The sequence below is a fragment of the Hypanus sabinus genome, chromosome 4 (assembly GCF_030144855.1).
Source record: "Hypanus sabinus isolate sHypSab1 chromosome 4, sHypSab1.hap1, whole genome shotgun sequence".
Taxonomy (NCBI): domain Eukaryota; kingdom Metazoa; phylum Chordata; class Chondrichthyes; order Myliobatiformes; family Dasyatidae; genus Hypanus; species Hypanus sabinus.
The window spans coordinates 158,447,547-158,591,725 of NC_082709.1; the positions used below are offsets into that span (position 1 = coordinate 158,447,547).

Consider the following 144,179-nt stretch of genomic DNA (forward strand, 5'->3'; position numbering starts at 1 on the left):
CCCTTCCTGGGATTGAAAGTGGACTCAAGGGGCTGGTGATCTGTCACTAGTGTAAACTTTTGTCTGTAGAGGGAGTGGTGGAACTTCTTTATTCCCCATACTAGACTAAGGGCCTCTCAGACGATCTGTGTATAGTTGTGTTCTGCGTTCATTAGTGATCTTGAAGCAAATGTAATCACATGTTCAGATCCATCCATCATAGTGTGTGACAAAACAGCACCAGTGTCATAAGGAGACACATCACATGCCAGTCTAATGGGCAGTGATGGGTCATAATGGGCGAGTAGTTCATCTGATGTTATTCGTCTCTTTGTTTCCTTGAATGTTCTTTCACATCTTTCTGACCATTCCCACTTTGCTCCTGTCTGTACAGCGCATTCAATGGGTGCAGCACTGTAGCAATGTTTGGGAGAAACCAGTGGTAGTATTTTACAAGACCTAAGTATGACCTGAGTTGAGACTCATTTTCCGGTTTTGGTGTCTGTAGCACTGCTTCAATCTTCTCTTGTGACTCTTCTCATGCTTATCAATGACATGCCCACAATATTGAGATTTCATTCTTGAAAAACTCACATTTCTCTCTCTTTGCACACAGACCATACTCACTCAGCTTGGTAAGGACTTTAGTAAGGTTCTGAAGGTGCTCTTCATTATTCTTGCCAGTCACAATGATGTTCCTGGGATATCTTGAAGCACTTGATCCATTGCTCTTTGCCAAATTTCTGGAGTTGATGTGACACCAAAGACAAGACAATTATACTGGAACAGTTCCTCGTGAGTGTTGATTGTGAGGAACTTCCTGCTTGACTCCTCAATCTCCATTTTCAGATCGGCTTGTGACAAGTCAATGTTTGAAAACCTCTCCCCATCTGCTAAAGAGGCAAAAATATCTTCTGTTTGTGGCAGGGGTACTGCACAGTACACAGCACAGGGCTGATACTCACTTTGAATTCCCTGCATATGCAAACAGCTCTGGCCTTCCTGTAGTTGATCACTGGGACATGGGGTATGGCCAATCACTAAACTCAACCTTGGAGCCATTAGCAAAATAGATTGCAACAGTAGGTTGAGCCCAGGATAGATTCTCTGAGGTGTTGATACTCAGGAACTTGAAAACTGTGACCCCTCAAAGAAGAATGGTGCGTGTTCTCCTGATTTCCTTTCCCTGAAGTCTACAATCAGTTTTTCTTAGTTTTAAAATAGAACATAGAACAGTACAGTAAAGGAACAGGCCATTCAGCCCACAATATCTGCATCATCCATGAAGCAAAATTAAACTACGTCTCTTCTGCCTAAGCATATCCACTTTCCTCCATTATCTAAATGTTTATGTGTCTATCTCAAATCCTCTTGAATACCATTATTGTATCTACTTTCACCTCCACACCTGGAGTATTGTGTTCAGTTTTGGTCTCCAAATTTGAGGAAGGACATTCTTGCTATTGAGGGAGTGCAGCGTAGGTTCACGAGGCTAATTCCCAGGATGGCAGGACTGTCATATGTTGAAAGATTGGAGCGACTGGGCTTGTATACACTGGAATTTAGAAGGATGATAGGGGACCTGATTGAAATATATAAGATTATTAAGGGATTGGATATGCTAGAGGCAGGAAACATGTTCCGGATGTTGGGGGAGTCCAGAACCAGAGGCCACAGTTTAAGAATAAGGAGTAACTATTTAGAACAGAGTTGAGGAAAAACTTTTTCACCCAGAGAGTTGTGGATCTATGGAATGTTCTGCCTCAGAAGGCAGTGGAGGCCAATTCTCTGGATGCTTTCAAGAAAGAGTTAGATGGAGCTCTTAAAGATAGTGGAGTCAAAGGATATGGGGAGAAGGCAGGAATGGGGTACTGATTGTGGATGATCAACCATGATCACATTGAATGTCAGTGCTGGCTCGAAGGGCCAAACTGCCTACTCCTGCACCTATTGTCTATTGTCGCTCTTGGCAGCCTTTCCCAGATATTCACCATTCTTTGTAAAGCAAAGGGTTGACCTGCATTTCTCCTTCAAACCATTCCCCCCCACCACCTTAAGTGCATATTTTCTAATATTTCACATTTCTACTTCGGAAAAAAAAAGATTCTGACTGTTCATATCTTCTCCTAGTAGCTCATAGCCTCTAATCCAGACAACATTCTAGTAAAAGAAAGTTATCAGTGAGCCAAATACAAATTACTGTATAGTTTTTAAGTAACAGAGTCAATTTAATAGTTTATTTACTCAAAATGTATTCCAACCATGCACTACACCAAAGTACTTACAGGTTGTAGCAGAATTAGTTGTTCAAATAAAATGCAGAGAGCGGTAGGTAGTGACAAAATAGAAATGATCAATTCGAGTCAACAACCGAGATATGTGGTTCCAGTGTGATGAATGAAGTAATAGACAATAGACAATAGACGCAGAAGTAGACCATTCGGCCCTTCGAGCCTGCACCACCATTTTGAGATCATGGCTGATCAATTACTATCAATATCCGGTTCCTGCCTTGTCCCCATATCCCTTGATTCCCCTATCCATAAGATACCTATCTAGCTCCTTTTTGAAAGCATCCAGAGAATTGGCCTCCACTACCTTCCGAGACCCCCACAACTCTCTGGGAGAAGAAGTTTTTCCTTAACTCTGTCCTAAATGACCTACCCCTTATTCTCAAACCATGCCCTCTGGTACTGGACTCTCCCAGCATCTGGAACATATTTCCTGCCTCTATCTTGTCCAATCCCTTAATAATCTTATATGTTTCAATCAGATCCCCTCTCAATCTCCTTAATTCCAATGTGTACAAGCCCAGTCTCTCTAACCTCTCTGCATAAGACAGTCCAGACATCCCAGGAATTAACCTCATGAATCTATGCTGCACTTCCTCTACAGCCAGGATGTCCTTCCTTAAGCCTGGAGACCAAAACTGTATACAATACTCTAGGTGTGGTCTCACCAGGGCTCTGTACAAATGCAAGAGGATTTCCTTGCTTTTGTACTCAATTCCCTTTGTAATAAAGGCCAACATTCCATTAGCCTTCTTCACTGCCTGCTGCACTTGCTCATTCACCTTCAGTGACTGATGAACAAGGACTCTGAGATCTCTTTGTATTTCTCCCTTACCCAACTCTACACCGTTCAAATAATAATCTGCCTTCCTGTTCTTACTCCCAAAATGGATAACCTCACACTTATTCACATTAAACACCATCTGCCAAGTATCTGCCCACTCACCCAGCCTATCCAAGTCACCCTGAATTCTCCTAACATCCTCATCACATGTCACACTGCCACCCAGCTTCGTATCATCAGCAAATTTGCTGATGTTATTTTTTATGCCTTCATCCAAATCGTTAACGTAAATGGTATACAGCTGTGGTCCCAATACCGAACCCTGTGGCACCCCACTAGTCACCACCTGCCATTTTGAGAAACACCCATTCACCGCTACCCTTTGCTTTCTATCTGCCAACCAGCTTTCTATCCATGTCAATGCCTTCCCCACGATGCCCTGAGCTTTGATTTTACCCACCAATCTTCTATGTGGGACCTTATCAAGTGCCTTCTGAAAATCGAGGTACACTACATCCTCTGGATCTCCCCCGTCTAACTTCCTGGTTACATCCTTGAAAAATTCCAACAGATTAGTCAAGCCTGATTTACCCTTGGTAAATCCATGCTGGCTCGGCCCAATCCTATCACTGCTATCTAGATATGCCACTATTTCATCCCTAATAATGGACTCTAGCATCTTTCCCACCACTGATGTCAGGTTGACAGATCGATTGTTTTCTCCCTCCCTCCTTTTTTAAAAAGTGGGATAACATTAGCCATTCTCCAATCCTCAGGAACTGATCCTGAATCTAAGGAACATTGGAAAATGATTACCAATGCATCCGCAATTTCATCATCCTAATGCAAAATCATTATCCTATCTGGCTGACTTTAAGTAGAAGGTTGTTATTACTCCACTCAACCGGCCGATCTAGCTATACCATCCTCTGAGCCTTCTCTTTCCCATCTGATACTTCAGATATGGAGAGACAATCATGATCATGACAATCATGGAATATTGATTTCCTGATGACAGGTCTCAACCCAAACCGTTGACTGTACTCTTTTCCATAGACACTGCCTGGCCTGCTGAGCTCCTCCAGCATTTTGTGTGCGTGTTGCTTCAATTTCCAGCATCTGCAGATTTTCTTGTGTTCCTGATATTTGTTGAGAACCTACATTTCCAGCAATTCTGTGTCTCTTCATATTTCTCTATGTACTGGGCATTGCTTGAGTTTCTGTGTGCACATATCATGAACCTATAAATGATGCTCAAGGAGCTTTGGACATCTCTCCTTTTCATCCTGTACAATTGGACCTTTCAGTTGCCAAGTCACGGCCACATTGAATGGTTCAAGTTGTTTATTCATTGGTTTGTCTCTTCCTATGCTGCATTGCAATAGTAACCCAAAAGCATCTATATCCACCTTGTTCAGTTCCAATTCCAAACAAAACTTACCGTAGATTCCGGACTACAGGGCGCACCTGATTAAAAGCCGCACGCTCTAATTTTAGAAAGAAAATCAATTTTGTACTTGTACAAGCCGCACCGGATTTTAAGCCGCAGGTGTCCCACGTTGTAATATGAGATATTTACACAGAAAGATACTACACGTGAGGATTTTTTAACTTTTAATTAAATCGGTATGGTAACATAAACAAATACATATTGCAAATGCTTTTTTTCGAACAGTGCCTGTAACACAGTTACTTTTAAATATACCTACGTATCAGTAACACACAAATTACGTTGCGTATACTTTTTTACTGAACAATGCACAAACAACATTCCAATATCTCCTAACGACTGGTAAAAATATATATATATACTGCAGCCTACCAGGAAAAGTTATTGATCGCCTTTAACTTAAAAGCTGCATCATATGCTTTTCTTCGAGTGTTTTCCATGTTGATGAGAGTAAGTACAAATGACTGATTTACAATAATTTAATTGTGAAAGTGCGCTTGATTTATCGTACAATTTCATTGGACCTCTGTGAACTACTCATCAATTTTATTGGTCTTGCTATGATCCCAGCCCCCTCCTTTGTGAGAATCGCAAGAGCACCCGTCGAAGGGGGGGGGGGGGGGGGTCAGTAGACCCAGTCGGAGAGAGAGAGAGAGAGAGAGAAACGTGTCAAATTGCAGGTCCCACCAGGGATACAGAATAACAACAGCGACTATTGTCTCTGAATGTTTGTATTAACCCTACTTTTGTGTCCCTTTATAAATAAAACGTTTGAAAATAGTGACATCAGACTTCAACAGACTTCTCTATCTTTGCTTGTAAGTTCTCCAGTTACGGGATTCATAACAGTCTACTGTTACGAGGCAAAATGTTTTTGGCGGCATGAAAAAAACCATGCATTAGCTGCACCGTAGTATATGCCGCAGTGTTCAAAGCGTGGGAAAAAAAAGTAGCGGCTTATAGTCCAGAAATTACGGTACTCTCTTTCCGTTAGCACACACAAAATGCTGGTGGAACTCAGCAGGCCAGGCAGCATCTATGGAAAACAGTGAATTCCGAGACCCTGCATCAGGACTCCTTAGAAGATTTCTGAACATTATCTCATGATAACCACTGAGAGGACCGTTGAAAACTTTCCCTCTTGACCCATGTTATTCATCAGAATGAAACACAGCGTTGCTTACGTCTTCTTTGCACTGGAATTACACCAATCCTCTAAGCCCTTATCTGTTCCTGTCCATATTAAAAAAGTGCCACTATCCTTTCCTGTAGTCATGCAATTATTTCATTTCCATTCTCCTTTATTTTATACAAAATTATCAATGTTAATTCTTCAATAAAAAGCACATTTTTTGGATCTCTTTGCTGTTATATTGCTGATGATCAGAACAAAGCAGATTAATTCTGAGCTTCTGTGCTGCTTGCTTGAGCATGAATTAATTAACAGGGAAGCCCAAGCTGATTGCTAGGCCCAAGTAAGTAACATGGAAGCTACTTCTGCATTGACACCTACAGAAGAAAATCCATTCAACGTATTCTAGCCAAACTCTGCAAGAAAGAGAGTATCAAACCTTCAAAGAACAAAGATTAAAGTAAATCTATTATCAAAGTACATATGTGTCACCATATACTAACCCAAGATTAATTTTCTTGTGGGCATTCTCAGCAGAACAAAATACAATAGAAACAATAAAAACTACACAAGATCAAAGATTGACTAAATACTAATGTGCAAAAGAAGACAATAGTGCAAATATGAAAACGAATAAATAAATACATTAATAAGTAATACTGAGAATTTGAGTTGTAGAGACATTCAAAGCAAGTCCATAGTTTGTGGAACCAGTTTAGTACTGAGGAAAGTGAAGTTGTCCATGCTGGTTCAGGAGTCTGATGGTTGATGGTAATTACTGTTACTGAGCCTAGTTGTGTGTGACTTTAGGCCCCTGTTCCTCCTCCTTGATAGCAGCAGCAAGAAGAAAGCATGGTTGGGGTGCTGTGGATCCTTGATGATGGATGCTGCTTTCTTGTGCAGTGTTCCTCATAGAAATGTGGACAATGGGGAGGGGGCACAATCCTGTGATGGGCTGGGCTGTATCAATCACTTTTTGTAGGCTTTTCCATTCTTGGGCATTGATGATTCCATATCGGGTTATGATACAATCAGTAAGGATACTCTGCACTGTAGAGGTTTGTCAAGGTTTTAGATAACATGCTAAATCAATGCAAACTTCTAAGAAAGTAGAAGCGCTGCTGTGCCTTCTTTGTAATGGCATGTATATGCTGGTTCCAGGACAAATTCTCAGAAATGGTAACACCAAGGAATTTAAAGTTACTGACCCTCTCCACCTCTGATACCCTAAAAGGGACCAGCTCATGGACATCTAGATTCTTCCTCTTGCAGTCAATAATCTGCTGTTTGGTTTTTCTGACTTTGAGTGAGAACCCAAGTACCAGGAAGGTTGTCTTGGCATGGTGAGAAGTAAGAAGTAAGGAAATGAAGAGTAAGGTATAAAATGTGTTCTAGAAAGTCAAACATATCAGTAGGCAAAAGTTTGAGAGAAACAGTATCATACAGCTAAACTTGTGTAACCATTCATCTCCAATCACTACAGTTTAGCAATATTGTGAGCACTTCAATCACTTTGCAGTAAAGTGCATTTCACTTTTTTTTTTGCTCTAATGGTGCACTTTCTTGTAAAAATATGCATAAGTTATGTCTGATTTATATTTTTTCTTGTAAATGCTGCTATTTGATGCTATATGCCTGTGATGTTGCTGCAAATAAGTTTTTCATTGTATCCATGTAGTGTGCCTATGACAATTAACTCAACTTTGACTTTGAAATGAGTCTGTATAACATCTAACACCACAGGACATGAGACTTAGGAGCAAAATTAGGTCATAGAGCCCATCGAGTCTGCTTCACCATTCCATTGTGCCTGAAATAGTGGGTATTGGCAACTAGACCTTGCTGTAGAGACTAGGCAGGGAATTAAACTAGTTATTGAAGAGTAGGTTGATACAACATAACCTTCCTGCAGTGAGGGTACTTGTAGATACCTATATTGGCCAGGGCTTAAGTGATCCTTTTTCGTTCAGCATTTTATGGATAATGAATGCTTATCCCCCAATAACCCCCATCACAATATATGAGGAACATTTTCCAGCTCTCGGCTTGAATTCATTGGAATTTAGAAGACTGGGGGTGGTGGGGCATCTCACTGAAACCTAATGCATATTGAAAGGCCTAGAAAAGTCTATTTGTTTGTTTATTTATTTACTGAGATACAGCGCAGAATAGACCCTTCCGGCCTTCCCAGCCGTGTCACCCAGCAGTCCCTGATTTAATCCTAGCCTAATCATAGGACAATTTACAATGATCAATTAACCAATTAACTTGCTACCATCTTTGGACTGTGGGAGGAAACTGGAACACCTGGAGAAAAACCATGTATCCCGTGGGGGGGTGGGGGGTGCGGATTTATACAGACTCCTTACAGACGATGTTGATATTGAACTTTGAACTCCAATGCTCTGAGCGGTACTTGCATCACCCTAACTGCTATGCTACCGTGGCACTCCATTAATATGAGCGTCTGGAACCCGAGAGCACAGCCTCGCAATAGGAGGAATTCCCTTTAGAAGACAGGTAGGGGGAATTTCTTTAGCCAGAGTGTGGTGAATCTGTGGAATTCATTAACACAGATGGTTGTGGTGGTCAAGTCATTGGGTGTACTTAAAGCAGAGGTTAATAGGTTCTTGATTAGTAAGGTTATAAGAAGAAGGCAGGAGAATGATCTTGAAGGAATAATATATCAGCCATGATTGAATGGTGGAAGAGGCTTTATTCTAGAGTTTTATAGTTTTGCTTAACAAATCAAGATTATAGTGTGAAAGTCGTGCACAGTATGAGAAGGACTGATAGAACCTGTCCTTGGTATTAGGTGGGATTAATTTGTTAGCTTGCAAATTACTGTACTATCAGAAAACCACTTTAATTTAATTTCAGGAGGATTGAAATGGTTTTATCTTCCATCTGTTTGTTTTCATGACTAGATACACTAACAATGCTTTCCCCTGTCAAGGACTAACAGTCTGAAATATCACTGTTATATACTAAAATAAGAACGAATGGAGCCATCCAACAGAATGGTTCTACTGACACATTAGTGCCTAATATCAGGAAAGTTTCAGCTCTCAGCAGAGAAATAACAATTAATCTAGCTGGATTACTCTTTCTTTTTACTTGCTTTTCATTTGCATTGTGGTGAAGCATGGGAAGATGCACAATTGATCTCTCTATTCATGAGAAAGGGTATTTATGAGACAACGGAGATATTATGGTAGGCAAAGCTCACCAAGATCAGTTTTCCCCTCAATAATAAGTATACTGCTTTGGAAATAAAGGTACAATATTCTTCAAATTCCCTCTCTAGGGATCTAGCACCAATGTGATTTTCCCAATCTCCTATAAGTGGAAATCCCCCATGACTATCGTAACATTGCCCTTTTTTCATGCATTTTCTATCTCTCATTGTAACTTGTATCTCACACTTTGGCTACCCTTTAGAGGCCTGTATATACCTCCCATCAGGGTCTTTTTACTCCTGCAGTTTTCTAACTCTACCCACAAGGTTTCTACTGTCTGATCCTGTCCTCTTCACTTATAAGAGATTGGGAAAATCAGATTGGTGCTGGATCCGATGAGAGGGAATTTTTAGAATATCTGTATTATGGCTTTTTAGAGAAGCTTGTGGTTGAGCCCACTAGTACTGCGTATAGTTCTGGTCTCCTCACTTGAGGAAGGATATACTGGCTTTGGAGGTGGTACAGAGGAGGTTTGTCAGGTTGAATCCAAAGATGAGGGGGTTAGACTACCAGGAGAGATTGACAGTACATGCTGGAATTCAGAAGAATCAGAGGAGATCTTAGAGGAACATACAAAATTATGAAAGGGATAGATGAGATGGAGGCTGGAAAGTTGCTTCCACTGGTAGGTGAGGCTAGAACTAGGGGACATAACCTCATGGTTAGGGGGAGTAGATTTAGGACAGAGATGAGGAGGAACTGCTTTTCCCCGAGAGTGGTGAATCTGTGGAATTCTCTGCCCACTGAAGCAGTGGAGGCTACCTCAGTCACTATATTTAAGACAGGTTTGGATAGATTTTTGCATAGTAGGAGAATTAAGGGTTATGTAGAAAAGGAAAGTGGAGATGAGTCCATGGGCAGATCAGCCATGATCTTATTGAATGGCGGAGCAGGCTCGACAGGCTAGATGGCCTACTCCTGCTCCTATTTCTTATGTTCTTATGTTAAATGCAATTCTGGATTTGTTGTTGGGTAATGAAACAGATTTGATTATTGAGCTTAAGGTAAAAGAACCCCTAGAAGACAGTGATCATAATATGATAGGATTCTCTCTGTAATTTGAGAGGGAGAAGATAGTCAGATGTATCAGTTTTACAAAGGAGTGAAAGGAATTACAGAGGCATGAGAGAGCATCTAGCCAAAGTGTCAGTACCTCCAGCTGAAATCTGTCTTTTTGTGTGTTTTCCCCGGTTATAAGTCTGTGGTTTTGTATTGCCATGTGCTCCTGTCCCCGCTCCTGCTCTACTCTGGCCCCTGTATTACTGAGTACGCCATCTCTCGTCTGTTTCCCATTATTACCTGTATTGCTGCCACCTGTGTCTCATTATGCTCCACCTATCATCTGCCTCTCTGTTTATTGCTCAGTGTATTTCAGTCCTGTGTTTTCACCTGTTTGTCACCAGATTGTGCCAGTGAATTTTCCTGAGCCTTTGTATCTGTACTCTGCCTGTCTGAATATCAACTCTGTCTGTTTCCCAATTCTGGTTTTTGGATTTCTCTGGATGTTTTGATCTCTGCCTGAACTTTGACACTGACTTTGTTTATACCTCGGGATTTGTTACTTAATTAATATCACAGTGTGCACAGTACTGGGTCTGTGATCAGATCCCTGCTCCAACGCCCTGACAGTACAATCTGGCCAGAATGGATCCAGCAGACCCTGGTTGTCTGAGGGCCGCCCTGGAACAACAGGGAGTGATGCTGGGGAGACACCAGAACCAGCTGGACTCTGTGTTCAGGGCAGTGGAGTCACTTCCTGCCAATGAGGCCGATCTTGTGGCCCTGCCACAGTCACACCAGCCGTCCCAGAGCACTCACCAACTTTCTGCAACTGCATCTTCTGCCCCGCTCTCCGCATTCTCGCTTACTCCTCCCGTCCAAGAGCCCCTCCTCCAGAAAAGTACTCAGGTGAGCCTGGTGCCTGCCACTCTTTTCTTTCCCAGTGCACCCTCCTTTTGGAATTACAACCAACAACATTTCTGACTGATGAAGCCAAGGTAACCTACATCATCACCCAACCGTCCAATCGGGCAAGAGAATGGGGAACAGCTGTCTGGGAGGCAGGCTCCCCTTTCTGCAGTAGTTTTCAACTATTTTCTGAGGAGATGAGAAGTGTTTGTTCAGTCTAAACATGAGAGAGGCTGTCTGTGAAATGCTGCATGTGCACCAGGAGCGCAGATCTGTGTCAGATTACACCATAGAGTTCCGGACTCTAGCCACCTCCAGCGGCTGGAACTCTGGGATACAGTACGACACCTTCCTGAATGGCCTCTCCAAAGACATCAAAGATGAGCTGGTTACCCAGGGCCTTCCTGCCACCTTTGAAGCCCTGGTGGATTTGGCCATCCATATTGATGTTTGCTTTCAGCAGCACTGGAGAGGGAGGGGATTCAGAGGGTCCCTGAGGGCACTGGGTGAGTTCCAAGCTCCTCGTCAGTCTACATTGCACTGCTGTTTGCCTCCATCTACAATTCCTGTTCCAGAGCCTGAGGCTATGAAGGTTGACTGTACCCGCCTGACACCGACTGAAAGATGAAGGAGAATCAGCATCCGCTCCTGTCTGTACTGTGGTCAACCAGACCACTTCATCGCCACCTGCCCAGTAAAAGCCAAGTGCTCAGCAGTAGGATGAGGAGTACTGGTGAGCGTGACCCCTGTCCTGCCCCTTTGATACCAATCACTCTCATACCTGCTTCTCTGGAGTGGGGCGTGCAACAGCAAGCAGTCTCCGTCTTGGTCAATTCTGGTGCAGAGGGGTTTTTTTATTGATTCTGGCTTGGCTGCCCAGTGGCGATTACCCACGTCTGCTCTCCAGTTACCATTAATGGCCAATGCCTTGAACGGTCAGAGACTGGCTATCATCACCCATGTCATGGCCCTGGTGAGTCTCAGCTTATCTGGCAACCATCATGAACAGTTAACCCTTTAAGTTATTGACTCTCCTCAAGCTTCCATTGTCCTGGGCCATCCCTGGTTAGTCAGACACCACCCCATGTTGACTGGCTCAGTTGCAAGATTGTAAGCTGGAGCTCATTCTGTCACTCCCAGTGCTCTGCCATGCTCAGGTCCCCTTGGATCCAAGCCCAGATTCCCCCTGAGGAATTTCCGGACCTTGGTGCCATCCTTCTCGAATACATGAACCCCAAGGCTGTGTTCAGGAAGTCCCGGGCCACTTCCCTACTGCCTCATCGTCCATATGATTGTGCCATTGACCTCTTGCCTGGCACATCTCCCCCAAGGGGCCGCCTGTACTCCCTGTCCATACCTGAAACAGAAGCCATGAATAAGTATATTCAAGAGTCTTTGGCTGCAGGCATCATCTGGCCATCTTCCTTCTCTGGGGGTGCCACTTTTTTTTTGTTGAAAAGAAGGACGGTTCCTTGCATCCATGCATGAAGCTGGACAGTGGTGTTAGCTGTGAGGAGGATGCTAAGAGGATGCAGGGTGACTTGGATACGTCTGGTGAGTGGGCAAATTCATGGCAGATGCAATTTAATGTGGATAAATGTGAGGTTATCCACTTTGGTTGCAAAAACAGGAAAACAGATTATTATCTGAACGTTGGCCGATTAGGAAAAGGGGAGGTGCAACGAGACCTGGGTGTCATTGTACACCAGTCATTGGAGGTGGGCATGCAGGTACAGCAGGCAGTGAAAAAGGCAAATGGTATGTTGGCATTCATAGCAAAAGGATTTGAGTACAGGAGCAGGGAGGTTCTACTGCAGTTGTGCAAGGCCTTGGTGTGACCGCACCTAGAATATTGAGTGCAGTTTTGGTCCCCTAATCTGAGGAAAGACATTCTTGCCGTAGAGGGAGTACAGAGAAAGTTCACCAGATTGATTCCTGGGATGGCAGGACTTTCATATGAAGAAAGACTGGATCGACTAGGCTTATACTCACTGGCATTTAGAAGATTGAGGGGGGGATCTTATTGAAACGTATAAAATTGTAAAGGGATTGGACAGGCTAGATGCAGGAAGATTGTTTCCGATGTTGGGGAAGTCCAGAACGAGGGGTCACAGTTTAAGGATAAACTTTTAGGACCGAGATGAGGAAAAACTTCTTCACACAGAGAGTGGTGAATCTGTGGAATTCTCTGCCACAGGAAACAGTTGAGGCCAGTTCATTGGCTATATTTAAGAGGAAGTTAGATATGGCCCTTATGGCTAAAGGGATCAGGGGGTATGGAGAGAAAGCAGGTACAGGGTTCTGAGTTGGATGATCAGACATGATCATACTGAATGGTGGTGCAGGTTCAAAGGGCCGAATGGCCTATTCCTACACCTATTTTCTATGTTTCTATGCATTGATTACGGGGGACTGAATGAAGTCACTGTTAAGACTTGTTACCCTCTTCCATTCATGACCTCGGCATTTGAACTACCATACTACAAGGAGCCTCATTTTTCACCGAGCTTGATCTCCGTAATGCCTACCACCTTGACGACATCTGCAAAAGGGGCGAGTGGAAGATGGCCTTCAACACCATCTCAGGCCATTACGAGAATCTGGTCATGTCATGCCCCCGTTGTCTTCCAAGTCCTGGTAAATGACATTCTCAGGGACACGCTAAACCAATTTGTTTTCGTGTATCTTGACAACATTTTGATTTTTTTTTCTGTCCCTGGCTGAACATGCAGGTCATGTCTGCAGAGTTCTCCAGTGCCTTCTGGAGAACCAGCTCTGTGAAGGCAGAGAAATGTGAGTTTATCGCAATGCAGTCCCCTTCCAGGGGAATGTGATTTCAGGCTGTTCCATTCAGATGGGCCTATAGAAGGTCAAGGTGGTGGTCAAATGGCCACAATGCTCAACTCGTTGGGAGCTGCAATGCTTCTTGGGCTTCACTAACTTCTATCGCCGCTTCATCAGAAATTACAGTACACTGGCTGCACCACTCACTGCTCTTACCTCATCGGCTGTCAGATTCTCTTAGCCCCTGCTGCTGAAAAAGCATTCACTGACCTGAAGGAACGTTTCACATCTGCCTCCATCCTGGTTCAACCCGACACCGACCAACAGTTCATTGTGTAGGTGGATGTGTCTGACATTGGCGTAGGAGCTGTTCTCTCTCAGCGCTCAGCCAAGGATGAGAAAGTGCACCCCCTGCACCTTCTTCTCTCACTGCCTCACCTCCACGGAGCAGAATTACGATGTTGGAAAACTGGAGCTGCTGGCTGTGAAGCTACCTCTGGAGGAACGGAGGCATTGGTTGGAGGGAGCAAAACTGCCATTCTTAATCTGGACTGATAATAAGAATCTGGAATATATCTGTACGGCCAAGTGTCTCATCAAGCTCGTTGGTCCCTATTTTCCTCAAGATTCTATCTTAGCTTGGCCTTCCGCCCTGGTTCCAAGAATGGAAAACCTGGTGGCCTCTCCCGAAGATTTCCCTCCTCTGAGACCCCTGAGGTACCTGATGTCATCCTCCCTGCTCACTGTCTCGTGGGAGCAGTGCAATGGGACATTGAAGCCATGGTGCAAGCTGCTCAACAGAGCGAGGCGGCCCCTACTCAATACCCCACTAACCGTGTTTATGTTCCCAGCTGTCCGCTCACAGGTATTGAAGTGAGGTCATTTTTCCCGGTTATCCTGTCACCCTGGAACCAAGCATACTCAGGCCTTCATCAGTTGGCGGTTCTGGTGGCCCTCCTTAGGAGATGACATCTGCAACTTCATCTCAATCTGCTCGGTCTGTGCTCAAAACAAGAACTCTAACCAGTTACCTACTAATCTGTTCCAATCCCTGTCTATCCCAAGAGACTCTGATCCCACATTGGTCCCATCAATTCACATCCATCTTCTGGAGGGCATTCTGTAATCTTCTGAGTGCCTCTGTGTGTCTGTCTTCAGGATTCCACCCACAGACCAATGGCCAGACCGAACGCGCCAACCAATAGCTAGAGACTGTACTGCATTGTCCGGTCTCCCAGAACCAACCTGTGTAGAGTCAGCAGCTACCCTGGGCCGAATACACCATAAAATCTCATCCATCCTCATCCAGAAACTAGAAGCTTTTAAAAATCAATAGAAGGCAACTAAAAATCCGTAGGAAAATATAAGATATGGATGTAAGCCAACTAATAATTGTGTTGCCTTTATGGCATTTGTTTAGTTTATTATATTTTCGCTTTAGTAATTCGTTTGTTATCATTTTCTAGTTAAAGTTAAGATTATTTAAAGTAAATTCGTTGTCTGTGATATATCGCGGCATGCAATGATGTCACACCCGGTTTCGCCGTGTCTTGTGGGAAAATACCGGTTTGGAGAAATGGGAAGGAGGGGGCTCACATTTGCAGGAACAGCACAAGAAAAGTTTTCTTTCTACGCACTAGAAACATGGTGAAGCAACGCCATAAGTTCATGAGATAATCGATATGTTGAATTAAAATGTTAACGCTGATTCTGTTAAAAGTAATGATGGTTGATAAGGTTTATGTTTTTATTATTTAAAGAGTTGCGGATAGTTTATGTTGAAGTGTATTTAAAGCAGTCAATGGTATAGGTAGATTCTGACTGTATGTTGCACTTTAATGTAATGTAGTTGTTGTAGTTTTACTTTTGCAAGTATTTACGATGTAAATGTGATATCAAGAAGGAAACAAATACTGTATTTTTTTTGTGTTGTTTTATCAACAGTTTTCACCATACGTTAATGTGGAAGAGTGAACAGTAAATGGATAATCTTACTGCGATCCTGTCTTCATTGACTACGGTTTACTTCGGTGTTTAGTTCAGAGTTCTTTTACACCTGAGCGAGAACACTACAGTGAAAAGGCGGCATTATCAGGTGTTTCAAGTGCTGCAATGACAACTCGATCCAGCATCAAGTCATCGCCATCCAGCGACAGGGGCAGTAGGGCATCATCAAGTAAGGCTGCCCATGCAAGAGCTAAGGCAGAAGCCGCCAAGGTGCGAGCGTTCTACGCCGAACAAGAAGCAAAATTGAAAATGGAAGCGGCTGCCAGAGAAACTGAAAACCAGAAAGAAGCGGCTGCCAGAGAAGCCAAAAACCAGTTGGAAAGGGTAAGGATAGCATCAGAGTTAGAAGTGCTGACGCTACACCGAGAAGCAGAAGTTGCCAGGGTGGAAGCAGAGATAATAGAAAATGCTGAAGAAATGCATGATCTGGTTGATGTAAAATCTACTTCAGAAAAGATCAGATTGGAACGCACAAGCGACTATGTCCGATCTCAAATAGACTTGAAGATTCGTTCTTCCTCTCCATACTTATACGCTAACGCCCCATTTCATGAGGAGTCTCAGAGAGGTCCAATTGCATCACATCCATCCGAGGAAGACAATTTACCCTTGCAACTCTGCGATGAGTTCAAGAATGAAAGGGCTGATGACAAATACTTCTTGATACCAAACTTAACAGATTTGGCAAGAAGAGAGGCAAAGGCAGAATTCAGAACAGCAAATTCCATAACAGATGTATGCCCTCAGTCATATACCTGCCCAAATATTCATCCAGCCAGCATGCCACTTGCAGTTGAACCCATAGCACAGTATTTAGCACGATGAGAACTCGTCACTTCAGGACTATACCAGTTCGACGATAAACCTGAAAATTACCATGCGCGGTACTCGACATTCACCAACACTATCCACGGAATCCAACTCGGAGCAACCCAAGAGTTGGATCTTATGACGAAATGGCTGGGAAAAGAATCATGCGAACAGGTGAGAAGCATATGTTCAGTGTACTTTAACAACCCCAAGCTAGCCTTACGCAAAGCATGGGAGAGACTTCGGGAGTGCTATGCGACCCCTGAAATTATTGAAGCGGCACTATTCCGACGTCTGGAAAATTTTCCTAAGGTGTCAGCCAAGGAGCACACTAAGTTAAGAGATTTACTCATGGAGATTCAAGGCGCCAAAGAAGGTGGCTATTTAACTGGTCTATTATACCTAGATACTTCATAGGGGAGTAGACAAATCGTGGACAAACTTCCATTTGGGCTGCAGGAAAGGTGGGTGTCTGTTGGCTCAGGGTACAAGGAAGAGAACGATGGTCGATTTCCTTCCTTTGAGTATTTCACTAGGTTTGTGTGCAAGGAGGTGAAGTAGCGAAACGACCCTAGCTTCATGAGTCCAGGTAGCAGTACAATTTACACGAAGCCAGTTAAATCCACTTCGAATAATTTCAACATTAATAAACCTGTCTCAGTGCTTAAGACTGAAGCCTTTACAACTAACAATGACCCTAGCAAGAATTGTGCATTGTATAACAAACCCCATCCCCTCATAAAATGCAGAACGTTTAGGGGAAAACCCCTTGAAGAGAGGATGGCCCTTCTCAAGGAGAAAAAAATGTTTTAAATGCTGTTCCTCTACCTCTCACCTTGCTAGAGAGTGTATGATCTCTGTGAAGTGCCAGGAATGTAATAGCACTAATCATGTTGGGGCCATGCATCCCGGCCCATTACCGCAAATCGTCGAAGCTCCTTCACCCTCACAACAGGATGGCGAGGAGGGAGAGGCACACTCCAGGACAACCGTTGTCAGCTTGAGCTGCACAGAAGTTTGCGGTCAAGCTCAGTCATGCCGTTCTTGTTCAAAGATCTGCCTCACTAAGGTGTACCCTAAGGGAACCAAAGACAAGGCCATCAAAGTCTATGTAATTCTGGATGATCAGAGCAATCGCTCACTAGTCAGACCAGAGTTCTGTGACTTGTTCAACATTGAGAGTAATCAGTTCCCATACTACCTTAGAACTTGCTCAGGCAGCGTGGAAACTTATGGAAGGAAAGCAGAAGGCTTCCAGCTCGAGTCCCTGGATGGTAAAGTTGTCATCTGTCTCCCTCCACTCTTAGAGTGCAATGAAATTTTGTATAACTGCACTGAGATCCCGAGGCCAAGTGCAGTGCTACACCAACCACATCTCCACCACATTGCCAAGCACATCCCAGAACGGGATCCAAAAGCAGAAATACTCCTGCTAATAGGAAGAGATGTTCTCCAGGTGCACAAGGTTAGGCAGCAGGTCAATGGACCACATGACGCCCCCTTTGCCCAACGCCTGGATCTGGGCTGGGTGGTGATAGGAGAGGTGTGCCCTGGCAATGTACACAAACCGACGGTTAACACACTCAAGACCAATGTGCTAGAGAGCGGCTGCCATTCAATTTTTCAACCCTGCACAAGTTTCATGTGTATCAAGGAAGCACGACAAGGCTTTAACAAATGTAAAGTAACCGACAAGACGCTGGGTCAGTCAGTCTTCGCTCAAACTGAGCATGATAATAAACTCGCTCCATCAGCTCAAGACACCATTTTCTTAAAAATAATGGACACCAAGGTCTTTAGAGATGAAGCAAGTAATGGGGTCGCCCCACTGCCTTTCAGGGAACCACGCCAGTGCTTGCCAAACAACAAAGAGCAGGCAGTCACATCCTTGCAAAAAACCCTGAAAAGGAAACCTGAGATGCAGCTACAATATGTAGCATTTATGGAGAAAATCTTCGCTAATGGACATGCTGAAGTAGCACCACCACTGAGGGAAGGCGAGGAGTGCTGGTACCTCCTAACGTTTGGGGTTTACCACCCACAAAAGCCCAATCAGATCAGGGTGGTCTTTGACTCCAGCGCTCAGTGCGCTGGTGTCTCCCTTTACGATGTGTTCCTTACAGGCCCCGACCTTAACAATACCCTTCTCGGTGTCCTGCTGCGCTTCCGGAAGGAGAAGGTCGTAATCTTAGCGGACATCCAGCAGATGTTCCATTGCTTCTTAGTACAGGAGGACCATCACAATTTCCTCCATTTCTTATGGCACAAATGTAACTTCCTTCGCACTGCGGATGAATTGGCCCAGGCAAAGGATGTCATCTTTAAAGCAACTCAAAGAACGGCTTTTGCAGGGGAGTTTTCAGCTCTCCAAGTTATTAAACCAATACCAAAGGACAGCCCTTTGAGGAAATTCAGCCCGATCATGAAGAACGATATCATCTGCATTGGAGGCCAGTTAATACACTCCCAACTTCCAGCTGCAGAAAAGAGTCCAGTAATCCTGCCCAAAGACAGCCATGTGTCCTTACTGCTCACTCACCATCACCATGAACAGGTAAAGCATCAGGGCCGTAACCAGACGGATGGAGCAATAAGGGCAGCGGGACTGTGGATCTTGGGAGGTAAAACACTGATCAATTCAGTACTTCATAAATGTGTAACCTGCAGGAAACTGCGAGGCAAGTTGGAAGCTCAACGTATGGCGGACCTCCCACCAGAACGCCTTGAAGCCTGCCCTCCTTTTACATATGTGGGGCTCGACGTATTTGGTCCCTGAACTATCACTATGAGATGCACCAGAGGAGGACAAGCAGAGAGCAAGTGGTCGGCCATCATGTTCAGCTGCATGAGTTCAAGAGCGGTACACATTGAGGTCATCGAATCTTTGGATACATCCAGCAGCATTAACGCTCTCAGGCGCCTCTTTGCGCTCAGAGGCCCTGCAAAACAGTAAAGGTCTGATTGCAGCACAAACTTTGTTGGAGCATCAAAGGAGCTGGGGATGGACAAAACAGTGCAAAGGTACCTCAGTCAGCAGGGATGCAACTGGGAGTTTAACACACCACACACCTGTCACATGGGAGGCGCATGGGAGCGAATGATTGGTATCGCCAGAAGAATTATTGATTCAATGTTTCTGCAGCAACGCACCCAATTGACCCATGAGGTACTGTGCACACTAATGGCAGAGGTCACAGCCATTATAAATGCACGACCACTCCTACCTGTGTCTTCTGACCCGGAAAACCCCTTCATACTCTCGCCATCAATGCTCATTATGCAGAAGGCAGGAGCTCCCCCTCCACCAGGGGACTTCTCTGATAAGGATTTGTACACAAAGCAATGGAGACAGGTCCAGGCTCTGGCAAATCGGTTCTGGTCTCTTTGGAGACATGAATATCTACCTTTATTGCAACACAGACAAAAGTGGACAGAACCCTGCAGGAATCTTCAAGTTGGAGATTTAGTCCTGCTCAGGGACAAGCAAATCACCCACAACAGCTGGCCAATGGCCAGAATCTCTGCCACATTCCCTAGTAGGGATGGACATGTCAGGAAGGTTGAGTTGAAAACTTCTGACCAAGGCGATGTGAAAATTTACCAAAGGCCAGTTACAGAAGTCATTCTACTTCTACCTAAGGACTGTATTATGTTCATTGTGACCTTACGAAGGTCAAGTGGGGAGTGTGTTGCCTTTATGGCATTTGTTTAGTTTATTATATTTTCACTTTAGTGATTCATTTGTTATCATTTTGTAGTTAAAGTTAAGTTTGTTTAAAGTAAATTTGTTGTCTGTGATATATCGCGGCATGCGATGACATCACACCCGGTTTCGCCGCGTCTTGTGGGAAAATACTGATTTGGAGAAACGGGAAGGAGGGGGTTCACATGTGCAGGATCAGCGCAAGAAAAGTTTTCTTTCTATGCACTAGAAACATCAGTGAAGCAATGCCGTAAGTTCATGAGATAGTCGATATGTTGAATTAAAATGTTAACGCTGATTCTGTTAAAAGTAATAACAGTTGATAAGATTTATGTTTTTGTTATTTAAAGAATTGCGGATAGTTTATGTTGAAGTGTATTTAAAGCAGTCAATGGCGTAGGTAGATTCTGACTGTATGTTGCACTTTAATGTAATATAGTTGTTGTAGTTTTACTTTTGCCAGTATTTATGATGTAAATGTGATATCAAGAAGGAAACAAATACTGTATATATTTTGTATTGTTTTATCAACAGTTTTCACCATACATTAATGTGGAAGAGTGAACAGTAAACGGTTAATCTTACTGTGATCCTGTCTTCATTGACTACGGTTTACCTCGGTGTTTAGTTCAGAGTTCTTTTACACCTAAGCAAGAACACTACAATAATATAAAACAGGATATCAAAGTTTTATTTCAGAAACAGTAAATAAAGAATGAAAGAGAGATGAGAGTTGATTTTAGACTGCTGGAAAATGATGCTGGAGAGTTAGTAATGGGGACAAAGCTATGGTGGAAGAACTTATTATGTATTTTGTGTCAATCTTCACCATAGGAGACACCAGCAGTATGCCAGAAATCCAAGAGCGAAGGGGGTGCAGAAGTGAGTTTTACTATTACCAAGGAGAAGATGCTTGGGAAACTGAAAGATCTGAAGGTAGATACTGTAAATCCCCTGGACCAGATGGACTATACCCCAGGGCTCTGAAGAGGTGGCTGAAGAGATTGTGGAGGCAGTAGTAATGATCTTTGAAGAATCACTGGATTCTGGAATGGTTCTGGAAGGCTACAATATTACAAATGCCACTCCACTCTTTAAGAGGGGAATGAGGCAGGATTAAATAAATTATAGAATAGTTAGCCTGACGTCAGGGGTTGGGAAGATGTTGGAGTCCATTATCAAGGATAAGATTTCAGAGTACTTGGAGGTACATGATAAAATAGGCCAAAGTCAGCATGGTTTCCTTAAAGGGAAATTTTTCCTGCCGAATCTGTTGGGATTCTTTGAGGAAACAACAAGCAGGATAGACAAAGGTGAGTCAGTGATTGTTGTGTACTTGAATTTTCAGAAGGCCATTGACAACGTGCCAGAAATGAGGCTGCTAACAAGGTAAGAGCCCATAGGATCACAGGAAAGAGAACAGCAGGGAAAGAATATTGGCTGATTGGCTGGAGGCAATATGTGGGATTGAGTATTTTCTGGTTGGGTGCTGGTGACTGGTGGTGTTCTACAGGGACTAGTGTTGGGTTTGCTTCTCTTCATGTTATTTGTCAATGATTTGGATGGCAGAATTGATAGTTTTGTGGCCAAGTTTGCGTAGAATATGAAAATGCCTGGAAGTGCAGGTAGTGTTTGAGGAAGCAGGGAGTCTGCAGAGGGCTTGGACAGACAAGGGGAATGTGCAAAGAAGCAGCAGATGGAATATAGTGCAGGGAAATGTATGACCATGCACCCGGGTAGAAGGAATAAAGGTTTAAACTGTTTTCTAAACTGGGAGAAATTTCAGAAACCAGGGCTACAAAGGAACTTGGGTGTACTTGTGTAGGATTTCCTAAAGGTTTACTTGCAGGTTGAGTTGCTGGTAAGGAAGGTGAATGCAATGTTGGCATTCATTTCTACAGGATTAGATTATCAAAGTAAGTGTCAGGGATGTACAGGCAGGAAGCTCCCAGCCTCCACCCAGTTAACAGGAGTCACCTACCAATCATTACTTTCAATTTCTCTTGGTGGGCTATAGTTATATGAAAGTAATTGGGTTTTTATCTATGTTGATCTTGTATCCTGATAATTGACCATATTGTTCAAAGGATTGCATCAATTTAGGTAAAGAGTATGTTGACTGCCCTAGATAGATCAAAAATGTCATCTGCGTAACAGGCCAATTTATGCTCTGTCCCTCTAATAGTAATTCTCCTGATATCTTCATTTTGTCTGATGTATTGAGCTAATGGTTCCAGATATAATGTGAAGAGTAGAGGTGACCATGCACAACGCTGTCTTGTGCCCCTTTTTAGGGTAAAACTATTTGATAAATATCCATTGATTTTAATCCTAGCAGTAGGTTATCATATAGTGCCTGTATAACTTTAATAACTGTGTCATGGAAACCAAATCTATGTAAAACTCTGTAAAGAAAATTCCTGTTAACTGAATCGAATGCCTTTTCAGCATCCACACTGATCACTATTGCTTCGATTTTATTTTTTGATATATGACCCAGATATATTTGGCTAGGTAAATGGCCGAGAGTTTGTCTCAAAACTTTGCAATTAGCCAAGGAAAAGGGTAGATGAGGTCTACTTTCTCTTGGAGATTATTATTTTGCAGCAGAGTTGAGAGCTGTGATCATATGATGCTCAACGGAAAAAACATTGAGGAGGGGAGCAGAGCTTCAAGAAACTAGAATGGTGGAAGGTGATACAGTGTATACAGTCCACTGGTTGATGGATTCATGTCATCGTGGATGGGGTGTGCATTACCTGCTTGACTGGCCAGATGAAACATCTTGGATGCTGTCCTGTTTCATCTTGGATCCATCCTAATCGAGGAGTTCCAACAGACCTATTGGCTTTGTCCTGGGATGCTGAGCATCCTAGGAGGGGATGTGTCCTGTCTGTCCTGTCAGGCCTCCACAGGCAGGCAGCTCCCAGTCTCCACCAAGGTAACAGGAGTCACCTGCCACTTGTTTCCAACTCATCACCTACAGCCTATTTAAATCCGGCTCTCATCTATAGTCCGGAATCACCCATCAAATCAACCAGTCTTAACCAGTTGCTCCAGTTCTTTAGTTTCCTTGTTGCTTTGTTGTGTTTAGTACCCCTCTTGTTTCGTGGCCCCTTGTGATTTCTCATTTTGGAGTTTATTATTAAACTAGCCACTCACCACTAAATCATCTCCACTGTTTTGTATTTGGGTCACAGCTCCTCTACATTTTGTGTCAAGTAAGGATAGTTGAATGCTCCCCTTGCAGTACGTGGGAAGGCAGCGAGACCTCCAGCATCCCTGATGACTATATCTGCAAGAAGTGCATCCAGCTGCAGCTTCTAACAATCCATGTCAAGGAGTTGGAGCTGGATCTGGATGAACTCCGGACCATTCGGGAGGCTGAAGGGGTGATGGATAGGACATATAGAGAGATAGTTACACACAAGGTACAAGAAAGGGAAAAGGGTTTAAGGAGCCAGTGCAGAGTACCCCTGTTGCCAACCCCTTAAGAACAGGTAAACAATTTTTGATACTGTTGGGGGGTATCACTTAATAGAGGAAAGTCACAGTGGTCTGGTCTCTGGCATTAAGTATGCCTCTGTGACTCAGAAGGGAAGGATGGAGAAGAGGCATGCTGTGGTGATAGGGCATTCATCAGTTTGGGGAATGGACAGGAAGTTCTATGGGTGAGAACGAGATCCCCGGATAGTATTGCCTCGTGGGTGCCAGGGTCTGGGACGTCTCAGATCAAGTCCACAGCATTCTTAAGTAGGAAGGTGAACAGCTAGAGGTCATAGTCCATGAACATACCAAAATGACATGGGTAGGATGTGTGATGAAGTTCTGCATAGGGAGTTCTGGGATTTAAGGCTAAGTTAAAGAGTATGGCATCCAGGGTAGTGATCTCAGGATTGCTACCCATGTCACGTGCTTGTGAGACCAGAACTCGGAAGATTATTCATCTTAACATGCGGCTAAGGAGTTGGTGTAGGAGGGAGGGCATAAGACTCTTTGGGTCATTGGGCTCCCTTCTGGGGAAGGTGGGATCTGTACAAAAGCTGGAGGGGGACAAACATCCTTGTGGAAAGGTTTGTTAATGCTGCATGGTGGGGTTTCGACTAGAATTGCAGGGAGATGGGAACAGAGTGCCAGAACAGTTTGTGAAGAGGTTATGGAGGCAGACGTTGGTATGACCACAGACAAAGTCAGGAATCAAAAAGATGAGCATAGTGCGACGAGTGTCCTGAACTGCATATGTAACAATGCGAGAAGTGTCGAAGGAAAGGCCGATGAGTTCAGGGCATTGATCAACACCTGGAAGTAAAAACATTGTAGCCATTAGTGAGACTTGGATGCAGTGGGGGCAGGACTGGCTTCTCAGTATTCTGGGGTTCTGTTGTTTAGATGTGACAGAGCAGGAGGGATTAAAGGAGGAGTGGTGGTGTTACTAGTCAGGGAAAATGTCACAGCTTTGCTTCATCAGGTCAGACTGGAGAACTCTACTAGTGAGGCATTATGGGTGGAACTGAGAAATATTAAAGTTATGACCAAGTAAATGGGGCTGTTACAGTGCTGGGGATTTAGAGGAACAAATTTGTAGAGAGATTGCAGACTGTTGCAAGAAACATAGGGTTGTTATAGTAGATGAGTTTAGTTTTCCATATTCTGACTGGGAATCCCATACTGGAAAAGGACTAGATGGGATAGAGACTCCTTCATCAGTACACAGATGTCTCGTGAAGAGAGTGTGCAATACTGGATCTGTTATTAAGGAATAAGACAGAGCAGGTAACAGAAGTTTGTGCAGTTTAACACTTTGCATTCAATGACCATGATACCATTAATTTCAATGTAAATATGCAAAAGCATAGGTCTGGGAGTGGGTTGAGATTCTAAATTGAAGAAAGGTCAATTTTGGTGGTATCAGAAATGAACTGGCAAGTGTCAATTGGGGCAGACTGTTTTCTGGCAAAGCTGTACGAGGAGGGTGAGAAGCCTTCAAAAGTGAAATTTTGAGAGTACAAAGCTTTTATGTGCCTGTCAGAATAAAAGGTAAAGATAACACATGTAGGGAACCTTGGTTTGCAAGAGATTTTGAGGCCCTGGCTAAAAGAAAAAAGGAGGTGCACAGCATGATTAGCCAAGTAGGAACAAATGAGGTGCTTATGAAGTATAAGAAATGCAAGACAGCACTTAAGAAAGAGAGCAGGAAAGCATGAAGTTGCTCCAGCAGACAAGGTGAAGATATGTTAAGACTAAAAGGGACAAAATTAGTCCTCTGGGAGACCAGAATGGTAATCCACGTGTGGAGCCAAAACAGATGGGGGAGATATTAAACCATAGAAAGGATGCAGAGGAGATTTACAAGGATGTTGCTTGGATTGGGGAGCATCCCTTATGAGAAAAGGTTGAGCGAACTCAGCCTTTTCTCCTTGGAGCAACGGAGGATGTGAGGTGATCTGATGGAGGTGTACAAGATAATGAGAGGCATTGATCATGTGTATAGTCAGAGGCCTTTCTCCAGGGCTGAAATGGCTAGCATGAAAGGGCATTTTTTAAGGTGCTTGGAAGTAGATACAGAGGAGATGTCAGGTGTAAGTTTTCTACACAGCGAGTAGTAAGTGCGTGGAATGAGCTGCCGGTGGTAGTGGTGGAGGCAGAAATGTTAGGGTCTTTTAAGAGACTCCTGGATGGGTATATGGAGCTGAGAAAAATAGAGGGCTATAGGTAAGCCTAGGTAGTTCTAGGGTAAGGACATATTTGGCACAGCTTTGTGAGCTGAAGGGCCTGTATTGTGCTGTAGGTTTTCAATGTTTCTACATCCTAACAAACCTGGGATGATTATCCATCTTGATTTTCTTTACAAGACCCAAAACTACCTCCTTCATCTCAAAGTTCTAGAAAATAAACACATGCTACATTGATCTCCCTATCCTCCACATCCTGATGGAAAATAGGAACTCACACGTATGCTGTGCCTCAACCTTTATCCTTGAGTGGTCCTGTCTGCTTCTTAGATATCCTCTTGCTCTTGATTGTACAGAATGCATAAAATGCCCTGGAATTCTCTTTAAACCTACTTGCTAAGTGCTTTCCATGGCCCCTCCTGGCTCTCCTAACTCCCATCTTTAGTTCTCTTCTGGTTTCTTTATAATCCTCAAGGGTACCATTTGATTTTAGCTTCCTAAGCCTTAAACATTTCCTTTTTCTACTTAACAAAATTCAACACCTCTCTCAAGATCCAAGGTTCCCTTACCTTGCCATCCTTCTTACTGGAACTTATGCACTTGTCCTGTACTCTGTGCAGGTGGTCTTTAAACACTCTGCCAGATGGGACCTTGCCCAAAAACAGCTGTTCCCAATTAACTCCTTAGTTCCTGCCTAATCCCCTTGTAATTTTCCCCTGCTCCAATTAACTCCCTAGTCTCACAACATCTGTACTTATCTATGCTACCCTAAAGCTTAAGGAGTTTTGTAACTGGTAACTGCTCTCCCACTTAAGGTCCGTCACCTCGTCGGGCTTCTATGATCCAACACCAGATGTGCTTTGACCTCTTCTCTTGTTGGGCCTTCCTGGATGCACCTAATACATTCAGCCCTGTCTAAACCTCTTACACTAAAGATATCCCAGCCGATATGTGGTCGCACATTGCAACAACCCTGTTGTTTCACATCTTTCCCTAATCTGCCTGCATATTTGATCCTCAATGTCCTGATGACTATTCGAAGGTAGGTAATATAATCTAGTAGTGTGATTGCATCTTTCTTATTCTGTTCATTTAGACTCAGTGGATGAGCCCTCCATTACGAGTGCAGCTGTGATATTGTCCCTCATTAATTGCACAACTGTCACCTCACCCATCTGCTTTTATTTTCTTATATAAAACACCAAAACACTGGACCTTTACATATCCATTCTTATCCCTCACTCAACTAAGTTTCTTTAATGGCTAAAACAAAATAGTTCCATATACTGATCTAAAATCTAAGTTCATCACCTTCAGTCATAATACTCTTAGCATTAAAACAGACACATTTCAATCAGTCTGTCCTATTGAGTCTATAAACTTGTTCCTGTCTGATCTTGCATGTCTAGCCATCTCTCTTCCTTTCAATCCCTCTGTCCTGTTACTCTGGTTTCCACCACTCTGTCAATCTACTCTGAATCCTCCCTAGTAGCACTAGCAAACTAGATCACTAGAATGTGTGAAAACCAAATAATTGCTGAGTCAGAAATCTGAAATTAAAACAGAAAACGTTGGGAATGCACAGCAAAGCATTTTTATTTGATGATAAGTGGATAGCCAATGGGAACAATGCCTGCATAATGTATTGAGTTCCATACAGAATTCCCACTAATACTGGAACAAATAAGAACATAGGATTATTTACACATAACAAAACAGTTTGATTGTATCCAGTACATACTCCCTATCTGTGGAAAATTCAAAGATGATTTATCTTAAAGCAAACATTGATATATTATTCAAATGTCCATCAACCTTTTTCAGAAGGGCACACATATGAAAGAAATACATCCATTTCATTCTTTATAATAATTTGTGGAGGGTGTATGTTATGGGGCAGGTAGTGGGCTATGGTCATTTCCCACGCATCTACAAATGCTACATTCATGCCTGCAAATATCCTCCTCAATACTAAATCAAGCTGATAGGAAAACCAATCACTCTGGTGTAGACTGAGGGATGGTGTAAGGGCCCGTACATTAGCCGTCTTTATTACCACTAGTGTATCTGGACTCCTGCCCAAAAGCAATAGGATTGACCTGCGGATGTACTGCAGCCTCCGAATGTACACTTCTATTGGATAAGAGGCAAAATGGACACATAAGGTAATTGCTATGACTGTATCTTTCCCTCCTCTAACTTCATCTATTTTATTTGAAGTGTACCGCAATAGCTGGCTCCAAATATTGTAGAATTGGATTGGGGGTCCATGGACACGAAATTCCACCATGATGTTGTGCTCCTTGTCTACGGCAAGGAGAGGGCCAGCATTTCCAGAAGAGCCAAGGTCAAATACTTTCAGACCTAAAAGGAATAAAATAAATGTAACTTGCTGGCCATCATTTAGTAAAATGTATACACATGTAAATGGACAACACACTTGATTTCCAGGCTTACAGCACCAAATAGAATAAATGACTTAACACCTTGTCAATGTAATTAAGGAGCTGAGAGATACTAACCTGGCATAGGATCCTTGTCTTTGGTAGTAAGAGACATACAATAATGACAGCTCCCTCCCCTTCCTCAATCTCTTTGTCTCCATTTCTGGAGACAAACTATGAAGTGACATCTTTTATCAACCTACCAAATACAACAGCAGTCTTCACCATACCTCTTCCCACCCTATCTCTTGTAAAAAAAAATGCTATCCCTTTTCTTAATTCCTTTGCCTCCACCACATCTGTTCCCAGGACATCAGAGATGTTCGCCTTCTTCAAAGAACGAGGCTTCCCTGCCTCCACTATTGATGCTGACCTCACTTACATCTCCTCCATTTTCCAAACAACTGCACTGCCTCCATCTTCCCACTGCCTTAACAGTGATAGAGTTCCTCTTGCCTTTACCTATCACCCCATGAGGCTTCACATTCAACACATCATCCTCCACAACTTCTGGCATCTCTAAACGGATCCTACTACTAAATATATCTTTACCTCCCCCCCCACCCCGCACTTCTTTCCTCAGGGATCACTCCCTCCAAGGTCCCCTTGTCCATTCATCTCTCCCCACTAACCAGCCTCTTGTCACTTATCCCTATAAGCAGCCTAAGTGCTACACCTGCCCACTCACCTCCTCCCTCTCCTCCATTTGGCACCCAAACAGTCCTTCCTGGTGAGGCAACACTTCACTTTCAATTCTACTGTGGTTGTCTATTGTGTGCAATGCTCTCAGTTTGATCCCCTCTACATTGGTGAGATCAGTCGTAAACTGGGGACACATTGTCGAGCATCTCCACTCCATCTGCCAAAAGTGGAACTTACAATGGCCAAACATTTTAATTCGATTCCCATTCCCATTTGGACACGTTGCCAAGATGAGGCCATTCTCAGAATGGAGGAGCAACATCTTACATTCCATCTGGGTAGCCTCCAACCTGATGGCATGAATATTGATATCTCCTTCTGGTAAAAAAACAAATTCCTCCTCCCTGCTTCCTCTTTTCCCCACTCTGGCCTTTTCTCACCTACTTATCACAAAAAACAGAAATAACATATATTAAAAAAGCGAGGTAGTGTTCAAGGGTTCAATGCCCATTTAGGAATTGGGTGGCAGAAGGAAAGAAGCTGTTCCTAAATAGCTGAGTTTGTGCCTTCAGGCTTCTGTACCCGCTTCCTGTTGGTAGCAGTGAGGTAAAGGGCATGGCCTGGGTGCTGGAGGACCTTAAGGGCTGCCTCTCTGAGACTCTGCTCAGATCGTCACATGATATTTCAAAGGGAATTCAGAAGGAACTTCTTTGGCAACAGAGTTGTGAAAAATTAGAATGGGGAGTGATTCAAAAAGGTAGAAGATGCGTTGAATGAGGGACTGGACAAACAAATGTGGGTGAAGGGTGCAGAAGTTTCTGTTGATGGATTTTTGTGAGAGGACACAAGTATGAGTATTATCACCACAGTGAACCGATGAGCTGAATGGCCTGTATCTCTAGCATTTCCTATATAACCTGCCATATCAGAGACCAATCTCAAATATAACATATGCATTCAATGTATTATCCACCAAAATAAGATAGTCAGATTAACCTGGAAGAGATCGAATCAAGTATGTAAACCACTGGTGCATTGTGGAATCTCCAATCAGATACATCTTCTTCCCTCGGAGACAGTCCGTAGTGTTTACAGCAGTGTCAAAACGACGGAGTTTGCAGCTTGATGACATCCACTGGTTCTTGTAATAAAAGCCAGATGGTGATATCATTGGTTTTCCCCGGACACATTTACCAGGAACTGCAGCTAAGAATAAAGTGAACAGAAGTACAGACATTGCGGTGTAATGTACATTGGACTAGTAATGCAACCATAATTGGTTAGTCACAGTTTCAATGGCAGTGACATCTTCCAAGAAGGTAATTTAGCAATTACCATGAAGTTTGGTTTTATTCATTTACTGGTGGTGGGATTCTCTGTGCGGGTAGTATTTATTGCTCACCTATCTTTCACTTGAGATGTTGGTGTAGACCTGATGATGACACCAAGCTCTTCTTCCATCACTTGCATCTCTGGGCCTACTTCTTGGGCAAGGATTCCCCACCCCTTTCTCCTTCTTCAGCCCACTTCCTCCTCTTAGACGTTCCACTTTGGCCTCAGGCACACTTGATTTCCATCTCTAACTGTGTACGTGACATCATCCGCCTTGTCTTTACAACTCCATTCACCTACTCAAACCTCAGCCCCTCTGAATGTACTGCCCTTCACTCTCCCCTCACCACTGGAGATCTCCCATCTACTACCATCACAGCTCCCATATCCCACATTGCCCATGTCTACCTCCTATTCAAGATTCACAAACCTAACTGCCCTGATAAGCCCTTTGACTTTGTCTACTCCAACCCCATTGAACTTGTGTCCACATACATTGATTCCATTTTCTTTCCCTTGGTTCAGTCCTTTCCCACCTACATCTGTGACACTTCACATGTTCTTGATCAGTTCCATGTCCCTGACCATATTATTTTCACAAAAGTTGTCCAGTCCCCATTCACTTCCATTCCCCATTAGGAAGGCCCCTAATCTCACTGCTTCCTTCCGAAAAACAGACCTAATCAGTTTCCCTCCACCACCGCGCTCCTCCATTTGGAGGAAGTGGCACTTACCCTCAATAATCTCTCTTTTGGCTCCTCTCACTTTCTCTAAGCCAGCTATGCCTGCCTTTTTGTCAGCTACCTGGAACAGTCCATTGTCCAAGTCTACACCAGCAATGTTCCCTAACTCAATCTGCACCACATTGATGACTGCATTGGTGCTGATCTCATCAATTTCATCAAATTTGCCTCCAATGTCCACGCTGCCCTTAAATGTCCATCTCTAACTCCTCTTCCCTCTTTTTTGATCTCTCAGCTTCCAACTCCGGAGACAAATTATCTATTATACAAATCACTGACACTCACATTTATCTTGACTGAACCTCTTTCCACCCTATTACTTGTAAAAATACTGTTCTTTTCTCTCAGTTCCTCTGACTCCTCCACATCTGTTCGCAGATGAGGCTTTCCATTCTAGTACATCAAGATATGCCTGTTTTTCAGAAAATGGTCTTCCCTTCCACCACTATCAATGCTACATTCACACATTCTCCCATTTCCACACATCTGTTCTTACCTCGTCCGGCTAGTCATAACAGAGATAGGGATCCCCTTGTCCCTGCCTAACACCCTATGAGCCTCTGCATCCATAACAGCATTCTCTGTAACTTCTGACATCTCCAACAGGTCCTCCGTCATACACAACTCTCCCTCCCTCCCTGCCCACTTTCTGCAGTGATTGCTCTCTGTATGAGTTCATTGTTCACTCAACCCCTCCCCACACATCCCTCTTCTAGTGCTTACCCCTGCAAACATGACAAATGTCAAACTTGCTCCGTACCTTTTCCCTCACCACCAAGGCTCTCAAGAGTCCATCCAGGTAAGATGACATTTCACCTGCAAGAATGTCCCCCAAGGCATTCTACTATTATGTGAAGAGCAAGAAGATAAATGTGAGAGCATAGGACCTATCAAGTGTGACAGTGGGAAAGTGTGTATGGAACCAGAGGAAACAGCAGAGGTACATAAAGAATACTTTTCTTTAGGATTCACTATGGAAAAGGATCTTAGTGATTGTAGTGATGACTTGCAGCAGACTGAAAAGCTTGAGCATGTAGGTATTAAGAAATCGGATGTGCTGGAGCATTTGGAAAGCATCAAGTTGGATATGTCACTAGGAATGATGAGATGTACCCCAGGTTACTGTGGGGGGGGCGAGGGAGGAGATTCCTGAGCCTCTGACGATGATCTTTGCATCATCAATGGGGACGGGAGAGGTTCCAGAGGATTGGAGGGTTGTGGATGTTGTTCCTTTATTCAAGAAAGGGAATAGAGATAGCGCTGGAAATTATAGACCAGTGAGTCTTACCTCAGTAGTTGGTCAGTTGATGGAGAACAACCTGAGAGACAGGATTTATGACCATTTGGTGAGGTATAATATGATTAGGAGTAGTCATCATAGCTTTGTCAAGGGCAGGTTGTGCCTTACAGGCCTGATTGAATTTTTTGAAGATGTGACTAAGCATGTTGATGAAGGAAGAGCAGTAGATGTAGTGTATATGGATTTCAGCAAGGCATTTGATAAGGTACCCAATGCAAGGCTTATTAAGAAAGTAAGGAGGCATGGGATACAAGGGGATATTGCTATGTGGATCCAGAACTGGCTTGCACACAGAAGGCAAAGAGTGGTTGTAGACGGGTCATATTCGGCATGGAGGTCGGTCACCAGTGGAGTGCCTCAGGGATCTGTTCTGAGACCCTTATTCTTTGTGATTTTTATAAATGACCTGGATGAGGAAGTGGAGGGATGGGTTAGTAAGTTTGCTGATGACAAAAAAGTTGGTGGTGTTGTGGATAGTGTGGAGGGCTATCAGAGGTTACAGCTGGACAATGATGGGATGCAAAACTGGGCTGAGAAGTGGCAGATGGAGTTCAACCCAGATACGTGTGAAGTGGTTCATTTTGGTAGGTCAGATATGATGGCAGAATATAGAATTAATGGTAAGACTCTTGGCAGTGTGGAGGATCAGAGGGATCTTGGGGTCCAAGTCCATAGAATGCTCAAAGCAGCTGCGCAGGTTGACTCTGTGGTTAGGAAGGCGTATGGTGCATTGGCCTTCATCAATCATGGGACTGAGTTTAGGAGCCGAGAGGTAATGTTGCAGCTATATAGGACCCTAGTCAGACCCCACTTAGAGTACTGTGCTCAGTTCTGGTTGCCTCACTACAGGAAGGATGTGGATGCCATAGAAAGGGTGCAGAGGAGATTTACAAGGATGTTGCCTGGATTGTGGAGCATGCCTTATGAGAATAGGTTGAGTGAATTCAGCCTTTTCTCCTTGGAGTGATGGAGGATGAGAGGTGACCTGATAGAGGTGTACAAGATGATGAGAGGCATTGTTCATGTGGATTGTCAGAGGCTTTTTCCCAGGACTGAAATGGTTGCCACAAGAGGACGCAGGTTTAAGGTGCTGCAGATTAGGTACAGAGGAAATGTCAGGGGTAAGTTTTTTACTCAGAGAGTGGTGAGTGCATGGAATGGGCTGGTGGCAATGGTTGTGGAGGCATATATGATAAGGTCATTTAAGAGGCTTTTAGATAGGTACATGGAGCTTAGTAAAATAGAGGGCTATATGTAAGCCTAGTAATTTCTGAGGTAGCGACATGTTTGGCACAACTTTGTGGTCCGAAGGGCCTGTATCGTGCTGTAGGTTTTTTTATGTTTCTAATGTCAGGGATTATCTATGGTAACAGGTGCACCCAGTGCAGCCTCCTCTACGTTGGTGAGACCTGACATAAACTGGGGCACCATTACATCTCTTTGCTCTGTCCACCACAAAAGGCAGCCATCCACTTCAGTTTGGACTCCCATTCCCATTCTGACATGACTGTCATGAGGAACCCAACACAGGGTGCAGGAGCATTTCCTCATATTCTGTCTGGGTAGCCTCCAAGCTGATATTTCCTTCCTCTTGAATTCAATATTTGGATTTGCAAAATGCTTGATTTTGTCAAAGTGATCAGGTCAAGTCAATAGAAGTGACATTTAAGCTTGCTGTAGAGCACGGAGATGGTCTACATCCATCCATCTCTCACCCTCTTTGTAGCTGCAACAAAGGTTGGGGAAATCTGGCTCTAAATACACAGAGCATAATGTTACATCCTGGAGTCCAATGAGAAATCAAACCAATCTATCATAAATAATACTAATGAAAATTCATAAAATACACCCTCATAACCATGTCTTTAATATAATTCATGTCGCTGAATGGTTTGTATAGAACGGAAATTTTGCCTCAGTTTAAATCCTATGTGAATTCATAAATATATTTGGCTGGATAATTTTTAAATGCTTTAATCAAGCTGAACATAAAATACTAATAGAATTCAGGAAATAACTACATGGATATTTATATTTTGTTTGGAATGGCTGAGGACTTGTAGTTCTTACCAAACTATTAACTTAATAGTAATGAATAAAAATAATCTTACGTGCCTGAGGTGAAGGTTTTACAGTTACATAGTCTCTGGTACTGGGAAGTAAAGGCTTCTTGAGATTGACTTTACTGTAAATGGAAATATTTTAAAGAATAAGTCATTGCATCAATACATAAAGAGAATGCTTACGGGATGTAGCTCAAAAACATGTTTGACTATTCTCTTACTTTGAGCTGCAGTGACACTAACAAGGTAGTTGAGGGTTTCCCCCATAATGAACAACACAGGTCTCATGGTTCACATTGTGTTGCTTTTAACAGCAATTGTCTAATTTCATGAACTTATCAGGAGATCCAAGTAAATGTCAGTGTTGTAGATGCCACAAATTCAGCACACCAAAAGATGGTGAGTTCCAATCTTCAGGCAAGCCAGTTTTCACCATGAACCCAGTGCAGTTACAAAATGTCTTCACACTAGAATGCCACAGGTGTGTTCTTGTTATCATAGAAACATAGAAAATAGGTGCAGGAGTAGGCCGTTCGCCCCTTCGAGCCTGCACCGCCATTCAGTATGATCATGGCTGATCATCCAACTCAGAACCCTGTACCTGCTTTCTCTCCATACCCCTAATCCCTTTAGCCACAAGGGCCATATCTAACTCCCTCTTAAATATAGCCAATGAACTGGCCTCAACTGTTTCCTGTGGCAGAGAATTCCACAGATTCACCACTCTCTGTATGAAGAAGTTTTTTCTCATCTCGGTCCAAAATGGCTTCCCCTTTTTCCTTAAACTGTGACCCCTCGTTCTGGACTCCCCCAACATTGGAAACAATCTTCCTGCATCTAGCCTGTCCAATCCCTTTACAATTTTGTAAATCTCAATAAGATCCCCACTCAATCTTCTAAATTCCAGCTGGTATAAGCCTAGTTGATCCACTGTTTCTTCATGTGAAAGTCCTGCCATCTCAAGAATCAATCTAGTGAACCTTTTTTGTACTCCTTCTATGGCAAGAATGTCTTTCCTCAGATTAGGGGACCAAAACTGCAGACAATACTCCAGCTGTGGTCTCACCAAGGCCTTGTACAACTGCAGTAGAACCTCCCTGCTCCAGTACTTGAATGCTTTTCCTATGAATGCCAACATACCATTTGCTTTTTTCACCGCCTGCTGTACCTGTGTGCCAGCTTTCAATGACTGGTGTACAATGACACCCAGGTTTTGTTGCACCTCCCCTTTTCCTAATCGGCCCTGATTCAGATAACAATCTGTTTTCCTGTTCTTGCAACCAAAGTGGATAACCTCACATTTATCCACATTAAATTACATCTGCCATGAATTTGCCCACTCACCTAACCTATCCAAGTCACCCTGCATCCTCTTAGTATCCTCCTCACAGCTAACACTGCCGCCTAACTTCGTGTAATCCGCAAACTTGGAGATGCTGCATTTAATTCCCTTGTCTAAAATATTAATATATATTGTAAACAACTGAGGTCTCAGCACTGAGCCTTGCGGTACCCCACTAGTCACCGCCTGCCAATCTGAAAAGGTCCCATTTATTCCCACTCTTTGCTTCCTGTTTGCCAACCAATTCTCTATCCACATGAATACCATTCCCCCAATACCGTATGCTTTAAGTTTGCACACTAATCTCCTGTGTGGGACCTTGTCAAAAGCCTTTTGAAAATCCAAATATACTGCATCCACTGGTTCTCCCCTATCCACTCTACTAGTTACATCCTCAAAAAATTCTGTAAGATTCGTCAGACATGATTTTCCTTTCTCAAATTCATGCTGACATTGTCCGATGATTTCACCTCTTTTCAAATGTGCTGTTATCTCTTCTTTGATAACCAACTCTAGCATTTTCCTCACCACCGATGTCAGGCTAATCTGTCTATAATTCCCCGGTTTTTCTCTCCCTCCTTTTTTAAAAAGTGGGGTTACATTAGCCACCCTCCAATCCTCAGGAACTAATCCAGAATCTAATGAGTTTTGAACAATTATCACTAATGCATCCACTATTTCTTGGGCTACTTCCTTAAGCACTCTGGGATGCCGACCATCTGGCCCTGGAGATTTATCTGCCTTTAATCTCTTCAATTTACCTAACACCACTTCTCTACTAACATGTATTTCCCTCAGTTCCTCTATCTCACTAGACCCTCAGTTCCCTACTATTTCCGGAAGATTATTTATGTCCTCCTTAGTGTAGACAGAAACAAAGTAGTTATTCAATTGGTCTGCCAAGTCCTTGTTCCCCATGATCAATTCTCCTGTTTCTGACTGTAAAGGACCTACATTTGTCTTAACCAATCTTTTTCTTTTCACATATCTATAAAAGCTTTTACATTCAGTTTTTATGTTCCCTGCCAGCTTTCTCTCATAATCTTTTTTCCCTTTCCTAATTAAGCCCTTTGTCCTCCTCTGCTGGACTCTGTATTTCTGCCAGTCCTCAGGTGTGCAGCTTTTTCTGGCTAATTTGTATGTTTTTTCCTTGGCATTGATACTATCCCTAATTTCCCTTGTCGGCCACGGGTGCACTACCTTCCCTGGTTTATTCTTTTGCCAAACTGGGATGAACACTTGTTGTAGTTCATCCATGCGATCTTTAAATGCTTGCCATTGCATATCCACCGTCAACCCTTTAAGTATCATTTGCCAGTCTATCTTAGCTAATACACGTCTCATACCTTCAAAGTTACCCTTCTTTAAGTTCAGAAGCTTTGTTTCTGAATTAACTATGTCTCTCTCCATCTTAATGAAGAATTCCACCATATTATGGTCACTCTTACCCAAGGGGCCTCGCACGACAAGATTGCTAACTAACCCTTCCTCATTGCTCAATAGCCAGTCTAGAATGGCCTGCTGTCTAGTTGGTTCCTCGACATGTTGGTTCAGAAAACCATCTCGCATACATTCCAAGAAATCTTCTTCTTCAGCACCCTTACCAATTTGGTTCACCCAATCTATATGTAGATTGAGGTCACCCATTATAACTACTGTTCCTTTATTGCATGCATTTCTAATTTCCTGTTTAATGCCATCCCCAACCTCACTACTACTGTTATCAAAACAAGCTATATCTATACAGGCTCATTGAAAGACTTATTCAGTAAATTCCCTATCTATGCTTTAGCCACCAGCTCAGCAATATTCTCACTGTAATGATATTGTATATCCAAATTCCTTTTGACATTTTTGTACCATTACTCATTACTCATTTTTACGCATTAAAGCCATTCTGCAAGTAAATATTTTTCTCAAGGTATTTGTGGCCTTTTTGCCAGTTGTTTTGAACCTTCACATTCCATTGCCAATTCCTCAACAAAGGCAAACTTTTCTTCTCATTTAATCTGTAAAATGCTTATTTTTCTATCATCTCTACTAATTCCTAGCTGCACCCTCTCCTGTCACTATCTCTCTGGGTACCTAATGTGGCTCACATGGCTTTGGAGCAGCAAACCCTTGAGCCCAGAATTGGACTCGGTTCTTCAGTTCTTTTTCTTTTTACAATATTTTTATTCAGAAAAAAAAAACAAGATTTACAGAGTGCAACACATAGATACATCTCAATATAGCTTGTGTACGTTCATATATTGTAATAAAATTGATCAAAATGTTATAGCATAACACATAAAGATATATCACTCTGTAATCAAAAATTTAAAGATAGGTCATAAATCATAAAAGAAATTTTTTTATATATATAAAAAAGTCAACCCCCTACCAACTACCAAAGAAAAAAGCTGATGGATGACGATGGATAATTAGAAAAAAAAACCATATTCACTTAAGAATAGAAGATAAAAATATACATAAAAGTCTGTGCACTGTTAAACTTTATAAATTGGAAAAGTAATTTAGGAAAGGTCCCCAAATATCATAAGAAGATTGTTTCGAATTTAAGACTTAACAGTGGATCTTTTCTAAATTTAAATACGAAATAATATCACGTAGCCATTGAAGATGTGTAGGAGGAGTAGACTCCTTCCGTTTAAGCAAGATTGATCTTCTTGCTAAAAGAGAGGTAAAAACTAAAACCTGTAGGTTTGAAGTATTTAAAGTTATATCTTCATTTGGAATAGTATAAAACAAGGCAGTAAGGGGATTTGGGTCAAATTGGACCCCAAATGTTGAGAGAAGGTATGAAATACTTCCCGCCAAAACTTTTCAATTGTAGGGCAAAACCAAAACATATGAATTAAAGAGGCATCAGCAGTGTTGCATTTATTACAAAGTGGAGAAACATTCAGGTAAAAACTGGAGAGCTTCTGTTTAGAAATGTAAGCTCTATGAACCACTTTAAATTGTAGAAGAGAATGACAAGCAGAGAAAGATGATTTATTAACCCGTTTAAGAATTTTATTCCATCTATCATCAGGAATCTGACAATTTAGGTCATCCTCCCAAGCTTTTTTACTTTTATCTAAAAGTCTTGTCTAGAATCAATCAACAAGTTATAGATACCGGTAATAGAACCATTAACAAAAAGTCTTTAAATTTAAAAGTTCGTCCAGTAAATTTTTATCAGGACCTATAGGAAAAGTAACTAATTGGAAACATAGAAAATCTCTAATTTGAAGGTATCTGTAAAAATGTGATTTTGGGAGTGCAAATTTATTTGACAATTGGTCAAAAGGAGCAAGAGATCCTGAGATAAACAGGTCCCCAAAACACTTAATACCTATTTCATCCCAATCCTTAAAGACTTTATCTGTCATGGAAGGGATAAAAAAAAATTAAGGAGAATGGGAGATGATAATGAAAAATTTGCTAAACCAAAAGATTTTCTAACTTGAGACCAGATCCCTAAAGTTTGCCTAACAATTATGTTATCTGTTGTTTTATTTACTGAAAAAGAAGAGTATGATCCAAGAAGAGAGACAATAGAGGAATTTTTTACAGAATTAACTTCTAAGGAGACCCATGATGGGCAATCTTTACGATAAATATAATAGGACCAGAAAGTAATATTCCTTATATTGGCAGCCCAATAGTAAAACCTAAAATTGGGTAGGGCTAGTCCACCCATCTCTTCATTTCTTTGTAAGTAAACTTTACTTAAACAAGCTTGTTTATTATTCCAAATATAAGAGGTTAAAATTGAATCTAAAGAATCAAAGTACGCCTTAGGAATAAAAATAGGTAAGGCCTGAAAAAGATATAAAAATTTAGGAAGAATCTTCATTTTAATCGAATTAATTTGGCCAATTAGGGATAAAGAAAGAGGGGACCATTTAGAAAGCATCTTTTTCACATAATTCAATAAGGGGTTTAAGTTTTCTTTGAATAAATTCTTGAAGTTTTTAGTAATTGTTACACCTAAATATGTAAATTGACGTAACAACTTTGAACAGAAATTTGGCATTTGATGATATTAGGTCATTTAAAGGAAATAGCTCACTTTTATGTAGGTTCAGCTTATATCCTGAAAAAGAACTAAACTGGGAGATTAAAGAAAGAACCAAAGGTAAAGAAGTTTCAGTGTTAGAGATAAAAAGTAAAATATCATCAGCGTATAATGAAATTTTATGAGAAATACCTTCCCTTAGTATACCAGAAATGTCCTTAGCCTCTCGAAGTGCTATTGCTAAGGGTTCTATAGCTAAAGCAAAAAGTAAAGGACTAAGAGGACATCCTTGTCTAGTTCCCCGCTGTAATTTAAAGGGCTTAGAAATTTGGGAGTTAGTAATAACCTGAGCGGTAGGACACAAGTAGATTAATTTAACCCAACGAATAAAATTAGGTCCAAAATTAATCTTTTCTAAGCTCTTAAAAAGTTAATTCCACTCAATCCTATCAAAGGCTTTTTCTGCATCTAAGGATATTTTTTTGGATGGTGAATATATCACATTCAATAACTGACATATATTAAAATGTGAGTAATGATTTTTAATAAATCCTGTCTGGTCATGTGATATAATAGATGGTAGAATATTTTCAAGACTTCGAGCTAAGATTTTGACTAAAATTTTTGCATCAACATTTAATAAAGAAATGTATGAAGAACATTCAGCTGGATTTTTATTTTTTTTAAGAATAAGAGAAATAAAAGCTTCATAAAAAGATTGAGGGAGTTTACCTGATTTAAAGGACTCTGATAAAACAGAGGATAAATAAGGTGTAAGTAACATAGTGAAAGTTTCATAAAACTCCCCAGGAAAGCCATCAGGTCCTGGGGTCTTACCAGAATGTAAAGCACGTATTGCCTCAGCCACTTCTTCATTGGAAATAGGCTAATCTAACTGTGTTAGACTATCAGCAGACAATGATATTACTGAAAAAAGCGTTCATATAGGTATCATCTGAAGAAGAGTCAGACTGATACAACTTAAGGTAAAAGTCTTTAAATATGTTGTTAATTTCAGAATGGTCGGATGTCTTAGTTCCATTATCTTTAAAAATTTCTGTGATTTGACAATTAACTGTAAAAGATTTTAAGCGATTGGCTAATAAACTACCAGTTCTATCCCCGTGAATGTAAAATTGAGTTTTATCTCTCAACAGCTGTCGTTCAATTGGGTAAGTCAGCAGAACTTGGATTGGATTTCAATACGCTTATTATATATACTTGGATCTAGAGACAGGGCATAGTTTCGATCAAGATCTTTTAATATCGCTGCCAGGTCAGACCTTTCTTTGTCAGCTTTTTTCTTTATACAGGTAGAGTAAGAGATAATTTCTCCACAAATATATGCTTTAAAAGTATCCCAGACTATATTACCAGCAGTATCTCCTTTAAAATTTTCTTTAAAGAAAAAAGTAATATGGTTTTCCAAAAACTTTAGAAAATTTTTATCAGATAACAATGATCAGTTAAAACACTATTTGGTACAGAGTAAGCAGGTAATCATAAAGGCAGAAGCACAGGTGCATGGTCAGACAAAGCAATCTCCTTATAATCACAGAATTGTACCAGTGGAAGCAAGTTTCTATTTATAAAAAAATACTCAATCCGAGAGTACATATGATGAACCTGAGAGAAATATGAATATTCCTTTTCTTGGGGGTGCAAAAAACGCCATATGTCAAGAATACCACATTGAGATAAAAAAGATTTAAAAAGTAAGACTGATTTATTAGTGATGGGTTTTACTTGAAGAGCGGTCTAATATAGGGTCAATTTTAATCAAAGTTAAAATCTCCACCCATCACTAAGGAATACTGATTCAAATCGGGCAGAAAAGAGAAATGACGTTCAAAGAACAAGGAGTCATTTGTATTTGGAGCGTATACATTCACAAATATGATTAGCTTATTCCCAAGACTACCCAAAACAATAACAAAATGCCCATTTGTATCAGAAATTACATTATGTTGAATAAAGGATAAATTCTGATCAAACAGGATAGAGACGCCTCTCGATCTAGATTGAGAGGGTGAGTGAAAATGTATACCCTTCCATCCTTTGAAAGAACGTGAAATATCATCTTTATGAATATAGTTTTCTTGGAGAAAGATTATATGAGTTTTAAGTTTCCGGATATAAGAGAAAATCTTATTTCATTTAACAGGGTTATTTAGACCTTTCACATTAAAACTGAGTATATTAATAAAAGAATCCATCAAGTATCCTTTAGTAATGTATAAAAGGTAATCACAGACATGTAGATAGTGAATAAGTAAAACAGTAAAAACATCCAATCAGCTTTATGGAAGAACCCATTTCCCCCCTCCCTCCCCCCAAAGAGAGGCTGAAGACTAATTCTAACGTTCCCAACCCAAAACTCCGGTGGCTCCAGAAAATATATATGTATAGCTGCGCTGAATAAACGATTCTAAATGTATATATACAAACAAAAATCAAAGTAAATAAGTTTGCTAATTACGATAAAAAAAACCATGGGAAAATATAAGTATTAGTCTCGGTAAAAAAGCAAAGACAGATAAGGAAAATCAAATATGGAAAATCAATAAGTAAAACAACATATACTCGCGGGTGCAAAAAAAGAGTAAAGAAACAAATAGAAGATAATTTAAAAGGGAGGCAGTTTAGGTAGCTTCCTACGTAACACTGACAGAATATAACGTATTGTTTAAAAAGAGCTGCGAAAAGCAGTTAAAGAGAAAATGGATGCTGTCTGCCTACATATTTTGTATAGTTTGAAAGATAACAAGGCGCCAGTTACTTAGTCAAACAAATGATTAAGACTTCGTAAAACCAAGAAACCTTGTTATCAACAAGACGCCAATTACTTGATTGAATACCTGAAATTAAAACATTTAACATAAAACAACTCAAAGTTGAATTTAAGGATGGAGACTTTGTAAAAGTTTCTTAGCTTCTTCAGGCTTCGTAAACCAAGAGACCTTATTATCAGAAGTAGTAACCTTGAGTTTACACAGATCTCTGAGAGAAAGGCGACAGCCAAGCTTAAAAAGATCAGACATGACCTCTTTAAAAGCCTGTCTAGCTCCTAGAACTTCTGGTGGATAATCTTGAACGATCCGAAACTGTTGATCGCGAAATCGTAATATACGTTTCTTCCTTGATTCACGAAGGATCTGTTCTTTAATCTGATAGTCATAAAAGCGAATGATAATAGAGCGAGGTTTGGCAGGGTCTCAATTAGGGGAGGTAACTTGGTGAACGCGCTCAAATTTTGGTAGTTCCAATAATATATCAGAGAATAAATCTTTCAGCATTTGAGCACAAAAATCGATAGGTTGATTACCCTCCAGTTTTTCAGGTAATCCAAGAATTCTGATATTGCACCTTCGGTTCCTGGTCTCCAAGTCTGTAAGTTTCTTCAGTAACGCGTCGTATTTTTTAAGTTATTCCTTAGAAATTCTCTTGAAACCTTCGATATCCTTCTGCAACACCGGCAGAGATTCTTCGTGTAGCTTAATACGAATTTCATGGTCATTCCCAGTCTTCTGTAGACTTCCAAGTTTCCGATTAAGTGTTTTCAGTTCAGATTTCACCAGGTCGAAGGAATTCTGTAACAAATCAAACTTGGATTCCAAGTCATCCAGTTTATCCAATTTGTCGAGTTTCTCTGACATTTGTTGAATCATTTCAGTCAAAGTCTCTAAGGTAGTCTCTTTTTCTGACAGCTCTCATGGTGCTCTCCCCAAGATAGGTTTAAACAGCAAAGTAAGCAAATAACTTCAGAGCATGTAGCTAGTGCAGCCTACTCCATTACAGCCACCAGAAGTCTCCGGACTTGGTTCTTCAGTTGAGGCCAAAATCATAATTTATGAAAATATTAGTTGAACTTCTTTTATTTTTATGCCTAGGATTATCTTTGTCCATTGACCATTTTTCTCAATGTGACCTGCCACTTTTAGATTCTAAGTCCAGTTAATGGGCCGACAGTTAAATGGGGCAGCCCCTTATTTGGGACAACTCTTAAAGAACAAAAATTAACCAAAATTAGCCCCTTATTTGGGACAGCTCTTAAAGAACAAAAATTAACCAAGAAAATAGCTGGGATTCCCTTTGTTTATTTGGGACACTTTGCCACTTAACTGGGACAGGAAATTGTTGCTGAACAGGTTCCAACTAGTGTCAGTTGTGTGCACTTGTTCACCATTACACCATGCTTAGTGTGAACAGTTTTCAAATAGCATCAGTTGTGAATGCTTGTGTTATGTTATGCATTTATGCTGATGTATACCAATTCTAAAAGCAGTGATTTTTGATACTTCTGCTTTTTAAAAAAAATTAAGATCCTTGCCAAGGTGCAGAAAGGCAATCCACTATCCACATTAAGTACCTGTGCTGATTTTGTTCATTTACGGTCAATTAAAAGAACACAGCAGCATACACTGGAAGAATTCCTCTGTCAGTAACTGCTTGGAACTGATACAGTATAAAGTTTCATTGTGTAATAGTGTTGGTAGTGTTCTAATTTGTTCTATATATTTTTTAAATGTATAATTGCTACTCAGTTATAACTTTTCAAATACTTCCATGAAACATAGAAACATAGAAAACATAGAAAATAGGTGCAGTAGGCCATTCGGCCCTTTGAGCCTGCACCACCATTCAGTATGATCATGGCTGATCATCCAACTCAGAACCCTGTACCTGCTTTCTCTCCATATCCCCGATCCCTTTAGCCACAAGGGCCATATTTAACTTCCTCTTAAATATAGCCAATGAACCGACCTCAACTGTTTCCCATGTCAGAGAATTCCACAGACTCACCTCTCTCTGTGTGAAGAAGATTTTCCTCATCTCGGTCCTAAAAGGCTTCCCCTTTATCCTTAAACTGTGACCCCTCATACTGGACTTCCCCAACATCGGAAACAATCTTCCTGCATCTAGCCTGTCCAATCCCTTTAGAATTTTAGACGTTTCAATAAGATCCCCCCTCAATCTTCTAAATTCCAGTGAGTATAAGCCTGGTTGATCAAGTCTTTCTTCATATGAAAGTCCTGCCATCCCAGGAGTCAATCTGGTGAACCTTCTCTGTACTCCCTCTATGGCAAGAATGTCTTTCCTCAGATTAGGGGACCAAAACTGCACACAATATTCCAGGTGTGGTCTCACCAAGGTCTTGTACAACTGCAGTAGAAACTTCAGCGAATTAACTATATAACTAAATCCACTGTATAAGCAAGGGTCTGGCTTTTCCTGTGGATTTCTATAATTGTACCACATTCTGTAAATATAACCTCTTTCAATACTTATTTCTAATGTACAATTACCTGCAAGATGTTTTATCAACTTTGTTGCTGCAATTTAACTTAATAATTTTCTAAGGTTGTTCCCTTGTGTTCTCTTTAAGTACTGTTATTGTTTGCACTTACTGTTTACTGTATGCAATTCACAAATGCCGTCTAATCATGCTCACTCCCTCTATGAACAACATTACATACAATTGAAGATGACAATAATTAGCAACAGACGCTGCCCTTCAGAATTCCAGCTGGATGAATTGCTGAAAGTCAATCCAGTTAAAAAGTAAATTTATCGATTACCTCCTTCGTAGTCAAAGATAAAGAAAAGCTCAAAAGTCCAGAGTGAACATATTACAACAAATAGAAGTTTAGCTGGCTCACAGGAAACCAAGATTTAACATAAATGGATATTTTCCTAGTTGGCAAATACAGGTCATCAATTTTCTACATTTTGGATGCTGATGAAGGGTCTAAAATAATGATTGCTAAATTTGGCAGGAATGTAACCTGTGAAAAGACACACAAAGACTACAAAGAGATGTAGCAATGTGGTACAATTGAGAAAATATGAAGTTGTCCATTTTGGCAGAAAAATAAACAAAATGCTGAGAGATTACAGGACTCTGAGATACAGTGGGATCAGGGTGTCTTTGTACAAGTACAGGCAGTGAACAGGAATTTGGTGCTGAGATTACAATTATATAGAACATTGAATAGTCCAGCACATTACAGGCCCTTCAGCCCACAGTCTTGTGCTGACCCTCAAACCCTGCCTTGCATATAACCCCCCACCTTAAATTCCTCCATATACCTATCAAGTAGTCTCTTAAATTTCACTAGTGTATCTGCCTCCACCACTGATTCAGAAAGTGCATTCCACACACCAACCACTCTCTGAGTGAAAAACCTTCCTCTAATACCCCCCTTGAACTTCCCTCCCCTTACCTTAAAGCCATGTCCTCTTGTACTGAGCAGTGGTGCCCTGGGGAAGAGGCGCTGGCTGTCCACTCTGTCTATTCCTCTTAATATCTTGTACACCTCTATCATGTCTCATCTCACCCTCCTTCTCTCCAAAGAGTAAAGCCCTAGCTCCCTTAATCTCTGATCATAATCCATATTCTCTAAACCAGGCGGCATCCTGGCAAATCTCCTCTGTACCCTTTCCAATGCTTCCACATCCTTCCTATAGTGAGGCGACCAGAACTGGACACAGCACTCCAAGTGTGGCCTAACTAGAGTTTTATAGAGCTGCATCATTACATCGCGTCTCTTAAACGCTATCCCTCGACTTATGAAAGCTAACACCCCATAAGCTTTCTTAACTACCCTATCTACCTGTGAGGCAACTTTCAGGGATCTGTGGACATGTACCCCCAGATCACTCTGCTCCTCCACACTACCAAGTATCCTGCCATTTACTTTGTACTCTGCCTTGGAGTTTGTCCTTCCAAAGTGTACCACCTTACACTTCTCCATCTCACAAATAGAATATTGTATTATTATATAATACAATATAGAATATTGTACGATCTCACAAATAGAAGAGGAATTGACTAATTGTAAAATTTTCTCCCACTGCTCTGTGGGTATAAGACAATGAAGTTTTTTTTCCCCATTCCTTCTTAATTTTTTCTGATACTTCTGGCTGTATTTTTATGATCATATTATAAATGGTGGCTACTAAACCCTTCTGACAAGGATTCAGAGCTAAAATATTTTCCGTAATGTCCGTTGGACATAATTTCGGAAAAGACTGTAACATATTATTCAAGAAATTTCTAACTTGCAAATATCTAAAAAAATGAGTTTTAGGTAAATTATATTTATTAGATAGCAGTTCAAAGGACATAAAACTATTATCTAGAAATAGATCCCGAAAACATGATATACCTTTTATTTTCCACAATACAAAGGCTTGATTCATAAAAGAGGGCGGAAAAAAAAAGTTAAATATAATAGGGCTTGATAAGATAAACTTTTTCAAGCCAAAAATTTACGAAATTGAAACCATATTTGCAATGTATATTTAACTATGGGATTAATTATTTATTTATTCAATTTAGATAAAGAAAAAGGAAGTGAAGATCCTAAATTTGGAAACATTGAAAAGTCTTGTACAGATTTACATTCCAAATTTATCCATTGTGGGCAAGATGCTATAATCGATTCTTGTGTCCAAAATATTAAATATCGAATATTGACTGCCCAATAGTAAAATCTCAGGTTTGGCAAAGCCAAACCACCCTCCGTCTTAGGCTTCTGTAAACATTTTTTCCTTAGTCTAGGATTTTTATTCTGCCACAGATACGAAGATATTTTAGAGTCAATAATATCAAAAAAAGATTTAGGAATAAAAATTGTTAATGCTTGGAATAAAGATAAAATTTTGGGTAACACTATCATCTTAATAGCATTAATTCGACCAACCAATGACAAAGATAATGGGGACCACCTGGTAACAAGTTGCTTAATCTGGTCAATTAAAGGTAAAAAATTAACTTTAAATAAATCCTTATGTTTCTTGGTAATTTTAATACCCAAATAAGTCAAATGATCTGTGACAACTTTAAATGGCAAGTGTTTATAAATTGGAACTTGCATTTTTAATGGAAATAATTCACTCCTATTAAAATTCAGTTTGTAACCAGAAAAGCTACTAAACTGAGCAAGCAAGGACGAAATAGCAGGAATAGATCTCTCAGGGTCAGATATGTGTAGTAACAAATCATCAGCATATAACAATAACTTATAAGTCCCTTCCCCCCGGGTAATACCCAAAATATTAGGTGATTCATGAATGGCAATAGCTAAAGGATCCGAAACAATGTCCACTCTGTCTATTCCTCTTAATATTTTGTACACCTCTATCATGTCTCCTCTCATCCTTCTTCTCTCCGAAGAGTAAAGCCCTAGCTCCCTTAATCTCTGATCATAATCCATACTCTCTAAACCAGGCAGCATCCTGGTAAATCTCCTCCGTACCCTTTTCAATGCTTCCACATCCTTCCTATAGTGAGGCGACCAGAACTGGACACAGTACTCCAAGTGTGGCCTAACTAGAGTTTTATAGAGCTGCATCATTACATTGTGACTCTTAAACTCTATCCCTCAACTTATGAAAGCTAACACCCCATAAGCTTTCTTAACTACCCTTTCTACCTGTGAGGCAACTTTCAGGGATCTGTGGACATGTACCCCCAGATCCTTCTGCTCCTCCACACTACCAAGTATCCTGCCATTTACTTTGTACTCTGCCTTGGAGTTTGTCCTTCCAAAGTGTACCACCTCACATTTCTCCGGGTTGAACTCCATCTGCCACTTCTCAGCCCACTTCTGCATCCTATCAATGTCTCTCTGCAATCTATGATAATCCTCTACACTATCTACAACACCAACAACCTTTGTGTCATCTGCAAACTTGCCAACCCACCCTTCTACTCCTTCATCCAGGTCGTTAATAAAAATCACAAGAAGTAGAGGTCCCAGAACAGATCCTTGTGGGACACCACTAGTCACAACCTTCCAATCTGAATGCACTCCCTCCACCATGACCCTCTGCCTTCAGCAGGCAAGCCAATTCTGAATCCACCTGGCCAAACTTCCCTGGATCCCATGCCTTCTGACTTTCTGAATAAGCCTACCATGTGGAACCTTGTCAAATGCCTTACTAAACTCCATGTAGATCACATCCACTGCACTACCCTCATCTATATGCCTGGTCACCTCCTCAGAGAACTCTTTCAGGCTTGTTAGGCATGATCTGCCCTTCACAAAGCCATGCTAACTGTCCCTGATCAGACCATAATTCTCTAAATGCCCATAGATCCTATCTCTAAGAATCTTTTCCAACAGCTTTCCCACCACAGATGTGAGGCTCACTGGTCTATCATTACCTGGACTATCCCTACTACCTTTTTTGAACAAGGGGACAACATTTGCCTTCCTCCAATCCTCCGGTACCATTCCCATGGACAACGAGGGCATAAAGATCCTATTCCGAGGTTTAGCAATCTCTTCCCTTGCCTCGTGGAGCAGCCTGGGGAATATTCCATCAGGCCCCGGGAACTTATCTGTCCTAATGTATTTTAATGACTCCAACACCTCCTCTCCCTTAATATCAACATGCTCCAGAACATCAACCTCACTCATATTGTCCTCACCGTCATCAAGTTCCCTCTCAGTGGTGAACACAGAAGAGAAGTATTCATTGAGGACCTCACTCACTTCCACAGCCTCCAGGCACATCTTCCCACTTTTATCTCTAATCGGTCCTACCTTCACTCCTGTCATCCTTTTGTTCTTCACATAATTGAAGAATGCCTTGGGGTTTTCCTTTACCCTACTAGCCAAGGCCTTCTCATGCCCCCTTCTTGCTCTTCTCAGCCCCTTCTTAAGCTCCTTTCTTGCTACCCTATATTCCTCAATAGACCCATCTGATCCTTGCTTCCTAAACCTCATGTATGCTGCCTTCTTCTACCTGACTAGATTTTCCACTTCACTTGTCTCCCATGATTCGTTCACCCTACCAATTTTTATCTTCCTCACTGGGACAAATTTATCCCTAACATCCTGCAAGAGATCCGTAAAGATCGACCACATGTCCATAATACATTTCCTTGCAAAAACATCATCCCAGTTCACACCCGCAAGTTCTAGCCTTATAGCCTCATAATTTGCCCTTCCCAAATTAAAAAATTTCCAGTCCTCTCTGATTCTATCCTTTTCCATGATAATGCTAAAGGTCAGGGAGCAGTGATACACTGTCCCCTAGATTCTCACCCACAGACAGATCTGTGACCTGACCTGGTTCATTACCTAATACTAAATCTAGCATGGCATTCCCCCTAGTCAGCCTGTCAACATACTGTGACAGGAATCCATCCTGGACACACTTAACAAACTCTGCCCCATCTAAACCCTTGGAACTAGTCAAGTGCCAATCAATATTAAGGAAGTTAAAGTCACCCATGATAACAACCCTGTTATTTTTGCACCTTTCCAAACTCTGCCTCCCAATCTGGTCCTCGGTATCTCTGCTGCTACCAGGGGGCCTATAGAATACCCCCAGTAGAGTAACTGCTCACTTCCTGTTCCTGACTTCCACCCATGCTGACTCAAGAGAGGATCCTGCTACATTACCCACCCTTTCTGCAGCTGTAATAGTATCCCTGACCAGTAATGCCACACCTCCTCCCCTTTCCCCCCTCTCTATCCCTTTTAAAGCACTGAAATCCAGGAATATTAAGAATTCATTCCTGCCCTGGTGTCAGCCAAGTCTCTGTAATGGCCACTACATCATAATTCCATGTATGTATCCAAGCTCTCAGTTCATCACCTTTGTTCCTGATGCTTCTTGCATTGAAGTACACACACTTTAGCCCTTCAACCTTACTACCTTTATACCCTTTATTCTGCTTCTCTTTCTTCAAAGCCCCTCTATATGTTAGATCTGGCTTTACTCCATGCACTTCTTTCACTGCTCTATCGCTCTACGTCCCATTCCCCTTGCAAATTAGTTTAAACCCTCCCAAACCATGCTGGCAAACCTACCTGCAAGGATATTGCTCCCCCTCGAGTTCAGGTGCAACCCATCCAATCTGTAAAGGTCCCACCTTCCCCAGAAGAGATCCCAATGATCCAAAAACCTAAAACCCTGCCCCCTGCACCAACTCCTCAGCCTTGCATTCAACTGCCACCTCCTCCAATTCTTACCATCACTATCATGTAGCACTGGCAGCAATCCTGAAAACGCCACCCTTGAGGTCCTGTTCTTCAGCCTTCTGCCTAGTTCCTGAAACTCACACTTCAGGACCTCATCCCTCTTCCTGCCTATGTCATTGGTCCCAACATGTATCACAGCTTCTGGTTGCTTTCCCTCTCGTACCAGGATGTCATGCACCCACTCAGAGACACCCCGGACCCTGGCACCCGGGAGGCAACAAACCATGCGGGTTTCCTTCTCAAGACCACAAAATCTCCTGTCTGCTCCCCTGACTATAGAGTTTCCAATGACGACAGCTCTCCTCTTTTCCGTCCCATCCTTCTAGGGTCAGACTCAGTGCCAGAGGACCTGGCACCGTGGCTCACACCTGGTCGGTCATCCTCACCAACAGTATCCAGGACGGTAAACTTATTATTCAGGGGAATGGCTACAGGGGTGCTCTGCATTACCTGTCTACTCACCTTCGCTTTTCCTCCTCTGACTGTCACCCAATGACCTGTTTCCGGCAGCCTAGGTGTGACTACCTCCCTGTAGCTCTCATCTATGACTGCCTCATTCTCCCTTATGAGTCGAAGGTCATCCAGCTGCTGCTCCAGATTCCTCACACGGTCTTCCAGGTCGCCCAGCCGCATGCACTTCTGGCAGATGAGACTGCGGGAGAGGGGAGTTCCCCCAAGACTGCCACATGTCACAGGAGAGGCACATCACCGTCTCAGGAGGCATTGTAAAGACTAACAGGGAACAACCTTGTCCTCCGCCTCTTCTCGTCAAAGCCTCAAATCTCCACTCCTTCACTGGCCCACTCACTCACTGGCTGCTTTCCACAGGCCGCTCCACTTGAGGTAACCCTCTATTTATTTGTTTGAGCTTTTCAAACTGCTTGGTCACCTGACCTCGATTACACAATCAGCTGCTTTCTGTTGAGTCTGAGCTATTCAAATCTTGATTATCTAATCAACGACTTTCGGTGATCTTTTTCAAATATACAGCAGGCTCAAAGGGCGAGTAGCTAGCTTTTGCTCTGAATTGAACTTTAGTCTTAACATGAGAAAGTCTGAAAGATCTCTGCTCAAAACGTTGACTGCTTATTTACTTCTATAGATGCTGCCTGACCTGCTGAGTTCCTCTAGCATTTTGCAAGTTTTGATTTGTCTTTTTGCCTGATTGTAAATAAGTCTATACAGCTGACAAGAAACAATCTGAAATAATATTTCCTGCTCTGCCATCTTAAACCAGTAAAATCCATTAAGACAATGAATATTTGTATTCTGCTCTATCACATTTGGTGTGTGCATGTTCCCTGTGAGGTTCAAAAAATTTGAGTGGCTGTAGAAGTTAGGGAAGGAAGTAAGCTCAGGCATGATTGTTCTGAGCTGAGATATTAAACACTGGCCTTTACAGTCAGAGCATACAAAACTTATTGCCCTGCACCTTTTCAAGAATTTCAGAATTCTAGTACACCCTATTTAAAATCATAAAAGTTTAATTGCCTAGTAGTAACAGAAACTGTATCACCCATGATCTAAGGACTGTGTTTGTGGTACTCTTTAAGTGCAGAATGTTAATTTGACCTAGGTAGATTACACTAATAAACACTTCTGAGTGAGGCTACAAGCCACTTCCATGTGTAATCCATGTTTATGCTTTCCACCCTTTCCTGACTAGATATTTTCAAGACTTACTGGTCAAGCACTTTCTAAAGGTCTTTGGCTGTGTTACAGGGTGTATTTTGTCCTGCATTTACCAATGTATGCCTCAAAGGTGACATCATTGGAGGCTTTATCAAAATAATGATTGACCACTCAAGTAGGTCAGGCACTTTGTGGCAGAAGGCAAAGATGTGCCCATTGTAGGAGCCATGTATCAATCCCCTATCTGCATTGAATTCTGTGTTGCACATTTACTATGTTTATTATGGTAACTGGTCATGTGAGTGGGGTGAATAAATTTAGTATCTTTGCTTGTTTTACGGCAGTTTGTAGCTTGGGACTGGTGGATCTATATCTTTTGCTGATCACCCAATATCGTTGTGATAATGCTGAATAATGCTTAATTATGCTTAACTTACACTCGGGTATGCTTAAGTCTCATCTGTTTAAAATTATGTTTGCTAATTGCGAATTAAGGATTGAATGAAGGATTTCTCTATTGTAACCGGGAGCAGGTCATGCAAGTATAACAAGTCCATAGTGGTCAGAAGTAGTGGCAATTATTTTTGTGTTATTTTTGGTTTAGGTTTTCTGATACATTTCTAACAAAAATAGTTTTCAACAGTTATACCAAATAAGCATCAGCATTCAAATGTATCCAAGAAGTTAGGATCACTGCAGCCTGGAACAGCTCATGGCAAGTAATGACCTTTTGTTGATATATGCTGTGTGTTTGGATTTGAAACACTGTTTCGAATGGCCAGTGTTGCCTGTCCAGTTGGACTAAATAAAGTTGTAAGCTGTGTAGTGGTGTTTGTATGAAGAGTTTGATCACTTGGTTCATTTGAAAAGTTGAGGAATTGAATTGCTTCTATTGTTGAAAAGTTGAATTGAATTTGATGTTGTTTTGTCTGGTTTGCACACTTGGAAAACAGCATGAGTCCAGCTGGAAGCAGTGTCCTTGAAGCCAAGACTAAGAGAAATTAAACAAACTCGCGATGTTGAAGGTCAATTTGTTGGAGGAAATGAGAATATTTACAAAGCCTCAGGACAGGCTGTGACCATGTATAAGACTGAAATCAGCACACCTGAAGTGTGTGCAGCATATAACCATGCATCTGACACCACATTTGTACACATTCAAATGGAGGCTGATTTAGCTGAGTGATACACAAGACAGCAAATATTGAGAGATAAGCACTCTCTGGAAGAACAGGTGGAACAGCTTTAAAGAAATATGGAGCAGCTTAAGTTGCAAGAAGAAATAGCAGCCAAGATGGCCAAAGTGCTAAGGGCTTCAAGTGCTAAACATTCTCCAGCAGAACAGCTCTATGGTGAGAATCCCTATATTGACATGGAGCAGAAAAAGGCCAACTTACTTGATACTAATGCGGATACATCTGAAGAACAAATGTCTATGAGTCATGAGTTTGAGTCCCAAAGGGTAGTTCAGTGTGTTCACACTCAGCCTGCAGCAAGGAGATGCTCTGAACCTAAGCCATGTCCAATAACACAAGGTGCTTTGAGGGCATTGATTTACAGTGTGAAGACACTTGCGTTTGAGATGATAAAGGTCTAACTCCCACACTGGAGGTCATAAGAACCCGAAAGGAAATAACAAGTTTTATGATACAACATATTGCATTCATTTATCATCCATTTATGAGGGCTTTCAAGAATAGCATTGAAGGCAAGTCTGATAATTATGGTGACTATTTCTATTTTCACTGGAGGTCATCCTGGAAAACTTGTCTGAAGTTGCCAAGGATTTGTAGGGAAAGGTCAACTAAGGCGGCAGGCAGGTGGGTCTCCGGCTCAGCAGTAAACCCGATGACTAGATGAAGTGAGGGTCATGAGTGGAGAGCCAAGGTAACAAGATGAGAGGAGTGTTGGGTCAGCCAATCAGGAGGTATTGGGTGGACTCAGGATGCTCTCCAATGTCTGCAGGAGCTCATACTAATGTGCAGGAACAAAGGACTGGAGGGAGCTTAACGTTTAGAACGTCCCTTGTCCCTTCCTGGTGGTTCAATCTTCCTAGATGCAGGAGGCATTTGATGCATGGGTGATTGGGAGTACCGCAGTAAATGCTCAATTTGTTTCTCTGCCGATGCTCATACTGTTGGTGGTTGGGGGGGGGGGGCAGGTAAGGGTTAAGGGAGCTCTCCCTAACTACCTGGTTTCTGGAGGCTTTGGTAAAGAAGGTCCTGCAGCCTGAAATGGTTCTGGGAATGGAACTGAGATTCTAGCTGATTATCTGCAGAGTTGCTTCATAAGACACTTGTCAATTAGAAGAGGCAGAGTGATTAGGCTTTTGATGTTAGTGGGCATTTCTTGGGTCGTAAGATTTTCTTTCAAGTGCTCTGAGAGGCCGTAATGGTAGTCTGCCAGCATCGCTTCTGCATTCCAGCCGCACTCTGCCACGAGGTTCCTAAATTCCACAGAACTGAGCATGAGCATTGGTGCATGCGAAGCATCCAACCAGTACCTCATGGATGGTTGAGAATCCAGCGCATCTCAGGTTGTGAAATCTTCACATTCATTGCGAACGGGGGTTTTATTGTCCCAATTCACAGCAGTGCAGGTCAGAGCTCACCTAATCATGAGAGAAACACAAGGGCAGTCTTGGCTCAGTCTGTAACATACAGAGAAAGCTGGAGCTTGAAATGCAGGGTCAGCTGGGACAGGAAGTCGCAGCTTGGCATTGGGGATCAGCTGAAACGTTCAGGCACTGGAATCAGGGAGGAGGTTGAGTGTCGTGGGATTGTTATACTGAAATGGAGAAATATAGTGTTAATAGCTTCCTGCTGCTTCAGGATTGCGTGTGCCTGTCAACAGATTACTTTCTTTAGGATAGCAAGCTCTGCAGGTCAATCACTGGTTCACTCATCTGTCACGAAACATACAGGAGGATTGACCGAAATGCAGAGCAGCAGAGATGACCTAGCAGTGGGCGATAACTTTTCCTGCAAAATAACAAGCTATGAGGGGCCACAAAACAAGAGGGAACCCATACTTAACACAACAAAGCAACAAGGTTACAGTGACTAGGAGCAGCTGGTTGTGACTGGCTGATTCGATGGGTGAATAAGGACTGTGGATGAGAGCTGGGTTTAAATAGGCTGCAGGTGATGAGTTGGAAATGTGTAGCAGGTGACTCCTGTTAGCTGGGAGGTGACTTGGAGATGCAGGCTTTTGTCTAGGTTAAATCTTAGAGAATCAATCAGTCAGAGTCATAGAAAAGTACAGCACAGAAACAGGCCCTTTGGCCCATCTGGCCTATGCTGAGCCATTTAAACTGTCTACTTCCATTGACCTGCACTGGGACCACAGTCCTCCATACCTCTACCTTCCATGTATCTATCCAAGCTTCTCTTAAATGTTGAAATTGAGTTTGCATGCAATACTTGCACTGACAACTTGTTCCACATTCTCATGACCTTCTGAGAGAAGGTCCCCTTAAATTCTCACCTTTCACTCTTAAGCCATGATCTCTAGTTATTATCCCACCCAACTTCAGTGAAAAAAGCCTGCTAGCATTTATCCTAACTATTACCCTTATAATTTTGTATATCCCTATCAAATTTCCAAACGTTCCAAGAAATAAAGTGCTAAGCTATTCAATCTTTCCATATAACTCAGATCCGCTAGACTCAGCACCATCCTTGTAAATTTTCTCTGTACTCTTTCAATCTTATTTACATCTTTCCTATAGGTAGGTGACCAAAACTGCAAATGTACTCCAAATTAGGCCTCACCAACATCTTATACAACTTTAACATAGCATCAATACTATGTACTCAATACTACGATTTATGAAGACCAATGTATCAAAAGTTTACTTTACAGCCCCATCAACCTGTGACAGCACTTCCAAAGAACTATTGACGTGTATTCCCAGATCCCTTTGTTCTACTGTACACCTCAGTGCTCTACCCTTCTCTGTGCAAGACTTACCCTCGATGGTCCTACCAAAGTGCAACATCTTGTACTTGTCTGCATTACATTACATTTGCCATTTTCAGCACATTTATCCACTGATCCAGATTATACACGACCAAAAAGAAAAATTGTCAGCATAGCAATCTTGCTACAGTTTTGCTAAATCAAGAAACTAAGTTATAATTGAAAGGAAATAAATAACATACCTTTGGAAAAATTTAATATCTTCCCCTTTCAAATTCAGTTTTACATATCCTGCTCTGTCATAGTTGACACGAGAAGAGCAGAGAAGCTTTTCTGGTTTGTAACAGAACCAAGGATCTCCAGTCTTGACGTCAGTAAAGTTACAAAGTGGTTTAGTCTGAGGTAAAAATGCATTGCATATTGTAGTCTCTGAAATAGCCCCATATTTGAAGGTACTTTTCAAAAACACTCTAAATGGCTGTTCTTCACGAAGTCTCCAAAGTACCTGGATCCCTTCACTAGGATGAACCAGTGAAACAGACACTTGGACTTTTCCTGGCCAGAATAAAGTAAAATTGATGTGATAAGTTCCATTTTGGTGATCTATAACCGTTCCTGCTGAACCGGCTTTCAACTCTGGAGTGTGGATCCGGGCTTGGAGATAGTCACCCCCGTATTGCTTCGGATTTCCTTCCAAATCGTACATATGCACCATCACCTGCAGCTGATCTCCAACATAGAAATTCTTTCCAGAATTCAAAATAACAAAATGCGTAAGTGATGGGTTGCTGCTTTTCCGGAAAGGCACACTGGAGTTCGAAGGCTTTGGCCACTCAATCATTTTCAATATAGCTGCACCTTCTGATCTTTCCTCAGGGGTAAAGCTGTGACTCTGGTAGCCGTACTGCAACAGCTTGTGTGTCCAATCAGGCTTCAGCACTTCCATGTCTTGCTGTATTGTGGAATAATTCTTTAGAGGTGGATACCTGCTCCATTGGGAGTCTAATTGAGAAAGTGAATGTATATCTGACTGTGGAAAGAAAAATAATTCAGTATTGAATATTTTATGTTGGCATCTGAGATTAGGGAGTAAGTTTGTTCCTAGGAGATTTAACTGTCAACCACAAGGGAATTCAGAGAGACTATCCAGAGAAATGAATCCCACTGACTTCTTGATGAAGTCACATTGAGACCAGAGAAGAACAGGGTTACTGAAGTTGTGCCTTCCTTTGAGGATTGCAGCATCCATAAGAAACACCCATCTCAAGTAATGTGGCACTTCTGAAAACTTATCAGACTGAAGGTGCCCCAGAGTGAGTTCCTGTCTGGGTAAAGGTATTACAGAATTCCAGAGTTGGTGAGAGAAAAGAAAACAATCTACACAGTGCTTCTATACCTGATCACTGCTCAATAACTTCTGTTGTATGGCAAAAGTAAAAAACAACAGGGTGGGGCTTTATGATGACACCACGTTACTGGTCAAGTGACCTGAAAGTAAAGTCAAGGTTACAATTGTGTTATTTAAGAGATTTAAAACTGGATAATCTTAGGACAATAAAATTAGCTCACTTGCCCTTAGTTGCTAAACCAAAGGACATGGGGAGCATGAATCAAAATGCCTGCTTCCCACTAATGCTTTAACGCTCAGCAGGAAGACGTATCCTCACTACCCAGATCCCAATGCGACATTGAAATGCCTATATTTGAAATGTAATTAAAAAGGAATGCGGTAAAAGGGCATGACATTCTCATACATCTCTTGGTAGATGCTCCAAAAGAGCATCTGGGACCTCTCCCTGCTCTCATAAACCACCAAGGTGAACAGGGAGAAACATAGCTCCTGGTCATAATGGCTACAACAGAACTGTGAACAATCTGATCCTTTCCTCTTGGATCTGATGTTAAAAAGAAAAGCTTTTAAATATTGTTCCTTCATGCTCAGTTTACTCAATCGATTTTTCAGAATGCCATTTTACACACCTTGATGAGCTGAAAGTTTATAATTACCACAAGCAGTGTCAGCGATACCAGCAACATGTAAAGGAGCTGCTTGGAATTGAAGTAAAGAGGCACTTTGATTTTACATTGGTCATTCATATTGGAAGGTTGTTGTGCTCCCTTGCCCATCGGTCTGTTTAAAACTTCCTTTCAGCAAATCTGAAATTTAAATGATTCAAATAAATTTAAGGCAAACAATTTCAACCTGACGGCTTTGACGTCAAATTAAGTTTATTATCAAAGTACATGCATGCCCCCATATACTACCTTGTGATTCATTTTCTTGCAGGCATTTAAAGGAAAACAAAGAAATACATTCGAATTTATGGAAAACTATACATAAACAAAGACTGACAACAACCAATGGGCAAAAGAAGACAAATTGTGCAAATAAAAAACTATAAAACTATAATACTGAGAACGTGAGGAGTAGTGTCCTTGAAAGTGAGTCGGTAGGTTGTCGAATCAGTTCAGCATTGAGGTGAATGAAGATATCCACAGTGGTTCAGGAGCCTGATGGTTGTAGGCCAATAACTGTTTCTGAACTTGGTGGTGTGGGACCCGAGGGTCCTGTACCTCCTGCTCGATGGTAATAATAAGAAAAGTGCATAGCCTTGATGGTGGAGGAACCTGATGATGGATGCTACTTTCTTCCATTCCACTCCATTCAAAGAGAATACTTTGACCATATTTTCCACAGATCCAAATAAGGTTCTTCTGGAGGACTGGAATCTGGTTATCATCGAAAGGAATATCCATGGTAATTCTGCTAATTTTCCATCAATCAAGGTAGTATGGATAAAAGCAAATACAATATATGAGGAAAGAATATAGCTGAAAAAATTTGGCAGCTGAAAAATTTGGCCTGTCCCCTAAAACCCTGACTAATTTTTATAGATGCACTGTAGAAAGCATTCTTCTAGGGTGCATCACAACCTGGTATGGAAGTTGTCCTGTCCATGATCGGAAGAAGCTGCAGAAGATCGTGAACGTAGCCCAGCACATCACACAAACCAATCTTCCATCCTTGGACTCACTTTACAAAGCATGCCATTGGAGCAGTGCTGCCAGGATAATCAAGGACACGACCCATCCAGCCAACACACTTTTTGTCCCTCTTCCCTCCTGGAGAAGGTTCAGGAGCTTGAAGATTCATACAGCCAGATTTGGGAACAGCCTCTTGCCAACCATGATAAGACTGCTGAAAGGATCCTGACCCGGATCTGGGCCGTACTTTCCAAATATCTGGACCTGACTTGACTACCTTACTTTCCCTTTTCTATTTTCTAATTATGATTTATAATTTAAATTTTTATTATATTTACTTTGATTTGTTCTCCAGGGAGCGCAAAGCGCAGAATCAAATATCGCTGTGATGATTGTATGCTCTAGTTTCAATTGTTTGGTGACAGTAAAGTAAAGTAAAGTAAAGGAGAGTCTTCAAAAGGCAATGGTACAGCAGTGGGACATGATGGTGGGGATTTTTTTAAAACTATGAATATGTTTATATCTTCAAATATCTCACAATTCATAAGTGGGTAGAGGGATAGGCTTTCTTCCTTGCTGAAACTGTGGGAATGGGATGATAAACTGAGCTAATTATTTTTCAGTGGGGTGACTGTGGTGGTAGAGATGAGTATGCTACTGTGGAGCTGGATAGAAATTGGGAAAAGAAAGGGGTTAGGAGGAGGTGTGGCTTGGTAACTGAAAATCATGAAGTGACATTGGCACACATAAAATGCGGAAGCAACAGATTAAGTCAGGCACCAGAATAATGGAAATAAAAAAGGGGAATAAAACCAGCGAATCATGGTGAAGTTTGAGAAATCGATGTTGTGGTTTACCCAGGAGTTTGAGCTGTAGCTCCTGCAACTTCGTTTGGCCACGTCATGGCAGGAGTTCATAGGCCAACATGCTGGAATGGAAATAGCAGTGTCAAATTCAAATGGGTGTCACTGGGATTTGGGGAGGACAGAACAAATGTGCTTGTTGAAGCAGTCTCCCAATCTGCATTAGGTCTCATCAGTGTAGAGGAGGTTACAGCTGATACAATAAATGACCACAAGAAATTCACAGGTGAAGAGTTCCCTCACCTGGATGGGCTCTAAATGGTAGTGAGGGAAGAGGTGTAGGGGCAAGTGTAGCATTTGTCATGGTTGCAAGGATGAGTGCCGGGATGGAGGTCTATGGAGAGCAACAAGTAGACAAGGAATTCATACAGAGAGTGTTTTCTGTGGAAAGTGGGGAGGGAGTAATGGGGTAGGAGAGAGAGTTGTGCCTGGTAGTAGGATCCTATTAGATATTGTAGAATTTGCAGAGAATGATGTGCTGGATACGGAGGCATGTGGGGTGTTACTGTATGTGAGGACAAGGGAAACCCTATCCTTGTAATGACAAGTTGTGGAATGGATGGAGTCAGACACAGGTGAAATCAAAGAGATATGGGTGAGGGCAGCGTTGATAGTGGAGTGGTGGAAGGGAAGCCCCATTTTCTGATAACGACAAATCCTTGATATTCTAGAATAGATGTGGTGGAGGCAGAGTTACTGAGAAAAGGGATCAGCAATTTTTCAGGTGACAGGGAGGGAAGAGGTATAGTCAAGATAACTGTGAGAGTCCATGAATTTGTAAAGAATGTCCATAGATAGTCTGTCTCTGGAGAAGGAGAACAAAAGATCAGGAAAGAAGAGAGATGTGTCACAGATGAACCAAGTAAATTTGAGGGTGGGGTAGAAGTTGGATGCAAAATTGATTAAATTGGCGAACTCGACATGAGTGCATGAAGCAGCATCAATGTAGTTGAATAAGATTTGAGGAACATTGGGACATGGACAGTTCTACATAGTCAATGAAAAGGTAGACATACCTGTGCCCATGGTGATATTGGTGGCTTGGAGAATGTGGGAAGAGCTCAAAGAGAAATTGTTGAGTGTCAGAATCAGTTCTACTAAACAGAGGATAGTGATGGTAAAATGGAACTGTTTAGGTCTGTTGTTTGGAAAGCCTTGGGGTCTTCCTGATGGGGAACAGAAGTCTATAGGGATTGGATGTCCATATTGAAGAAAGGGGGTCAGGGCCAGCGAAATGAAATGATGAAGAGCATGTGAGGTATTACATTAGGCTGACAGGTCAGAAGTTCCCCTTCTCTCTGTCCCTATCACAACTATGTATTCTGCTGCAGGGTCTTTGCACACCTGCAGGCAGGCTAAGCCCTAGGGTTGGAGTTGGCAAATGCGCTTGTGAGTATGTACATTCCAGCTAATCACTGTTTCATTATAGTGGTATTTAACTTCTTTCTTTTGACTTGGCCTAGCGATGTTACACTCTCTGTTCACCCTCGTCCATGTCTGGGGAAGAGAACCACCGTTTTGACACACTGTGGATGTGTAGTATTCATTTAGCATTCAGGTATCACAGTGTTGGCACTCGGCTTTCAGTTTCTGAGTTTTACTTAACAGTTCCGTTGGCCTAGCATTTATTGTTTTCTTCCTCCTTTCTTTCAAATTCTGCAACAATTCTCGTTAAAGTCAGTGAACTGTTGATCTGCTTCAGTCAGTCTCTCTCCCCACATGGGCCATATCCGAACGTTCTTATACAAAAGAAAAGGTGCATTGCAGGTACAGGCAGGTAGGAACAAACAAGGTGCTTATGGAGAATAAGAAATCCAAGAAAACACTTAAGTAAAAAATCAGGATGTCTGAAAGAAGGCATGAAGTTGCCTTCACAGACAAGGTGAAGAAGAATCCTAAGGAATTCTACAGATGTGTTAAGAGCAAAAGGACTGCAAAGGACAAAATCTGGAAGATCAGAATGGTAATTCATGTGTGGAGTCAAAAGAGATGGGGGAAATCTTAAATGAATTTTTTTTCACCTGTTTTTACTCAGGAGATGGATACAGAGTCCAGAAGTGAGGCAAAGTGTCATCAGCTTCATGGACGTGTACAGATTACAGGAGGAAGGCTTCGCTGTTGTGAGGCATATTAGGGTGGTTAAATCTCCAGAGCCTGACAAAATGTTTCAGTCAGATCCTGCAGAAGGCAAGTGTAGAAATTGTTGGAGCCCTCGCTGAGATATATAAATCATCCTTAGTGCCAGGTGAGGTACCAGAGAATGGAGGATAGAGCAGTTCAAGAAAGGCTCTAAAAATAAACCAGTGAACCTGACATCAACAAGGGGAAAAGTGGAACGCAGTGTAAGGGATCAAATATATATGTATTTGGAAAGGCATAGACTGATTAAGGATAGTCAGCATGGCTTCATATATGGTAGGTTATGTCTTATAGGGTTTGAGGAAGTTACCAGGAAAGCTGATGAAAGCAAGGCAGTGGATGTTGTCTATGTGGTCTTTGACAAAGCATTTGACAAAGACCTGCATGGGAGTTTGCTCAAGAAGGTTCAGTCACTTGGCATCAAGATAAGGTAGAAAATTGGATATGACATTGGCTTTGTGGAAGAAGCCAGAGAGTGGTAGTAGATGGTTGCCTTTCTGACTGGAGGCCTTTGACTAGTGAAGTACTGTAATGATCGGAGCTGTATCTATTATTGTTTGTATTATTGTATAATTATCTATATCAATGGCCTGGAAGATAATGTGGGTTAACTAGATCAGCAAATTTGTGGATGACACCAAGATCATGGGTGTAGTGGACAGCAAAGAAGGCTATCATGGTTTTCAGCAGGATCTGGATCAGCTGGGAAAGTGGGCTGAGAAAATGGCAGATGGAATTTAATGCAGATATGTGCATAGTGTTGCATTTCAGTAGGACCAAGGAGGACAGGTCTTACACAGTGAACCGCAGGGCACCGGGGAGTGTGGTAGAAAAAAGAGATCTGGGAATACAGGTCCATAATTCATTGAAAGTGACGTCACGGGTAGATGGGGTCGTAAAGAAAGCCTTTAGCACATTGGCTTCATAGATCAATGCATTGAGTACAGGAGATGGGATGTCATATTGAAGTTGTATAAGACATTGGTGAGGCCTAATATGGAGTACTATGTGTGGTTTTGGTTTCCGACCTACAGGAGAGATGTAAATAAGGTTGAAAGCATGCATAGAAAATTTTCAAGGATGTTGCTGGGTTTGGAGGAATTCAGTTATATGGAAAGATTGAATAGGTTAGGACTTTATTCCTTGGAATGTACAAGATCAAGAGGAGATTTGATAGAGGTATACAAAAGAATGATTGGTATAGATAAGGTAAGTGCAAGCAGGCATTTTCCACTGAGGTTGGGTGGGACTACAACTAGAGGTCATGGGTTAAGGGTGAAAGGGGAAAATGAAGGGAAACTTCATCACTCAGAGGTTTGTGAGTTTGGAATGAGCTGCCAGTGCAAATGGTGCGTGTGAGCTTGATTTCAACATTTAAGAGAAGATTGGCTAGGTACATGGATGGTAGGGGAATGGAAGGCAATGGTCCCAGTACAGGTCAGTGGGAGTAGGCAGGTTAAAAGTTTTGGCATGGGCTAAATGAGCTGAAGGGCCTGGTTCTGTGCTGTAATCTTTATGACTCTATTATTTTGACCTGCTTCAGTGTCTGCCTGCCTTTCCACACTTGGACCATATCCAAATGTTCTGACGCTCCTTTCTGTTGGATCTAGAGATAATATTGTCTAGAGAATTCTTCAGCATTCAAGAATGAGATGCATATCATGTGGATAGTCATTGTATTAGCTGTTCATAACACTAACTCACTTTACACATAACACTAAGAAACAAAGAAAGGGTTCAAAAGAAAAATAGCAAATAACTTGTGGCAATCTCGTATTGAAAACTAGCTCAAACTTGACATATAAGAAAATGTCTTTGATAAGAATAGTCCATGCAACAGTTTTAGTAACAAAGTGATACAGTGATACAGCTGCTGGCAAAGAAACTACAAAAATAGAAATAGAAAACCATCTATACTGTAAATCCATTGAACAGTTCAAGTCAAAGATAGAAGCAAGCACAAAGTTAAACTTCCCTAAATATTCAAGAATCTACCTATCTTTGTTTTAAATGAAAATGGAATCTATGTCTTCATGTGGGATTGAGAAGTCCAATGATTCGGTCCTAATAGCCAATCCCAAATACGGAGGCTGTGGAAACAGAGACATGAAACAATAGTTGAAGAAAAATTAAGAAAAAAAGATGTTTTAGGAAGAGAAGTGCGTCAACATTTGGATAGGAAGAATTGAAAAGGATATATGTAAGAAATGGGAGAAAGGCACAAAATGACGAGATCTCACTGACAGAAGAATTATAATGGGCTAAGTGACTTTCCTGTACACTGCAAAATCCTTTGTGTCAAGGAGGCTGGAAAACCTCTCGTCGGCAATCACCGTCACAAAGACATGCTGTGAATAAATTAATCACATGTACAAGCCGTTTCATAATGCGAAGAAATGATATCTTCACAAGAAAAAAAGAATTGAGACAGGGTAGCTAAATTACAAAGCGATGAGTAAAACTTTGAAGTAAAAACTTTGAAGTAAAACTTTTTTCTAGAAAATTGAGAAGTGAACAGTCCATGGAATTGTTGAGTGCTATTTTTATTGGGACATTTTCTTGTTAACACAGTTTTGTTCTTTAGTTTAAATATAGTGGCATATTTAAACTTATTATACGTCACTGAGTACTTCTTATTTCGCCCTAAAGTCACGAAAGACCCTGACTAAAAGAGGATTACAGCGGGCGAGGCAGCAACTGTGGAGGAAAATGGACACCCGAATCATCGACTGCTATTTCTCTCCGCAGATCCGGCATGTTTTTGTTGCAAAATAGATGTGCTATTCCCTCGATACCCTGAGCTGCGAAGAATTGCGAAGCATTTTCGTTCGTTAATATATTCCGATGACTAACTGGCAGTGTCAAAAGACAGCAATTCAAATCAGACTTGACGCGAACAAAAAGGATAGTCCCCACTTTTTTCCTCTGTTTATCCCTGGATACATAAACACTAAAAGAAGCGCTGTATAAATTACAATTTGAATGACTTAAAAAAATGTCTTGTATGTAGTATTGTGCTGTAACTGTAAGTTTCCATAGAAACTATGGCCACAGAATATGTACTTCATGATTCCGCGGGAGCTGTTGCTTCTGTCGAGCTTTGCAGTTTATTCGTGTGTTACAAAATGTACAGTCCCCGAGCACAAGAGACCCAGAAAGATTCCCAACGGATCTTCAATTTTCATTCGACATTTGGCGTCATGCAAAAACAAAACAAACTACGATCTACCCGGAGATTCAAAAGTATCTGAAATATATTTTATTATCGTCTCCTACATCAGTTTGCTGTTGAGAGATTAAACCGGCAGCTTTCATTAGGACTTTTCTTTCGGATACATTACAAAAATGTTAGAATAAAGGGATAAGAATCGATGTTGAATTACCTGCGATTTGTAATTATTTCCCTCGGACTATAAAATAGGGTGTCGTCGCCGGATTACATTTCGCTCCTCTCGTAAAGTTAGCAACGATCGAACTTTCAGAAAAATAGTAACAATCTCCTCGGCACTTCAACGGTTAAAATTTGCATCATTATCGACCACTCCCTGTAACGAGCCTATTGTCACCAAACAGGTGAGTTCAGTGACAATCTCGAGAAAATCTACAGATGATGAAATTAACAGAGTTCACAAACAACAAATTGACTCCAGTAATTTAGTTTATAATTTAGTACATAATTTGTCATATCTAAACTACTGTGGCTGTTTATAATGGTCTCAGACTTCGTACCGTGTTGCAACAATAATTCAAAAATGCTGTCATATCATAATAGCCGGTTTAAAGCAACAATAACCCTTAATGGGATTGTAAAATTATTCAGTGAAACAGCTTTTGTTGTTTATTGTCAATGGGCAGCGTCTAGTGACATTGTGCCTTGAACGACTATGAGCAAATTTTGGACTCCACAAAAGGCAGTTGGAAAAACAGCGAATAAATTTAAAACACAATAGATACTGTAAATGCCACAAACACGCGCAAAATGCTGGAGGAACTGGGCAAGTCGGGCAGCATCTATGGAAGGAATAAACTCCTTTATCAACCACATCAACCATAGCCTACCGGTCAACCTCGACGCTTCGCAATTCGCCTATCGGAGCAACAGGTCAACGGCAGATGCCATCTCTCTGGCACAACATTCCTCCTTGGAACACCTGGAGAATAAAGACGCATATGTAAGGCTCCTTTTCATTGACTACAGCTCTGCCTTTAATACCATCATTCCAAATAAACTGATTCCTGAATTCCGGAACCTGGGCCTTAGCACCCAGATCTGCAGCTGGATCTTCAACTTCCTCACAGACAGGACCCAGGCTGTAAAAATAGGGGACAAGCTCTCCTCCACAATCACTCTGAGCACCAGTGCCCCACAAGGCTGTGTACTCAGCCCCCTGCTGTACTCATTGTACACCCATGATTGTGTAGCCAAACCTCCATCGAACTTAATATATGAGTTTGATGATGACACTACAATTGTAGGCTGTATCTTGGGTAATGATGAGTTTGAATACAGAGGAAATTAAGAACCTGGTGGCATAGTGCGAAGATAATAACCTATCCCTCAACGTCAGCAAGACGAAGGAATTGGTTGTTGACTTCAGAAGGAGTAGCGGACCGCACGACCCATCTACAATGGTTGTGCGCAGGTGGAACAGGTCAAAAGCTTTAAGTTCCTCGGGGTTAATATCACAAATGACCTGACTGGGTCTAACCAAGCAGAGTCCACTGCCAAGAAGGCCCACCAGTGCCTTTACTTCCTGAGAAAGCTGAAGAAACTTGTCCTGTCCCCTAAACCCTCACTAATTTTTATAGATGCACCGTGGAAAGCATTCTTCTAGGGTGCATCACAATCTGGTATGGAAGTTGTCCTGTCCAAGACCAGAAGAAGCTGTACAAGATCATGAACATAGCCCAGCCCATCACACAAACCAATCTTCCATCCTTGGACTCACTTTACACCACATGCTGTCGGAACGGTGCTGCCAGGATAAACAAAGACAAGACCCACCCAGCGAACACACCTTTTGTCCCTCTTCCCTCAGGGAGGAGCTTGAATACTTGTATAGCCAGATTTGGGAACAGCTTCCTTCCAACTGTGATAAGACTGCTGAACGGATCTGGGCCGTACCTTCCAAATATCCGGACATGTCTCTCGTTTTTTTTTGCACTACCTTACTTTCCCTTTTTTAAATTTATGATTTTATAATTTAAATTTTTATTATATTTACTATTGATTTGTACTCCAGGGATCACGAAGCGCAGAATCAGGCATCGCTGTGATGATTGTATGCTCTAGTATCAATTGTTTGGTGACAATAAAGTACCAAAATTAAATTAAAGTACCAAAATTATTCCTTCAAGATGGTGCCAGTGAAGAACGCGACCAACGGCAACGTTCTGCAGCCAGTTCATCAAACGACTTTTTTTACTGCTTTCAAATACGTGTATATCCCTGGTTTAAGACCATGCTTCATTTTATTAGTAGAAATATACTGTTGGGTACTTTATTTTCTGCAGATTTTATCAAAATGCAATGTGTTTCTTTAATTAAATCACATCAGCTTTGTGGGCTGAAGGGCCTGTATTGTGCTGTTTTTTTTTTCTAATTGAGTAATTCAGTTGATTGACAAATTAGGCTTGTTGTCTTGGCTGACAAGATTTGTCATGTTAGCATTTGGCTAAAAGGATGCCCGGAACATTCTAGAAGGATCTGGGCTAGTCATTTTCTGGAAGGAGCTCGAAGAAGAGGGAGAGGGATGACAAACATGAGTGAAGAACATACTGAAATGCTCACAGAACTTTCTGGAAGGGTAGATACTGCTGTTGGAAAATCATTGTGCAGAGAATGGTCTGGATATTAATTGACATTTCACTTTGACTGTGTTTTCAGCCAGAATTTTTTGGTACCGTGAGCAAATAAAGTGAAGCAAATTTGGTTGATTACACAATCATGAGATCCAAAAATTACCTGCACACTATATGTGTGTGATGGAACCCTTTCTTTATCTTGTTTGTTACAGTTAAAATATTCTGTCCATACAATTCTAATTTAAGTTTATATTGCTGTGAGTTATGTTACTGATACCTGGCAAACGGTGAATTTTCAGTGTTCATACAAATGATAGTCTCATTTTCCCTTAAAGGGACATTCAAACTTTTGTGTTGTGTTTACCCGAATCATATTTATCCTGGGCGTATTTATGTATTTGAAATTACCTTCTCCTTCTCATCACTATTCCCCACACATTGCAGAGTTATCTTTTGTTCTGAAAGGTTGGATTCACGGTAATAGCTAACTCATTACGAGCCTGTGGGTCGAGGGTTATGATTCTGCTACTCATCCTGGCGTGATCCCATGTTCAACTAATTCCATTGCTTTGCTCCAACTGAGACATCGAGCAAGGCTGAAGTCAACGAGGACGAGAGCGGAGGATGGACGGGTGGTCGGTACTGTCTGCTAGGGTTTCATGGCCTTCCTCTCCCGCTCACGAGCGGCTGTCAGAGGAAAGTGCACGAGCCTTGGGATCCACGTCACAAGGATTGAACAGCGAGGCTGTGGACTTGTTTTGGGAGACTTTGACATTAATGTTGCAAACGTTCCTGGATTCTAGATTCTTTTCGCTGTTTTTGAGTGGTTTGATCAGGGTGATCGATGTGATCTGGGGCACTTAGAAGAACAGCTCTGCCATCAACAGTGGACCGACGGCTCTGAATACTACTAGACTCCGGGTTTGATGTTTAATATTTTATGTGTTCTTCACTCACTTTTGCCGATTGCACAATGTGTTTGTTTTTTTGCGAGTTGGGTGTTTGATGTTTTCTTGAACGGGTTCCATGGTGTTTTTTTTGTTCCGTGGGAGGAGAAACCTTGGGGTTGTCTTCTTTATACATACTTTGATAGTAAATGTATTTTCAAACTTTTATACAGTCGATGTTTCTGGCCAAGACATCAGCTTACATTTAAAGATTGTACTGTGTGCATAAAACAACTACTGCACCTGCTGCCGTAAAGGGTACTGCTATTGTCATGGTCCGGTCCGTGAATTCCACATTCCGGTTCACGGTCCGGTCCGTGAATTCCACATTCTGGTTCACGGTCCGGTCTTTGCTTCTTATTCCAGGTTTTCCAGGTTTCCCCAGTTTTTGTAGAGGCACCTGATTCTTGTTTGGGCTGGCTTCATAAATAGCTTCAAGTTTCAGCCTTGGTCTGCGAAAGCTCTTGGTCTTGCTGTGGCTGGGAACTTGTTGAGGGGAGGGAGTGGGATAGGGATTTTGGATCAGAGATAGGCAGCTGAGGAGAAATGGATTATTGTGAAGGAAGAAATAAAGGGAATGAGGAGATAGTGAGGGGATGGATGAATGAAAACTGAGACAAAGGGAATAAAAGAATAACAGTGGAGAGAGTTCTGAAAGTGAGGAAGATAAACAAGTTCAGAGAGGAGGTGTTGTCATAATTAGGTTTAATGAGAAGGCGGAAGGACAAATGAAAAAAATTAACCCGTTTGTGCTAACAACAACTCTGGCAAATAAGATAAGGGAAATAGTATTTGCAAAAGTCCTTAAAGATGACAATCTATTGGTAAGATGTGCGAATGAGGAACAACTTGAGAAAGCACTCAATCTAAAAGAGATAGGAAAATGCAAGGTGGAATATACAGGGAGGGTGAGAGCATGAAATGGTGATTGTAAAGGAGTGATTACGAGTGTACCAATGAGTATAAACATGGAGGATTTAAAGAGGAATATCAAAGGGGGAAAAGTAGTTAATGTTCTAAGACTGAAAACAACAAAGGAGGGAATGAAAAAGGAAAGTGAAGCAGTATTGATTGAATTTGAAGGAGTGTCAGAGAAGATGTTCCTGGGTTTCATGAGTTACCAAAGCCATTGAGGTGCTATAATTGTCAAAGGTTTGGACACATAGCTAAAAACTGTAAAAGGCAGAGGAGATGTGCTAGATGTGGGGGAGATCATGTATATGTAAAGTGTGGAACAGGAGTGCAACCAAAATGCTGTAATTGTGGAGGAGCTCATAATGTGGCATATAGTGGGTGTGAGGTTATGAGACGAGAGAATAAAATTCAAGAAATAAGAGCAAAAAGAAAGATCACTTATGCAGAAGCTGTAAGAATGTCAAGCGACCAGAATAATGCTCCCAATGAACAGGGAGTTATAGGGATGTGAGAAATGCAGCAAAGAACAAATAACAGGATTTATGTAGACAAAAAGGCTCTAGTAACATTCATTGCAGGAATGATTAATAGTATGGCTGAGGCAAAGTCAAAAAGTGACAAAATTCAGCTGGTGGTCAAAGCAGCATTAAACCATTTAGGGTTAGTAGGACTGACATGGGAAGAAGTGAGGGAGAACCTCACTAATCAGTCAAGCCAGGAAGTGTCATAGGTTGGTTAGTACTCATTATGGTGATTCATTTGCAATGGAATGCAAGGAGTTTACTGGCTAATGGCTAGGAATTTAAGGACTTTATTAAGGAAATGGTTGTAAAACTGGATGTAGTGTGTATTCAGGAAACTGGGTTGAAACCAACTTTAGACTTTGTGGTATATGGGTATACAATAATAAGGAAAGATAGAAATCTAGGGGGAGGAGGGGGTTGTGCTATGTTAATCAAGCAAGGAATACCATATAGGGTACTGGAAAAAGGAGACGATCAGGAATACATAGTGGTGGAAATGTGGGAGAGAGGGGAGGGAGTGGTTATAATTAACTACTACAATCCATGTAAAAGGTTGGATTTGGACAGCCTATTAAGGATACAAGGACAAAACAGACATAAAGTAGTGTGGTGTGCAGATTTCAATGATCACAGCACAATATGGAAGGATCTTATTACAAATTCAAATGGAAAGGTAATTGAAGATTTGATGGAAGAAAGGGATTTTGTGTGTATGAATGATGGTAGAGGAACAAGGATAAACATAACAACAGGAACTGAGTCAGTATTAGATATTACGTTAGTGTCTAATATCTGGCTGGCATTAGTAACTAGGGAGTTTGCACTGCTTCAACTGTAGGCAGTGATCACTACCCAGTTTTATGTGCAGTGGGTGAAAGTGTGGAAGTAAGACCAGGTGGTAGAATCCTGAAGTGGGTGTTTGGAAAAACAGATTGGGGTAAGTTCCAGCAGTTAGCTGAAGAAGCATTGACAAAGATTGACATTTCTGGAAATATAGATGTATTAAACAGTCCGGTGACTTCACTTCCCTTCAGCCTATCACTTCCCAGCTTTCTAATTCATCACTCCCCCCAATTCTTATCCCCCCTTGACCATCCCATGTTACTTCACTCCTGATGAAGGGTTTTGGAGGTCACTACCTCCTCCCATAGATGCTGTCTGGCCTGCTGAGTTCTGCCAGAATTTTGTGTTTTTATTTCCAGCATCTGCAGATTCAGTCATGGTGACTTCAGCAATTATTATGGCAGCAGAAGGATCTATACCCAGGAGTGAAAACAGGATAAATAGAAAACTGGTTCCATGGTGGACAGAGGAATGTTGTCAGGCTGTAAAAAACAGAAATAGAGCATTCAGGCTAGTTAAAAGGATCCATAATATGCAAGCATTTGATTCAATATAAGAAGGCACACACAGGCCTTCTGAGAAGAATTATATGTCAAGCTAAAAGGGCAAGTTGGAGGAGTTTTTGCAACAAAATAGGAAGAACAATGCCTGTGGGAGAGGTACGGGGAATGATTAAGAGGATGGGGGGGGGGTGAGATAGAAGGGATTGGGAATATCCAGTAATGATATCTGAGGAGGAAACAGCAGTCTCCAGCAGGGATAAGGCTGAGATCATGGCCAAGTCATTTGTAAAGACACATAGTTCAGAAAATTTGTCTGCAGAAGGGAAAAGGAGACGGTAAAGGACAATGAGTCAATACCCAGCTGTGTTAAACAGGAGGAAAGAAACAGATGATATAATTGATGATCCATTTACTTTGGCAGAAATGGTGAGAACAATAAAGAGATCGAGACCAACCTCCCCAGGGAAAGATCTAATATGTTATATTATGCTAAAAAATCTAGGAGAAGGAGCACTCTTGAAGTTACTGCATTTTTAGAACAGAGTGTGGGAGGAGGGAAGGTTACCAAGTACATGGAAAGAAGCAGTAGTAATTCCAATAAGGAAACCTGGCAAGGATCCGTCAAAACCCATTAGCTACTGGCCAATAGCACTAACATCAAATATATGTAAGTTAATGGAAAGGATGATAACAGAAAGATTATCGTATGATCTTGAGAAGAGAGAAATGCTGGCAGGTTATCAGTGGTTTTAGGAAGGGAAGGAATTCCATGAACTCAGTGATAAGGTTAGAGAATGAAATAAGAAAGGCCCAGGCAAATAAAGAATCAGTAGTTGCAGTGTTTTTTGACATTGTAAGAGCCTATGATATGATGTGGAAGGAAGGATTATTAATTAAACTGCACAAGATCGGGGTTGGGGGTAGAGTTTTTAATTGGATTAAAGATTTTTTGTTCAGTAGAAAAATTCAAGTTCGGATTGGATCAGAATTATCAAAACAGTACATAGTGGGAAATGGCACACCTCAGTGTAGTGTGATTAGCCAGTTACTTTTCATCATTATGATCAATGGTGTCTTCACAAAGGTACCAGTGGATATAGGTAGGTCACTGTTTGTGGATGATGGGGCCTTGTGGAAAAGAGGCAGGAACATGGAGCATATAATCAGGAAACTATAAGGAGCAATTGATGAAGTGGTAGAGTGGGGTTATGATTGGGGATGTAGATTTTCAGTAGAATAAACTCAAACTGTATTTTTCACTAGGAAAAGAATTGAGGTAGGGAAGAAGTTAAGGATGTATGGGATTGAATTAGAAAGGGTTGGATCATTTAAATTTCTGGGAGTTATATTTGATTCACGATTAACATGGGCAGACCATATCAGGAAAGTTGAGGAGAAATGTAAAAAAGTAATAAACGTGATGAGATGTTTGACTGGTAGGGAATGGGGAGCAAGTTGTTCAGCATTGAAGAGAATGCATGTGGCTTTAGTAGGATCTGTGTTGGATTATGGAAGTGTTTTTATTTCATTTTTTATCAAGTGTTTATCAAGTGTTTTCATTTTTAGCATATGGATCAGCAGCTAGGTCTCTTATAAGGAAACTGGATGTGATTCAGGCTCAGACTTTGAGAGTGTGCAGTGGGGCTTTTAAAACATCACCAGTATCAGCCCTGCAGGTAGAAATGGGAGTAATGCCTTTGCAATTAAGAAGGATGCAATTGATGGCAAACTACTGGGCTAATTTGCAGGGACACAATGATTCTCACCCTGCTAAAGGAGTGTTGCAGGAGTACTGGGAAAATGGGAGGTTTCAGAGGGAAAACTTTAGTCGGGTAGGGAATGATATTGCTAGATCATGTGGAGTGTTTGATCTAAGGATATGTCCTTCAGTAGTTTATCCGGTTGTAGCTCCATGGAAGCTTGTATGGCCTGACGTAGACTGGCATTTGTTAGAGGTAAAAAGGAAAGGAAAATATAAAACTGATTTGGTAAGTGCATTTAAATGTCATGTGATGGAAGGTATAATGATTATACTCAGGTCTATACAGATGGTGCTAAGGAACCTGAAACAGGAGTGACAGGGTTTGGGGTGGCTATAACAGCAAAAGCAATTGCAATCAGCAGAAGAATATCTGATAAGTTAGCGGTGTATACAGGTGAGATGATGGCAGTGTTGGTTGCGTTGCGTTGGGTGGAGAAAGCTGGACTAGTCAAAGCGTTGATATGCTCAGATTCATCTTCAGTTCTAGCAAGTTTAAGGTCTTTTCACTCAAACAGCCGGCAAGATGTACTTCATGAAGTCCTTCAGTCAGTCACAAGAGTTGCAAATCAGGGAGGTCAGGTTAAATTTCTATGGGTTCCAGCTCATGTAGGGGTGAAGGGGAATGAAAGGGTGGATGAGTTGGCAAAGAGGGCATTAAAGAAAGAAAATATAGAAATGCACATTAGTATCAGTAAAGCAGAGGTTAATTGTGTAATCTGGGAAAAAAATCAACCAAATGTGGCAAGAAATATGGGACAGGGAGGGGAAAGGGAGGCACTTATATCAAATACGACAAAGTGTTGTAGGTAGTAGATACAGAAGAGAGGAAATTGTGTAGACTAGGTTAAGGCTGGGGCACTGTGCACTAAACCTAACATTGAAATTGATAGGGAAACACCAGACAGGACTGTGTGAGGAATGTCAGGAAGAGGAGTCAGTAGAACATGTAGTTCTGAGTTGCAGGAAGTATGGGATACAGAGAGAGATGATGAGAATTAATCTAAGGGAATTGGGGGTGCAGGAATTCACATTAAAGCGGTTGCTGGGCATGGGTGAGAGAGCACAGGTTAGGGTATTTTTAGCTTTCTTAAAGGGTACAGTGTTTTTTTAATAGGATATGATGGATAAACAGGAATAGGGAACTAGGATGGCCAAAGATGGGAGGATAAAGTGTAGGTTAGGGTATGTGTGTGTGAGCGATTGGGTGAAAGGATTTAGAATGTGAGTCTCTCACACATTCTGGAGCAGAAGGTGGCAGTAATGCACCATTAAGCTGGATGGGGGAGGGGAGGGGGAGAGAGAGAGAGAGAGCGCGCACGCCTCGGGCTGCTGGATTGTTCCTGTCCAAACCCCTTGTCTGTATCCCTTCTCTTCACCTTCCTGCCTGGAGCTTCGCCCTGTTTGGAACTGTCTGTCTGTGTCCACATCTTCGCTAGGAAGGTCTGACCATTTTGCCGCAACCGGGAATTGTCTTGTTGTGTTCAACGTTCTGAGTAATGAGTCCCGGCCCTACATCCTGTACCCAAGGAGGGGTCCTGGCTTGGTGTTCCATGTTCCTGTTTCTCCCTCGACCAAGGCTCTGGGTTCTTGTCATGTCCATGTGCCTCACCCAGCACAGGAGTACCTTGCCCAGCCCGGTGCTGGGATTCCCTCGTCCTGTGCTGAGGTTCCCTTGTCCCGTCTAGCAGTCTCACGTCCAGCCCTGTGCCTCTCCTCGTTCTGTAGCTACGTCTTGTCCTCGCCAGGTTCTGGAGTCCGGGCCTGAGTCAAGACCCAGGTTCTGGGTCCTTGTCCAGTCTCTGGCTCGGAGTCCAAGCTGAGGCTCCTAGTTCCCAGTTCCATGTCCTGGTTCCCTATTCTCATCAAGTCCTAGCCCAGGCCTGGAGTCCTTGTCTGGTCCAGGGCCAGTGTCATGTCCAGCGTCCTATCTTCCCTTCTTTCCTTGCTTCCTTCTCACATCTAGTCCTGTTCCAAGTAGTTCAGTGGCTGTGTCCTATGAATGTAGTGACAGAACATGGAAACTTCCATTATGTTATTTTTATGTGTAATATGTTAAGAGGGCAGTGTCCATGTCACATTAAGTACTAAATATCATTTGGGGCATGGCATTTTCAATTACAAGTTAAAGATCAAGTCTATTGTCAAGGGCATGCATATTGAGTATTAACTTCTTGTAGCAGCAGTGCGGTGTATTACAACCATAGTTTACATAAATTTAAATGAACCTACTGTAAGTACAGAACTTGCATAATGTCATAGCTATTAAGCTCAAATAGTTGTCTTGAAGTTTGTATTTCATAGCACATCATTCTTTTATAGCTCCTTGTATGCTGTAACATAAATTATTAGCCATGCTTTGTATTATATGTATCAGGTGACCGTTAATATTAAATTTTATTGTTAAAGTGTGCTTGTGTATTCACCCTGGTAATGCTAAAGTGCCTTTAAGAGAAACCAGTGACGTCATTGTGCACGTGCGGTGTGGAGGAAGAGTTACAAAGTTCCGGAATGAATGGCGATTGCTGAGAACACATGGAAAATATCAGAGGAACTCAGCAGGGCAGGCAGTATCTATGGAAAAGAGTACAGTCAACGTTTCGGGCCGAGACCCTTCGGCAGGACTGAAGAAAAAAAAGTTGAGTCAGAGTTGGAGGGTGAGGATGAAACGGATGGGAGTGAAGTAAAGAGTTGGGAAGTTGGTGAAAGGGTCACAGGGCTGGAGAAGGGGGAATTTAATAGTAGAGGACAGAAGGCTATGGAAGAAAGAACAAGGTCATCCATTGTACCCGGTGCTTCAGGTGTGACCTCCTGTTTATCAGTGAGACCCGATGTACATGGAGAGACCGCTTCGCTGAACATCTGCGCTCCACGCAGCAGAACAAGCAGGATCTCCCAGTGGACACCCATTTTCATTTCACTTTCCCTTCCCATTCTGACACGTCCATCCAGGGCCTCCTCTGCCATTGTGATGAAGCCACAGTCCGAACACACCTCGTATTCTGTCTGAGTAGCCCCCAACACCAATTACTCGAACTTCCACTGATCCCACCCTCCTTTTCTATTCTCCATCCCCTTTTCCCTCTCTCACCTTATCTCTTTGCCAGCCCATCACCTCCCTCTAGTGCTCCTCCTTCCCCCCCCCCAGTTTTCTTTCTCCCATGGCCCTCTGTCCTCTCCAATTGGATTCCCCCTTTTTCCAGCCCTGTACTTTTTCACCAATCAACTTTCCAACTCTTTGCTTCATCTTTTCCCCCTCCCAGTTTCACCTGTCACCTTGTGCTTCTCCCACCATGTGACTCCATCTTTTTTTCCCTCCAGTCCTGCTGAAGGGTTTCAGCACGCCACATCGATGGTACTTTTTTCCACAGGTGCTGCCTGGCTTGCTGAGTTCCTCCAGCATTTTGTGTGTGTTGCACAGATTTCCAGCATCTGCAGATTCTCTCTTGTTTGTGTCGAGTGCTGGTAGTTGCTTTTCCCAGGCATGGTAAGCAAAGGTCAATAATATTTGATAATATCCATGTAAATTCAAGTATGCTTATTTGTAAATCCACAATATCGGTAATTTGACATGTTTTACATGTGGATGCTTTAAATTTTTGCAAGTAAGACATCGGCGCTGGATAGTGTGATTGTGCGAAGTTCCTTATTGGCCTAGTAGGTTAGTTTTTCTAGTAATTTAACTAAAAGGTAGTATATTGTAAAAGTTTATTTTGTCGTACTTTATTATTTCATGACTGAATGTGAATATAACAGAGTAATGTGAATGTGTTCATTTCTGTTTGTGTAGCGTGAGCAAGGAAAACTCGTTTGGGGGTCTAGCCTATACATGAGCACGTGTGTCCCTAAGTGAGTATACTTAATTAAGATAAGATGTATTTATTTATATGTTGATGTTGTATATAAGGTACAGGGTTGGTGAGATTCTGATGTTCGTATTTTTTTTTATAATTGCCACTACTCTATTGGTTTTGTATATTTTGATATATTTACTTTCATACTGCATATGTAACTAGTTGATATTAATGGACTGAAATTAAGCTGAGATTGTAACAGCAGGAACTGTTTTTTTTAACTTGTGTTGCTGTTTTTATTTTGATACCCTCTTTCTGCATTAAAACATCTAAAATAGGTAAAGGAATTAAAGACCCTAACAAGTATTTGTTGGCTTGAGTGTGTGTTTTCCCAGGCTACAAAGTATAGCAATTACTGTTCTTGCTCATTTATGATAACGCTGAAAGAGGGTAAGACTTGCAGTGCTGTGCAAAAGTCCTAGGTTCTGTATGTTTGTTTTAGAGATCTGTTTTCACTTTGGCAGAAAAGAGTCTTTTTCTGTCGATCAGTGTCAAAAAAGCCAAATTAAAACCACTGTGATTCAATGTCGTCAAACAATAAAACATGAAAACTTCCATGGGGGGGGGGGTGAATATTTCTTATGGGCACTGTATATAATATGACTGTCTTTTGTATAGCAATGTATTTGTCAACATGCAGCAGAAGGAGAGTTTGTAAATATAGGGGGAGCAAAGGATGTCGGGAGTGATGCAGAGATAGACACACTAATCCAAGGTTATTTAGTTCCAGACAAGTAGTTTATTGATCATTACAGAAAGTCTCTGGTGCTTTGTGCTCCCTTCCTCTTTTCCCCTCTCCCTGCCCCTTCCCACTCTCAGTCCACAATAGAGACCCATATCAGAATCTAATCTATCATCACTCACGTAGCAGTTCTCCAGTCTGTTTTTGAACATTGTGAATTCTTTCAGTCTAATTCTAATTTAGCTTCAAGATGATTATTAACAAATAATTTCTATGTCAATAAAGATAATCTTCAACAGCACCTAATTTAAGACACAAAATCAACAAATCAAGTTCTCTGATATTCAATGAATCCTTTACAGAATAAGCAATTTGGATTCTGACAATCAGTTGCTTAATAAATTGTTATTTTGTAAGTCATGAATGTATTCCAATAGATTAGGTATTATTCCCTTATATAATAGCACTCCTATGCAACTTCAATTTTGACGTGACAGATGAAGACACAAAGATGATGACCCAGATGTTCAAAACCCAAATTCCTAACCTTTCAAAGTTAACACTATTACATTTATTGAAGCTTCCAGTACAGAATGCCCAAAAATGAATCACTTATGACAAAATACTTGTTTACAGTGACAAATTAATTCATGCATTGAATTCATCTTCAAATAAAAACTATAGGGTTGTATTACAGACTGCACAATAGTCAGAGTGAATTGGAGGAGCAAATCTGTAGAGAGATAGTGAGAAACAGAAAGTTGTAATAGTAGGGGATTTTAACTTTCCACATATTGACTGGGACTCCAACAATGTAAAAGGGCTAGATGGCTTGGAGTTTGTCAAATGTGTTCAGGAAAGTTTTCTAAATCAATATGTAGAGGTACCTACCAGAGAGGATGCAATACTTGATCTCCTATTAGGGAACCAGACAGGTCAGGTGACAGAAGTATGTGCAGGTGAACATTTTGGGTCCAGTAACCATAATGTCATTAGTTTCAAGTTAATTATGGGTAAGGATAGGTCTGGTCCCCGAGTTGAGGTTCTAAATTGGAGAAGGGTCAATTTTGTGGAAATAAGAAAGGATCTAGGAAGTGGATTGGGGTAAGTTGTTTTCTGGTAAGGATGTGTTCGGTAAGTGGAAGGCCTTCAAAGGTGAAATTTTGAGAGTGCAGAGTTTGCATGTTCCTGCCAGGATTAAAGGCAAAGTTAACAGGCATAGGGAACCTTGGTTTTCAAGGAATATTGATGATCTGGTTAAGAAAAGGAGAGGTGTATAGCAGGTATAGGCAACAAAGAACAAATGAGGTACTTGAAGAGTATAGAAAATGAAAGAAAATACTAAAGAAGGAAATCAGGAAGGCAAAAAGGAGACATGAGGTTGCTTTGGCAGATAATGTGAAGGTAAACCCGAAAGGTTTCTACAAGTATATTAAGAGTAAAAGGATAGCAAAGGACAAAATTGTTCCTCCAGAAGATCAGAGTGGTCGTCTATGTGTGAAGCCTCATGAGATGGGGGAGATCTTAAACAGTTATTTTGCATCACTATTTACTCAGGAAACTGGCATAGCATATATGGAGGGAAAGAAAACAAGCAATAGTGTCATGGAACATACAGAGATTAAAGAGGAGGAGGTGCTTGCTGCCTTACAGCAAATAAAATTAGATAAATCCCCCGGGCCTGACATGATATTTCCTCGGATCTTGACAGAGACAAGTGTAGAAATTGCAGGGGCCCTGGCAGAAATATTTAAAATGTCCTTAGCCACAGGTGCAGTGCCGGAGGATTGGAGGGTAGCTTATGTTGTTCCGTTGTTGAAAAAAGGCTCCAAAAGTAAACCAGGTAATTACAGGCCAATGAGCCTGACGTCAGTAGTAGGCAAATTATTGGAAGGTGTTCTGAGAGTTTGAATATACAAGTATTTGGACAGCCAAGGGCTCATTAAGAATTGTCAGCATTGCTTTGTGTGTGGTAGATTGTGTTTAACGAATCTTGTAGAGTTTTTCGAAGAGGTTACCAAGAAAGTAAATGAAGGAAAGGCTGTGGATGTTTTGTACATGGACTTTAGTAAGGCCTTTGACAAGGTCCCACATGGGAGGTTAGTTTAGAAGGTTCAGACACTAGGTACCCATGGAGAGGTTGTAAATTGGATTCGAAATTGTCTGTGTGGGAGAAGACAGAGAGTGGTAGTGGATGATTGCTTCTCAGACTGGAGGCCTGCAACTGGTGGTGTGCCTCATGGATCTGTGCTGGGACCATTGTTGTTTGTTGTCTATGTCGATGATCTGGATGATAATGTAAATTGGATCAGCAAGTTTGCTGATGACTCTAAGATTGGAAGTGTTGTGGATGGCGAGGAAGGCTTTCAAAGCTTGCAGAGGGATCTGGACCAACTGGAAAAATGGGCCAGAAAATGGCAGGTGGAATTTAATGCAGACAAGTGTGAGGTGTTTCATTTTGGAAGGACAAATCAAGGTAGCACATACACAGTAAATGGTAGGGCACTGAGGAGTGTGGAGGAACAAAAGGATCTGGGAGTTCAGCTACATAATGCCCTGAAAGTGGTGGCACAGGTAGACAGGGTTGTAAAGAAGGCTTTTGGTATCCTGGCATTCGTAAATGAAAGTATTGAGTATTGGAGTTGGGTTGTTATGGTGAGGTTGTATAAGACATTGATGAGGCCAAATTTAGAGTATTGTGCACAGTTCTGGCCACCTAACTACAGGAAGGATATCAGTAAGATTGAAAGAGTGCAGAGAAGATTTACTAGGATGTTGCCAGGGTTTCAGGAGTTGAGTTACAGGGAAAGATTGAACAGGTTAGGACTTTATTCCTTGGAGTGTAGAAGAATGAGTGTGGATTTGACAGAGGTTTACAAAATTATGAGGGGTATAGACAGAGTAAATGGGAGTAGGCTCCTTCGACAGATTAGGAGAGAGAAATATGAAGGGACACGGCTTTAGGGTGAAACAGGAAAGGTTTAGGGGGAACATTAGGGAGAACTTCTTCGCTCAGAGAGTGGTGGGAGTGTGGAACGAGCTGCCATCTGACGTGGTAAATGCGGGCTCTCTCTTAAGTTTTAAGAATAAATTGGATAGAATCTATCCGATAGATACATGGATGGGGGAGGTCTGGAGGGTTATGGACTGGGTGCAGGTCAGTGGGACTAGCGGAATAAAGTTTTGGCACAGACTAGAAGGGCTGAATGGCCTGTTTTCCATGCTGTAGTGTTCTATGGTTCAAATTGCACCAATTTTAGACAGACAAATCTAAGATTTCCAATGTCATTATGTAGATTTTGCTTTGCATGGTAAACAAATACCTTTATTCCTTTTCAGAAGGGCACACATATGAAAGAAACACATCTATTTCATTCTTTATAATAATTTGTGGAGGGTGTATGTTATGGGGCAGGTAGTGGGCTATAGTCATTTCCCATGCATCCACAAATGCAACATTCATGTGTGCAAATATTCTTCTCATCAATACGTCGAGTTGATAAGAGAACCAGTCATTGTAGTTAAGAATGTAATCTTGGTTAGCTTCCCGTGCATTCCCAGTCTTTATAACAATCACTGTATCTGGATTCCTGCTGAGCAGCTGCAGAATCGATCTCCGGATGTACTGCAGCCTTCTGATGTAGACTCCCACTGGGAAAGTGTTGAAATGGGCACATAAGGTGATGCCAATAACTGTATCTTTCCCTCCTTTAATTTCATTCAATTTATTTGAAATATAATACAAATGCTGGCTTGAAAGACTTCTGAATTGGATTGGTGGACCATGAGCACAATATTCCAGCATAATCTTGTTTTCCACATCCAAAGCACACAGAGGGCCAGCCTTGATATGGTTGCCAAGATCAAACATTTTAAGACCTAAATAAAATATATTGAACTTTTTAAGTCACAATCCTGATGATAATTTTTTTGAAAATTGAATAGACATTTCAAACAACATAACTCCAAAGGGAGGCATTGACTTAACTATCTCACAAGGTTAGAGCTGAATAAAGAGGGGCGTTTCTCACAGTGGAATGCTGGAGCCTTTATCATTTAGTTTCCTCAAGTTATATATGGTAAGTGCCAACCTATGACTATTTCCATTTGGAGAGAATCTACACCACCCCCCCCCCCCCCCCGACATTGAATTACATTGCTAATGTTACTATTGTTAAATCCCATTTCATCGATGTATTCAAGTTACCATTAACCAGTGGTTAGTCTGGGACAGCTGCAGAACTACTATGGTCACGTGAGCACTGAGGTTGGGTACGCTGAGGTAAATAAGTCAGCTGCTGCTCCGAAGATTCCAAGCTCTAACAATTCTCACATTGCAGCAAAACCCCAATAATTCAGCACACCTGGTACTTCAGTGTTATTAGTTTATCTTCTGGACAACTAAATGTTGCACATTGTATTACACTATTATAATCAATTTTGCAATACATCAGGTAAGTTTAAAATAAGTGAGAGAAATAGGGGCTTGGTGAGTCAAAAGGGATTACATAAGTGTTCTTTTCCTGAGAATATCCATAAACCAATTTTTCCAAAAGTCAAAAATGAATGATGTTAATCAGATTGATTAACATGACCATTTTTTTGTCTTCCCTGAGCAGTTACAATGGTACACAGTCAGAATGTCTGAAATCCATTGATTAATGTTGATGGTTTTACAGTAGTTCAATTTTCTGCTTCAATATCATTCAACCATACAGATGAATATAGCCAAATGAAACACAGCCAACAATCACACACAGGTACGTCAGCAGAAAAGGAGTGTCAACAAAAATAACATAACTTCAGCCTGATGATGTGTAGATTGATTGATATGTTGATATGTTGCCTTTGAGCCACGTTTCTGCAAAAACAAGCTCATTATGCACTAGTGCAGCCACAGATGAAGGCAGTCTAGCTTGCCTTCCACTCAGTGAACACTGGAGAACAATGCTCCCTCCCACATCACCTTCGGTGTCTTCTCCTCTGGACAGCTGCTGCAGTTGAGACTGGGACAGGAGAACCTGCTTTGTGCAACAACTGAAGCAATGTTGTTCCGCTGCTGTCTGTGTTATCAATGAACACTGGCAATGTAGAACACTCCAAATCCCAGTTCACTGGCTCATTGACAACACAATGTCCAATGGGGTCTTGAGATCAGAAGAGGTAATGTTGCAGCTATATAGGACCCTGGTCAGACCCCACTTGGAGTACTGTGCTCATTTCTGGTCGCCTCACTACAGGAAGAATGTGGAAGCCATAGAAAGGGTGCAGAGTAGATTTATAAGGATGTTGCCTGGATTGGGGAGCATGCCTTATGAAAACAGGTTGAATGAACTCGACCTTTTCTAATTGGTGTGACGGAGGATGAGAGGTGACCTGATAGAGATGTATAAGATAATGAGAGGCATTGACCATGTGGATAGTCAGAGGCTTTTCCCCAGGGCTGAAATGGTTGCCAGTAGAGGACACAGGTTTAAGGTGCTGGGGAGTAGGTACAGAGGAATGTCAGGGGTAAGTTTTTTTAATCAGAGTGGTGAGTGCATGGGCTGCTGTCAACGGTGGTGGAGGCAGAAACAATAGGATCTTTTAAGAGACTTTTGGATAGGTACATAGAGCTTAGTAAAATAGAGGGCTATGGGTAACCCTAGTAGTTTCTAAGGTAGGGACATTTTCGGCACAACTTTGTGGGCCGAAGGGCCTGTATTGTGCTGTAGGATTTCTATGTTTCTATCACAATAAAAATGTCCAAGTTAATAATTTTCACTATTTGCTGGACCGCACCCTCCTTTGCCATGACAATACTCGACAAGTCCAGGCAACAACATGATTTGCAACAAGTCAGGCTCCATTCAATCCAGGAACTTACCAGGAAAGTGTCTTGCGATTGGAAAAAAAAAACAGAGGATGAACAATTACATCTTTGACTGGATCCAGAGAGGCCGCTGTGACAGTGCGTGCCACCATCTACTGGATTCAATGGAGGTTATATGATTTGATGAAGTATTTTATAAGTATCAATAGAAGAGCTAGCCTTGTTAGTTTACAATGTAAATCTATTAAGTTGCCTTCCATTGTAAGCCAGAAGCTAAATTCTTAAAGATAATGCATCTGATTAATTACTGTAGGGAACTTGCATGTAAATAGTTTTTTTTAAATAAGACTTGTTGCCTTTTGAATGTATTAGTACTTCCATAACTCCTGAAGATGTTTGGATTTCTGCAACTAACATAGCTGCTTTGACAAATGCTTTAAAAATTATGAGGGAATTTGCATCAAGTCAGATCTTGTGCAACCTAAAGAGATCCTATAGGCAGATTATCAGAGTTTCTGTATTTCATCATCTTTACTGACGCAGGATTTGGCCTTTTGGCCCATTGACTCCTCCAGCTTTTAGAGCAGTCCTCTTAATCACATTCCTCCCACTTATTTGGTAAAATTCTTCCTGATGCCTGTTCACTGCCTCACACCAACCTGGCATTCTCTTACCATTGCTCATCCACAATACGGCACATCACAGCAGCCAGTTAAGTTACCCTGTTATCAACCACATAGCAACCAATGCAGTCAATTCAACATTTAGTGTGATACAGTTTTACACACAAGGTGATCAACTCTCTACACAGAACTCCAAGTGTAGTCTCACCAACAGTTTATACAAAAGCAACATAATGTCCAAACTCCTATGCTCAATACCCTTACTGATGACAGCCTATGCTAAACGTCTCTTTCAACACTGTCTATTTGTGATGCTGTTTGGAATGAACCAAGCATCTGTACTCCTAGTTCCATTACACTTCCTCGTACCCCACCAGTTAGCATCTCTTGAACATCAGGCGACTGAAGAAGTTTGGCATGAGTCCCTAAATCCTCAAAACCTTCTACAGGGGCACCATTTAGAGCATCCTGACTGGCTGTATCACTGCCTGGTGTGGCAACTGCACCAACCCTGATCACTGGGTACCGCACAGAGTGGTACGGACAGCCCAGCACAATTGTGGATGTAAACTTCCCTCCATTGAGGGCATTTACAACAGCAGGTGCGTAAAGGAGGCCTGGAAGATCATTGGGGAAACTCTACCATAAACTGTTTCAGCTGCTTCCGTCTGCCAAATGCTACAACAGCATTAAAGCCAGGCCCAACAGGCTATGGGACAGCTTCTTTTTACAAGCTGGTAGACTTATAAATTTACTTCTGTACATTGCGATGGAGTCATAGTACAAAGATTTTCACTCCCTCACATGGGATGGATGTAAGATTTAAGTAAATTCAATTCAATCATAGTTCAAAGTAAATATATCATCAAAGTATGTATATGTCACCATGAGATTAATTTTCTTGCAGGAAAATAAATACAGTAGAATTTATGAAAACTATACATAAACAAAGACTGTCAAAGAACCAACGTACAAAAGAAAACAGAGAAATTTCTCTGCACACCTGCTCAAGTTTGTGCTGACAACAGGGAAGCCTATTCACATCCCCATGAGATTGACCCTCCCCATCTTGTTTCTAAGTTCTACAAGAGTAGTGCAATTATGTCCTGTCTTATTTCCATTTTATATTTAAATGCGCCAGAGAAACATTGTTACAAAGATCAAATGATGAATCAAACTAACCTGGGAGGAAAGCTGACAGGTATTCAAACCACTGGCGTATTGTAGAATCTCCAAACAGATGAACTTTTTTCCCATGAAGGCACTTTGTAATTTTTGCAGGAGTGGTGAAGTGACGAATATTACAGGTTGTCGATATCCACCAGTTCTTAAAATAAAAGCCAGACAGTGATACCACTGGCTTGCCCCGAACACATTCCCTGAGATCTGTGGCTGAATGTAAAGTGAGACACATGGAGATAAAAAATATGCTAGGCTGCCATTACTTTCTGAAATGAGGAGTTTTAACTTATGTAGAAAGGAGATAAATCCCCAGAAAAACCCAAACGAGACATTAATAATGTTGTGTCAGCAGGCAGAGATTAGTTTAGTTGGCCATTTGATTACTAATTTAATCGGTTTGGCATAATGCTGTGGGCCGAATGGCCTTTTCCTATGCTATACTTTTTTATGCTTTCAACACAAAATGTCAGGCATCTCTTTTGCCTCCAGTGATACTGCTCTACCCATCAAGTTCTTCCAGCAACTTATCATCTTGCTCCATGTCCTAGTACCTGTGGTCATCTCTTTTCACAGCTAAAAGTGCAGAATTTTCAGTGTGTATTTGCATTACCATATCACAAGTCCAACTAATACCCAAATATGTTTCAATCTGTAATGTTTAATATCAATATTCCACATCCTCAGGAAAAAAATCATGCAGATGATTTCCAGAATAAATCCCTAGGGACAGAATATTTGGCCCAAAAGAAAAAGAGCCTGTGAATACTGTTTGAATATGTTGTTTCAGCTATGAGATAGTGCAGGGAAAGGTAGGGCAGTGGCAGGCCATAAATAAGATCAACTTGCTTTACATTTCTCAATTTGATAGCAGAGTTCCAGACTGTTTTTAAGGAAGCAAATATAAACTTGGAAAGTAGTTTATTCAAAAATCGGACCCAGATGTCTCAATCTACAAAACTAATTAGATATTAACTGCAATGTTCCCTCTAGGGTGGGTGGGTGGGGGTGTGTGTGTGTTTGTGTGTGTACACACCTTTTGCCAGTAGCACACAAAGGAATTTAAATTACGCGCAAAAAATTGTCACCCTCTATCTCGTTGGCATGTTAAGTATATTTCACGATCGTACACGATCATATTTCCTTTACTGGATTCTGATGCAGATGGTGTTGACAATGTGGAGTTTTTGATTTGTTTGCAGATTTTAGAACTGGCTCATTTATACTGTTTATATTGAAGAAATTATTTAATTATTTAGTGCACACATTATTGTCTCTGGGCAAAAAATTGCACAGCACAAGAATTTTGCGCACATTCCAAATTAGAGGGAACATTGATTAACTGCAATACTATATCTGCACCAAGAGCAAATGGTACACCACCTTATTTATGAAATGTTACATTATGAATAATAAATGGACAAAATTGTTTAAGATTACTGGTAATTCTCTCATCTACAATTTGTGCATTACAGCAGTGATTAGTAGCTGGCTGACCACTAGTTCTAACCCATTTCATTTCCTGTGGAAAAAGTCATCAATTGTATTTATTGCTGCTCTTGCTGTGGGGGCGGGGGGGCATCTGGCAGAAATGCTCGGGCTTAGTGTATGTTTGATGATGGTCCATCCTCATTGATAAATATATTCAGTGTAAAATTCTAGATCAATATTAACCCAACAAGACTGTACATTTTGCTGAATAAGTTATAGTTTTAAAAGGATATATAGCTGATGTTTATGTAATTCCAAAAATAAATATGTACACTGTTAAGTTATACAGGTCCACAATCCCTTATTCGAAATTCTGAAATCCAAAAAGCTCTGAAAACCGAAGTGTTTTTTCACCAACAGCTGACGTCACTCAGGTGTGACGTGGCAGCACTAGCAGAGGCTGCCAGACGCCAGTTGTGGCTCAGCGATCGTACTGGTTACACATGCATTTGCTGTTCGCTGATATGTTGTGTTCACTGTTGACTTTGTGTTTACTTTCACTGTGAAAATGTCAAAAAGAGCTGCGGATACTCCTATGGGTAACAATGAGAAAAAGAGAAGGAAGCATCTATCATTATCAATAACACAGAAAGTGGAGTTATTGCAGAAGCTTGATCATGGTGCGTCAGTGCAGTGTCTTACTGAAGAATATGGTGTCGGAACTACCGCTGTATATGATTTAAAGAAACAGAAAGTCAAGTTACTGAAGTTTTATAGTGACAGTGACGTTCTACATTTATTCCAATAAGTCATTTACCATGTGTTTGATTTGGTTCATTTGAAGCTGTATATTTTTGTTTTATTGAATGTTTTTGTTGGAAATAAAAAAAAAATTTCTTGTCATTATTCCCTAAACAATGCAGTATAACAACTATTTACATAGCATTTACATTGTATTAGGTATTATAAGTAATCTAGAGATGATTTAAAGCATAGGTGTCAAACTCAAGGCCCGCGGGCCATATCTGGCCCAGCGTACAATTATATCCGGCCCGCGAGATCATTTTAGATAGATCTATTATTTTAATTATTAATGGCCTGGCGATATGAAGCCTATGATTGTAAGTTATTACCAATCATAAAAATAATGCTTGCTCAGCAGTCTTCTTCATAAGAAATGGAATTTGTGAAATGAAACACTTTGTAGTTATAGCAGAGACTGAAACACATGAGAACAGGCTGAAAAAATGGAGGCAAAGAAAGCTGCGTTCGCACGCGCCCGACTGATCCGGCTCGCATGAAGCTGCATTTTGCCCAATCTGGCCCATGACCTAAAATGAGTTTGACACCCGTGATTTAAAGTATACGGGAGGATGTGCATAGGTTCGGAGCTCCACTGGGTCCTAAAGTCCACTTGTACTGGGACAGGTTAAATAAGGGACTTGAGCATATGTGTTTTTTTGGTATCTGTGGAGGGTCCTGGAGCCAATAAAGAGGGATTCTGAAATCCAAAAAAATTCTGAATTCTGAAATGCAACTGGCCCCAAGGATTTCAGATAAGGGATTGTGGACCTGTATTTTATTTGAAAAATCTGCAATACTTACGCCAAGGAACTACTCCATTATTCTATTTATATTTTCTCTAAAATACCAAACTATCAGTTTATTAGTTATGATTATAAATGATCTTACTTTGTCGTGGGGACGGCTTTACGATTACATGTCCAATGCCACAGGGTAATATGGGTCTCTTGATGTTGACACCACTGCAAATACCAATACCATAGATTAAGTCACATGTTCAATGTAAAACATTCAGGAGACAGTTTGAAGAAAGTCCTTAAGTATTCTATTTCTCCAACCTAGCCCAATGCAATTAATGTAGCTTCCAAAATTTTGGCTTTAAACTCAATCTCTTTAATAGTTTCAAAGATATAACTCAGCAAACCCAGTGCATTCCAACTTGCCTTGCACATTAGATGTTATTGCTACTAAAGGAAATTCATCTTTTATTAAAGTATCAGACTCTAGATAAGAACCATTACATTAGACTTCAGGATAATCAGTGCTGTAGCATTGCTCCATTCAGATTATTCACATCCATATGGTTCATACCAGTCGAAGGAGCTACCTAGTGTAATCTCATAAAACAGCACAGGAACAGACCCTTTGGTCCAAAATGTTTAGCTAAACCAACTACATTAATAATCAAATGGCTGACTAAGTACATCTTTTCTGCCTACACATTTTCATTATCCTTCCATTGTCCTCATAAAAGTCCTAATGTGTCTGCCTCTGCCACCACCCCAGGCTGCACATTCCACTCTGTAAAAAAAAAACCTGACCCTTAGATCTCCTTTGAAATTTCCCCCCCTCACCTTAAATGTATGCTGTCTGGTATTAGATACTTAAACACTGGGATAAAGGCGCCGTGTGTCTACTTTATCTATGCCTCTCATAATCTTATAAACTTCTGTCAGATCTCTCATTAGCCTTCACTGCTCCAAGAAAAAAAGCAGCCTGCCTAGCATCTTGCCTAACATCCTGGTAAATGACTTGTGCACCCTCTCCAAAGCCTCAATATCCTTCCTATAATGGAGCAACCGAAACTACGCAATACTCCAGATGTGACCTAACTAGAGTTTTATAAAGCTGCAACATAACTTCCTGACTTTTGAAATCAATGTCTTGACTAATAAAGGCAAGCATGCCTTCTTAACCATTGTATCAACCTGTGTAGACACTTTCAGGAAGCAATGGACTGGGACCACAAGATACTTCTGTTTCTTTGACACTGTTAAGGATCTTGCCCTTAATAGTGTGCTTTCTCTTTGCATTAGACCTAGCAAAGTGCAACACTTCACATTTAGGCAGTTTAAACTCCATCTGCCTTTTCTCACCAATATCTGCAACTGATTTATACCTCTTCTTGTTTATCTTGTATACCTTTGACTTTCGATACAACACAATGTCAAGTCATCTGCAGAAATTCACCTGTTCTACCAGTCTGCTGTCACCAGTACAATCTTCTATGCTATGCTGTGGTGTGCTGGGACAATGGGATCAACATGAATGATGCTAACAGTCTCAATAATCTGATTAGGAAGCCTGGCTCTGTTATTGGAGTCAAGCTGGACACACTGGAGACTGTGGTAGAACAAAAGAACTTATGGAAAATCCTGGCAATTCTGGACAATTGTTTCTCACTCTCTACATGCCTCCTTGGCGGAACAGAGGAGCACTTTTAGTAAATGACTAAGACAACTGCACTGCTTTATAGAGTGATACAAGGTCATTCTTACCCTCTACCATTAGGCTCTATAATGAGTCAACCTATATCCGGGGAAATGATGACCTCCTTCTGTTAAACTGTTTGAGGTAACTTTTTTAAAATTGTTTCTTACTTCTCTTCTAATATTTGTATACCTGTGCACTTGTCATACTACTGCGACACTGTAATTTCCTCCGGGATCAATAAAGTATCTATCTAGTTATCTGTTGTTTTCTTTGTCAGTCAGCTACACTATCCACAGCAACACCAATCTTCGTATCATCTGCAAACTTACTAACCCACCAATCTACATTTTTGTTTAGGTCATAACATAACAAAGAGAGAGGTCCCAGTACAAAAAAATTCAATCAAGTTAGTAAGGCATGACTTAGCTGCACAAAGTAATGCAGGCTCTCCCTAATTAGGCTATGGTTCTCTAATGGTCATAAACCCTATACCTAAAGAATTCCTCCCAGTAACCTGCTTACTACTGATGTGAGATTCACTGGTCTATAATTTCCAGAATTATCTCTATTTCCCTTTTTGAATAATGGAAGGATATTAGTTGCTTGCCAGTCCTCTGTTACCTTGCTTGTTGCTGTAGCAGACTTGAAGACATTGTTCAAGTCCACTGTAATTTCTTCTTTTGTCTCTTTCAATAACCCTGGATGTATCCCATCAAACCCTGTGACTTATCCACTTTAATGGTCTTTAAGAGATCCAAAACCACATCCTCATTTACCTCAAAATGCTCTGTCATATCAATACTCTCAGCACTGATCTCCCTATCTCCTATGCCCTTCACCTTGGCAAATACTGATGTAAAATACTCATTAAGAGCCTCACCCATATCCTCTGGATCCAAGCAGACATCCCTTCAATCCCTTCACCCCCACCGCTTTATTCTTGAGTGGTCCCACCTTCTCCCTGGTTATCCTCTTGTTCTCACTGTATGTATAGAATGCCTTGGAATTGTTTTTAATCCTGCTTGTCAAGGACTTTTCATTGCCCCTCCTGGCTTTCCTAATTCCCTTCTTCAGTTCTTTTCTGTCTTCTTTTGTAATCCTTAAGGGCTCTGCACGATTATAGATTCCTAAGCTTTACATACAAGTACTTTCTCTTTTTCTTCTTGTCTAAATTCAACACTTCTCTCAATATCTAAAGTTTTCTTATCTTGCCATCTTGTCCTTCCTTCTGACCAGAACAGACAGTATCTGTCCTGTACTCTATGCAGTTGGTCTTTAAGGACCAACCACATGTCAGATGTGGACTTGCTCAAAAGCAGCTGTTCCCAATTAACTCTCCTAGTTCCTACCTAATGTTTTCATAATTTGCCTTGCATCAACTTCTAGGATTGGGTGTGCAACATTGAATGTCACAATTCTGTGTGCACATCAACTCTTACGTGAAGGAACTTCTGCTCAGATCTTTACTAATTGTCTTAGCAACTACTTTAAATCTATATCCTCTGCCGAGAGAAGATGTGCTTCTTATTCACACTTTTAAGCCCTTCATAATTCAATCCATCTCAATTGGAAGATAACTTCAGCTGCTTCTGGCCAGTATCTAAGAACTTGGTGGGATGTATCTAAGGCCAACTTCATATGAATCGATGATTGTGGAAAAAAGGGTTAAAACAGCAAGAAGTCATAGTAACTATAGGTACAGGAATGTGGAGAAAGAAAATATCTTCTGGAAGAACTTGCTGGGACAGGAAATGAGGAGCCAAATGAATGGTTGATATTTGGGGTTGAGACTCTGCACCCATGTAGTCCCAATCCTAAACCAAACTCTTGCAGAGACTCAACCCAAAACATAAGACTGGACAGTGACTGCACACAAGGTTAGTTCATGGTCTGTGAAATTCTCCAGAAATGCCAACAGCTTAACTGGAGGAATGTCACATCAGTACTGAGTGACTGATCAAAGTATTAACAACTGGCAGCTGCTGTGAGAAACAATCTATGGTAATTAAACTGCGAGGTACAGACTGTAAATAGATATTCATGACAACAATGTCAGTGAGCCTGGCCAGTTTATTTCAATTGAATAGCTTCCAAGTCTGCTGCTGAGTTCTATGATTTAATGTATCAGGTAGCAAGCTAATAGATGCAAGATTATTGAGAGTTATAAGCATTATTTGAATGTCTAAAATTTAGCTGATCCAAGTATTAGTAAAGATTGAGCCCTACCAAATTTTGAGTGCTTTCTTTGCCTTCCATGTTGATTGTTCTTGTACATAGGGATAGGTGTAATATTTGGCATTGCCAATTTGGCATATTAATTAATGATATTGTGATCACTCTGCATTTGAATTACTGACATGCTCAGCAATAAAAAGGGGTGGCAGAGGAACTGGATGACTCAGTGAATTAGGATAGACATTGAAAGTCAGCCTCGAGGAAGGTTCAGCATACCCTCCATGCTTTGTCTCAGAGAAACCAGACAGGAATTCAGTTAGAAAAAAAAAATTGTCACTAATACTTGTAAGGGGCTTTTGCAACATACCCAGCCATGACAGATTGGATTAGCTCCATTGTTGGCAGTGGGGTGAAACACAAGGGGCTTGAGAAAAGCTTTGGGGCAATGATACAGCCTTGTTTGTCACTGGTCGTGAAGAAAAATAGTTCTCTTTGCAGGCACATTGTTTAGGTTTGTGGCTTGCATGCCATTATGGAACAAATGCAACGTTGCCATCAATTTCTGTGGGCAAGTGGGGAGAAAGGGACCTTTTCACCTGGATAGACTTGTTTGAGTTTATGTTGGAAAATAAAATACCTAGGATACTATGGGGTCTACAGACATAGTTATGGTCCAATTGAGGGGAAAGTTGTGAAGTTGAGGAATTGAGCAAGGAAACAAATGCATAATGATAAGCAGCATGTTGAGAAGATGGACAAAAACAGAAAAGCAAACACAAGGTGTGCCCTCCAAATAAAAACGAGAAAAATGGTAAGTGGCCAAAATGAAAGAGACTTTATCTGAACCCAAGCAGCATTTACTACAAGATTGGCAAACTGGTGACACAAATAAATTGTATTATTTAAAAATAAAGAGTATTAGCAATAGGTAAGCAACACACATAAAATGCTGGAGGATCTCAGCAGGTCAGGCAGCATCTATGGAAAAAAGTATTGTTGATGTTTCAAGCTGAAACCCTTCGGCGAGAGTCTTTGTTGCAATAAGGAGATATTGGATAAACTTGGACTGCTTTTCCTGGAATGTCAGAGGCTGAAATGTGACATTATAGAATATAAAATGAAGAGAGGTATATAGTCAAAGTTGATGGTGAGATGGGGAAAAGTTTAAAGCAAGAAAAGAAGAAACATTTCTTACAGAGAGTTGTAAGTGCCAGGAGAGGTGACAGTTTTCTTGAGTGCTGGAGGCTGAGGGGAGATCTGAAAGAGGTTTAATAGATTATGAGAGGCATAGATAGAGTGGAAAAAGTATCTGTTTCCCGTGGTTGAAATGCCTAATACCAGAGGACATGCATTGAGGTGAGAGGGGGTACATTCAAGAGGGATGTGAGTGGCAAGTATTTTTACTCGTTGTGGATGCCTGGAATGCACTTCCTGGATAGTGGTAGAGGTAAATACATTAGAGGCTTTTAGGAGACGTTTGGATAGGCATGTGAATGTGAGGAAGTTGGAGGGATATGGACATGGAGAGATTAATGTTCAGGAGTCTTTCATTTGCTTTTTGCTGGTTCAGTGCAACATTGTGGGTTAGAAGGCTTTTTCTTCTGCTGTATGTTCTGCTATGTTCTATGAAGGTAACATTTAAGATACATGATACAGATACAGATACAGATACAGATACATGAACAGTCAGGGAATGGAAGGAACATTGTGCATTGAAGGACCGTTTCCTCAGATATACTATTCTGTGTTCTAAGTGGATGCAGAGATAGTGAAGATATTGATCCCGACTTTCCAATATCCCCAGATTCTGGAAAGGCCTTATGGTTTACAGAAGCATAAATACAACCCCATTTAAAGAAAAGAGAATTCAGGAAGCGAGTAATAGACACTTAGTGCAACATCTATCAACAGGTTACAGAATTTTCCCCATGATGTCAGAAGTCACTGCAGAATGCTCAGAATCAGATTTAATATCATCAGCATATATCATGAAATTTGTTAACTTAGTGGCAGCAGTATAACTTCATACATGATAAACATAGCAAAAAATGAATCAATTACAGAAAGTATATATATTTAAAAAGTGCAAAACAGAAATAATAAAAAAAGTGAAGTAGTATTCATGGGTTCATTGTCCATTTAGAAATCTGATGGGAGAGGGGAAGAAGCTGTTCCTGAACCACTGAGTGTGTGGCTTCAGGCATCCTTCCTGATGGTAACAATGAGAAGAGGGCTTGCCCTGGGTGAATGGAGAACAAGAATTGTGTATTTGGATTTCCAGATGTTATTTGATAAAAGGTTATCACACAATGCAAGTACCTAATTATATATATCATATTATAGATTATGCCATGAGGACCAACTAATTAACAGTCAGGATAATGAATCACTTTGGTTGGCCACCTCTAACACATCAGTGGTACAGACAGAATGACAGTATATTCCATTGAATTTAAGTTGCTTAGGAAGAGGGACTGAATGTAGTGTAACCATATTTACTGACATTGCAAATATATTTGAAAGCAAGCAGAGGATGACAAAGACTGCAAAGGAAAATAAAGCAGTTATACAGGAGGCAGAAAAATTGTAGATCATTTTTAGATCTTTTCTTACAACACAGAAAGAAACAATTTCATATTTCATTTCATATTTCAAGCCTATGCCAGTCCTTGGAGCAATTCCACTTCCAGAAAGCTTTTGCTAAAGTCCCACAAAGGAGATTAGTGGGCAAAATTAGGGCACATGGTATGGGGGCAGAGTACTGACATGGATTGAAAATTGGCTGGCTGACAGGAAACAAAGAGTAGCAATTAATGGGTCCCTTTTGGAATGGCAGGCTGTGACCAGTGGGGTACCACAAGGTTCAGTGCTGGGACCGCAGCTGTTTACGATATACATTCATGATTTAGATGAAGGGATTAAAAGTAACATTAGCAAATTTGCTGATGACACAAAGCTGGGTGGCAGTGTGAAATGTCAGGAGGATGTTATGAGAATGCAGGGTGACTTGGACAGGTTGGGTGAGTGGGCAAATGTATGGCAGATGCAGTTAAATGTGGATAAATGTGAGGTTATCCACTTTGGTGGCAAGAACAGGAAGGCAGATTACTATCTAAATGGAGTCAAGTTAGGAAAAGGGGAAGTACAATGAGATCTAGGTGTTCTTGTACATCAGTCAATGAAAGCAAGCATGCAGGTACAGCAGGCAGTGAAGAAAGCTAATGGCATGCTGGCCTTTATAACAAGAGGAATTGAGTATAGGAGTAAAGAGGTCCTTCTGCAGCTGTACAGGGCCCTGGTGAGACCCCACCTGGAGTATTGTGTGCAGTTTTGGTCTCCAAATTTGAGGAAGGCCATTCTTGTTATTGAGGGAGTGCAGAGTAGGTTCACAAGGTTAATTCCTGGAATGGTGGGACTGTCATATGTTGAAAGATTGGAGCAACTGGGCTCGTATACACAGGAATTTAGAAGGATGAGAGGGGATCTGATTGAAATATGTAAGATTATTAAGGGATTGGACACGCTGGAGACAGGAAGCATGTTTCCGCTGATGGGTGAGTCCAGAACTAGAGGTCACAGTTTAAGAATAAGGGGTAGGCAATTTAGAACAGAGATGCGGAAAAACTTTTTCACTCAGAGAGTGGTGGATATGTGGAATGCTCTGCCCCAGAAGGCAGTGGAGACCAAGTCTCTGGATGCATTCAAGAGAGAGTTAGATAGAGCTCTTATAGATAGCGGGGTCAAGGGATATGGGGAGAGGACAGGAACAGGGTACTGATTGTGTATGATCAGCCATGATCATAGTGAATGGTGCTGCTAGCTAGAAGGGCTGAATGGTGTACTCCAGCACCTACTGTCTATTGTCTCTCTTACTGTCCTTTTACCTGTTCTTTTCAGATATTTATCAAATCTTCCCCCAATTCTCCTACCAGCATAGAGATAATTTATAGTAATTAAACCTAACAACCAGCACCAGCAAACTGGAGCAACTGAAACTTCTTAAGTGAATTAGAACTCCAAATGTAGAAACAAAATGAATGGAAATTCAAAGCAACAAACAGTGTAGGTTAGATACAAATCAGAAACAAACCCAGAAAATACTGAAAAATGGCAATAACAAAATAACAAGACAGCACAGGTGAAGTCACTGATGAAACTGGTGAAGTTTCTGATGAAACGTCGTCAGTGCTTCTACCTATAGATGCTGCCTGGCCTACTGTGTTCCACCAGCATTTTGTGTGTGTTGTTGTTTGAATTTCCAGCATCTGCAGATTTCCTCGTGTTTGCTCTTTAAAAAATCTATTAAATAAGTCATTATTAACACTTTTTATGGAAAATGAACATTGCAATCAATAGATTATAACTTCCCTTGCAGTGTAAACTGAAGATTGGAAGGTGCAGGGCGGTTGTGACATGGCATTTATGAGCCAAATCAAGGCAGTGGTACCTGGAGCAAACCTGGAGATGATTCGAAGTGACAGAACCAAGGTGAGACATACAGACCCATGGCAGGACTGGGGTTTGAACAATTTAAGTGCCGGACCTAATTGGAAGGGCTGGGTACGGGCTGAATTGAGGAGGTGGAGTCCAGACCAAAGAGCGTATCGATCCGGAGGGGCCCTGACAAAAGAGCGAAGAATGACCTGAGGCTTGCACAGCTTAAACGCCAGGCCAAATTAAAAAGGTCAGGATATCAGGGCTGGAGATGAGGGGCAGGCCAGTACAACTGGCCTCGCTGACGCTGTGCCCTGCAACTAATCGGCTGCAGTGATGACTGGCTTTGTGGCTGTGGACTTATTTCGGGAACTTCAAGTGTTTGCATGATTTGTTATTTTTCTGCACATTGGGTGTTTGTCATTTTTTAATGGGTTCTATTGGGTTACTTTGTTTTGTGGCTGTCTGTACGGAGATTAATCTCAAGGTTGTATATCGTAAACACACTTTGATATTAAACACATTTTGACTTCGAATTTCAAAAAAAGAAAATGTACGTAACCTTTGAAAAAAACGTCTTTCTTCTCCAATTATAACATTCTTTGCATATCCTCCTACAGCATAATTTATGTGAGAAGAACAGGAAAGCTTCTTTGGTTTGTAACAGAACCAGGGCTCCCCTGCCCTGAGATCAGTAAAATTGCAGAGTGGTTTAGTTTCAGGCAAAAACAGACTGCATACTGTAGTCTCGGAAACATCCCCAGCTTTGAAAGTACATTTCAAATACACTCTATCTGGTCGTTCTTCACGTAGCCTTTTTAATATTTGGATCCCTTCACTGGGATGAACCAACGAAACAGACACTTGGACTTTTCCCGCCCAGGATAAATTAAAATTTATATAGTAATATCCATTTTGATGATCTATAACCGTTCCTGCTGAACCAGCCTTCAACTCTGGAGTGTGGATCCTGGCTTGGAGGTAGTCACCCCCATATTGCTTTGGATTTCCTTCAAAATCGTACATACGCACCATCACCTGTAACTGATCTCCCACATAGAAAGTCTTGCTAGAATTTAAAATAACAAAGCAAGTATGTGATGGGTCACTGCTTTTCTGAAAGGGAACTTCAGCATTGGGAGGCTTTGGCCATTCAATGAATTTCATCAAGGCTGAACCCTCCAATCTTTCTTCAGGAGTGAAGCTGTGATACTGATAGCCAATCTTCACCAGCCCATGTACCCAATCGATCTCCTCCGTTGTCCCTTCCTGCTGTGTTGTGGAATTACTTTTTGGAGCTGGATTTTTGGGCTTTCCTCTGGAAGTTGAAAATTGCTCGAACTACGGAAAGCAAAAACATTCATGAATATACTTTTTAACATCATCACATCCACATTTTTTTCATGTTCAATATCAAGTCGGGAATCATTAGAAAACATAGTTCTAATCACAGAATTATCATCTAGTGTTCACAGCATTATAAACGCCCTCAGAAGCCACCTCATTAGGTACACATGTACACCTTGTTAATGCAGTTCTGTGGGTGAACACACCTTGTTAGTAAGAGAGGTCAGAGGAGAATGGCCAGATTGGTTCAAGTTTACAGGAAGGTGACAGTAATTCAAATACCTGTGGATTACAACAGTGGTGTGCAAAAGAGCGCCAGCAGCAGAAGATCATGAAAATACACTCACACTTCCTGTACCCAATAAAATGGCCACTGAGTGTATACTTCAGTGAGAAAGGCTCTACCTGACACTTTCTAGCATGATATCTAAAAACAAGAGATAAACTAAATTAATAAAAATGCTTACAATTTATTCCTATACAGTGAATTTATCCACTCAGCGCCCGAAGCTAACTAAAGGAGGAACTGAATTTCGCATTATCCACAGTTAATGAACTGAAAACAAAGAAGTGAAAACTGCTGAACATTGTTCAAAGATTCTGTTAGATCAGCCTATGCAGCAAAGTGGGATTGTCCGCTGTGCCCCACTACAGGTCAGGTGAGCTGTTAATGCTCACTTTCAGTGCTGAACAGAACGCTTTGTCAGGGCATGCAGAGCACCCGTGGACAGCAGTACGATTTGTATCCATAATGGCTCTAATTAAAGTAACAATTTCCAACCGTAGAGATTGCTAAACTCCATTTCTGCAGAAAACTGGGCAGCGGGAGATCTGTGGACATCGATTCGTTGGTACAATTATACTTCACCATTGTTCTCAATTCCATTACTGGCTGAACGTAACAACAAAAAATCAGAAGGAACAGATTATATTTCAAATTCTGGTCGTTTGCTATTTAAATACACCCGAGGACACCAGTCACAAGGACTGTACATTGGGGAGCTGGGGTGGAAGGTGTTGTATCGGGCAGTGCCGCACAACAGGTTTCTGAGCAGGTTCACCTGTCCACTCTGTAGACGGGAACAGTCAGTGAACCACGCGTACACGGAACGGGGGAGATTGCAGCCTCTCTGTTAGTTTCTCAAGGGGCTGCTGCTGAGGTTCTCGTTGCCCTCTAGTTCCGCGTTCCTCATCTACTGGCACCCAGTTCGGAAGGGGGTGGGAATGCTCGTGGGCCTGGCCAAGTTGGCCATTTATGTGTCGAAGCGGCTGAAAATGGAAGACGCTACCCAGGCAGATTGCCCGCCCCGTGCCCCTCTTCTGAGGATTTGTTCGCTTCCGGCTGTTCTTGGGGAGGGAGCACGCGGTACAATGAGAGACTTCCGGGAACGGTGCCCCCACGGCACGGGGTATTGACGGTTTTATAGACGGTAGTAACCATATTTTGATCTGAGTATACTTACTGTCTTGTAAATACTGAATGTCTGTACCTGATGATGTAAATAAACTTTTACAGTTTAGTAAAAAGTGATTTAAAATAGCCGTTTCAATGCTATGAAGGCGCAGCTTAATCATTTCTCCGTTGCTCTGTGTGTAGATCCACAGTTGAAGGGAAGGAAGTGGGAAGGCACAGCAGATACCCGTGTCTACTTGCAGGGTTGGTAATGAGCGAAAACGACGATGTACCCAAACTGCACCAACAGTTTGAGTGTCCGTGCGCACAGGATGGTTAAAGAGAGTATAGGTTAAAGTCTTGAGTTGCCAGTAGAAGGAGAAGAGGATGGATGAGCAACAGATTGTGATCATTTTAATCATTTCCCTGTAAAACGGGTGTTCAACAGGAGACGCGCACTCGCTTAAACACAATCACTTCAAACGATGGTCGCAACTGCTTTTCACTGAGTATTTTACTTTTACCATCATACACACCTTTGTATTCTGCAGGGTTAGACAGACCAGTGTCAGAGTTAACAACATCAAAAACACGAATAGCGAACGCTGGATATAACCCTTTTTAAATTTAGGTTGTTCGTCCATATCGGCAAGTCTAGAACTCCCGGGCATTTACGGGCTTCCAGTTGTAACGCGCATGCCCGTTTCCTCGGTCCGAGAGGTCGACTGTCCGTTTATTTCCATTGATGTTGCTGACATGCAGAGTTTCTCCGATATTTTGCGTGTTGCGTTAGATTCCAGCATCTCTAGAGTTTGTCGTGTTTATAGTTCGCTGCTTTTGTCTAAGAGAAAGATACTCTGATGGTTTCCTGGCTGCATCGAAAGGTGAGGGAGCGCGCTGTTTCCTGGTTTTCTCACTTTATTTTCATCCGGATGGGCGATCTAAATCTGGGTGTTTGTAATCCTGTTTGAAATTCTCATCAAGAGGCATCTGTAGAAGGAGGAACGGTTAAAAATGTTCACCTTTTGTTGGACTATGGTTCCCCGAAAACGTCGTTTTTGCCAACAAAACTTATTTTGCATTATTCTTTATGAATCTACCTATTAATAATTGTAAAACTCGCCGAGTGAACCTCCTTGCCCAAGACAAGCAACGCATAAATATTTCAAACAATAGTCCTTCGAAGTTTTATTTTGCCTGAATGTCAGAATCAATGGGCGCGACTGTGCAGCCGCCAGCACTGAGAGATACGAGCGTCACTTTGCATCAGTGGGGAGCGACACAATTGTTACTTTGAGTCATGGTATAAAGATATCCTTCGGCCCAGCTGGTTAATGCGGAGCAAGATTCTCATCTACGCTGGTCCCACTTGCCCCTGATTGGCCCGTTAAAAAACATGTTTCCGACAACGTACTCTAAATGTTGTAATGTGCCACAACCACATCCTCTAGCAGCTCATTTCAAACACTCATCACTCACTGGCTGAAAAATGTGCCCCCTCCCCCAGGTTCCCATTAAATCCCATCCTTCTTGCTTTAAAGGTACTCACACTTTAACCGTTCCTCTTTCTACAGAACCCTAAACGTCCGCCCTCTAGTTCTTGGTTCTGCAGCTCCGGGAAATGCACCTGCACATTCACCCCACCTCTGCCTTCATAACTTCATACACAGTGTTGCATAGTAACCCACAACGAACAGCACTGAAGCCATGTTACTGATGTATTAGTCAGCATCTCCATAGTTATAGTCATTGGATTTGCAAAGTTTGCATTGTGACTAGTCACTAGGAAGTTCAATAACCCAAAGTATTGTAGATTTCTGGGATGGAAATCAGTTAAGTTCCATGTTGTTATTATTATTATCATTGTTGTAGGAGCATGAGGTACGAGCATGGCCAAAGCCAAGCACACTCCTTTCCCTCCTGGCAGTTACTCTTGCAAGCGGAACAAGTGCTACACCTGCCTCTACACCTCCTCCTTTACTACCATCCAGGGCCCTAAACAGTCATTCCGGGTGAGGCGGCACTTCACCTGTGAGTCTGCTGGGGTCATTTACCGTGTTTGGGGCTCCCGGTGCCGCCTCCTGTACATCGGTGAGACTCGACGTAGATTGAGAGACCGTTTCGCCGAGCATCTACACTCCGTCCACCTGAACAAGCGGAATCTCCTCAGTTGCCACTCATTTTGATTCCACTTCCCATTCCCATTCCGATATGTCCATCCATGGCCTCCTCCACTGTCGGGATGAGGCCACACTGAGGTTGGAGGAACAATACATTGTGTTCCGTTTGGGTAGCCTCCAACTTGATGGCATGAACATCGATTTCTCAAACTTCTGATAATGCCTCCCCACTCCCTTCTCCATTTCCCACCCCCTTTTCCCTCTCTCACCTTGTTTCCATGCCCACTCATCGTCTCCCCTGGGACCTTCCCCCTTTCTCTTTCTTCCATGGCCTTCTGTCTCCTTCACCAATCAACCCCATCTCTTTACTTTATCCCTCCCCCTCCAGGTTTCACCTACCACCTGGCGTTTCTCTCTCCCCTCCCCCATCTTTAAAATCTACTCCTCAGCTTTTTTTTCTCCAGTCCTGCCAAAAGGGATTCCACCCAAAATATCGACTGTACATTTTCCCACAGATGCTGCCTTGCCTGTTGAGTTCCTCCAGCATTTGTGTTTGTTGCTTGGATTCCCAGCATCTGCAGATTTTCTTTTGTACATGCTCATTTCTCAATTGCTAAGCACATTTAGACTATTTTAAAAACACAAAATGCTGGCAGAACTCAGCAGGCCAGACAGCATCTATGGGAGGAGGTAGTGACGACGTTTCAGGCCGAAACCCTTCATCAGGAGTGTTTCGTGTTTCATCAAGGGTTTCAGCCAGAAACATCGTCACTGCCTCCTCCGATAGATGCTGTCTGGCCTGCTGAGTTCTGCCAGCATTTTGTGTTTTTATTTATCTCCAGCATCTGCAGATTCACTCGTGTTGCCTTTGGACTATTTTAGTGTGTTTAGTATTGTTGCAGATTTACATAAATATTGTTGTGTCCGTCTAGTTGTTTAATGATATTGTGCAGTGACTCTGTGATGATTCCAGTTGTAGATGTTACTAATGGGACAATGTATACCCTGTTCACATTCCATTGTCTTCCAGTTTCAGTTTTTTTAATTTGTCATATTTTTGGTGTTTTTACTTATTGATTTCTATATGCAATATGTGTTTGGAGTGGCTATATTAATTAAGTTTTTCTTGCTTGTTCATTGGGATGGTTAGTATGGATTGTCCTATCTGTAATAATGGATCAGTTGTAATATAATTAGTAGGACTGTTTAAAACTGGATCAGGCTTGTATTTATGGTAAGGAATGGTGTCTTTAATGAGTTTGTATTTTAGAGCAAGGTTTTGGTGAATGATGTGTGCAACTTGTTTGTGCCTGTGTAAGTAATCAGATTGAGTTAAACTGCTGCAGGATCCTGTGATGTGCTGGATTGTTTCAGATTCCTCTTGGCATTAATCTAAGTGTGTTTGAGTCTACATAGTGTTTTCTAAATGTAGTCATTTCCCTTCTTATTATTCTCTGTAAATTTTCCAGATCAGTTTTGGACCAAGATATTATGCCAAAAGAATACATTAATATGGGAAAAGTGAAAATGTTTATTGTCTGTGTGATATTTTTACTCTTAAGCTTTGTTTGAAAGATTTTCTTAAGCCTTGAAGTAAATTCTGTCAGAAGTTTTCCTCTTATCGCACTATGATCCATTTACTTTGCTTGTTGATATCCCAGATACTTGTATGTTTCATATTTATCAATCAGTTGTACTGTATCCTGCTGCTCTGTTTTATATTCTACTAGATCTATTGCACCTTTCGTTATGCTTAGTGTTCTGCACTTGTCTAGTCCAATATTTGGCAGATCATCACATTTGTGCATTGAGGCAGCACAAGGGGAACACAATAACAGAATGCAGAGTGAAGTGTTACAGTTACAGATAAAGTGGCGTGCAAACAGACGATAAGGTGAAAGTCTTTAGTTATGAGTTCAAGAGTCCATCTTATTGTACTAGTGAGACATTCAATTAGTTTATAACAGCAGGATGAAAGTTGTCCTTCAGCCTGGTTGTACATGCTTTCAGACTATTGTATCTACGTCAGAGGAGAGAGAACGTCTAGGTGGATGGGGCCTTTGATTATGTCGGGTGCTTGTTGATTATAAGGCAGCAAGGATTGTAAAGAAGCCCATGGAGGGGAGAATGGTTTTCCGGATATGTTCAGCTGATCCACAACTCCTTGCAGTTTCTTGCAGTGTCAGTCACAGCAGTTGTTGTACCAGGCCTCAATGCATCTGGATAGGATGCATTTTATGGTTCATCTATAAAACGATGTGAGATTCAAAGGGATATGGCAAATTTCTTAAGCCTTCTGATGAAATAGAGGCATTGGTGTGTTTTCTTGATTATAAGACCATTAGACATAGGAGCTGAATTAGGCCATTCAGCTTATCAGGTCTACTCTGCCATTCCATCAAGGCTGATCCCAGATCCCACTCAGCCCTATACACCTGCCTTCTCACCACATCCTTTGACGCCCTGACTGATTAGGAAACTATCAACTTCCGCCTTAAATATATGCACAGACTTGGCCTCCACCACAGTCTATGGCAAAGCAATCCAGGGATTTATTACTGTTCAGCTAAAAAAAATCCCTCTTTTCCTCTGTTCTAAAGGGTCACTTGTCAATTCTGAGACTATGTCCTCTGGGCTGGATACCCCCACCACAGGAAACATCCTCTCCACATCCACCCTATCTAGTCCTTTCAATATTCGGTAGTTTTCAATGAGATCCCCTTGCATGCTTCTAATTTCCACTGAGTACGGGCCCAAACTGCCAAATGCTCCTCAAACCCTTTTATTTCTGGAAAAATCCTTGTGAACCTCATCTGGACTCTCTCCAATGATAACATATCCTTTCTGAGATATGGTGCCTAGAACTATTGACAATACTCCAAGTGTGGCCTGACTAGTGTCTTATAAAATCTCAACATTATCTCTTTGCTTTTATATTCTATTCCACTTGAAATAATTGCCAACATTGCATTTGACTATATGTTATAAGCTTCGAATAGCCTGTGCATCTGTTTACTGCCCAAGTACAAAACTACCTCCTGACACTTCATCTTAGTTATAAATATGTGTTGTGTACTAACCGGTCATATCATTGGGTGTGTTCTAAAGGGTCCATATATTCAGAAAGTGGTTTAGCAATGCAGACTACACCCTTGAATCAGAGTGAATTACAGGAGCTGTGAAGGGAGCACACGACTACACTGTCCATGGAAGTTACTCTTGCCAATACAACTGTGTTAAAGGATAGTATGAACCTTCCTACAATGGACTGCATAAGCCCTCTGATCTAAAGCTGCCTCATAAGCATAACAGTGGTCTATTATTTCAACCACCATTAGATTCAAGATTGAGGATTGTTTAACGACATTTCCCATAAACAAGCGTAAGGAGAACGAAATAATTGTTACTCCAGATCTAATGCAGCACAAAAAAAAACACACAAAACATAAAGAACATAATAGTAATAACTTAAAACTTCACTGTAAGTATAAACACATATGATAGCTTATATACATCAATTGATTGTATGTCCATAAGGTGACTGAGGCAAATAAAGTAACCATATAACAATTACAGCTTGGAAACAAGCCATCTCGGTCCTTCTAGTCTGTGCCGACGCTTACACTCACCTAGTCCCACTGGCCTGCACTCAGCCCATAACCCTCCATTCCTTTCCTATCTATATACCTATACAATTTTACTTTGAATGATAATACCGAACCTGCCTCTACCACTTCTGCTGGAAGCTCATTCCACACAGCTACCACTCTCTGAGTAAAGAAATTCCCCCTTGTGTTACCCTTAAACCTTTGCCCCTAACTCTCAAATCATGTCCTCTTGTTTGAATTTCCCCTACTCTCAATGGAAAAAAGCCTATCTATGTCAACTCGATCTATCCCCCTCATTATTTTAAATACCTCTGTCAAGTCCCCCCTCAACCTTCTACTCTCCGAAGAATAAAAACCTAACTTGTTCAACCTTTCCCTATAACTTAGGTGCTGAAACCCAGGTAATATTCTAGTAAATCTTCTCTGTACTCTCTCTATTTTGTTGACATCTTTCCTATAATTTGGTGACCAGAACTGTACACAATACTCCAAATTCAGCCTTACCAATGCCTTGTGCAATTTTAACATTACATCCCAACCCCTATACTCAATGTTCTGATTTATAAAGGCCAGCATATCAAAAGCTTTCTTCACCACCCTATCCACATGAGATTCCACCATCAGGGAACTATGCACTATTATTCCTAGATCACTCTGTTCTACTGCATTCTTCAATGCCCTACCATTTACAATGAATGTGCTATTAGGATTATTCCTACCAAAATGTAGCACCTCACACTTATCAGCATTAAACTCCATCTGCCATCGTTCAGCCCACTCTTCTAACTGGCCTAAATCTCTCTGCAAGCTTTGAAAACCTACTTCATTATCCACAACGCCTCCTAACTTAGTATCATCTGCATACTTACTAATCCAATTTACCACCCATTATCCAGATCATTAATGTATATGACAAACAACACTGGATCCAATACAGATCCCTGAGGCACACCACTAGTCACCGGCCTCCAACCTGACAAACTGTTATTCACCACTACTCTCTGGCATCTCCCATCCAGCCACTATTGAATCCATTTTACTACTTCAATATTAATACCTAACGATTGAAGCTTCCTAACTAACCTTCCGTGTGGAACCTTGTCAAAGGCCTTACTGAAGTCCATATAGACAATATCCACTGCTTTACCCTTATCAACTTTCATCGTAACCTCTTCAAAAAATCCAGTAAGATTTGTCAAACATGACCTTCCACGCACAAATCCATGCTGACTATTTGTAATCAGACCCTGTCTACCCAGCTAATTATATATACCATCTCTAAGAATACTCCCCATTAATTTACCCACCACTGACGTCAATAGTCTCCAACCTGATGGCATGAACATTGACTTCTCTAACTTCTGTTAATGCCCCTCCTCCCCTTCTTACCCCATCCCTGACATATTTAGTTGTTTGCCTGTTCTCTATCTCTCTCTGGTGCTTCCAGCGCTCCTTTCTTTCTCCTGAGGCCTCGTGTCCCATGATCCTTTCCCTTCTCCAGCTCTGTATCACTTTTGCCAATCAGCTTTCCAGCTTGGCTTCATCCCACCCCCTCCGGTCTTCTCCTATCATTTCGCATTTCCCCCTCCTCCCACTACTTTCAAATCTCTTACTATCTTTCCTTTTGGTTAGTCCTGATGAAGGGTCTCAGCCTGAAACGTCGACAGCACTTCTCCCTATAGATGCTGCCTGGCCTGCTGTGTTCCAGCAGCATTTTGTGTGCGTTGGCCAATAATTGCTAGGTTTAGTCTTAGAACCCTTTTTAAACAATGGAACCACATGAGCAATACGCCAATCCTTTGGTACCATCCCTGTTTCTAATGACATATGAAATATTTCTGTCAGAGCCCCTGCTATTTCTACACTAACCTCCCTCAAGGTCCTAGGGAATATCCTGTCAGGATCCGTAGCTTTATCCACTTTTATATCCCTTAAAAGTGCCAGTACTTCCTCCCTCTTTAGTTGTCATAGTTTCCATAACTTCCCTACTTGTTTCCCTTACCTTACACAATTCAATATCTTTCTCCTTAGTGAATACCGAAAAAAAGAAATTGTTCAAAATCTCCCCCATCTCTTTCGGCTCCACACATATCTGTCCACTCTGATTCTCTAAGGGCCCAATTTTATCCCTCACTATCCTTCTGCTATTAATATAACTGTAGAAACCCTTTGGATTTATTTTCACTTTACTTGCCAAAGTAACCTCGTATCTCCTTTTAGCTTTTCTAGTTTGTTTCTTAAGATTCTTTTTACATTCTTTATATTCCTCAAGCACCTCATTTATTCCATGGTGCCTATATTGTAGATCTCCCTCTTTTTCTGAACCAAGTTTCCAATATCCCTTGAAAACCATGGCACTCTCAAACTTTTAATCTTTCCTTTCAACCTAACAGGAACGTAAAGATTCTGTACCCTCAAAATTTCACCTTTAAATGACCTCCATTTCTCTATTACATCCTTCCCATAAAACAAATTGTCCCAATCCACTCCTTCTAAATCCTTTCACATCTCCTCAAAGTTAGCCTTTCTACAATCAAAAATCTCAACCCAGGGTCCAGTCCTATACTTCTCTATAATTGTATTGAAACTAATGGTATTGTGATCACTGGACCCGAAGTGCTCCCCAACACATACGTCCGTCACCTGACCTATCTCATTCCCTAACAGGAGATCCAACACTGCCCCTTCTCTAGTTGGTACCTCTATGTATTGCTGCAAAAAACTATCCTGCACACATTTTACAAACTCCAAACCATCCAGCCCTTTTACAGATTGGGCTTCCCACTCTATGTGTGGAAAATTAAAATCTCCCACAACCTTGTGCTTACTACAGATATCTGCTATCTCCTTACAAATTTACTCCTCCAATTCTCGCTCCCCATTAGGTGGTCTATAATACACTCCTATAAGTGTTACTACACCTTTCTCATTCCTCAATTCCACCCAAATAGCCTCCCTAGATGAGCCCCCTAATTTACCCTGCCAAAGCACCACTGTAATATTTTCTCAGACAAGCAATGCAACACCTCCTCCTCTTGCCCCTCCATTTCTATCACATCTGAAGCAACGAAATCCAGGAATATTTAGTTGCCAATCACACCCCTCCTGCAACCATGTTTCACCAATAGCTACAACGTCATATTTCCAGGTATCAATCCATGCTCTAACCTCATCCACCTTTCTTACAATGCTCCTAGCGTTAAAATTGATGCATTTAAGAAACTCTCCACCTCTTCCTCTCTGTTTATCCCTAACGATGCGATCAACTTTATTATCTTCTTCTTCCATCTCCCCTACATCTTCGGTCTGAGCGCTCCCCTTCTCTATCACCTGACTATCTTCCCTCACACACGGTCTACTAGCTTCCTCTATTTGTGAACTAACCTTCTCTCTCCTAGTCTCTTCAAATTGATTCCAACCCCCCAACCATTCTAGATTAAAGTCTCCCCAGTATCCCGAGCATATCTCCCCACCAGGATATTGGTCCCCCTAGGATTCAAGTGTAACCTGTCCTTTTTGTACAGGTCACACCTGCCCCAAAGGAGGTCCCAATGATCCAGAAACTTGAATCCCTGCCCCCTGCTCCAATCCCTCAGCCATGCATTTATCCTCCACCTCATTCCATTGCTACTCTCACTGTCACATGGCACAGGCAGTAATCCTGAGATAACTACCTTTGTGGTCCTTCTTCTCAACTGCCTTCCTAACTCCCTATATTGTCCTTTCAGGACCTCTTCCCTTTTCCTACCTATGTCATTGGTACCTATATGTACCACGACCTCTGGCTCCTCACCCTCCCACTTCAGGATATCTTGGACGTGATCAGAAACATCCCGAACCCTGGCACCAGGGAGGCAAACTACCATTGAGGTCTCCTGATCGCGTCTACAGAATTGCCCATCTGGCCCCCTACCTATTGAGTCCCCTATTACTACCTCTTCCTTTCCCTACCCTTCTGAGCTACAGGGCTATCCTCTGTGCTGGAGGCCTGGCCACTGTTGCTTCCCCCAGGTAGGCTGTCCCCCCCAACAGTACTCAAACAGGAGTACTTATTGTTAAGGGGTACAGCCACTGGGGTACTCTCTAGTACCTGATTCTTCCCCTTCCCCCTCCTGACTGTGACCCACCTGTCTGCCTCCCGTGGTCCTGGTGTGACCACCTGCCTGTAACTTCTCTCTATCAACTTCTCACTGTCCCTGACCAGATGAAGGTCATCGAGCTGCAGCTCCAGTTCCCTAACACGGTCCCTTAGGAACTGCAGTTCGACGCACCTGGCGCAGATGTGGATTTCCGGGAGGCTAGGAGACTCCAGGACCTCCCACCTCTGACACCGAGAGCAACAAGCTGCCCTCACACTCATACTTCCCCTTTCCTCAAATAACAGGAAAAACTGAAACCTGAACCTACCTCGCCTAACCCGCTTCCACCAAAGCCCGTTGAGCCCAAGCCCTTAAGCCTTCACTCTGCTCCCAGCTCACTCTGCTGCCCGCAAATGATGCTGCCCGCTGTATAAGGCTGTGTTCCTTTTAAAATCTTCCCCGCTCCACTGCCCGCCATCACATGCCTGCGCAGTCCCGCCTCTATAACTCCGATGAGAATAAGAAAAATTCAAGATGGCTCCCGCCGTACTCCCGTTCTGATCCTCTCCAAAAGTAGTGGTGGAGTTAGTGGGTGAAGGTGTTGTTCTACTGCTTGGGGAGAATAACTGTTTTTAACTCTGGTGGCCCTAACCGTGGATGCAAATTAGTCTCCTCCCTGATGGGAATGGGACAAATAGTTCATGGGTGGGATCCTTCATGATGTTCCTGGCTCTTTTCTGGCACCTCTGATATGTTCTTGGTGATGGGTAGGCTGGTGCCAGTGATGTGTTGGACAGTTTTGATTACATGTTGAGCCTTTCTGTCTGCTGCAATGCAGTTTCCGTCCCAAGCAGTCCCAAAGAGTTTAAAACTGCTCACAGTTTCCACTGTTCCACTGTTGTGCTGCCAATGTAAAGGTCACAGTGAGGTTTGTGAGTTCTCCTGGAATTGCTAACCATCTCCTTTGCCTTATTGACATTAAGAAAGATGTTATCTGTCTGGCACCAGGCCTTGAGTTCTTCCACCTTCTCTCTGTAGGCCATCTCATTGTTGTTGGTGATGAACCCCACCAGTGGCGTATCATCAGTAAGCTTGATGTGATTGCTTGGGTGTTTGGTTATGCTATCTTGTGCACACACATCCCTGAGGGCACCCATGTTGAGGAAGATTGGGAGGGAGGAGTGGTTGTGCATCCTGATTTTCTGAGGTCTTTTTGTGAGGAAGTCCAACACCCATTTGCACAGTGCTGTGGTTCGACTGAGAAGGGGTTCGTTCACCACGGTCTGTGGGACAGTAGTATTGAACGCTGAACTGAAATCCAAAAACAGTATTCTGACATCAGTGACCTTGTTTCCCAGGAGTGTCAGGGCCAGATGATTGACAGATGCTAGAACATCTGTCGTGCAGCATTTCTGTTAGTAAGTATATTGGTGAGTGTCCAGTGTAACAGGAATGGTGTTTTTGATATGTGCCATTATCAGCTATTCAAAGCACTTCATGATTATTGGCATCAGTGCCACTGGACACTGGTCATTTGCTTCTGCACATGTAGAGTTCTTTGATACAGGGAGGATGGTAGCTGATTTGAAACTTGTCGGGACAGTAGCCTGGCTGAGTGAAGTGTTGAACGTGCCAGTGAGCTGGTGTTCACACTCCCCGAGCACTCGGCCTGGGGTGTTGTCTTGCCCAGCTGCCCGATGGGGGTTGACTCTTCTGCAGACTCCTGCTCACATCTGCTGCTGTTACAGACAGTGGCTGCTCACCTGTGGGGGGATGGCTAGCTTTCGTGGCCAGCGTGTTCTTGTATGTCTTGAGGTGTGCATCAAAGTAACAGCAATATTAGGTAACAGCACGTGCGACGTTTACACCTCTAGTGACCCTCTGAATCCTATTAAAGCTACCTGTTGAGTGTGTGGCTGCCAGAACTACCATTGGCTCCCAGGGTTACCTTTTTAAAAACGGATATTCGGCCTGAACCAAAGTCATGGAGGGTAGTTTTTATTCGGCCTACATAGTGGCATATATGAACCACCTGCCCACATTCTCTCTTCATCCTGCTGTAAAGGGCTGCCGTAGAAGGTCTACGGAGTCTGTAGTATTCCCATTCTAGACACTCATGAGAACATCAATATGATGTCAGTGTTGGAGAAGCTGTTTGCTGACACAGCCATTGTGCTACATGATATGTGCCAGGCCATCAGTGACGTTACTGCAGAAATGGTGACAAAAACACTGTGGACCTTCAAAATTGAAAAGCACAGGACTTCCTGTTGGCCAAGATGGGTAATATGTGCTCAACCATTGGCCAGGAATGTTGCATCCACGTCCCTGAAACATCTGAGAATATCACTGATTTAGTTGTGTATATCTGGTTAGAAGATAAAGTTGGGAAGACTGACCAGGACCCCATCACCAACTAGTTTCATCCCCTGCTGGGAAGTTGGGGTAACTCCACTGTACACACTGAGCATCCCTGCAGATTGTGATATTCACTCTACTATCTACTGCTGTATCGGCAAGCTGTGGCACTGGAGGTTCATGGCAGGAAGAGTTTTTCTTCCTTCTACCATCTGCGTGAGATGATGGGCTGTCGGGACTTTGAGACTTTCTTTTAAAACCATGCTATGGACTGCTCTTTATCAGATTACGGCATTGCTTTGCACTGTTGAAACTATGTGTTGTAATTACGTGGTCCTTGTCAGTTAGTCTTTTATCAATTATGGTTTTGTCTTGTTACAAATTTCCAGCTCATGCTGCCTCTGTTTCTCCTTCTCCTCATACTCCCTCTGCTTTTCAGCTCTTTCCTTCTCCCTTTCCTCTGCTTCCAGCTGTTTTAACCTAAATTCATGCTCCCTCTGCTTTTCAGCTCTTTCCTTCTCCCTTTTCGCCTCTAACTCCTTTAGCTGGAGCTCATACTCCCTTTTCTTCTGTTCCGGGTCCAGCCTCAATTTTTCCAATTCTACCTGAACCGTCCCAATAGCTGGTGCCTTTTCAGGGATATGTTCCAATATCTCAGCCGAAAACACATCCTTGTCAATGTAATACCGAGCTATGGCCCTCCGCATCTCCCACTTTTTCATTGACAACCTCACCTCTGTGAGATTTAGTCCTTTCGCAATCTTTACCAAGTCCGTCTTTGTGGCATCCTCTAGCGCCTTCAAAGTGGGGTTTTGTGTAAATTCGTCTACGTCCATCTTTGCTGGTTTCCTGTCTGGTTACCCACGCAACCAGATCCAAGTCTGGACTTATAGCCCGATTGACTGGCCCTCCAATTTGGTATCAAATCTCAAGACGAGGCCCCAATTTGTTATGAACCCCATAACTGGGTGTCTTACCAACAAAGATAGAAGTGTCTGTTGGAGTCTGGTGGTACTATTTTCAACAGTGTTTATTAGTAAAAATATACAAATCAATATCAATGCAAATATACAGATAATATACATTAGCAATACTAAACCTAAAAGTGCGGGTATAATAATAACCAATAATAAAACAAGCTCTATCGTTGTCTAGGGGATAATGAATTGTCAGATGGAAATATAAAGTTCAGTTCAGTTCATGCAGGCTGCGGTAGTTGTCGGTCGATGTGTTGCAATCGTTGGAGAGAGAGAGAGGCTCGAGAAAGAGAGCGCGCAAACAGTAACAGCTATGGTCTTTGCCAACCTTCCTTTACGATATCGATCCGTCGATGTGTCATTGTTGTGGCCATTCAAGTGTGACCCCTCCGTCCTTTAGCTAGACCATTCTTCCGTGGTGGACTCATCACCCAGGCAAGGGTGGACACACACACAAGCCCCCCACCGGTCTCGCTATAAACACTGTGAGTTAAAATTTACCAACCCTTCGTTTGGTCTCCGATGTCCCTCACTGTCTCGTGGGTTTCTAGCGCTCACTAGTGTTTCTCCTGGTGCGTCTGAAGGGTGTTACCCCAGACCTCACTTTTATCCCCACTCACAGGGTCTCAGGTGTCAATCAGGTTGGAATGATGTAACCCATCAAACCAGCCCACTCTGGTTGCTCCCTGAGGGGTTTCAATGATTAGAACAGTACCAAGTAAACAATCCTTCTCCAAAAGACAATAGCAGTAATCAATGGTTCCACTCCTCTTTTGTTAGCAGGAGCCATTCCACCATGGGGTACCTTTTAGCTGAGTCTCTCTCTCTCATTCTCTTTTGAGAGAAATGATTCTTAAGTAGTCCATTTAGAATGTGCTGACACAGAAAGAACGTGCAAAGCAACTTGCAGGGCAACGTATAAACCAATTTGCAAAATCAGGATGAAACAATAGCTTGCTGATTAAAGAAGCGATACGGGTAACGGGAAGACATGCTTAACGGTTGAACAATAACGGTGTTAATGCGCTGAGGCTGATAAGTGGGCCAAAGGGGTAATCACATTTGTAATTTTGTAATGAGATTAAAGAAGAATGTAGGGTATAAAAAACTGTGCAAAGTGTAATTCGGCACTCAATCTAGCAGGAGCTGGTTGGGTCCGACTCTGCAGACTCGAAAAATAAAGTTTACCGTTCTGCAAATTGCTGAGACTCAGTGTGTTTCTGACATCTTTCATGAGCTGTTATCAGTAACAACTGCCCTGGCAGATTTCCTTTTGTCTCACTTACTTCCTTGTTAGCAGCATCGAAATAGTAGCGATTTGCGATTCTCCAAAAAAGGGGGGCATGGGCCACTCTGCACCCTTCTGCCCATCAGAGTTGTTCATCCTTCATAACAGTCTGCACCGGTGAAACTATATGTTTATTATAACTACATGTAACTATGTGGTTTTGTGTATGTCTTGTAGCTTTAGGTTTGTCTGATGGGTTTGTAGTTCCTTTCCGGGGAACGTGCTAAGACGGTAGTGTGATATCGATACGCAGCAGCCTCTGCGGACTCTGGATTGGGGGTTACCAAACGTTATGTGGTTTTTTCTTGTGTGGTCTGCTTTGTGCTTTTTCGTGATATCATTCCGGAGAACGTTGTCTCATTTTTAACTGCATTGTATTTGTGTTTATAAATGACAATAAACTGAATCTGAATCTGAATATTAACTTGCGATCACTCTCTGGAGTGGTGGACCACAGAGAAGCTGCTTCCATCATGATAAAACATCCAATTACCCCTGATAAAGCTATCACAGAGTTTCAGAGTTTCTGTGCTTTTGCTATTTGGTAAGGTTTGTGTTGTTCTTTACAGGACAAAATGGGAGATAATGCAAGTTGCAGCAAGGTAAGGGTTAAAGTCATGAGAGTTTACAGATGGTGTGTAGCCATCCCAGGCAAGGAAGATCTTTGAAGAGCAAACCTTCACTTTGCAGAGCAGGGGACCGGAGCCATCTGGCATACCAAGACAAGATAATTTGTGTACAGCTACATGTGGCACATTATCTAGGGAAAAGCCCTGCATTTTGGCTGCAGTTGCAATGTAACTTGTATTTGATAAAAAGAATGGATCACTCATGGTTGGCAAGGTGTTAAATGCTGACTCAGTGATCCATTACTCTGCCATGAACTCAAGTATTCTTGGGCAATATATATACAGTAAATGCTCCCCCAAAGTTACAAACAGCTCTTGTAGACATTGAGGGAAAGGCTGTGGTCATGACACCATGCCACTGGGTTCTCTGTCTCTTTCTTGTGTAGCCTGGGGTGAATTACACACTCAGGACAACAAATATTTTTTCGGGTTTTGATTCCTTTATCTGTTTCAGATGTTTAAGTGCCAGAAGAAGGTCTTAAGACAAAACGAATGACTTTACAATCAGCTCCTGCCATTACAATCTCCAGTTAACCTTCGATCCACACACTTGTGTATCGATGGATTACGTATGCAGTATAAAAATACATAAAAGAAAACTGCACTAAACTAATACAGTAGTAATACGGTAGTGGCAATTCTGAAGGAACACAATACAAACAACATTAGAATCCCCCCAACCTTGTATCTTATACATAGCAGCAAAAAATGTAAGCAAATACATCTCATCTAGGACGTCTACTACTTTTTAATGCACACGTGCTGAACCCCCGAACCGAGACTAAACATTCACATTATGCTGTTACATGCACAATCAGTCATGATACAATAAAGTTAGACAAAAGGTACACTTTGGCACAACTTTTACAAGATATCGCCTGGTACTTAAATTACAGGAAGACTGACCTACTTGACTGGTAAGGAACTTTGCACAAGCCACGCTATCCAGCCTCGAGTCCTTAACTTGTGAAAATCTAAAGCATTCGCCAACAAGCATAAACAAATTCACATGGATATTGTAGATTAATGCTCACCTTTCCTCACCAAGCCCAGTACCTCTGGGAGAAACTCAATTCCAAAGCCCCACCAGCTTCTTCAGCAGGAAACAAAATGGTCTCCCCACTATCCCGCATGTGCATAATGACATCACCATCTACACTTAAAGGTGCAGACAACTATTCTAGCATTACCTGGATGGATGCCTGAGTACACTTTTTACGATACTGAATAGCATTTGATGGTCACCCGTTTACACTTGTACTCTGATTCATGGTTATTTGAGATTCAGCCCACTATGGTGGTGTCAGCCGCAAGCTTGTAGATGGAGTTAGAGCTGAATCTGGCCATGTAGCTGTGAGTATATAAGGACTAGAATAGGAAACTGAGGATGCAGCCTTGTTGGGTACCAGTGTGGAGAATAATCATGACAGAGGTTTGGCTGTCTATCTTTATTGATTGTGGTTTGTTGGACAGAAATCAAGGATCCATTTGCATAGTAAGACATTGAGTCCCAAGTTTAGGAGATTCAAGATGTTTGTTTGGACAAGTAGTACTGAAAGCAGAACTGGACTCAATAAACAACGGCTTAACGTTGGTGGTCCTATAGTCCTGATGCTCCAGAGATGGATGTAGTACCAGGGAATGTGCACCTATTTTGTCTGTTGGCAAGGTTACCTGGGGGCTGGAGTTAATGCGTGTCATGACCAGCTTCTCGAAGCAGGTCATGGTGCTGGATATGACAGCTATCAAGCAGTAGATGTGGCCAAGTTTGCAGATAATGCAAAGATAGATGGAGGGGCAGGTAGTGTTAAGGAAACAGTCTGCAGAAGCGCGTAGATGGATTAAGAGAACGAGTGAGTAAGTGGCAGGTGGAATACAGTGTAGGGAAGTGTCTGGTCATGCACTTTGGTAAAAGGAATATAGATGTGGACTATTTTCTAAACTGGAGATCATTTCAAAAATCGAAGGGGCCTGGAGAGATCGGACATAAAGAGAATGTTTCCTATAGTGGGGAAGTCTAGGACCAGAGGGCACAGCATTAGAATACAAGGACATCTTTCTAGAACAGAGAGAAAGAGGAATTTCTTTAGCCAGAGAGTGGAGAATCTGTGGAATTCATTGCCACAGGTCCAGAGGCCAAGTCATTGGATATCTTATGTTCTATATATTTAAAACAGAACAGGTTATTACAGAACAAAATATTCCAATTTGACAAGATTAATGAAGAAATCAAGATGAATTGTCTATATTATCAGTGTTGTCTAATAAAATTTGGCTGCTATATGAATAAGGCATCATTTAAGATCCAGAGAATGACTGAGAGAAAGGAAAAATTGGATGAACATTATTACTGTCTTATTACAGTTAAAAAAAACTTGATGTTGCTGAATTGGAAGCTCAAACATGGGAGTTGAGACCTGACTCTGTTGAGTTAAACAAACAAGTGAAAATTTAACTGAACACGTGAAAAAGGAATAAGACAACTGTGATAAATTGCAAAATCAGTATGCCAGAGACTTTAAAAAGTTTAAATTCAAATCATAAATAAAGGAGTTTCTGCAGATGCTGGAAATCCACAGCAGCATATACAGGCTGAAGGGCGTCTGCTCTGAACATTGCGTGTTTATTCGTTTTCATAATCTGCTGAGTGCCTTCAGCATTTTCTATATGTTACAGTAACACCCTGGGAAAGGTTTCACCACTAATGCAATGGTCTGTCTGTAGAAGCAGTATTTGTGTTATGGTTAGAGAGAAGGGGTACTATGGTATGTGAGCCGAGTCCTTCCTTCAGCTGGAGATGAAAAGGGAAGACCCTGCAGAGAACTGGCGGCAAGATTTGATCCGTTGGAGGTGGTGCCGCAGTTCGTATGCAGCGTACTGTTATTTCTTAGCACAGGGTAGCAAATTATACAGCATCCAGGGGTGCATTTCAGTCTCGCGGGTTTGGCGGAACCGGAGTGTGTATTCTCTGGACTTACGCAGCCAAGGAAACCAGCGGGGTATCGTCCTGCATTGATTTTGTTGGATGCTGTGTGGTTGCCCTGAGCATTGATCCAGTTTAAGCCTCTGTATTGTCCGGTAAAGTGATTAAGATAAAAGGTTATGGACGCTGCAGAGGTTGGGCGTGGTGCGAGTCCACGGGGTTAGCGGTAACAAATGCTTGTGCATTGAATGGGGTGGACATTCGTAGTCCCAATGAATTGTTAATTCAGGCTTTAAGTGCCGTTAAAGCTATAGGAATAGTTACGGTCATGGAGTGGAGGTTTGACAAAATAGCGGGCAAAGACTTTGGTTTAGTTCAGACAAGCGCTCATGAAATGGCGGTGGATCTGCCTGGTTTTATTGGGGTCCCGGTGGGGGCGGGGGGTGTAGAGTTAATGTGACTCGGACACCGCAGTATTAAACACACCAGACTTCCAGTTTACAAAACCCCCCGCCATCTGACGTCATACGCACTCTGACCTACGAATACTCACATAATACATTACATCCCCCTTCTCAAGTTTTTTTTACAATACTGTGAAATACCAAAAGCAGTGTCGGAGCGGGAGTAAGGACAGACGACTGGAGATCGAGGTAGGCCAAGACCCCCGGACCTACCCGAGGAGGACGGTAAAACTGCGCAGGCGCGGGTGACGTCAGCGGCGAGCGCGGACTTTAAAAAGAAGCCCACTCTTCGGAGCGGCAGTGAGTTGCTGGACGTATGGGATACAGAGAGAGAGAGAAATGATGAGAATTAATCTAAGGGAATTGGGGGTGCAGGAATTCACATTAAAAGGGTTGCTGGGCATGGGTGAGAAAACACAGGTCAGGGTATTTTTAGCTTTCTTAAGGGGTACAGGGGTTTTTATAGGATATGATGGATAAACAGAAATAGGGTACTTGGATGGGGAGGATAAAGTGTAGGTTAGGGTATGTGTATGTGTGCGATTGGGTGAAGGGATTTAGAATGTGAGTCCATCGCATACTCCGGAACAGAAGGAGGCGGAAATGCACCATTAAGCTGGGTGCCAATCGCCGTAAAACAAGACGGAGGGAGAGAGGGGAGCAGGCAGAGGAGTACGAGGGAGCAGAGTGCTTGGCTTTGGCTCAGTGTGCTTCTGTGCAAGAGGACTTCGGTGAGAGGAAATCAGTGAGCCTGAGTATGTGCTTGCTGAGGTAAAAAGGTAAAGTCAGTAGGTTCTTTTTTCATTTATTCTGACTAATCTGGGATCAGGTAATGGGGGAGACAGAGCAGTGATGTGCTCCGTATGCAGTATGTGGGAGGGCAGGGTCAACACAGTTGTCCCTGATGACCACACCTGCAAAAGGTGCATCCAGCTGCAGCTCCTATCAGACTGAGTTAGGGAATTGGAGCAGGACCTGGATGAACTACAGATCATTCGGGAGGCAGAGATAGATAAGAGTTATTGGGAGGTAGTCACACCGAAAAGTCAGGAGGTAGGCAAATGGCTGACAGTCAAGAGAGGCAGGGGGAGCAGACAGAGAGAGCAGAGCACCCCTGTGGCCGTTCCCATCAACAATAAATATACCGTTTTGGATACTGTTGGTGGGGATGACCTACCAGAAACAGGTTGCAGTGGTCCTGTCTCTGGCACTGGGGTTGGACCCTTGACTAGGAAGGGGAGGGGGGAAGAGAAGAGAGCGGTAGTGATAGGGGATTCTATAGTTGGGGGGTGGATAGGAGATTTTGTGGGGAAGATCGGGAGTCTCAGATGGTATGTTGCTTCCCTGGTGCCGGGGTCCAAGACATCTCAGATCGGGTGCAGGTTATTCTCGAGAGGGAGGGCAAGAATCCAGATGTTGTGGTCCATGTAGGGACCAACGACGTGGGTAGGATGAGTGAGGGGGTCCTGCGTAGGGAGTTCAGGGAGTTAGGTGCGAAGCTGAAGAGCAGGACCTCCAGGGTAACAATCTCAGGATTGCTACCTGTGCCACGTGCGAGTGAGGCAAGGAACAGAAACTTTATACAGATTAATACGGGCTGAGAGGATGGTGCAGGAGGGAGGGCTTCAGGTTTTTAGATAATTTGGCTTTGTTCCAGGGAAGGTGGGATCTGTTCCGAAGGGATGGTTTACACCTGAACTGGAGCGGTACTAACATTCTTGCAGGGAAGTTTGCTAGTGCTTCTTGGGGGGCAGGGAGCGATTTAAGCTAAATTTGCAGGGGGCGGGGATCCAGAATGTGAGAGAAGATAGCGAGATGAAGAATAAAGGACAGGTGGGGACTACACGGTTTTGGAATATTAAGTGTGTAGTAGAGAAAGGTGAGGCGGAACAAGTGATAAGGAGGACACATGTACAGAGGGATTGTCTGATGGAACACGGAGTTAAATGTGCAGAAAGAATAAGTAAATTTAGGAAGGACAACAAAATTCTAGAGGCGTATAGCCCAATGGGAGTTCAGGGAGCTGGGTTAAGCACAATAGGCAGAGATTCAAACAGAGAGAGGAGAAATGGGCTAAAAATTCTATATCTGAATGCCGGAAGTGTCAGAGATAAGGCGGATGAGCTTGAAGCTCAGGTGCGAATGGGTAACTCTGATGTTGTTGTGATAACGGAGACATGGCTGCAGGGAGATCAGACCTGGGAAATGAATGTGCAAGGGTATACGTGCTATTGTTGGGACAGAAATGTGGGTAGAGGGGGTGAGGTGGCGCTGTTGGTGAGGAATGAGATTCAGTGCTTTGCAAGGGGGGGACATAGGATCAGGAGAAGTGGAGTCTGTGTGGATAGAATTGAGGAACAGTAAGGGCAAAAGGACCCTAATGGGTGTTGTCTATAGGCCACCAAACAGTAGCATGGATATTGGGTGCAAGTTGAATAGGGAGTTAACATTGGCATGTGGCAAAGGTAATGTTGCAGTAGTTATGGGGGATTTCAATATGTAGGTGAACTGGGAGAATCAGGTTGGTACTGGACTCCAGGATAGGGAGTTTGTAGAGTGCCTACGGGATGCATTCTTGGAACCGCTTCTACGAGAGCTGACCAGGGACAAGGCTATTCTGGATTTAGTGTTATGTAATGAACAGGATTTGATAAGTGATCTTGAAGTAAAGGAGCCATTATGAGGTAGTGATCATAATATGGTAAGTTTTTGTCTGCAATTTGAGAAGGATAAGGGCAGCTCAGAGGTGTCAGTGTTGCAGTTGAACAAAGGAGACTATGAAGCCATGAGGGAGGAGCTGGCCAAAGTTAACTGGACGGATAGCCTAGCAGAAAAGACAGTGGAACAGCAATGGCAGGTATTCTGGGGAATAATGCACAAGGTGCAAAATCAGTTCATCACCCGGAGAAGGAAGGATTCAAAGGGGGGAGAGGGGCCACATTGGTTGACAAAGGAAGTCAACGATTGCATAGCATTTTAAAAAAAAAGTAAGTATGACAGAGCTAAGGTGAGTGGGAGGACAGATGATTGGGAAATTTTTAAGGAACAACAGAACTTAACGAAAAAGGCAATACGGAGAGAAAAAATGAGGTACGAACGCAAGCTAGCCAGGAATATAAAGGAGGATAGCAAAAGCTTTTTAGGTATGTGAAGAGAAAGAAGATAGTTAAGAACAATGTTGGGCCCTTGAAGAATGAATTGGGTGAAATTGTTATGGGGAAACAGAGAAATGGCAGAAGAATTTAATAAGTACTTTAGATCTGTCTTCACTAAGGAAGACACAAGCAATCTCCCAGATGTATGGATGGGCCAAGGGCATAGGGTAACAGAGGAAATGAAACAGATTGACATTAGGAAGGAAACGGTGATGAGTAGACTGATGGGACTGAAGGCTGACAAATCCCCAGGTCCAGATGGTCTGCATCCTAGGGTACTAAAGGAGGTGGCCCTGGAATTTGCGGATGCATTGGTAATCATTTTCCAATGTTCCTTAGATTCAGGATCAGTTCCTGAGGATTGGAGAATGGCTAATGTTATCCCACTTTTTAAGAAAGAAAGGAGGGAGGGAGAAAACGGAGAACTATCGACCTGTCAGCCTAACATCAGTAGTGGGGAAGATGCTAGAGTCCATTATTAAAGATGAAATAGTGGCATATCTAGATAGCAGTGATAGGATTGGGCCGAGCCAACATGGATTTACCAAGGGTAAATCATGCTTGACTAATCTATTGGAGTTTTTCGAGGATGTAGCCAGGAAGTTAGATGGGGGAGATCCAGTGGATGTAGTGTACCTCGATTTTCAGAAGGCATTTGATAAGGTCCCACATAGAAAATTGGTGGGTAAAATCAAAGCTCAGGGCATCGGGGGGGGGGGGGAAGGCATTGACATGGATAGAAAACTGGTTGGCAGATAGAAAGCAAAGGGTAGCGGTGAATGGGTGTTTCTCGGAATGGCAGGTGGTGACTAGTGGGGTGCCACAGGGCTTGGTATTGGGACCACAGCTGTTTATGATTTACGTCAACAATTTAGATGAAGGCATTGAGAATAACATCAGCAAGTTTGCTGATGATACTAATCTGGGTGGCAGTGTGACATGTGATGAGGATGTTAGGAGAATTCAGGGTGACTTGGATAGGCTGGGTGAGTGGGCAGATACTTGGCAGATGATGTTTAATGTGAATGAGTGCGAGGTTATCCACTTTGGGAGTAAGAACAGGAAGGCAGATTATTATCTGAACGGTGTAAAGTTAGGTAAGGGAGAAATACAAAGAGATCTAGGAGTCCTTGTTCATCAGTCACTGAATGTGAATGAGCAAGTGCAGCAGGCAGTGAAGAAGGCTAATGGAGTGTTAGCCTTTATTACAAAGGGAATTGTGTACAAGAGCATGGAAATCCTCTTGCATTTGTACAGGGCCCTGGTGAGACCACACCAAGAGTATTGTTTACAGTTTTGTTCTCCAGGGTTAAGGAAGGACGGATGGCTGTAGATTCACAAGGTTAATTCCTGGGATGTCAGGACTGTCTTATGTAGAGACTGGGCTTGTACACGCTGGAATTAAGGAGATTGAGAGGGGATCTGATTGCAACATATAAGATTATTAAGGGATTGAACAAGATAGCGGCAGGAAATATGTTCCAGATGCTGGGAGAGTCCAGTACCAGAGGGCATGGTTTGAGAATAATGGGTAGGTCATTTAGGACAGGGTTAAGGAAAATCTTCTTCTCCCACAGAGTTGTGGGGGTCTGGAATGCACTGCCTCGGAAGGCAGTGGAGGCCAGTTCTCTGGATGCTTTCAAGAAGGAGCTAGATAGGTATCATGGATAGGGGAATCAAGGGATTTGGGGACAAGGCAGGAACCAGGTATTGATAGTAGACGATCAGCCATGATCTCAAAATGGCGGTGCAGGCTCGAAGGGCCGAATGGTCTACTTCTGCGCCTATTGCCTATAATGCCTCTAGGTATGACTTTCTAACATTACAACAGCCATGAGATAAACTTATAAAAATCTTAACTTCTTGTACTGTATTCTACATTGTATCTTACAATACTAACAGCAGTATATTTTCTTTTACTAACATAGACTAATAAACCTTTTATTTCACACCTTGGAACTTATAACATGTGTGATTTTGTCTCAAACTGTGCGAGACTGTAGGTAGATCTAGTCTCTGTATCTAGCTGGAAGTTTGACTTGTCTCCCAGACCTTGTGCGATAGAACTGTGACTGTGCTTGTCCTTCAGAGTCAGTCTCTCGAGTAACCTCTGCGTCTGCATTTCCACCTCGGTCTGTCTGCGCTGAACTTTCACCGCCATTGTGTCGTGCGGTTTCGTCATGCCCCTCACTCTTGGTGTCGTTTGTTTCCATGTCTTTATCCATGGAATTGTCCTGTGTATCTGTACGTGGAAACTCCCTCTCACCTGTCTTCAGCAGATGCTTCCTGTTCCTCCTGTAGACTCTCACATCTGGTGTGCGAACTATGAAGCATCTTGGTTGCTGATGCCTGTTCACAACCACAGCTGGCTGCCAAGGGTCTCCTCTCTGTATTCTGACATCTTCACCGATACGCAGATATGGCAACTGTCTTGTATGTCTGTCATAGTACCTCTTTTGCTTTATTTGCTTATACTTTAGCTTGTCATGTACTTGAGCATTACTTTCAGGAGTCAGTAGAGTTGTGGATGTTGGCAGCTTGGACTTCAGACGACGTCCCATCAACAGCTGTGCAGGACAGAACTCCACACCTTCAATCGGTGTGTTGCGGTATTCAAGCAGAGCAATGTACGGGTCACTGTTGCTGCTTTGTGTCTTCTTGAGCATGTTCTTCGCAGTTTGTACAGTTCTCTCATCTTGTCCATTAGACTGAGCGTGCCCAGGACTGGAAGTAACATGTTGAAATTCCCAGCTTTCTGAAAACTCTCTATACTCACCACTGGCATATTGTGGACCATTGTCACTGACGACAATATCCTGAATACCATGTCTTGTAAATGTCGACTTCATTGCGGTAATAACACCTTGACTGGATGTGTCACTGAGCTTGGTGATTTCCAGATATTTTGAATAGTAGTCCACACAAAGCAGATAATCTGCACCATTATAGCAAAAGAGATCTGTGCCAAGCTTCTCCCATGGTCTTCCTGGTAGTGGATGGGGACGCAAAGGCTCTCTTGGATTGCTGTTTTTATTTTCATTACAGACAGTGCACTGAGACACAATGTTTTCAATCTGAGTTGACATAACTGGCCAATAGAGAGTGTCCCTTGCTCTTACTTTACATTTCACTATCCCCAGGTGTAACTCATGAATTCTGTTGAGCATTTCCTGTCTCATTTGATTTGGTAGTATGAGTTTTGCCGCTTTGAACATTAGTCCTGATGCATTGCTAATTTCCTCTTTAAATGTCCAGTATTTCTGTATTTCTTTTGGAACTTTTCTTTCTGTTGGCCATCCATTCATTGTAATGTTTCTGAGCATTTGCATTTCAGGATCTTTTGCAGTCGCTTTCCTGAACATGTTCAACTTCTCCTCAGAAATAGATAGCTGAGGTGTAACCCAGTTGACCTCCAGCTCTCTTCCTAGCGACTCTTCCTTTTGCTCTTTGAGGTAAGCATGGTTCAAAGCATCAGCGATGTCTTATAGGTGACTGTGAGAGTGTACCTCTGTAGCCTGAGAAGCATCCTTTGCAGCCTCATAGGAGCTTGATGAAGTGGCTTTTTGAAGATGCTCTCAAGTGGTTTGTGATCACTCTCAACCTGGATTTCTTTGCCATATACATATTGGTGGAATTTCTCACACCCATAAACGATGGCAAGTAATTCCTTCTCGATTTGAGCATATCGGCGTTGACAGTCTGTAAGTGCTCATGATCCATACGCCACAGGCCTCCCATCCTGCAGTATAACAGCTCCTATTCCCTCTGAACTGGCATCCACAGACATCGTCACCGGTTTATTGATATCATAGAACTTGAGTGCTGGTGCATTGGTAACCAACTGCTTCAATGTGTCAAAACTTTTCTTTTGTTCATCTTCCCAATGCCATTCAGTGTTGCTCTCTAGTAGCTTTCAAAGTGGAGCGCTGACTCTGATAAGTTGGGAATGAACTTGGCAAGATACTGTATCATGCCCATGAACCTCAAAAGTCCTTGCTTGTCTTCAGGTGGTGGTAGCTGTACCACAGCCCTGACCTTTTCATTATCTTGTTTTCACCCATCAGCGCTGAGTATGTGACCTATGTATTTGATCTCTGTAGTTCTGATCCTACATTTACTTTTGTTCAGTTTTAGGTTGTACTCACGTGCTCTCTCCAGAAGCTTTTTCAATCTCTGATCATGCTCCTCAGTGGTGTCACCCCATATCAGCAAATCATCAATGATACTGACCACTCCACCCAGGCCTTCAATCATTTGTGCCACTGACCTCTGGAATACCTCTGATGCAGAAGAAATCCCAAAGGGTAGACGCAGGAAATGATATCTCCCTATGGGCGCGTTGAAAGTGCATAATTTCGAACTTTCTTCATTCAGCTTGATCTGCCAGAAACCTTGATTTGCATCCAATACTGAAAAGTATTTTGCATTAGCCATGCGGGAGACAACCTCTTCAACCGTGAGCAGCGGATAGTGCTCTCTTTTGATGGCTCGGTTGAGATCTTGTGGATCCATGCAAATCCTAATCTTTTTCTCTGTGACCACTGTCACCATACTATTCACCCAGTCGGTCGGTTCAATTTGTCTTGTTATGACTCCCATCTGTTCCATTCTGTGTAGCTCCTCCACACTCGATCCCTGAGAGCTACTGGAACCTTCCTCGGAGCATGCACGACTGGTGCAACAGTTGGATCAATCTGGATATGGTGTTTCCCTGGTAAACATCCTCGTCCAGAAAACAAGTCAACAAAGTCTTTGAGAAAGTCATTTTCTTTCTCAACACCATAGATTCGCTTCACTAGGCCTAGCTCTATGCATGTTCCTCTGCCTAGTATTGCCGAAACATGCTGTTGCACAATCTCACACTCTATCTTGTGTTTCTGTCCTTTATACACAAAGGTGAGTGTTTTCTTTCCCAATGATGCTGTCTTGTGGCCAAAATATCCAACAAACTTGCAGGTGGATTTTCCAAGTTTTCCTCTGATGTCCAGTGAGTTGAATGTTTCTGCTGACATCACATTGCACTTTGCCCCAGTGTCAAGCTTAGATGTCACATTCCTCCTGTTTATTATCAGATCTTGAGTCCATTCATCTTCAACATCCATCTCTGCATTATCAGTATTCTTGATGCATACCTCCTGTTCAATAAACATGTCACTGTGGCACTCACTCTGTTCCACAGCATGCATTTTCCTTGCTTGCTCCTGCGATTTGCACACCTTTGCAAAGTGATATTTTTTCTGCATAATTTGCATGTCTTCCCAAAGGCTGGACATTTTCTATATCCATGTTTATAACCACATCTGTTGCAGTTAACTTCCTTTTGATTATCCTGTGGAGCTGGCTTTGTCCTACTCTTGTCAGTTTTCACAGCTTTTATTTTGTATACTTCAGTCTCTTCATTAAGCATTTTAACCTGACTCGACGTGATCCCGCTAACACGGCACATATCAATCGCTTTTTCCAATGTAAGCTCCGCCTCTCTCAACAGCCTGCCTCTCACATGATCATCTCGTATGCTGCATACAACCCTGTCACGTATTAAAGAATCATGCAGTTGTCCGAACTCATAGTTTTTTGCCTTGTTCTTCAAATCTGTTACATAGGCGTCTATAGTCTCTGTTGGTCCTTGACCCCTCGTTTTAAAAAAAAAGTGTCGAATGTACCGTAGGTTTGTTTCCTCGGCTCGCAGTAATCATGAAACTTTTTCTTCAACACTTCAATTTTATCTCGCTCACCCTCTTGGAAGACAAACGTGTTGCAAACCTTTATTGCCTCTGCTCCTGCTACATGCAGAAATGTAGCACATTGCACTTTCTCCGTCTTGTCATCTATGCCACTAGCGATGCAAAACAGCTCAAACTGCTGGAGCCATACCTTCCAATTCTCAGCAATATTACCTTGTAGGCTTACACTCGATGGTGGCTGTAACTGTGACATCTTTTTACATGTCTTCTCTTCCTTTCCTTTCCGCTTTCTTCTGACACCATGTAGCGTTAATGTGACTCGGACAGCACAGTATTAAACACACACGTTTATTCACCAGACTTCCATTTTACAAAACCCCCCGCGTTCTGATGTCATACGCACTCTGACCTACGAATACTCACATAATACATGGGGCAGAGGGCTGTCTATACTTGAGGAGGGGAGTGTAGGTGAGCATGACGAATCGGAAACCAAGTTTCCCATAACTGGGGCAGAGAAGTTGCTTTCCTTTCTGCAGAACGAGGGGAAGATCTGGCCTGATGTGGAAGGTGTAATGAGTCCTCCAACGAGGGCTGAGTATTCTGTGTTGGAATGGCAAAGTGCCCAAGTTCGAAGTCCCAGTTTTCGTCGGCTCAACATGTTCTCGAGAATGAAGCCCAACCCTGAAGGGGACGAAGAGTTATGAGACTTGGGTGGAGCAGACTTCTCAGGTGCTGGATGAGTGGCAGTGCTTTGATGATGTAAGAAGACAGCGGTTGGTAGAGTTTGCGGAGGCTGGCTGCTGACGAATGAGATCCTTAAAGGTACAGAACCCGTTTGCTACCTCTGCAGGCTACATGTGTCGTGGTTTCTCGTGCCCCACAAATGATTAGGAGATGCAGAAGATTCCTCAAGAAGGGTTAAACTTTAATTTGCAAATCAAAGCTGAGACAGTCATTGAGCTAGTCGCTGATTGCCCACCGATCCTTGGACATAGCATGTTTTATAGCAATCTCCTGGTTTAGTTGCATTAGCATACGCAATCGGTCTATAGTTGCGTACCACACGTACATCCGCCACTATTGTTTCTACCCATTGACTTAATCATGTTCTAATCTACATCTCTTAGCTACTTCTCATTAACACAACATTGTCTTCTACATTCTTAGGATTTCAGTCTCTAGCAAATAGCAAGTTGCAACTTTTATACTCCAATACATGCAGGCATGAGAAAACGTTATCGGCGTGAGGGGAAGCCCAATGGAGCTTATGACAGGGTTTTAGAGCATTTTTCAGGAGAAGGGGGAGAAACTTTCCTCCTACAATTTTCAGCTAGAGAGACAGCTGAGTTGCTTGCTTGGGTGTGAGGTGGGCATTCAAACAGCTGAGGTGACTCAGTTAAGAATGGACCAAGTGGCGAAAGGCACACAGTCACAGGATAGGATTGCTTGGGGTCTCCCACTGTCCCGTAAGACACACTCCACTCCCTCGTTTCTTGATCTGATCGGAGAAGTAGGAGAGGTGGAGAATGCGACGGTGGCGCAGGAGTTCTCAGTCCACAGGGTACAGTCTTCAGTAGTGGTCCCCTTGGCTGAAGTGGGCACTGAAAGCACAACCCGGGGAGTGGTAAAATGCTCATGGCAGAGCTTTGGACTGGGATGTCCCGGTTGTTGTTGGCAGTGCAGCCATCCCGCACGACAAAGTCGACAGGGAGTCGGACTCTTAATGGGACGGACAAAGCAGAGGCTGCAAGTGAACGGGGTCCCGCGAGAAGGGGAGCGACCGGTATTGTCTGTTATAACTGTAGGGAAGAGGGACATTTCAGGCTGGAGTGTGTAGGATGGGAAAACCCTCTGAGAGTGGACTCCCGGGTACCTAAGTGGAGAGATCCAATGAGGGAATGACCTGGCGTCTCAGGGAAGACGTTCCCAGCAATATATCAAGGAACACTCTAAAGCAAAAAAAAAAACTATTCCTGAAGGCGTAGTGGGGCCAAGCTTCAGTGTATTGCCACGATTTAGGGTATTTATGCTAGAGCCATATTTGACACCGGCTCTCAGGTTACTCTGTTGCACCGTTCGTTTTACACGTGGTATTTGATGCGTTTACCACTGATGCCACTCAGTGTGCTAGAGATCTGGGGTCTTAGTACGGGTGACTATCCGTACGATGGTTACTTGTCATTGACGCTAGAGTAATGGGAAACCCCAAATTTCCCAGAATGCCTCATGCTGAGGCCCTCTTGGTGGATGCTCTGGAAGACCAAGAAGAGGAGTCAGGTTTACCTGCTGGGGTACTGGTGAGGCCCAAACTGCAGAAGCCCTCTGTTGTACAGGTGAACAGGATGACAGTGATTTTCAAGTGCACTTCGGAGAGGGAGGCCAACCTCAGACAGGGGATTCCAATGGTGCACTTCTTTCCAGTGACAGTAATGTCTAGTGCCCCTGTGAGACAGGCTGGGGAGAAACTCTGTCCTAAAAAGGGAAAGTTGACTGCCAAGCAATTCCACTTTGGAGACTCCCCGGTACCTGGAGGCTGGAAGAGAAGACATTGAAGCTGGAAGATGTCTTTTCTACTGACGAGTTTGATGTGGGTTGTTCCAAGGGTATATGCCACGCCATCCAGGTGACAGAGGAAGGTCATGGCATCTAGCGCCTGCAGAGGTGGAGGATGTTCGGCGGCATCATGGGGAAGGCAGAAGAATGGCAAGAGCAGAATCGAGCAGCAGATCATTTGGGAGCTTCTACCGGTGCCATTCCACAAGCTTATTGAAGCCTGACTGCTCCGAAGACAAAGCAGTTACCAGAATTGTGGCAGCCGCACAACGAGATGATCCTTGTGTTGGTACTGTTTGGTTAGCGGTTGCAAAAGGGGACATGGCTCAAGCAGACAAGATGGAACACTTTGCTCTGCCTCTACTGTTGCAAGAGTGGCCCAGATTGGAGTTGAGGAGCCAGATCCTATACCGGGTCACGTTGTCTCCAGACCGGCCTCGGCATTCCCAGATGCTTCTGCTTGAGAAGTATCGGAGGATTGTGTTTAAGTCACTTCATGATGATTCCGGGCATTTGGGAGTTGACAAGACCTATGGATTGCTCAGAGATTGGTTCTACGGGCCCCAAATGAAGCCAGAGATCGAAGAGTACTATACGTAGTGCATTCGATGTACACGGAGGAAGATGCTGCCTGCAAGGACTGCTTAGTTGTTCCACTTGCAGAGTGCGGGGTCACTTGACCTGGTGAGTATGGATTTCCTGTCAATAGAAACAGATGCCTGCAAAGTGGCAAATGTCTTGGTTATTATGAATCACACCACCAGATAAGCGCAAAGCAAAGATCAGAGGGTGTACTCCATGGCCAAAGTGTAATGGGAGGAGTATTTCCTTTATTATGGCCCTCCCAGCTGAATATATAGTGAAAAGGGATGGGATTTCGAGTAGGCTCATACATGAGTTACTGAGCATGCTGGCTGGAGTCGAGAAGTCAAAGACTATGCCTTATCAACCACAGGGTGATCCCTAGCTTGAAAGGTTCAATCAGACCTCGCTATACATGCTCAGAACCTTGGAGATTAGTAAAAAGAACAAGTGGAGTCAACATATTGAACATCTGGTCCCCTGCTACAACGTTACATAGAATGAAGCTACTGGGTACTCGCAGTATTATCTGATGTTTGGGCACGAAGTGGGGTTGCCCATTAACCTCTGGTTTGGGACTGGTGGGGAAGATCTACAACAGAAGGCTTATTTGAAGTATGTATCTGACATGAGAAGGGAGGTGAAAAAGGCTTATGAACTAGCTAAGTCTCGGCTACCAAATAGAATGAAGGAATAAGAGGAGGTGTTGTTGTTGTGTGAATGAAATTGCCGGAGAAAATTACTGCTGGATACAAAGCTTCTTTATTCAACAAAGCAAGGTGCAGTATGACATAAGGTGCATAACCAAACCTATTATCAAAAAGTTCAAAATACCAATAACTAATATCTCCAAATAATGCTGAAGAGCAGAAAAATATGCTAATCAAGAGCTAATCAGTTGAGGTACAGCTTGGTCCTCACCTACAGGAAATTCAGTTCTAGTTAGGAGATGTCTTGCAACCTCTTCCTAAAGTAGATGTCTTGTTAACTTTAAGCTCTATTCTTAAGTTTATGGAGGGTAAAGTCATCTGGAGTCTTATGCGGTTGACCATATCTGAAATAACCATTCATCCCACATGATTAAAAGATGAAAATGACTGTAGTCTGAGTCTGCTGAAAATAAATCCTTTTAACTTTACTGGGAAGATGCCACCATTATCCTCTGAGCAGTACAACTAGAGAAGAAATTTTACCTATTGTCAACAAGGGTTTCTTAATACAGTCCATTGAACAGTCTTGTCTGGCCTGTTAAGCAAGTGAATTGCACCAGCATGAACATGAATGTGCATTACTTAATCCATTATCTATTCTCCAATAGTCACAAAGCAAATTTGGGCAAGGCACAATTGGAGCAAAAATAAGTTTTTACTTGCTACAGAAAATTTCCCAATGTAAACAGGAAATTGCTGAGGATTACAGGGTTTCTAATTAATGTCTCAGCATGCTAACTACTCTAGTGGCTGATCCATCAACCATTTTCAATGCACTGAAGCTGTCACACAAGAAAGTACATTATAGTTGTTGATATGACCAATTGATTCTGGTCTGTACTACTGGTGGGTAAATGTCGACTGTGGTTGTCTTTTACAGCTAATGGGTAATAACACCTGTGGTTGAGGCTACCACAAGGGCTTGACAACTGTCCCACTGTCTACCACATAGCTCTGAGATGACATCTGATGGACTTACCAGCTGTTAATTCAACTATCATACTGAATGTGAATGATGTCTTGATTGCATCTAAAGTTGTAGAACAGGACAAACATGATGTGCTATTAAATCACATCATTCCAAAAACTCTGATTATTTCTGGGTTTGTGTAATTACAATAGAGCATGTGTCAATTCATGTACTGAACAATCTGGGCGGTTTTGAATGTAGTAGTTAAGTGTTGGCATCCTTCTGTCTTGAGAGACCATGGGTCTGCGCCTGGAGTTTCCAGGGTGCAGCTCTGGGCAGGGTTGTATGGGAGACCAGTGGTTGCCCAAACTGTAGGCCTTCCCCTCTCCACGCCACCGATGTTGTCCAAGGGAAGGGCACTAGGACCCATGCTTGGCACCAGTGACTTCGCAGAGCAATGTGTTGTTAAGTGCCTTACTCAAGGACACAAACATGCTGCCTCAGCTGAGGCTCGAACCAGTGACTTTCAGGATACTAGTCTGATACCTTGACCACTAGGCCACGCGCCAACACATTGTACTTAAATACCTGACAAGTTTGATCATGTTGATAAAGAAGCAACCAAGGTACATCAATCTGATGAAGAGGATTTATTTGACTGGATTGAATTGAACCTAGGAAGCCGGGGATACTTGATATAATGAGTAATAATATTTATCCTGAGGCAACACGAGTGAATCTGCAGATGCTGGAAATAAATAAAAACACAGTGTGCTGTCTTTACGACAGTTATTTAGTTTATAATATTTTCGCTTAGTAATTCATTCAATAGTATTTTCTAGTTAGAATTGGAAGTGTTTGGAGTATATTCATTGCATGTAAAACATATCGGCATGCGATGACGTCACATCCGGTTTCGCCGTGGGAAAATACCGGTTTGAAATTAGCGCGAGGGTGGGGGCTTTCCACGGGGCTCACCTGAGCAGAAGTTGTTTTGCAGGCATGAGAAATCACAGTGAGAGCAACGCTGTAAGTTAATAGATAATCGATATATTGAACTAAGATGTTAATGCCGATCCTGTTAGAAGTAACGACGGTCGATAATGTTTATGCTTTCGTTAGTTAAAGAGTTGCGGATAGTTTGCATGGAAGTGTATTTAAAGTAGTCAATGGAGCAGGTAAACTCTCCCTGTATACTGCACCTTAGTGTAATGTAGTTATAGTCACCTTTGCAAGTATTTACACTTGAAATGTGATATTAAGGAAGGAACAAATACTGTATCAATCTTGTATTTTATCAACAGTTTTCACCATATGTTAATGTGAAGAGTGAACAGTAAATGGTTAATCTTACTGCGATCTAGTTTATCTCGACGTTAAATTCGGCGTTCGTGACACGCGAAGGAGAACGTTACACACAGAATGCTGGCAGAACTCAGCAGGCCAGACAGCATCTACGTGTTTTTATTTATCCTGATATGCCTTATCATATATTATATTGCAATTATTTGTATAAGGCTATGGAAACATGTATTGAACTTTGTATTTTTTGTAACCATTTGATGTGAGGAATGGAGTTGCACAAACCCCAAAATGCTAAACAGTATATGTATTGTTTGTGTCTACAAGAAACGTACTTACTAAAGAAACTTGTGATGGCAAGCATGACTGAACATTGTGCAAGAATAAGGAAGCAGCAGAAATCAATTAACCATGGATGGCAGACTACAATCTGTCAGAAAGTCTAAGCACGCTAGAAATAATAACTTTGTCTCTATGTATAAAAATGCTTCATAAACAGTTGGAAGTCCCCTATCATCCCTGGTGGGTATGGAGGTGAACTTTCCCCTTGCAATTATTTAAGGCACTTGATAATGATCCACTCAGTGGTGGTCTCGTGTTTGCGAGATTTTGGGGAGAAATACTTGACATGGCCATCATTAATAGCCCAAACTCCTGTAGTGTACCTACTTATAAGGACAATTCAGCTGAGAATGAGAAAATCCTTTGAATACGCTTTGATGTTTTTATACCTTGGGATGAATTTTTGGTTACTTTATACCTAATGCAGACACTGCAAGCTTCTCTGCCTTTGAGTTTTCAGATATAATGACTCTAGATGTATGATTTAGAATTGAAAGGGCACATGTTGGATTACTGCATAGAATTGTCATTTTTCTTGTAATTTAACTTCCCCCTGCTTGCTTGCACCTAAGTAAATTTAATTGTTCAGAGAATTTTCCACTCTTTACAGTATGCTTCTGTCTTTTTCTAGAAACTTCTTCATTGTCAGTAGCAGGTATCACACTACATAAATCTGACTATTTTATGGGTTAATTGTTATCACTGAAATTTTTATCTCTGGTTTGAGTATGAGATGACCATAACTCCATAACTACTTTTTCCCTGATACATCTTTGTTCTTTCAGCTCTCTTGTTTGCTTTCTTTCTTGTAACATTTAATAATGTGGTCATAATCAACAACTTTCATGCCTCAAACTTGACTTCCAATGAACCTTTGGATCACAAAAGTATCAGTATCCTCATATCCATACTGGATCTTTTTGGCCATTTGACTCAGTTACTCATGAACTTTCATCTTTAGGGTCTGCAAGCAAAATGTAACGGCTACAGAGAAAATGCCGTGCAGGTAAACCATAAGGTGCAAGATCATAACAAGGTAGATTGTGAGGTAAAGAGGTCAACCTATTGTACTAATGGAATTACTATTGGTACTAATGGAAGAACTATTTAATAGACTTAAAACAGTGGGATAGAAACTGTCGTTGAACCTGATAGTACATGTTTTCAGGCTTTTGTATCTCCTACTGATGGGAGAGGGGGAAGCGAGAATCTCTAGGTGGGTGGGGTTTTTGATTATACTGGCTGCTTTACTGAGGCAGTGAGAAGTATAGATACAGTTAACAGAAATAAGGCTGGTTTGCTTGATATGCTCAGCTGTGGCCACAACTCTCTGCAGTTTCTTGGGGGTTACGTTCAGAGCATTGACATTCCAAGCTTACCCCTGTAGTGTAAAAACAGGTCTACCATATGCTAACATGAGAAAAATGATTCTGCTTTTAATTTACACAGTACCTGTGTGCTGAACAGCAACTTCGATATCATTGTGATCCTTGAGTTTGATGGTCTTTAGCAAGAATTGAAATATCAGGTTCAAGTTGTGACAGCAAACGCCTTAAGTCCCCGTGCATAATAATGCCCTAGCCATTTCTGTTTTTGTGAGTATGTGGTTCACTGCACTGAAGCCTCTTTTGACAAGGTAGGAGATGGAAATGCAATGAAGAGCAGTTTGGCTCTTCATCAAAGATCAAGAAACTTTATATGGCAGAGTAGCCACATACCACAAGTCTGACATTTTTGAAAAGCATTTTTGCTTACGATTCTGAATTTTGACACTTCTTGCAAGCTCTCTTCTTATTCTTCCGCCTTGCAAAGAAATGGGTTAATTACCTGGTCTGGAATTTCCAGAACATTCAAATCCTTGAATCGATTCTGAAAATCCTTCTTTGGTGATGGCAGGTGTAAGCAGTACTCTTGCAAATCACCGCCTGTGAGAGAGAGTGTCAAACTTTCCATGCAGGGTAACAGTGAGAACATTCTTCTCCCGATGTTTAGTTTATATATTTCTAATTTTCCAATAAAACTGGACATTGCACCTTTTGTCTGATATTAAATTGAAATTCTCACTCTGCAAGTTCATATTTAGAATGTTCATTTTGTCATTCAGATCAGTTAGGCATGACACATTTTTCTTGTAATTTATTGTTTATTGAAGTATATCAAACAAGCATTTTCCTAAGATGTATTTCAGACATTGTACATATATATCATATAATCATATATATCACAAATCTCCACAAAGTATTTATCTGGGGTACCACTTAGAGAACAGAGTGGAAAGCAAAAACAAGCAAAAGGAAAGAACTATACAAGTAGGGAGTGATCTTTTTTTTTTACAACAGATTCATTGATTTGTGAGAATAAAATCAGGCCTATGAGGCATTATGTAGTTAAACCATTTTTCCCAGTATGAATCAAATTGTTCCAGTTTATGATTAACAGACGCTGTTATCTTCTCCATTTTGTAAATGTCCATTGTAATTTCCATCCATGTATTTAAAGTTGGGCTCTCCTGTGATAACCATTTCCTAGTAAGAGTCTTTTTACCAGCCACTAACAGGATATTCATTATTTATCTCATTTCAACCATTCTTGAGGTATATATCCAAAATATATGGTCTTACTCTCTAAGGGTATTTCACATTCAAAGATGTCTTGTAGGACATTGTGTATCCCCCTCCAATAATTTCTGATAACAGGGCAGTCCCAAGAAATATGATAATGATTTGCATTTTGATGTCCACAATTTCTCCAGCAAACAGGGAGGTTACTATCATAATGGGATTTCTGAGAGGGTGTAATAAAATATCTTATTAAGTTTTTCCATCCAAACTCCCTCCATTTCTGTGAACTGGTACACTTCCATTGATATCTCCATATTGTTGTCCATTCTTCCTCAGATATAATTATGCCTCCTTCCTTCTCCCATTTTGTTTTAATGTATGAAGTCAAATGTGTTTTAAGATTTGACAACCCTTTATACATGAAATGAAATGATTCTAATACCATTATCTGGATTATATGCTTTTCTAAAGAGCTCTATCAAGCATGTATTTGCCTTGGTTACATTTTTAAGCATTTTATTAACATTGTTGGATCTGTAAATACTGATAAAAATCTTGTTTTTCTAATAAGTGTTTCTCTTTAAGCATTTCAAAACTGAACAGTGTTCCTTCTTTCATTATGTTGCAAAGAACTGTTATTCCTTTAGCTGTCCAATCCTTAAATCTAGCATCCAATTTATTTGGTGTAAATTCCAAGTCATATGCACACCATGTAATTATCAGCCTTTATATAAAAAAATTAAGGAAGATGGAACCTGAATTATTTTTATAATTTTTTAATTGAATTTTCAGATAGGTTACAGAATGAGAAAAAAATGATCAACCCTTCCCCCTGCCCCTTAACCCCTCCCCCCCTAACATATCCCTATAGGAAAAGAAAGAGAAGAAGAAAGAAAGAATGAAAGAAAGAAAAAGAAAGAAAGAATGCCTGGATATCGGAAGATCCCCACATGCTCCATGGAGTTCTTAATAGCTTTAATATGTATATTTATTTCTTTCCCCAGATAACCAATAATTTTATCTTCAGAGCACCTATATATTTAATCCTATTTTTTGTAAATAAAGCTGCCAAATTTTCAGAAATATTTCATACTTATCTCTTAAATTATAAGTAATTTTTTCAAGTGGAATGCAGCTAAAAATTTCATTTTTCCAATGATCTATACTTAAGTATGAATCCAATTTCCAAGTAACTGCAATAGCTTTTCTGGCTACTGCCAATGCAATTATTATGAATTCTTTTTGATATTTATTCAATTTGGATTTCAATTTTATCCCTTCAATATCGCCTCATAAAAATAATGTTGGATTATGTGGAAGTTGTAATCCAATAATTTGTTCCAGTAAAACTCTTAAATTTGTCCAAAAAGGTTGAATTTTAGAACAAGACCAAGCAGAGTGTAAAAAAATACTGATTTCTTGATTATATCGAAAACATTGATCAGATAAATTTGAATTTAATCTATTTATTTTTGTAGTGTAATATATATTTGATGTAAAAAGTTACATTGTACTAATCTTAGTCGAACATTTATTGTATTTGTCATACTGTCAAGACATAATCTTGACCAACTTGTTCATCAATTTTAATATTCAAATCAGTTTCCCATTTTTGTCTTGACTTATGAATTCCTTGTTTAATTGCCTGTTTTTGAATCAAATTATACATACCAGTAATATTTTTTTAATTTTTTCTTTATGAATTAAAGTTTCTATTTCATTAGGTTTTGGCAATAACATTGTTTGACCCAGTTTATGTCTTAAATAAGCCCTTATTTGGAAATAACAGAAAAGAGTGTTATTTGATATTTTATATTTATTCTTTAATTGGTCAAATGACATTAATATACCTCCTTCAAAACAGTCTCCTATATATCTAACCCCTTTGTGAAACCAGTTATATAAAAGTTGATTATCCATTGTAAAAGGGATGTTTATTTTGAATTAAAGGTCTCTTTGCTAATAAAGATTTCTTTATCTCATCATCAACATTTATCTTATTCCGTTAATCAATCAAATGTTTTAGTATAGGAGATTCATTCTTTTCCCGTATCCATTTAGATTCCCATTTATATATAAAATTTTCTGGTATATTTTCTCCTATTTTGTCTAATTCTATTCTAATCCATGCCGGTTACCTTCATCAAAAAATGATGCAATAAATCTAAGTTGATTTGCTTTGTAATAATTCTTAAAAGTTGGTAATTGTAACCCTCCTAGGTCAAACTTCCATGTCAATTTTTCCAATGATATTCTTGACATCTTACCTTTCCGAAGGAATTTCCTCACACATTTATTTAACTCTTGAAAATATTTCTGCAATAATTGTATTGGTAGTGTTTGGAATAAATATTGTAATCTAAGGAATATATTCATTTTTACAGCATTGACTCTACCTATTAATGTTATTGGTAACATCATCCATTTATCAAGATCCTCTTAACTTTTTTTCAATAATGGCAAATTATATTAAATTTATATAAATTCTTTATATCATTATCAACTCTTATACCTAAATACTTTATACCATTTACCGGCCATCTAAATTGAGTTATTAATCGACATTGACTATAATCTCCTTTAGTAAGGGGTAGAATTTCACTTTTATCCCTATTTATTTTGTACCCTAATATTTTCCCATATTCTTCCAATCTAGAAGATAATTTCTGCAACGAATGTAATGGGTTAGTTAGATAAATCAGAACATCATCAGCAAATAAGTTAGTCTTATATTCCTCCTGATTAACTCTGAAACCCATAATATCTGAGTCAGTTCTAATTAATTCAGCTAACGGTTCTACCGCCAACACAAATAAAGGAGGTGACAATGGACAACTTTGTCTAGTTGACCGTGTTAACTGAAATGATGTTGAAATTTGGCTATTTGTCACCACTTTAGCTTTGGGGTTAGTATTTAAGTTTTTAATCCATTTTATAAAAGATACTCCTAATCCATATTTTTCCAATACCTTAAAAAAAAATCCCATTCCAATCTATCAAATGCTTTTTCTGCATCCAAAGCAACTGCCACACTCATTTCTTCCCTCTTTTGTGCCAAATGGATTATGCTAAGTAACCGAGTTACATTATCTGCTGATTGTCTATTTTTAATAAATCCTGTTTGGTCCACGTATATTAATTTTGCTAAGTATTTAGATAATCTATTAGATAAAATCTTTGCTATTATTTTATAGTCCATGTTCAACAAAGAAATAGGTCTATATGATGTTGGTTTTAAAAGATCTCTGTCTTTTTTTGGCAATACTATTAAAATAGCTGTCGAAAAAGATTCTGGAAGTTTGTGCGTTCTTTCCGCTTGGTGTACTAGCTCCATAAAAGGAGGAATTAATAAATGTTTAAACTTTTTGTAAAATTCAGGCGGAAAACCATCTTCTCCGGGAGATTTATTACTCTGAAGTGATCCTAGAGCTTCTTCGACCTCTTTTAATGTAAAAGGCACATCTAATCCCTTCTGTTCTTCTGAATTCAATTTTGGAGGAGTTATTTGTGATTAAAACCTTTCTATCTCAACAATATCATTTTGTGATTCTGATTGATACAGTTCAGAATAAAAAAATTTAAAGTTTCATTGATTTCTAAAGGTTTATAAGTAATCTTATTTACCCTTGTTCTAATTGCATTTATCGTTTTGGAAGCCCGGTCTGTTTTTAACTGCCAAGCAAGAATCTTCTGTGATCTTTCATCTAATTCATAATATCTCTGTTTAGTTCTCATAATTGCTTTTTCTGTTTGGTATGTCTGAAGTGTATTATATTGTAGTTTCTTATTAACAAGTTGTCTTTGTTTTTCTTCTGTCATATATCTTTGAGATTCTTTTTCTAATTTTGTAATCTCTTTCTGCAATTGATCTATTTCTAATGCATATACCTTCTTAATTTTAGAAGTGTAACTTATTATCTGGTCTCTCAGATATGCCTTCATCGCTTCCCATAATATAAATTTATCATCAACTGAATATGAGTTTGTATCTAAATAAAAACTGAATCTGTTTTTTCATAAAATCACAAAAATCTTGACATTTTAATAATATTGAATTAAATCTCCATCTGTAAATCAATTCTTCCTTTTCCATCATTGTCATTATCAAGGGGGAATGATCTGACAATATTCTTGCTTTATATTCCATATTTTTCACTCTGCCTTGAATATTTGCTGATAGTAGGAAAAAATCTATCCTTGAATAAGTTTTATGTTTATTTGAATAAAATGAATAATTTCTTTCTCTTGGGTTAATTCTTCTCCATACATCAATCAAATTTAAATCTTTCATCAATGATAAAGTTAATTTTGCTGCTTTTGGTTTTGTAACAACCTTTGTTGACCTATCTAAAACTGGGTCGAGACAAAAGTTAAAGTCTCCACCTATTAATATTTTGTCATGTGCATCAGCCAAATTCAAAAAAGCCTCTTGTATAAATTTTACATCGTTTTCATTTGGTGCATAAATATTCATAAGAGTCCATAGTTCTGAAAAGATTTGACAATGTATAATTACATATCTTCCTGCAGAATCAATTAATACATTTTGTATTTTAATTGGTATAGTTTTGTTGACCAAAATTGCAACTCCCCTTGCTTTTGAGTTAAATGAAGCTGCTATAACATTTCCGACCCAATCTCTCTTTAATTTTTGATGTTCTATTTCTGTTAAATGTGTTTCTTGTATAAAAGCTATATCTATTTTCATTTTCTTAATGTATGTTAAAATTCTTTTTCTTTTCACCAGTCCATTAAGCCCATTAACATTAAAACTTTTAAAAATTCATTAAATTAGTCATTATTTTTAACGGGGTTACTCCAGTCCATAATAACACATAATATTTCAACTCTCATAGTACTTTGGGGGAGTTATTTTAAAATTCCTCATGTTGCTATGTGTCCCCCGTCTGATCATCCAGGCAAAGAAAGAAAGATAAAAAAAATAGATTATAAAGGAAAAAAACAACCCCCCCCCCCCCGCTGATGTTGTGAATGAAAAAGCACAACATTACCCCCCTCCGTTGTGCGGGTCATGGCAAACACCATGATTACACACGTGAATCCCGTAGCGATTGATCCGAAGTTCCCCCAGCTCCCCCATAACATGAAAAAAGTATATATGAGAAGAAAAAAAATATCACTACTCTCAATTAATATTTCTCAAATTTTTACCTTTCTCCCCATTTCGTATAATTAAAAGAATATTTAAATATTCTTCAGTCCTTAATATCCATCAACTCACTTCACTGTCTCCGTTTTCATCTTTAATCTGTTTCACTTTTAAATCTTTACTGTGTCAAGTGAATATTTGGGAGTTCTTGTGCAAACTCCTCTGCATCCCGATGATCAGTAAAAAATCTTTTTCCGTCATCCAAAAAAGTTATCAGTGTTGCCGGGTGGTGCAACATAAATTTATAACCCTTTTCCCATAAAACTTTTTTCGCTGGGTTAAATTCCTTCTTTCTCTTCAAAAGGATGGAAAAGAACTACTTTCCCTTCTATCATCAATGGCTCATTTCTCTTTCTGGCACACTGGGCAGCCGCCTTCAGGATCTTTTCTTTATTCTTGATACCTTAAGCATTTTATCAAGATTGGTCGTGGGTTTTGATCAGGTTGAGGTTTTTGTCTTAAGGCTCTGTGGACCCTTTCGATTTCAATCAACTGGGTTCCCTCTTCCATTTCCAAATTTTTCAGGATTCCTTTTTGAAATTTTTTTATTGTATTCTCTCCCTCTATCCCTTCTTTAAGACCAACAATTTTAGTATTATTTCATCTACTAAAATTTTCAAGCACGTCTATTTTTTCCAACAGTTGTTTTCCTTCTGATGTCCAGGCAAGAATATTATCTTTCATTTTATTCACTCTATCAATAATGTCTCCTGTTATTTCTTCCAGCTTTTTAACTATCTTGTCCATTTTCTCCTGTTTTTTCACCATTTTATCAAACATAGTCTTCATATTTTTAATATATTTTATTATTTTAATGTTTTTAATTATTTTAATTCATGCATTATTTGCACCAAAGCTTGTCTTATATCTCCAGAATATCGTCCACCTCCAACTTCTTCCTGTTGTTCTACTTTTACCTCCTCATCTTCATCTGTATGTTCCAGAGAATCTGAATCCTCTTCGGGTTCATTTTCACTTCCGCTTCCAATCGTAGCTGGGATTTGTAATTCAAATTGCTCATGTTTGCGCATGCCCTTTTCTGCGCGCACGTGCAGTTCCTGTTGCTCCTTCTTGGAGACTGTTGAGGATGCCACCGATTCCTGTTCTGTATCGCCGGAGGTAAGGTGCACTTGAGTCCAAGGCTGCTTCATGGTGGCCGGACCAGCTTGTACTGTCTCAAAGTAGAAGTTTTCTTCTTTGTCTGTTTAGGAGGCATATCTAAACAAAATCCTGAGTAGTTTAGACGTAGCTTTTAGAAAATATTTACTAACTTTTCTTCACTTAAACATTAATTTATTAGTTTTTTTACGAGGGAGCTGGATTTCCACGTCTCGATCCTATGTCATCATGTGATGTCCCCCCACCCATATAATCCTTTAAAAAAAGTACTAAACCCACACTACTCCATAACCCTCCATTTTTCTTTCATCCATGAGTCCAAGAGGCTCTTAAATACCCCTAATGTTTTAGCCTCCACCACCATCCCTGGCAAGTCATTCCAGGCACTCTCAATCCTCTGTGTAAAAAACGTACCCCTGATGTCTCCCCTAAACTTCCCTCCCTTAATTTTGTACATATACCCTCTGGTGTTTACTATTGGTGCCCTGGGAAACAGGTACTGACTATCCACCCTATCTATGCCTCTCATAATCTTGTAGACCTCTATCAAGTCTCCTCTCATTCTTCTACGCTCCAAAGAGAAAAGACCCAGCTCTGCTAACCTTGCTTCATATGACTTGTTCTCCAAACTAGGCAACATCCTGGTAAATCTCCTCTGCACCTTCTTCATAGCTTCCACATCCTTCCTATAATGAGGTGACCAGAACTGAACACAATACTCTAAGTATGGTCTCACCAGAATTTTTTTAGAGTTGCAACATGACCTCTCTACTCTTGAACTCAATCCCCCTGTTAATGAAGCCTAGCATCCCATAGGCCTTCTTAACTACCCTATCAACCTGTGCAGCAACCTTGAAGGATGTATGGATTTGAACCCCAAGGTTCCCTTGTTCATCCACACTCTTAAGTAACTGACCATTAATCCTGTACTCAGACTTCTGGTTTGTCCTTCCAAAATGCATCACCTCACAGTTGTCTGGTTTGAACCCCATCTGCCATTTTTCTGCCCAACTCTGCAGCCTGTCTGTATCCTCTTGTAACCTTTGACAACCTACAGCTCCATCCACAACTCCTCCAATCTTCGTGTCATCCGCAAACTTACTCACCCATCCTTCTGCCTCCACATCCAGGTCATTTATAAAATTCACAAATAGCAGGGGTCCCAGGACAGATCCCTGCAGCACCCCACTAGTTACTGACCTCCAGGCAGAATACTTTCCTTCCACATCTACCCTCTGCTTTCTTCCTTTAAGCCAATTTTTAATCCAAACAGCCAAGGTTCCTCTTATCCCATGCCTCATGACTTTCTGGATGAGACTCTCATGAGGGACCTTGATGTCCTGCATCTTGGGGTAGTTATCTCTCTAAATGTCCTGTCTATCACCCTTTCAGCCTCCTAAATGATCCAGGGTTCATCCAGTTCCAGCTCCAACTCCAACTCCTTAACGTGGATTGTTAGAAGCTGCAGCTGGATGCACTTCTCACAGTTGTAGTCGTCAGAGACACTGGAGGTCTCCCTGCCTTCCCACATCCCACAAGAGGAGGATTCAGCTGTCCCGCCTAGCATCTCTACTGTCATAGCTTAGCAGATATGAAGAAGGGAAGGAAAGAAAACTTAACCTAGAGCTTTCCCTTTCTATGATTTCTCTGACTGAGGCCTCTCTTCGCTGAAGCCTTGAAGAGCCAAAGCCTCAAGATCACCACTCTGACTCTGTTCACTCAGACAACTGCGGCTGCACTTGCCCTTGCCTTCCTTTGGTTCACTCTTGCTTACTAATCTCAAGTGCTGACTGGTTGCTGGTCAAAGCTGGTTTTCACTGCTGTGACCCACTGCTGCATATCTACTCGGGCAGTGGGCCTGATTGAAATCGACTCCTCTCAAATCTTCCAATGTCCAGATTGGTCGCTAGTCAAAACTCTATCTCAGAGTCATATAAATGTCTGTAATTTACCTGCTTCTACCACCACCCCAGGCAGTGCTTTCCATGCACTTGCCACTCTGTGTTTG

General features: G+C 41.5%; 2 protein-coding genes across 2 annotated transcripts; both read right to left on the reverse strand.

Annotated features, from left to right (window-relative positions):
* Nucleotides 1–27,569: 27,569 nt before the first annotated feature.
* On the reverse strand, nucleotides 27,570–58,941 carry LOC132392181 (NXPE family member 3-like). The gene is made up of 5 exons (XM_059966027.1): nucleotides 58,759–58,941; nucleotides 56,427–57,214; nucleotides 34,332–34,405; nucleotides 29,842–30,051; nucleotides 27,570–28,123 (listed from the first exon to the last, which is right to left on the reverse strand). The coding sequence occupies exons 1-5, from the start codon at nucleotides 58,939–58,941 to the stop codon at nucleotides 27,570–27,572; spliced, it is 1,809 nt and encodes a 602-aa protein (XP_059822010.1).
* Nucleotides 58,942–81,305: 22,364 nt separating this feature from the next.
* On the reverse strand, nucleotides 81,306–110,598 carry LOC132392182 (NXPE family member 3-like). Its single transcript, XM_059966028.1, has 5 exons — nucleotides 110,398–110,598; nucleotides 97,457–98,235; nucleotides 88,741–88,814; nucleotides 85,621–85,830; nucleotides 81,306–81,882 (listed from the first exon to the last, which is right to left on the reverse strand). Exons 1-5 carry the CDS (start codon nucleotides 110,596–110,598, stop codon nucleotides 81,329–81,331), a joined length of 1,818 nt encoding a protein of 605 aa, XP_059822011.1. The 3' UTR covers nucleotides 81,306–81,328.
* Between the last annotated feature and the right edge of the window lie 33,581 nt (nucleotides 110,599–144,179).

Excerpts from the sequence above, each read along its gene's own strand:
- LOC132392181 (XM_059966027.1), bottom strand. The coding sequence starts at position 58,941 with ATGGATATTCCTTTCGATGATAACCAGATTCCAGTCCTCCAGAAGAAC. Across the intron at positions 30,052-34,331 it reads AAAACCTTCACCTCAGGCAC|CTGCAGTTCCTGGTAAATGT; the intron begins GTAAGATTATTT and ends CTTTATTCTTAG. Across the intron at positions 28,124-29,841 it reads CTTGATTCGATCTCTTCCAG|GTCTGAAAGTATTTGACCTT; the intron begins GTTAATCTGACT and ends TATTCCTTTTAG.
- LOC132392182 (XM_059966028.1), bottom strand. The coding sequence starts at position 110,598 with ATGGGTGCCCTCAGGGATGTGTGTGCACAAGATAGCATAACCAAACAC. Across the intron at positions 98,236-110,397 it reads TCAATAAGGCAAAGGAGATG|TTCGAGCAATTTTCAACTTC; the intron begins GTTAGCAATTCC and ends TGCTTTCCGTAG. Across the intron at positions 88,815-97,456 it reads GAAAGACGTTTTTTTCAAAG|TGGTGTCAACATCAAGAGAC; the intron begins GTTACGTACATT and ends TGGTATTTGCAG.